This window comes from Zingiber officinale, chromosome 6A (genome assembly GCF_018446385.1).
Source record: "Zingiber officinale cultivar Zhangliang chromosome 6A, Zo_v1.1, whole genome shotgun sequence".
Taxonomy (NCBI): Eukaryota; Viridiplantae; Streptophyta; class Magnoliopsida; order Zingiberales; family Zingiberaceae; genus Zingiber; species Zingiber officinale.
Window position 1 is genome coordinate 113,727,458 of NC_055997.1, and position 144,179 is coordinate 113,871,636.

The window sequence follows — 144,179 nt, forward strand, 5'->3', positions numbered from 1 at the left end:
ATCATGAAGTATAAACATGGATACATAACAAGCGACCAAACGGATCATGCTATGGATATCAAACCGTGACATACCAAAGACAAACATGATCATTGCTTGTAGCTATAAAATACTATGCATATCCAATTGACAATATCATAAAAGATAAGTCAAGAGGTACCCGCCTTTAACTGTAGTCTGTGATAAACAATCCTCACATCAGAACAACCGTCCCGTAATCAGGGTCCTGCATACAAATATTCAATTTAGCTACTCTAACAAGTATCATTTAACTAACTGAAGATCAGGACCAAATAAATAAACTTATTTCCTTTCCGATTAAGGAAACCCAAATTGAATCAATCCCAAGTGATCCCAATTGTTATAACTCAAGAACAATCTCAACTAATACAATTCATTTTATCACTCAATTCAACCATCATCCATCTGAACCAACCAACCACCAAATAACCATCATGAATCAAACTAAACTTACCCAATAGTGAGTATCCTTTTATTACCTCGCAGTCAGAGGAGTGGTTGTCAGAAAATCCTAGTCGGAGCAACCATGAAGCTACTGTCCTCAATGTAAATCATCCAAAATCTGCACCTCAATCATCTGAAATTCCAACCTAAGATAACTAATTACTCATTAGTCATGTTATCACATATTAACATCTCAAATAAAATCTGTTACCAATCTATATCAACCTAATATGAACCAGAGATCAACCAAAATACTATACATAGCTTACCTTGAATCAAAGTCTCCAATTCAAATCTAAAACCTCAGCTGAAGCAAAAATCACCAAACATAAATGCCCAATCTGTTGAGTCACTGTCGGATGTGGCTGCAGTCGGATAACGTCGGAAACCAGTGGCTGGAACAAAACTCCAAGTCTAGTGGTCGTCACAGAGGAGAGCAACAACCCTCAACAATCACAGATCAAAAACTAGGGCACGCGGCTAGAGGCTAGGGCAGAAGGTACCGGAGGAGAATCGGCAGTTAGGGATTGGCGTCGCTGGCGGCAGTGGGAACTAGGCACCGGCAGAGGGAAAGAGAGGAAACGCGGCACCATTAGAAGCTAGGGCACGGCTGTTGTGCTCCCAAATCGCAGCAGAGGAGGGAGATTAGTGTCAGTGCTAGAGCACAAGGGAGGCCGACGGTAGACGACGAGGCAACGACAGAGGAAAAGGTGATCGGGCTCGGCCGGATGTGGCTCTCGTCACCGGCAGCAGAGGGGGATTGTGGAAAGGGTCGGCGACGAGTCCTGATCTCAGCGGCGGAGACAAATCTAGGGCACAAGCGGTGATGTCTGCGCCGATCGCGTGAGAAGGAGAGGAGAAGAACTTCCATGCATAGTTTGCAAAATCGCGATCCGGATCGTAGGATCGTACGATTCTACGATCCGGAAACCCAAAATCGATCCAGGATCGTGCAGAATCGAGTTTTGCAGTAGAATCGCAACAGGATTGGTAGGATCGGTAGGATCGGAACAGAATCGGTAGGATCGGAGCAGAATCGGAACAGGATCGGTAGAAGCTTTGAGAGGTCATAACTTTTGACTCGGATTGAACCATGGGGCCTATAATATATCAAATCAAAGCTCGTTCAGAGATCTTTAATAAATTTCAAAGTTTATCCTTAACCACCCTATTTCAAAGCCAAAAAATATCATTTAAATCATTTTCAGATGTCTAGGAGATTTTATCTTTTTTTTATTATCTTTTTTTTCATCTTATTAGGGGTTTAAATTATTTAAACATATGTTTAACTATTTTTGAGTTAGTTTTTTATCAATAATATTCTGTCATTTATTTTCCTCAAAATAATGAGTTTTTGGATGCCTATTATCTAGTATTGTGTGACATCAACCAGTCTTTAGAAGATTATTTCCGGCGTTCATATTTGAATCAAAGGATTCAATAGCTTCTATTACATACGTTAGGTGGCCTGTAAATTGAATTATCTTATAAACTAAGGAAATATTTATTACATTGAATATGTTATTATTATTGTATTAATAGAAATTTTATATTTTTATCATTTTATGATATGAAAATATAAATATTATTACTATAAGAGAATAATAGTTGAATTATAAATTAATTTAAATTTGTACATGTAGTAATATAATTTGAGGTGTTAGTGTAAATAATTGCATATATATACAAAATTAGTTATTTATTTATATGTAAATGATATTTTTAGGTATTTTTTCTAATTATTAATCATGTATAATAAGATTTTAAGGGTTTTTGGTAGGATCGTACGATTCTACGATCCGATCCTAACCGATCTGATCCTGACCCTAAATCGATCCTGTGTAGGATCGCGATTCTACAAACTATGCTTCCATGTGCGGTTAGGGCACGGCCACGCGAAGGATTCAGCGGGGAAAGGAAGGCTTGGGCGCGCAGGTTTCGGCGAGGAAGAGAAGAAAACGAAATAAAGAAAATAAAATAGAAAAGGAATCAAGAAATAAACATTTTCTCGTTTAAATGAGATAGTTTAAACAGGTTTTTCCGGACCCCATTTTTTTATCCTCGTAAACTCGTCCATACGAACTCCTAAAAATTCCCTAAAAATTTCCAAAAATTCCAAAAAATTCCCTTATCATTATTCGCCAATTTCCGGTATTTTACATGTGCATTGATTGGATTTCTTTATTAGCATCTTTCTTGATTTGGTTGCTTATCTTTTGTGTTTTCATGTTGGCTATTCTTGATTTGTTAATTTCTTTAATGTTCATATATTCCTGTGTTTGAAACTTTATACTCAGTGACACGACAGAGAAGAAAGGTTTAGTTCCGAATTTGGATGTGGAATGCTATCTGTTTTTATTTTTCTTTGATTTTTCTTACCTTTGTTGAGAACTGATGATCTGACAGTTAGGTTTGTAATTTCTTCTTGAATTGAATTCATAATTCCATTTCCTACAAGTTTATTTAGTTTCGATTGTTTAGTTAGCAAACCCTTGTTCTATTTAGTTTCGATACAAATGAAGGGTATGGGACCTTCATTTGGATTGTTGGATTGGTTATTGTTCAACGATAAGCATTAGATACGATGAAGGGTATAAGATCTTCATTGTGGTGTTGTGAACAATGACTGAAGTTGTGAACAATGTTGAGTAACTCTTCAGGGGGAGAGATTTTGATGTGTGCTAATAGAGGGAGAATGAGGGTTTAAATTAAGCCTATGCTTAGGGGGAGAATGCAAGGTTTATACTGTGCCTCCATTACCTTAAGAGGGAGTTTGCCTTTTAGGAAATGGGGAGAATGAAAGAAACCCTCATTCATGTTTTGGCATGAGAAGAAGTCGAGGCTATGGGATTATCCTAACTTAAAGATATTGTCAAACATCAAAAAGGAGGATGATCCGGCGGTTAGAACAGGGGACCCCCATTATGAGGGGTCAATGCCACGTGGGAGTCAAAGGCCCAGGTGGCCGATCGGAGATGGAGGGGCCGACCCCCCCGGCCGGCCGACCGGTGAATAGCCGATGGCAAAAGTCGCCCCGACAGAAGTCGGGGTTCTGACGCTCAATTAAACAGTAGCAAAGAGCCGAGCGGAAAGCCTAATAGAAGGTGACACTGCTATAGTCCCTACATGGCATCCTACCGAAAATATCCCCAGTATATCGATGCCAACGGCAGGCCGGACGGGATGTGAGCTCCGTCCGGCCAGCACTTAAGATAAGGGCCGTCCGGATGGACTTCCCGTCCAGCCGGCTGGCCAAACGCCCTGGCCTGTGATCAGTAGAGAGGGACAAGAACATCTTATGACAGTTGTCAAGCCCTATGGCTAGGCCATACTATAAGTCTGACAACGTGGGTGTTCTGTTGTCCCATCGACGACGTGCTGGGACTATAGCAGTATGGCGTCAGGTAAGCTTTCTGACAGACACATACCGAGGTATGGGCTACGGACACGTAGACCTGACCACGGTTCGAAACCGACGGTTCGACGGTTCGGAACCGCCGGTTCGACGGTTCCAGGCAGGTCGACCCTTAACCTTAACCGCCCAAGACGGTTACGGTTCACGGTTCAGAACCGCCGGTTCACGGTTCAGTTCACGGTTCGTCACGGTTCAAGATTAATATGTTCAAAAAATTAAAAATTAAAAATTAAACATTAAACATTAAACATTAAAAATTAGAAATTAAAATTTATTAAACAAAGGGCTTGCACTTATTTAAGTTGCCTACGTATCTCTTTAGGGGAATCAAAGCCCACGTAGTTCTTTTACATTTTTTATCCTTTTACATTTTCATTCACTTCCATTTCCTGTTCCTGTCGTATTTGTTCCTTCAGTATCAAAATCTTCAACTTCGTCATCTGAAAGTTGCATTCCTTGGATTCTTTTCTCCGCTCTGGTCTAATCGTCCAGTAATGCTTGGGCTTCCAAGGAGTCGGGAGACAAAGTTGATTGTCGTTCATCTAATATGTTGCCGCCGGCACTGAACGTCTACTCCACAGCAACAGTTGACACTGGACAAGCTAAAATTTCTTTTGCGATCACGGAGAGAACGGGAAAGCTTTGAGCCTTCTGTGACCACCACTTTAAGATATCGAAGTTTTCGCTATCTGCTTCATTAAAATCAAAAGAAGTCGTAAAATAATTCTCAAGTTCCTGTGTGGAACTTGAGGATCCCCGTGGACGTTTTGTCCGTTCTTTTAATAAGAGTTGTGCTTTTGTAAGTTTTAAATTACTACTAGTAGTTTGTTGAATTTCAGAAATATTAATTTGTGTTCCATATTTTGCATAATATTGATTATAAATATCATATAAATAAATTCTAACATTATATATAATATTAGCTGGATCAGGGGAAGAAGAATCTTTAATTGGAATTAAAGCATCATAATATAAAGTTAACATTTCTTGTCAAACTTCTAATTTAAATCTAGGATCTAAAGCAAATGCAATTAAATAAATTTCAGGAATTAAATAAAAATATTTTTCCCATTTAGTTTTCATAGCTAAGATGCAAGGAGATAAAGATTCATTATTAATATGTTCATTTAAAACTAATACTATATTAGAAAAATTTTCTAAAACTAATTGAGCAGTGGGACAATAAACACCGGAAAGTTGTTCGGTTGCATCATTAAATACTTTTAAAATTTCACAAATACTACTACAAATATTCCATTGTTGTGAAAATAAATATATATTAGCATTAGTGTTTTGTGCAAAAAATGAACATAATAATTCTTTATATTGAAATGAATCTTGTAATAATTGGTATGTTGAATTCCAACGTGTTGGTACATCACGTGGAAATTTTTAGGTCTCATTCCATTAATTTTACAAAACCTACCCCATTGTTTCATTATAGATGGATGAGACCATAAATAAGAAATTGCAATTTAATTGGTTTAATATAACTTTCTAAAAATTTTAAACCATCTTGAACACATAAATTTAAAACATGGCATACACAACGAATATGAAAAATAAACCTCCAATAATAGGTTGACAAACAAATTTTAGATCATCTATACAAGCGGTATTAGAACTAGCATTATCTAATGATATTGAAAATATTTTATGAGTTAAACCATATTCTTCTAAAATTAAACATAATAATTGTGCGATATTATGAGCATTATGTGATTCATCAAAAACTCTATAAGCTAATAATCTTTTTTGAAGGTTCCAAGAGTTATCGATCCAATGGCAAGTCACACCCATATACGAATGTGTTTGCCAATGATCACTCCAAATATCGGAACATAAAGAAACTTTATTATCTAATTTACTAAATTCATCAATTAAATTCTTTTTTCCTTGTTTTACTAATTTTTTAATTGTACGAGTAAGTGTAGTCCTAGGAACACGTTTAGCACATGGATTAAGAGATTCTTTACAAAAATCTTCAAATGTGCATTTAGATCCAAAACTAAAAGAAAGATGTTCTACGGAAACAAATTTAGCTAATGATTCTCTTAATTTATTATCCGAATATAAAAATAAACCGGAATCGGTACTACCGCTAGTTGAAGAAAATCTTGATAATTGTGTTTGAGAACGGTCGAGTCCATATTCCGTCAGGTGCTTCGTTTCTACATGTCGTTTCAACGACCCATAGCCGCCGTCGGCTTGGAATTTGTAGGAAGCATTGCAGTGCATTTCTCCCGACGGAAGAGTGACCTTCTCAAAATGTTTAGTAAAATAGAAGACTTTAGAGGAGGAAGTTCCGAACCTTAGAAGTAATTGCATCGGTACTTCCTTATGTTTCGGTGTCGGATTCGGAAGATGCTCGATCTCATCATCGATGGATTGAATGTTGGGGTCCTCCTCCCGCGGATTCATTATTTGCTTTCCCTTCCGAGCTCGAGATGATGCACCTCCACGGCCTCCTTCTATTGTAATTGAAAATTGAAAACGAAAGCGCGTAGAGATTAGAGAATACGAACATGAGATTAAGAGTAGAGAAGATGTGTGTGAAAAATGATGAAATGAGCTCTCTATTTATAGAGTTTTGATGGTAACGAACACTAAATCATAGTCATTGATCAAAAAACGGTCAAATGATCCTAACCGTTGAAAAAAAATACCTAAAAAACCCTCCCAACGGCTACGAACCGCCGGTTAACCGGCGGTTCCAATGGCTATGAACCGCCGGTTAACCGGCGGTTCAAGCCGTTTAAAAAAAAAAAATTATTTTGCGGCTGAACCGCCGGTTCAACCCGCCGGTTAACCGGCGGTTCGCCGGTTTTTACATCTAATGAACCGGAACCGACCCGGCAACTTGCCGGGCCGGTTCCGGTTCGGCCCGGCGAACCGGGTCAACGGGCAACCGGCCCGTTGACCCGGTTACGGGCTCGGGCCGAGTCCGGGCCAGACCCGGCCCGGGGTCGGGTCTACGGACACGTATGCACCTCGGTGGACGTGCAGGAGCTCTTTCACCGCGCTATATAAAGAGCCTCATACTTCGCCGGAGGTACGCGTGAGACATCTTTGAAGCCACCTTTTTTCACTACTTGCTTGCCTGATTTGAGCGTCGGAGGGTCGCCGTCGGGAACCCCTTCCCGGCCCGACTTTTGTGCAGGTTCGCCGGAGCTTCGTACGACTAGCCAGAGATCTATATCAGCAAATCGGAGAGCACCACGTGCCCAGCGTCCGTTGAGTCAGCGTTCGGACAGGATCAATTTGGCGCCGTCTGTGGGAACGCTCCTGTATCCGAACAGAAACAATGGACGAGGTTGGACGACAACACACGGTGACGCTTTCCACGGAGGAACTCGACGCTCTGATCGAGTTGAGGGCCGCCAAGCTCGTGGAACAAAAACAGAAAGCTACAGCCGAGCGGCCAGAGCAGCAAGCAACATCAGCGTCTGGCGGTCGAGCGGAAGCACCACCTGCCATCGTTGCATTTCATCAGGCTCTATTCCGCACCCCCGAGGCCGCACCCACTCATAGAGATCGGGGATCTTCTTCCGATGAGATGCCGAGACGAGATAATAAAAAAGGGAAAGCCCCCCGAGCGGACTCATCTCCCGAGCGGATTAATCGTCAATTTTCAGAGGCTATCCTATGAGACCCTCTGCCCAAACACTACGTGCCTCCAACGATCGGCGAATACAATGGAACCACCGATCCGGATGATCATTTGGGCAAGTTTGATAACACGGCAACCCTGCATCAATACACAAATGGGGTGAAGTGTCGGGTTTTCCTCACCACCCTATCTGGATCGGCTCAACGTTGGTTTCGGAGGCTGCCGGACGGATCCATCTCAAGCTTCAAGGACTTCCGAACGGCCTTCCTCCATCATTTTGCAAGCAGCCGGCGCTATCAAAAAACCAGCGTTAGTCTGTTCGCCATCAAACAAGAAGCCCGTGAATCGCTCCGAGCTTACATCCAGCGGTTCAACAAATTGGCCATGGATATTCCAACGGCCACCTCGGAGACCATGATGAATGCCTTTACACAGGGCCTCGTGGATGGGGATTTCTTCCGATCGCTCATTCGGAAGCCACCCCGAGACTACGACCACATGCTACATCGGGCCAACGAATACATCAACGTGGAGGAAGCGCAAGCGGCCAGGAAGAAAGAAACTCCAACCGAGCGGGCTCCTCATGCTGAGCGGAAACAGCACGTCGCTCATTAGCCACCCAGAGGACCGAGGGCTGAAGCAATCCGCTCCCCCCATGCCAAGTCTCACGTGCAAGAGGTAGCGGCCGCCCGGCCCAAGCCAAAGAAGAAATGGACCCCGATGTTCTGCTCCTTCCACCGGACGGATACGCATAACACAAGGGATTGTCGAAGTCTTCCCTTCGTGGCTCACCCCGTGCCTCAGAATGGCGGCCGACGGTCTCCCTCAGTCGACAGGCGACAAAGAAATCATGAAGCCGATCGGACGCGAGCTGATAGGCGACAGCAACAGACTCCCGATCGGCATCGCTCCCCAAGGCAGGAGAATCGCCGAACATCCAGAGAACGGTCTCGACCATCCGTGCGGGAGGAAGAAAATAGAAGTAATACTTCCCGAGGCGAGATCAACATTATCGCTGGCGGGCCGACCGGAGGAGACTCCAACCGAGCAAGAAAGGCGAGCGTCCGGCAGCTCCAGATCCATGCAGTCGGCTGCAGCCGAGAGCGGGCGAGTAGACCCGAAATCAGTTTTGGGCCTGGGGACTTGGAAGGAATTGAAGTGCCCCACGACGACGCTCTGCTCATCAAAGCGGTAATAGCCAACTACACTATTCACCGCGTTTTCATTGACACAGGAAGCTCGGTCAATATCGTATTTAAGAAGGCGTTCGACCAACTACAAATTGACCGAGCCGAGCTGCTGCCCATGACAACCCCACTCTAAGGGTTTACGGGCAATGAAGTCCTGCCGGTCGGGCAAATCCGGCTAGCCATCTCACTGGGAGAAGAGCCGCTTAGGAGGACGCGGACAGCGAACTTCGTGGTGGTGGACTCTCCCTCATCCTACAACGTCATTTTGGAACGACCGGCGCTCAGCGAGTTCCGGGCGGCCGTCTCCACCTTCCACCAGAAGATCAAGTTCCCCGTCGACGACAAAGTAGGAGAAGTACGAGGAGACCAACTGGCAGCTTGGCGATGCTACATTGAAATGGTCCGAGCAGAAGCAAGTTCCACTCGAAAATCGCCACGGATCGAGGTGAATGCTATAACTGAAAAACCTCCCTCTTTAGTTTATGAAGAAAAAGAGGAAGTGCAGATACACCCAACCCGATCGGTGGCTACGACATTCATCGCGTCCGATCTGGAGGCCAACCAGAAGGAGGAGGTGATCCAATGCCTCAGAAGAAACCATGATGTCTTCATCTGGTCGACACATGAGCTGCCCGGAATTTCACCAAGTATTGTGCAGCATGAGCTCCACGTCCGACCGGACGCTCGGCCAGTCAAGCAGAGAAAAAGAGATTTCAGCGCCGAGCAGAACGCCATCATCCGGGCGGAGGTGGAGAAGCTTCTGGAAGCCAGCCATATACGCGAGGTGCAGTTCCCGAGCTGGCTGGCGAATGTAGTATTAGTCTCCAAGCCAGGCAACAAGTGGAGAGTATGCATAGATTTTCGGGATCTCAACAAAGCCTGCCCGAAAGACTTTTATCCTCTGCCCCGGATAGATCAGCTAGTGGACTCTACGGCCAGCTGCGAATTAATATGTATGCTCGACACTTACCAAGGCTATCATCAAGTGCCGCTCGCCCGTGAAGATCAAGAAAAAGTCAGCTTCGTGACGGCCGACGGCACCTATTGCTATAATGTGATGTCGTTCGGATTGAAGAATGCGGGAGCCACATATCAGCGCTTGATGAATAAAGTGTTCAAAGAGCAGATCGGGCGAAATCTGGAAGTGTATGTGGACGACATTCTCATCAAGTCCGTCCGAGCGGCGGATCTCTTCAAAGACATGGAGGAAACCTTCCGAACGCTACGCAAATATGGAGTCAAGCTAAATCCCCAGAAGTGCCTGTTCGGAGCAAAAGGAGGGCGTTTCTTGGGGTACATAGTGACCGAGCGGGGCATCGAAGCAAATCCCAGCAAGGTGAAAGCTCTACAAGACATGCTGCCGCCAAGAAATACAAGGGAAGTGCAGCGTTTGACCGGTCGGATAACTGCTCTGTCGAGATTCATCTCCAAAACTGTCGACCGGAGCCTTCCTTTTTTCAAAATCTTGCGCAAGGCCACTAAGTTTCACTGGGATGAAGAATGCGATCGGGCGTTCGAAGACTTGAAAGCATATCTGAACTCCCTCCCAGTATTAGTCAAGCCGGCTGCGGGTGAGCCATTATGTATTTACTTGTCTTCAACCGAGCAAGCAATCGGCTCGGCATTAGTGAGGGCGAGCGGAGAAGAGCCCGTGTATTTCCTTAGTCATATTTTAAAAGATGTTGAATCTCGCTACACTGGGCTCGAGAAGCTGGCTTTCGCTCTGGTCCTCGCCGCTCGACGTCTTCGTCCATACTTCCTGGCGCATACCATCATTGTCAAAACCAATAGCCCGCTCGGGCGTATATTATTGAATCCAGAAGCGTCCGAGCGGCTCATTAAATGGACGACGGAGTTAAGTGAATTTGACATCCAATACCAGCCCCACTCGGCAATCAAAGCGCAGTCCTTGGTTGATTTTGTGACTGAAGTGCAGAATTCAGAGCCGGAAGCCATGTGGAAATATTTGTGGACGGATCATCCACTCGACTCGGAAGCGGGATTGGAATACTGCTGCTCTCCCCTCAAGGAGAAAAGATGCATTTATCCGTCCGACTGGATTATAAAGCCACAAATAATGAGGCAGAGTATGAAGCCCTCATAGCTGGCTTATAGGCAGCTCGGTATGTGGGAGCCGGTCGGGTAACGCTTCATTCGGATTCACAGTTGGCCACGCAGCAGCTCTCTGGTTCCTTCGAAATCAACAGTGCTCGGCTCAAGCTCTACGCTGAAGCCTTTGAGAAACTTAAGGCCTATTTTAGAGAGGTCATTGTCCAGAAGATATCCAGAGCAAAAAATCAAGCGGCCGATGAGTTAGCCAAACTCGCTAGCTCAATAACGCTGATTGCCATACAGCAGCCGATTGAACAAGTATTATTGGTGGCGCATGTCGACCGTATGGAAGGTCTTACGTTTCCGAGCGACTGGAGGACACCCATCACGGAGTTTCTGCGCTCGGGTACCACACCGTCCGATCAGAATGAAGCTCAGCTGCTAAGAAGGAGAGCCGGTCGGTTCACACTCATTGGCGATCAGCTTTACAAGAAGACTTTCTCACGCCCGCTGTTGAAATGCGTGAGCTCGGAGGACTCGGCTTACATCCTCCAAGAAGTACATCAAGGATCATGCGGAGGACATCCGGGCGGACGATCGTTGGCTAAGAAGATCCTATTGGCCGGATACTTCTGGCCAACCTTACAAGCAGACGCCGCTCGGATCGTGTCGACGTGCCTTTCGTGCCAAAAGTACCATAACTCCTACCACCGACCGACAGAGGAAATGAAGGCATCGACGTTCTCATGTCCGTTCGATCAGTGGGGAATGGATATTGTTGGTCCATTTCCTATGGCGACCGGACAGCGGAAATTTCTGCTAGTGGCGGTCGATTATTTTTCCAAGTGGGTGGAGGCCGAGCCGCTGGCCAGGATCACCGAACAGATGGTTAAAAAGTTCATATGGCAGCATATCATTTGTCGGTTCGGCATCCCTCGCCGACTGATTTCCGACAACGGACGGCAGTTCACCGGAAAGTTGCTCGAAGATTGGTGCCAAAGCTATGGCATCGAGCAACACTTCACATCCGTAGCATACCCCCAAAGCAATGGTCAAGCCGAAGTAGCTAATCGGGAAATTCTTCGTATTCTGCGCACTCGGCTCGACCATATGGGAGGAAGCTGGGTGGATGAAGTGTCGGGCGTCCTGTGGGCCATCCGAACGACTCCGAAGGAAGGAACGGGCGTCACGCCTTTTCATCTGGTATACGGCGGCGAAGCGGTGATTCCCATCGAAGTTGACGTCGAGTCCGCTCGGATCCAGAATTATGACGACAACAACGCCGAGCGGAGGAACATGGAGCTGGATTTGGTTGACGAGGAACGAGCCAAGGCGTCCGTCCGGCTAACGGCGTACCGTCAACGGATGAAGCAAAACTACAACAGGCGCGTAATCCCCAGATCATTCCAAGTCGGCGACCTTGTCTGGAAGAAAGTCAGGCCGGCCGGCGACGTCGGCAAACTGGAAGCTCCCTGGGCCGGTCCCTTCAAAATCATCGAAAAGCTCCGCTCGGGCGCTTACTATTTAGAAGATGAAGACGGACGACAGCTGGACCGACCTTGGAGCGCAAATCATCTCCAGCCTTATCGAGCTGGGTGAAAGGTGCACTGATGTAATCCATTTTTATGTATATTCTAGTCGCCCATGTCCTTGTAATGCAGGAAGCAGAAATGAATTAAATGATGGCTAGTATACCCGCCGAGCGGCTGTGTTAAAGGTTAGCCGTGAAGATCGTCGAGCTCCGACGTTAAATATCGAGAGACGAGCCGGCGTCTATAAACGTCCGAGCGGAAGACCGTCGAGCTCCGACGTTAAATATCGAGAGACGTGCCGGCGTCTATAAACGTCCGAGCGGAAGACCGTCGAGCACCGACGTTAAATATCGAGAGACGAGCCGGCGTCTATAAACGTCCGAGCGAAAGACCGTCGAGCTCCGACGTTAAATATCGAGAGACGAGCCGACGTCTATAAACGTCCGAGCGGATAGCCATCCACGTGATGCATTTCGGCGATAAGAGTCGACCGACGCCAGAGCCTGTTCTTTAAGGCCAGCATACGGCCGAGCGGCTCGCTTAGCAAAAATATATGAAAAACTCTATGAGGTAAGGTGCAAAACAATAGATGGTTAATAGGAATTAAGGTGAACGACAATTATTTCGCGCGCCGAGCGGCTACGCAGTTGCATGGCGAAAGACATTTTTTGAAGACAATCGGATTGAGTCCGTCTTAGAGTATGAAGCCGAGCGGCTTGAATCCGTGTTAGAGTATGAAGCCGATCGGATGAGTTTAAAAGAACACTTTAAACATGACGAAAGAAAAATTTCTCGCCAAAACAAAAGTTGCAGGAACGGAAAGATGATCTATTTGCGTCAAACGCTGGGCAAACAAAAGGAATTACAACAAAAATAAGTTTGGCCGAACGACGATACAAAAAGGTTGATAAAAAACACGCCTCACGCGTCAAAATCAAAAAGAGCATCTGGAATGCGCCCATCACGGTAGCCAGATCCTCTGGGGGGATGGTCAGCTCGGCGGGAAGGTGGCCTTTGGTCTTCAAGTAATCCACCGCCGCCTTAATCGCCTCTTCGAAAGTGAGGGAAATCTTGTCGGTGAATTTCTCTCCGAAGTCGTCTGAGCGGACAAATGCCTTCCTCACTTCGTCATAGCGAGCCGACTCCCCCTCCTGATACTCTTTGAGCGCAGCTCGGGAAGCATCGTTGGCGGCACGGAGATCCTTCAAGTCTTCTTCAAATTTAAGAAGATCGGCTGAGCGGCCCTCCTTCTCGGTGGCCAAAAGGGCATCCAGATCCTTGATGCGTTGCTCTAGCCCTCTGATCTCCACCTTCATTAGGTCCATGTCATCGATGGCCTTGCGCTTCAGAGTGGTCGCCGTCTTAATCTCTTTATCCCGCTGTTTGACCACAGCTTCAAGCCGAGCGACCTCGCTCGACAGATCGGAAGTGCGTCTCCGTTCGGCTTCCAAAAGCTTTTTGCTCTTCTCCAAAGCAGCCGTGGATTGCCCTTGGTTTGCCTCCGAAAGTTTAAGTTTTTTCATTTCTTCCTCCAGCTCAGCCAGTCGATTGCTGACTGCGATCTGCTCTACCCAACTCTGCGAATGAAGGCAGTTAAGTTAAAAACGCAAATAAAAAATATCAGTAAAGCAGAAAGGCATACCCCGGTCGCCTGCTACAGGTTACTGTCCCCTAGCTGACTGGGGGACATAAGCGCGACGTGTACGCGCGCGTCCTCCCAAACTTTGGTGAGCGGACCAGTGAGGGTGATATGCTGTTCGGGAACAGTTGGCCGATCGGCGGCCAATAGGTATTCCTCCGAGGGAAATCTGAGGACAGTTTTTATCACCCTCGGGCCGCTCGAGTCATCTTGAGACGCAGCAGCATGGCCAGAGGACTCGCCGACCGGACGGTCGCCCAGTCGCCTAAGACGGCGTAGAGTCTGAGTGGTGGAAGGTTGAGCCTCAGCGATGGTCGGCGGCAAGTCAAGCTGAGTCGGAGTGTGCTCCGAGGAGACCGCCTCAAAAACCACAGGAGCTTCATCGCTCCGCTCGGCAAGCTGCTCCCCTGGAGAAGGCTGTGGAGCGGCTTGCTCTAGCCGACGGCGTTTACGAGTCACCAAGGGCGCCTCGTCAGTCGATCGGCCCTCCTCCTCAGCCTGGACAGATGTGATATGGGCCGCGGCCCCGTCAGTGGAAACGCGGGCGGCCGAAGCCTCGAGAGCAGCTTGAGTTCCCTCGCTCCCTTCAGTTGTTGAGCCGGCCAGAACCAAACCCCGTTCGGCTGCCTCCTTGTCCTTCACCGCCTCAATATTGGCGGCTTTCAGCTTGAGCTTTTCGGTTGCCTTTGCACGCCACATAACTTCAGCTGCAGAAACAAAGAATAAATCAGTTAGAACAAAAGAAAAAGGGGAGATAAGAATCGCTTACTCATGCTACAAGGCAGATCGGCTTGGATGGGGGACAAGCCGAATATATACATCACTCCAGGGAGGAGCAACTTGTCAATATCGTAGCGTTGGCCGACCAGCTGGTTGGCCGCATGAAGATACGCCGGATGGCTCTTGAATTTGCCAAGACCCGGTTGGTTCGGCACCGCCGTCTGCCACTTCGTTCGGAAGGCCGGCCGTTCGGGAAGACGCATAAAAAAGAAATGCTCCTTCCAATGCTTATTGGAGCTCGGCATATTGGTAAATAAGACGAAACCCGACCTAGATTGAAATATGAAGGTCCCCCACTCGGATTGTTTCGGGTAGAAGAAATAGTGGAAGATTTGGGGGTCCAGGGGGATATCATTCAACTTGAAAAGTACTATCACCCCGCTCAGCAACCTAATCGAGTTCGGGACTAATTGGCCGAGCGGGAGGCGAAAGTGGTTGCATATTTGGATGATGAACAGATGTGGAGGAAAGCGCAGCCCGGCCAAAAATTGATCACGGAAGAAGCAAATGGTGTCGGGCGGCGGGTCATTCGGCCGATCGGAAGGAGTGGCTACAACTATTTCGTGGTCGGCCGGAATTTCATACGTCCGAATAAGACGCAATACGTCTTCTTCATCGAATCGGCTCTCCATAGTCGTATACCAGAGACCAGGAGCGCCGACTGTAGGCGTAGAAGTACTCGCCATGGTCGAAACAGAAGCGATAATCGACAGAAAAACTAAAAGAAAATGCCGATAGAATGCAAAAGGAAGCAATACAGGAGGCGGGTAGCAGAAAAGGAAGGCTTACGGGTGCTAGAAAGATCGAGGAAAGGAAGAAGATGGCGAGCGCACCAAACAGCCAGGGAATGAGGATCGCCGGAGCAGAGAGAGCAGCGTGAGGACGAAGTCGATGAAACAAGAAGGTGGCGGAGAGAATTGGCCGCGAGATTTATAACGTTAGCGTCGAACGGTCGTGGCCGTCCGATTCAGGTCACAGAGAACGAGGTTATCATCTAGCCATTCATTTCAAACGGCTGCTGTCCCATCGGAGGTAACGCCACCGCCATACGCTGACAAGAGCAGGGTTACCACGTGTTAGCAGGACACTGGTCGCATTTAATGAATGCACCTTACCGTGCGTAGCGCACGTGATTGGCAGTGAGTGAAAGGATTTGATAGGAATTTCAAGGGAATACAAGGCATGAGCGAGACACCGCCGACCGGATGTGCAACTCTATGCCTAGCCGAGCGGACTAGTATAGCGACCATAGTCCAGTCAGATCGGCAGTCCAGTCAGTCGGACTTCGCCTCCTTCGACTAGACTTGAGGGGGAGGCAAGTGATCCGACGGTTAAAACAGGGGACCCCCATTCTGAGGGGTCAATGCCACGCGGGAGTCAAAGGCCCAGGTGGCCGATCGGAGATGGAGGGGCCGACCCCTCGGCCGACCGACCGGTGAATAGCCGATGGCAAAAGTCGCCCCGACAGAAGTCGGGGTTCCGACGCTCAATTAAACAGTAGCAAAGAGCCGAGCGGAAAGCCTAATAGAAGGTGACACTGCTATAGTCCCTACATGGCATCCTACCGAAAATATCCCCAGTATATCGATGCCAACGGCAGGCCGGACGGGATGTGAGCTCCGTCCGGCCAGCACTTAAGATAAGGGCCGTCCGGATGGACTTCCCGTCCAGCCGGCTGGCCAGACGCCCTGGCCTGTGATCAGTAGAGAGGGACAAGAACATCTTATGACAGTTGTCAAGCCCTATGGCTAAGCCGTACTATAAGTCTGACAACGGGGTGTTCTGTTGTCCCATCGACGACGTGCTGGGACTGTAGCAGTATGGCGTCAGGTAAGCTTTCTGACAGACACATACCGAGGTATGGGCTACGGACACGTATGCGCCTCGGTGGACGTGCAGGAGCTCTTTCACCGCGCTATATAAAGAGCCTCATACTTCGCCGGAGGTACGCGTGAGACATCTTTGAAGCCACCTTTTTTCACTACTTGCTTGCCTGATTTGAGCGTCGGAGGGTCGCCGCCGGGAACCCCTTCCCGGCCCGACTTTTGTGCAGGTTCGCCGGAGCTTCGTACGACTAGCCAAAGATCTATATCAGCAAATCGGAGAGCACCACGTGCCCAGCGTCCGTTGAGTCAGCGTTCGGACAGGATCAGGGGAGATTGTTGGTGTAATATTCTCTGGGTCACAGGTTGACCAGTCCAACTAAGTTTGAGTTGGCTTAAGCTTGAGTCGTGATGTTTGAGTTTCGATGTTTGACAATATATGGAGATCGCAGGTGCAATCATCCATTTGAGAGATTGGTCAGGGTTTTACCAGGTTGACAAGAAAAAGAGTCAAGTAGGTCAAGGTTGACTAGATACTTGACTGAGTCAAGTAGGACAAGGTTGACTAGATACTTGACTAGGAAAGTCCTAACTAGAGGTTAGGCAAAGATAAATCCAACAGGGAGGTTGGCAGAAGAGGAAAATCTAAGTGGGCCAGTGTTGACCGGACACTTGGTGGTGAAAGCCCTGATGAGTGAAGCCAGGTGTGGAAAAGACCTAGTGAGTAAAGCTAGACAGATGAAAATCTTGGTAAGTGAAGCCAGGTGAAATACTTAATGGGTGAAGCTAGGCAGATGGAAATCCTGGTGAGTGAAGCCAGGTGAAAGACCTAGTGAGTGAAGCTAAGCAGATGAAAAATCCTAGTAAGTGAAGCTAGGTGAAAGACCTGGTGAGTAAAACCAGGCATTAGGAAAATCTAAGTGGGTTAAGGAGGACCGCACTTGATGATCAGAAGTCCAACGAGAGGTTGGCAAAGAGAAAGTCTAGATGGGTCAAAAGTTGACCGAACACTAGGAAGTCTAGATGACCCAACGAGAGGTTCAAGTCCAATAGGGAGTTGGCAAGGAACTAGGAAGTTCGGACGTAGTAAACTTCTGAAGGTCATTACTTTTGACTTGGATATCAGAATGAGGTGATCTTGGATGTGAAATGAAGCTCATTTCAAGCTCTACACATTTGTCAATCGATCAGCCAATCAATTGGTTGACGTAATTTGGTTCAGAAACTGTCTTGATCAATTAGGTAATCGATCAAAACTTCCCCAATCGATTGGGAGAGTTTCTCAGCGAACAGTGAGCTTCTGAATCAATTAGTTGATTAATTGAAAGTTGTTAATCGGTTAGCCGATCGATTGAGCTCAATTTTTCTAGTGAGAACGCGAGGCAAACGGAATCGATTGGTCAATCGATTCTGGATTTTCTACAAAGAGCATAGAGACACTCTAAATCGATCAGTCAATCGATTCAAGCCTCCCCAATTGATTGAGATTCAACCATTACGCATGATACAGGTGGTGGATGGCTGTGGTGGCTGGGATGTGATGTGGTAATCGATTAGGTCGAAGCCCAATCATTAGGAGCATAGTAAATAGTCATTGCGAGCGATTCCTCAGTAGCTTTTCCCTGGTAGGAACGAGTGAGAAAAAAATGGAGGAACTTGGAGGTAGGAACGAGTGGATCACCAGCCCAAAGAGTTAGTTGCACCCTAACTTGTGGAAAAAGAAGTCAACGAGACAAATCTCCATCACTGAAGAAGAAGCCGTCGTAATGAAGCCGAATCCACAAATCCCTCAAACAAGTAGTCATATCCAAGAGGAAGGAAGGTTGCTAAGGAATTTGACCAATTTGGCGTCTCGATCCATTTTACATGCCCATTCTAATGGTTAGATCTCTTTGCTTTAATATTGGTTATTGGAAACTTAAGTAGGTGGCACATCACCACACCATAGCACCATCTACATCCAGTTCGATTGAGCTATGTGGATCCCAACAATTGAATAGATCATTTTTTATTACCCATAAACATTTGTCTAATTTTCTCACATGGGAAAAAGGGAATATCAATGTGTTTGGTTGGATTCTATTAAACAAAGATTTAAAAATTATATATATATATATATATATATATATATATATATATATATATATATATATATATTAGTGGTTTGCACACAATTATCTAGTGTTACACATGATTTTAATAGATTAACGACACATAAGTTGTGTTTCGAATTTACCTTGTAGGTGAACTAAAGGAAAAGACCATCTACTGATGTGATGTCAAATTCGTAAGTGCATGGAAGTGTCATCAAGTAATAATAAAATCGAATGCATAGGAACTGTTGATTAAGTACTAGTTAATTTCGCATGTTGAATTATCTAGATGATCGAAATTTGGTTCACAAGCGCTAGAGAAAGAGAGTTGTTGAGAAAGAGAAAGAGAGGGGGAAAGAGAGAGCAGAGAGCATGAGTAAATAGTAGAGAGAGAGAAAAGAGAGGAAAAGCGTGTGAACTCTAGTAAACAGTGGGAGAAGTTGAAGTTGGATTTGGAGAAGACCTAGGATTTTAGTTTCATTATGATACTAGTTAATGTTCCTGTACATTGCTCATCAACTTAACTCCATCCTTACATTCTTATAGGGCATCTAACTAAAGTCTAGCACAACCCCGCGAAGATCGCACCAGAGAGTTTACCCATGTTTTTGTTGGGGTTGCAAGGTTACAAACATGGTCCCACATTGAAAACATATGGGAAAGATCATGTGTTTATAAGAGAAAAGATATCTCCATTGGCATGAAGCCTTTTGGGTAGAGCCCAAGAGAAAAATCATGAGGGCTTAGGCCCAAAGTGGGCAATATCATACTATTGTGGAGATATCTAAATTCTTTTCCATCCTACAATTGGTATCAAAGCTCGGACTGTCAGAAAGTTTAACTGCTGACTGTGCACAAGAGCTATGGTCTGATTGAGCCATGCGAATACGATATTGACCTCCAACAAAGAAAGTAGGGGCTCCTCAGGCAGGAAGTCCTAATTGCTGCTAGGTAAGGAAGTTCTAGTAGGTCGGGTGGACCGAGGGGCAGGAAGATCTGGTGGGTCGAGGATTAGACGTGGGAAGCCTGTGGTCCTTTGTTTGAGGGGGGATTGTTGGGGTTGTAAAGTTGCAAACATAGTCCCACATTGAAAACACATGGGAAAGATCATGGGTTTATAAGAGAAAAGATATCTCCATTGGTATGAGGCCTTTTGGGTAGAGCCCAAGAGCAAAACCATGAGAGCTTAGGCCCAAAGTGGACAATATCATACCATTGTGAAGATATCTAAATTCTTTTCGATCCTACAATTCTAACGCTATGAAGTAAAGAAGTAACTCTAGAAAGTCCGATTAAAGGCTTACCCTAGGGTCCCCCGGTCATACAATCGCTAGAGTTATCTAATATACTTCATAACGGTAGATTAATGATATTAAGTAGAAGAGGTAACCTAGAAAGTCCAGTTAAATGATCACCCTTTGTCACTAATGCTCTATTTACTCTAAAGAACGGATAAGGAAAGGAAAGAAATTTATGATGGAAAATTATCCTCGGAGGAAGAGAAGAGAAAGGTTGAAGAAATCTCTTCATTTACATATTTGTTTATCTTGATAGAGGAAGGTGGATACATGCAATGTAATTTTGTAAATAAAAAAGGGTACATGCATCATTTTTTTAGGTATATCGTGTAATTTTGTGAGTTAAAAGGGTACATGTGTCTTTTTTTTTTTAATATATGGTGTAATTTTATAAATGAAAAGGGGTACATGTGTCATTTTTTCATCCACTGCTTTCCGTCCGATTTTGAGGTGATCGATTTTGGTTTCAAAGTCATCTGTTGATGGATTGCGTTTCTTTTCCATCTAAAAATTTTAATAAAGTAAACGATGGAATCTTTTCCACTACAAAAACTTCTCATTAGTTTTGATTTCCACTCTCCCAAGTAAAATGATCATAAGGGCTCTCGGTCAAACAATCGCTAGATTATGCAAATTACTTCCTAACATTAATATGGAAAAAACTCACAAACACATATTAACTTCCCTTTAGAGAATTGCCCTTCATTTCAAGGGGATACCTTAGAAAGTAAGGACACCCTCTGTCACAAGGTTCTCCGATCATACAATCCAAAGTACCTCCTCTATACGGTGAACCAACCTTTACATCTACATGAGTTGACATCACACACATTTCATCAAACACATACAAGGTACACCACACATAGAACATCTCAATAAACATATCATAACACAAGAAAATATCCAAATGCACAGTTTATACATCACATCACATCACAACTACTCCCTACTTCTAGATTTAGAGATTTACTCCATGGCGAAGGATTTACAAACCAAAGACAAAATATAAAGCATTCTTATAATCAAAACGTGAGAGAGAGAAGAAGAAATACTTATCGAGGAGATTATCGATGTCTTCGGAGTGTTTCCTTGCTCGGAAGGAGGACAGATCAGTTAAGACGAAACCTCTAGGGTTTCCCGAAAAACCCTCTCCCAAGGAGAAGGACCAGTTCTCTGGTCCAAATCCCCCCCCCCCCTCCCCCCCTCATCGAGTGAATCGGCTTTTATAAAAAAGATAGATCCGCTACCTTAGCGGCCCCCTAGTGCCGGCCCAAGTGAATCGGCTTTTATAAGTGCTGAGGATGGTCGCCTGACACGACTCATGCCGCTAGGCATGGGCAACCGTGTCGCGTAAGAGACTCGTGGCATGGCGGCTGAATCTGACACGACTCATGGCGCAGGGCACAGGCAAGCCGTGGCATGGCGGAAGAACCTGCCATGGGTCGTGGCGCGGGCCACGACCGCCCCCGTAAAGTGGCGACAGAGCCTGCCACGGCCCGTGGCATTGGCCGCCACCCGTGGTAGGGCAGAGCAGGGCACTTCGCCTTAGTCTTTTTTCTCCCTGTTTCACTCCAATCTTCGCTCCTGTCATCCAAAATAAACGAGAGTAGTATCCAGAAGTAATAAAATATGAAAAATGAAGTATATAATCAAGTTATCTCAAATCATACATGCAAATGTGGGTCAAATGTAGTGTGAAAATACGATGAAACCCCTATATACTTCACACCTATCATCTATTTATTATCAAAAATAAAAAATAGTGATACATAGATTAAACTAACTGTTGCACAATGAGATAAAAGAGTTGCATATGAACTTTGTCTTGAACTTGTGTAGCAATGAACAAAGTAGGTGTTCATAAAGGGAGCCAAACTGAAGTTTGTAACAAGTTCTTTAAAAAATTGGTGTAGAATAGCTAATGTAGTTAAAGAATGGTCCAAAAGGCTGACCTCGTCCGACTAGGTCTCGATAAAGAGTTGTCTAACATGAGTATTCAATGCTCTCGACCAACGCCAATAAACAGCATTATAACATTAAACAATGTATTCTCTGAAGGAAACAGATAGAGCCAAGTTACTTGATAGAAGTGTACAGAATCCGTTTAAACAACATAAGATTCAGGTAGGGTATAAAGCATAAGTGTTCACAAAGGGAGCCAAGCTAAAGTTTGTATCAAGTTCTTTAAAAGATTGGTCTAGAACAGCTAATGCATTTAGTTAAAGATTAGTCCAAAAAGCTGACCTCGTCGGAGGAAACAGATAGAGCCAAGTTGATTGATAGAAGTGTGCAGAATCAGTTCATACATCACAAGATTCAAGCGGGTATAGCATAAACTGCACGATTGATAACCTTCCGATAGAGCTAGGACACCAACCACATCAACTTGGAGGAAATCAATCTTGGCATATCAGATGGAGTCACACCAAAGATTTGCAAGTCACCCACAAGAATCTTTACTTGGGTGTTCTTTGTGTCCTTGATCATCAGGCTGTTTATGTTAACAATGCTCGAGTATTGGAACTTAGGCTTAGAAGCGGATAAATAAATTCCAACTTGACATCGTTTGAGTAAGGATGTCATCGACCACAGCATGATCAACTAAGAGGAGATCCATCTCGGCATACTAGACCCAGAAGAAGGTAAGCTTCCTTGTGCTCCTCTTCTTCATGGTCCTCTTCGTTTCTTCTTCTTCATCGGATGAGTCCGTGTAACAAAGGCATTGCTTCTGAATGCTAAGAAATAATCGTAAAGTTAATTTTATGTTGATTTTGTATGAAGCAACACCAATTTGTCATAATAATCACGGATAACATATATCTTAAAAAATACCTCTTGCTCTTTGACAAAGGAGGATTCAAGGGATCGCAATCAATAGGGTGCTTCTGTGATCGTAGCTACAATCCTGTTTTAACCAAAAAGGCAAGGAGAGTACACAATGACTTGTAATCATTGTTCTTAAGGAAGGCATTATACATCACATGGGACAGTTCCTGATCTGGAAATATGCCAACACCTAACATCTTATTAAAGAATATTTTTACCTCGTGTACAAATTACCGTTTGCATAGTCGGTTGATTACTGCACTAAGATCTTTGATTGTAATCTCATATCCAGATTTCAGCATTTCATCGAAGAGCACAAAGGCTTTATCCGGCATTGCCATCACACAATATGCTTGAACGACTGTCATATAGTAAAATTTTCTCAATCTGATACCCTGATGCAAAAGATAATACAAAACCTCCTCTGCTCTGTCAACTTGACCATTTAAACAAAGACAATCAATTAGATAGATAGGTATAAGTAACAGGAATAGGCACGAGACCACCATTTATTATTATATCATATATGTGGAAAACGATTTTTGAATTTCTCTGTTCACAAAAACCTTGCATAACTATAGTATAGGTCATCGAGTCAGCAACTATACCCAATGCAACCCGATTGTTCAGTTTATCAAAAGCCTCTTTTACTTGACCGCTTTTACAAAGCGGCTTAATAACTACACTATAAGTAATTATGTTGGGCATGATTGCTCTCCCATCCATTTCTTCAAGCATCATCCTCATGGAATTGATATCCCCGATTTCACAAAATCCATGTGTATTGTAGGTTGTGGTTGTAGAAGCCAATCCATGCATATCTATTTGCTTCAAAAATTCCTTTGCATCGGTTGGATTTCCAATCTTACAAAAGCCATAAATCAAGGAATTATAAGTCACAACTGTAGGAGTTACTGCCGACCTAATTAGTTGCTCATATAATCCAAGAGCTTCTTCGACATCACCAACTTTTGCAAAACCATCGATAACAATGTTATATAACGTAATGTTCAATGCCTGATCATTAGCAACTAGGAACTCCAAATAACACTTTGCTTCCGACATCAAACCTTTCTTGCACATACTGGAGAGAATTGTTCCGTGAAAAAATGAATTTGGCATCACGTTGAGCGCATAATCTGGCATAACTGAAGTGCAGGGGCGGTCCTGAGAAAAGTTAGGTCCGGGGCAAAATTATAGATTTGTCCATTTTGATCCTCCCTTTTGCATTAACTTAAAAAATCAAATATATTAAAATAATTAATTATACATCATAATCAAAGTAAATCAAAATATGTAATTAAAGAAATTATATATTAAAGAACATTTTACATGATTTCTCGAAATAATTTATTCAATAATTAATATTATTTAAAATGTACTCTTGTATTTTTTGAAACAAAATCATCAATTATATCGTCATATGAGATATCCTCCAATATGTCTTTTTCCATGTAAAGGATCGCTAAGTCATTCAATCTCTCTTGACTCATTGTAGTTTTCAAATAAGATTTCAATAATTTTAACTTTAAAATACTCCTTACAACTGATACTATAGTCACAGGAATAGTCAATAAAATTTGATAAAACTATATTTTTATTATAGTCACAGGAATTGTATTTGAAAAGCTCCAATATGTCTTCGGGTCTTCGGCGAGGAGGAAGAGGACTAGGGCGAGAGGCTTTCAATTCGACGAGGAGAATTCAACGAGGAACTAAAATTATATTTTTATCGTAATATATTAAATAAATTATGGGGCCCCTTCCAAAATGAGCCCTGGGCAGGTACCCTACCTGCCCCCCACAAGGGCCGCCTCTGATGAAGTGTCTTGTCTATTTCTCCTAATTTGTAATACCCACTTATGAGGATGGAATATGCTACCAGATCCATGTCGAGGTTATTATCTTTTATCTCATCGAGCAACTCTTCAACTTTCGCAATCCATCCTCTTTTGCAAAGGGCATTGAAGAGAACACTGTTAAGTCACAATATTCAGCTTGCACCCCCTAGCAAAGAGAGAGGAGAGACCATGCGATCATGAAAAAGCCAGAATTGCATGCTCTGGATATGAGAGAATTGAAGGTAATCAAACAAGGGTAAAATGATTTCCCTTGGCTTAACTCTTGGGAGAATGATATTGCATCTCGCACTCTTCTTTGTTTGCAGAGACCATGGATAAGGAGATCAATTGTGTGCTCTCCACAATAAATCCCACTAGCTTTGATTTCTCGATAAAGATCAAGAGCAATGTCTGCATACCTTGTAGTGTTTAACAAACTGTGATAAGTAGATACAGAAGCTTGCATGTCAATGGTAACCATCTCGCTTAATACAAAACGAGCATCGTCAATCATTTATGATCTAGCAAATACGTACATTTGCCAACATATCCCAAACAATGTTGCCAATGTCTGAAATGCGTCAACAAGAGTTTGCGGAATAATGGTGGCGATCCAGCTCCTTTTCACATTTTTTTTTAAAAAAAAGGAGGTAATTTGAAAAATAAGCTACAAAGAAGCCATGCTAATTCAAGCAAACGCATATAAACTATAGCAACCAGCAATTATGAGAGAGAATTCGTACAATTTATAGGTCCATATGTAGTGTAAGAGAGAAAATTATAAAAAATTAGAAGGTTCATCATATTTTTTTCATCTTATTGTAATCAGCTAGTTGCAAGGTTTCAAAGGGCTTATGCTGCAACTTGCCAACTTCTGCGCCACTATACCATTTCGTGTATGGTTCCACAGAGAAACACCAATCCGTGCGGCAGATTCAAAATTTGAATTCTTACCGCGACCGATCTTATTATAAACCTAAACTGTGCCTCTTCTTTTGCCCTATCGCGCCTCTTTCTTTCTTTTGTTTTTTTCGCTTCGATGTCTAGTCCGCCAGCAACTCCGTCGCCAGTTTCTCGCCCGCCTCCGCCTTCGCCGCCTCCATCATCTCCTTCGCCTTCTCCGCCTCCATCGTCTCCTCCGCCTCCACTTCCAACTCTGGGAACACCCCCGCCTCCTCCGCCTCAGCCATCTCCTCCATCAACTCCTCCGTCTTCCCGGATTCCTCCGGCATCTCCGACACCGTCTCCGCCTCGATCTCTGACGCCATCTCCAACATCTCCTCTGTCTCCATTTCCTTGCTTCCATCTCCGACGCCATCTCTGACGCCATCTCCAACTCCAGCATCTAGGGCATCTCCTCTGCCTCCATCTCCGACGCCATCTCTGGCGCCATCTCCGACGCCATCATCTAGGGCATCTCCTCTGCCTCCATCTCCGCCCGCCCGCTTCCCCAACTCGCGCCAGCTGAGGTGAGAAGTTCGATTTTGTTTTCAATTTTAGTTTTGGACTGAATTTGATTTCTTTCGATTTAGCAAGAAAAGTCTGTTTCGCGGGGAGTATTGATGATGATGATGCGTGAATCATGATCCGGGAGTAATTCATAGTATAATACAGCACTACTTCATAGTATAATATACATATACATAGTATAATGTTGGATTTGTACTGTACTACTATTTCCCTTGTTTGTTTGTATTTTATATTACAATACAGTGCATAAAATAGACATACTTTGTACAGATACATAGTATAATGTTGGATTTCAACTGTAATACTGTTTACCTTGTTTGGTTGTATTTCATAGGATAATACAGTGCGCATAATAGAATACACATGCATAGTATAATGTTGGATTTGTACTTGTACTGTACTATTGTTTCTCTTGTTTGTTTGTTTGTACTTCATAGTATAATAATAGACATACTTCGTACATATACATAGTTGGATTTGTATTGAACTGTTGTTTACCTTTTTTGTTAGTATTTCATATTATAATGTTGGATTAGAACTTTTAGCAATACCAATCAACATGTGACTAAGAAAGGTTTTACTATTTTTACTACTTTCCTGTCTCTTCCTGAGTAACCGAACTTTCACTTCATCAATGTCACCTTACCTTGTCTTTGTCAGGAGTTTTAGTTGTGAATCTTATTAGAGATTTATCTAAAACCAACTTTGACCCTTGCACTGTTGGGATTGGTACGCATGATAACTTCAACAGAAGAATAAAATTGCAGCCTCTCCTGGATTACTTTGCTTAATTTCGCAGCAAGTTTACTTGTAGTGTACCTTAGTCTAGAAAAAAAAATCACCATATATCTTTGTGTACCGGGATAATGTCGCTTTATTGAGCTCTAATTTATCAGCAACTTTATTTTATAATAGCCATTACTTGTCAAAATATTATGTTAATAATGACAAGAGAATCACTACAATGGAAGATTCAAGTGTTAGGTGTGAGGATCTTGAAATTAATACTCTGTTATAGGTAAAAAATGCCCATGTGTAAATATGTAAGAGTAAAGGATCCACTGTAATTGTTCATATTAGTCTTAATACATATATAAGGTAGACGGGGCTACCAAGGGTCAGAGTGAAGTTATTCTCTCCAATTCTATCATGGTGTTAAGAGTCATTTCTTCATCATGTCCCTTCGTAACTGGCTGAGCATCCTCTCTCTGGCATCTATCTTCACTCGATGTGCATCTTCTTTGTGTCCATTCACCCACAAATGAACCTGATTGAGCACCTCCTTCTTCTGTTGTCCTCTATGCACTTCAATATATTGTCTCATATGGGTTTAGCTAGGAATACATTTCACAACATTAAGTCTCAAATTTAGCTTCCTTATCTTCAACCTGACTTGATGGTTGTCTAAAAGATCAACTTGTTCATTTGTCTCTCTAATAATTCATCTAATATTAAGTCTCCCCAATTGTTTGGATTTATACAAGTTGAGCGACTTGTCCACAACTCAAACTTTTATCAATGTCTTAAATTCTTTTGACTTTTTAGATTTTCCAATCTAGTTTTTATTGTTCTAAGCCATCTTCATCTGGGATTTTTAGTTCTAGGATTCTACCACCTAGCATCTCCATCTCTTATATCTATTACAATAGTGATGATAATGATGTTTATAATGTAGCACAATAAACTATTACACAATAGAAATATTTTCCTTGGAGTAAGATATGATAAAATTTTGTGGACTAAGGACTATGCTTTATGTATACAGTCTTTAGCGCGAATGTGGTAATAGGATGGAGTTTATGGTGCATTTTTTTTGGTGCAAAAAAATAATTAAATATTGAAAATTCAAACTAGTAAATAGATTTAAAAAGCTATATTAGCAATTAAAATGGATTTAGGTGGCCTAGTCTTCTGTTAAAGCGGCGTTCACGTCTCCATTCAATTGGCAAAAGCTTGCACAGGGTAGGCAGCTTTCTCTCTTGCTAATTTAAGAAAAATGATATACTCAAGGAAAGAATCTATGAAATGTTTAAGGATAGACACATAAAATGATGAGCCTACAAAAAGTGAAATGACGGATCATAAATTTATGTGTCTATCCTTAACATTTCATTGAGATTTTTCCTTGAGCGTATCATAACTCCTAATTTAAACACTCAAAATTGTAAGGACAAGATACCACATGTCGGCCACGAAATAATCCCCTCGCCGGCAGCAGTTCCACGTCAACAAGCATGATGTGGTATCTTGTCCTTCCAATTTTGAGTGTTTAAATTTTTATAGCAAAATCGGTGGATAAAAACAATATATTGTAGTGAACTTTGTTATAAATTGAATTTTGAATTAATAGTAAATTAGCAATAAAATTTAACAATAAATTTTGAATTCATTTTAAAAATAAAGTTCAGCCCGAATTTAAACTTCATCACTATATTAATTTGTGATGGATCCAAATTTTTAAATTTAGCTATGAATCTTAAATTTGTAGTTGATTCAACGACGAATTCTAAATTATCCTAGGTTCTTTTGCTCCTATCAGTTAAATACTTAAGCTCAAAAGGTACGAGTGTTTGCAGGTTTATATGTGTTTGTGAAAAAAATTAAATGAGAAAAATATGATGATCGCACAAATTTGGACAACCACATTGTTGATACGTAATGGAGGTGTATCAACTAACTTGATGAAGGATTCAGGAGCAAGAGATGCTAGGTGGTACATTATAAGCATCATTATCATCACTATTGTAATAGATATAAGAGATGGAGATGCTAGGTGGTAGGTGGTAGAATCTTAGAACCAAAAATACTAGATGAAGATGGCTTAGAATAGATTGGAAAATCTAAAAAGTCAAAAGAACTTATTGATAAGACATTGATAAAAGTTTGAGTTGTGGACAAATCGCTCAACTTGTACAAATCCAAACAATTGGGGAGACTTAATATTAGATGAATTATTGGAGAGACAAATGAACAAGTTGTTCCTTTAGACAGCCATCAAGTCAGGTTGAAGATAAAGAAGCTAAATTTGAGATTTAATGTTGTGAAATGTATTCCTAGCTAAACCCATATGAGACAATATATTGAAGTGCATAGAGGACAACAAAGGAAGGAGGTGCTCAATCAGGTTCATTTGTGGATGAATGGACACAGAGAAGATGCACATTGAGTGAAGATAGATACCAGAGAGGATGCTCAGCCGATTACGAAGGGACATGATGAAGAAATGACTCTTAACACCATGATATAATTGGAGAGAATAACTTCACTCTAACCTTTGGTAGCCCCGTCTACCTTATATATGTATTAAGACTAATATAAACAATTACAGGTGGATCATTTACTCTTACATATTTACACATGGACATTTTTTACTTATAACAGAGTATTAATTTCAAGATCCTCACACCTAACACTTGAATTTTCCATGGTAGTGATTCTCTTGTCATTATTAACATAATATTTTGACAAGTAATGGCTATTATAAAATAAAGTTATTGATAAATTAGAGCTCAATAAAGCGACATTATCCCGGTACACAAAGACATATGGTGATTTTTTTTTTCTAGATTAAGGCACACTACAAGTAAACTTGCTGCAAAATTAAGCAAAGTAATCCCGGAGAGGCTGCAATTTTATTCTCTTGTTGAAGTTGTCATGCGTACCAGTCCCAACAGTGCAAGGGTCAAAGTTGGTTTTAGAGAAATCTCTAATAAGATTCATAACTAAAACTCCTGACAGAGACAAGGTAAGGTGACATTGATGAAGTGAAGGTGGGGTGACTCAGGAAGAGACAGAAAAGTAGTAGAAATAGTAAAACCTGTCTTAAACCTGTCTTAGTCGTATGTTGATTGGTATTGCTAAAAGTTCTAATCCAACATTATAATATGAAATACTAACAAAAAAAGGTAAACAACAGTACAATACGAATCCAACTATGTATATGTATGAAGTATGTTTATTAGTATACTATGAAGTACAAACAAACAAGAGAAATAGTAGTACAGTACAAATCCAACATTATACTATGCATGTGTATTCTATTATGCGCACTGTATTATCCTATGAAATACAACCAAACAAGGTAAACAGTACTACAGTTGAAATCCAACATTATGCTATTATGCCCATTTTGTGCACTGTATTGTAATATAAAATACAAACAAACAAGGGAAATAGTAGTACAGTACAAATCCAACATTATACTATATATCTGTATATCATACTATGAAGTAGTGTTGTGTTATACTATGAATTACTCTCGGATCATGATTCACGCATCATCATTGATACGGTGCATGATCGTGGGGTTAGGGAGATGACGTGGTGGGAAGTCAAGCTCATGGAAGAGTCAAGCTCACGTGACGATCAGAGGTCAGGCTTACGGGGTGGTCAAGAGTTTGGCATACATGGAGGTTAAGACTCCGGCCTACGTGGAGTTCAAAGAGCCGAGCACAGGATAGCCTGAGTCGGGCACAGGGGGCGTTCCGAGGTTAGACCTCCGTGTCGAGTAGAAACTCGGAGCCAAGGATATAGGATATGACTTACAGCCTTGCGGCACAGAATACAGGGACTAAAGCGTGCAAGTCGAGATGTGCCAACCAAGGATACAGGTCAGGACTTATAGCCTTGCGACACAGAACACAAGGACTAAAGCGTGTAGGTCGGGATGTGCCAATCAAGAATACAGGTCAGGACTTATAGCCTTGCGGCACAGAACACAGGGACTAAAGCGTGCAGATCGGGATGTGTCAACCAAGGATACAGGTCAGGACTTATAGCCTTGCAGCACAGAACACAGGGATTAAAGCGTGGAGGTCGGGATGTGTCGACCAAGGATACAAGTCAGGACTTATAGCCTTGTTGCATAGAACACAGGAGCCGAAGCGTACAGGTCGGGATGTGCCAACCAAAGATACAGGTTAGGACTTATAGCCTTGCGACACAGAATATAGGGATTAAAGTGTGCAGGTCAGGATGTGCCAATCAAGGATACAGGTCAGGACTTACAGCCTTGCGGCACAAAACACAGGGACTAAAGCGTGTAGGTCGGGATGTGTCGACCAAAAATACAGGTCAGGACTTATAGCCTTGCGGCACAGAACACAGGGACTAAAGCATGCAGATCGGGATGTGCCGACCAAGGATACAGGTCAGGACTTATAGCCTTGCTATATAGAACACAGGAGCCGAAGCGTACAGGTCGGGATGTGTCAACCAAGGATACAGATCAGGACTTATAGCCTTGTGGCACAGGACACAGGGACTAAGGTGTACAGGTCAGGATAGACGGAATCAGACTAAGGCGTATAGGTCAGGATAGACGGAATTAGACTAAGGCGTACAAGTCGAGATAGACGGGATCAGATCAAGGCGGACAAATCGAGGCATATGGAATCGGACTAAGGTGGACATATTGAGTCATACGGAATTAGACTAAGGCATACAGGTCGGGACCTACGGAATCAAACTAAGGTGTACAAGTCAAGACAGCCTAAATTAGACCGAGAAATATAGGTCGGGACTTAGGATAAGCGGAACCAGACGAAGGCTTACAGGTCATGACTTACGAGGTAAGAAGGTCAGGAATTCAGAGAACACGACAAATGCAGGCCAGGAAAGATCGGGTTGGGCATGCACTATAGACAAGCAAGCCAAGGAATCGTAACAATCTGTCAGGGAATAATCACTGCCTATCAGAGAATATGCTAACGGTCTAGTGCCCACTACTCGTTGATTCCTCCTAGATCTATAGGAGGACGTCGCGTGTCATTCACCGCTAGACAAAACCTGACATTTGGCATTCCCTGATACCCGTCAGACTTCAGAAGCATCCATTGCGGTATTAAAAGGAGTGTTTTGTCCCTTACGGAGGTACGCTCACTCATCTTTTCACACTTATCTTTCACTTTTCATCCTTTCTCTGTGTTTTTTGGGGAAAAAATACCTGACTTGAGTGTTGGAGGGTTTGACCCGAGGACTTTTTCCCTGGTTTCTGGTCTCTAACGACTCATGGGCTCGTTCGAGTGTGCGCAGGACCCTTGTTTCGTCATCACCCCTCGTCATCCGCTCGTGTAAGCTTTTCCGGCGGGTACCAGATCGACCAGGCATCGCAGCGACTTTCCGTCAACCTCGGCGACAATACGACCTACCTCTATTCGACTCAACTTTCGGACGGAATCAAATTTGGCGTCGTCTGTGGGAACACAACTATCTGTTCCGGAACGTGACGATGGAGGACTCGGGTAGGATCAACGTAACCATGACTGTTGGAGAATATGAGTTCTTCAAAGAGGCTAAGAAGCGGGCGACCTCTAAAAAACAACAAACTACCGCCTCCCGACTAAAAAAGTTACCTTAGATTTCTAAGGAACCAGCTCACGCCTCGGATCAAGGCTCGAAGAGAAAGCAGCCCCTAGAGTTTCCCCCTGCCTTTTATAGAGAGTCGGGCCAGGGGTATTATCAACCAGACCCCGGATGCTACAGTCACAAAGAGCAACCACAAGTTTCTATGGCTGAAAGCACTTTGCCAAAAGATTCCAAGAAAGGGAAGTCTATTATCCCGTGCGAAGAACGTCGGCCATAACTGGAGGAGAAAGTACTCTTCTCTTCCAAAATCCTGGAGGAGAGGTTACCCAAAGGGTACCGACCCCCTGCTATAGGGGAATACAATGGTAGTAAAGATCCTGAGGACTATCTCTGCAAGTTCCGAAACGCGGCTCTACTGCATCAATATAGCGACGCCGTTAAATGCCGAGTGTTCCTAAATACTCTATCGGACTCTGCCCAAAAGTGGTTTGATGGACTGTCGCATGGATCCATCACCTGTTTCTTGGACTTCAAGACTGCATTCCTGCGTCATTTCGCTAGCAGCAGGAAGTATCAGAAGACGAACCACTGCTTGTTCGCTCTCAAGCAAGAGTTCGCTGAGCCATTGAGAAGCTACATCAATCGTTTTAATCAAGTGGCCCAGGACATTCCCTCGACCACATCTGAAATACTTATGAGCGCCTTCTCCGATGGGCTGACCGAAGGAGAGTTCTTTAGAGATCTTATTAGAAATCCTATAAAGAATTTCGATGAGATGTTGAAGAAGGCGGCCAGCTACATTAACATGGAGGAAATGTAGGCGGCGTGAAGGAAGGTAGACAAACCGCCCCCCACCACTAACAGACCGGAAAGAAGAGCACCTCAACCGCCTGCTCAGCCTCTCTCTCCACGTGCTCGGGAAGTTAGACCTACCTTCCACCACGGGCAGGACGTTCAGTCGGGCCCACGTGTAGCAACAGTCCAGGTTCCCCGACTTGGCCCTTGGGGAGCACGTTATTGTACTTATCATCGGTCGCACATGCATGCCACCAGCGATTGTATGTAATTCGCTCGAGACTCCCGTCGTGCGGTTGAGTTGGCCTGCCACCTCCAGAGTTGGCTCCTCAAGTTCAGAGAATGATGGAGGAAAGACGCAACGTTGTGGGGCAAGTTGGCAGACCCCGAGCAGAGCAGGGAGGTCCTAGCATGCCGCAGCAAGGGCACACTGGAGCCAGGAGAAGCTCGCGAGGTGGAGAATCGGGGTAACGCGGTCATCCGAGACATCGGTATGATCTCTGGAGGATCCACTGATGGAGACCAGGCCGGGCGCGCAAGTCCCATGAGTGCCGGTTGGAGATCCATGTTGTCGGATGCAGCCCTGAGCAAGCTACCGGCCCGGTCATCAGCTTCGGACCACAAGACCTGGAAGGGCTAGAGCTACCCCATGATGATGCCCTCATCATCAAGGCTGTTATTGCCAATAGCCGTGTGGCTAGAGTTTTCGTTGACACAGGCAGTTCTGTCAACGTATTATTCTGGTCTGCTTTTGAAGAGATGCAGATCGACGTTAGCGAGCTCTAGTTGGTAACCACTTCTTTATATGGTTTTATCGGTAATGAGGTAAGACCTATGGGCCAAATCAAGTTGCCCATATCCTTGGGAAGCGAGCCATTAGTGAGGACCAGGAGGAGCACCTTCATCGTGGTGGACTCGCCCTCCTCTTATAATGTCATATTAGGCCGACCAGCCTTGCATGAGCGGCCGTCTCCACTTTCCACCAAAAGATCAAGTTTCTAGTGGGAGAGCAGGTCGGCGAAGTTCGAGAGGAGCAGAGGGTTTCTCGACAATGTTACATCGACATGGGGAAGGTGGAAGCTCGCAAGGCTCAAAGGGGACGGGGTTGTTCATGCCATTCAGGAGGAACCCATTCCGATAACTGAGGAACCTATACCCTGTGAAGAGGTCAAGTTATATTCTGAGTGCCCGAAGACTCTTACTCGCATAGCTGGGACCTGTCACCCGAGATGAAAGAAGGGTTGATTCAGTGCTTGATCCACAATAGGAATGTTTTTGCCTGGTCAACTGAAGAACTACCAGGGGTTAAACCTGAAGTGGCAAAACACAAGTTACATCTTTTGCTTGACGCCTGGCCCGTCAAGCAGAAGAAGAGAAACTTCTCGGCAGATCAAAATAAAATCATTCGAGCTGAAGTGGACCAACTCAGAAAAGCAGGTCACGTTAGGGAGGTACAATTCCCGTCCTGGCTTTCCAACATAGTTCTTGTGGCGAAGCCCAACAATAAGTGGAGAGTCTGCATAGACTTCCAGGATCTCAATAAAGCCAACCTTAAAGATTGTTATCCTCTGCCAAGAATCGATCAACTGGTGGACTCAACTGCCGGCTGCGAAAGGATTTGCATGCTGGACGCTTATTAGGGATACCATTAAATCCCCTTGACTGTGGAAGATCAAGAGAATGTTAGTTTTATCACGGCGGATGATACTTTCTGCTACATAGTCATGCCTTTTGGGCTCATGAATGCCGAGGCCACCTATCAGAGGATGATGGACAAAATCTTTCGGGAGCAGGCCGGGTGAAATGTGGAAGTCTATGTGGATGACATACTCATCAAATCTCCCCTGGCCACGAATCTGATAGATGATGTGGAGGAGACCTGTGGCACCCTGCGACAGTATGGATTAAAATTAAATCCCCTGAAGTGTTTGTTCGGGGCCAAAGGAGGAAAATTCTTGGGATACCTGGTGACGGAGCAAGGAATCGAGGCCAACCCTAAGAAGGTCCGAGTAGGGGTGTCAAAAATGAACCCGACCCGACGACCCAACCCGAGTCGACCCAAAAAAAATCAGGTTCGGGTTCGGGTTGGAGGGTTGGAGAGTAAAAAAGTTTCGGGTTGTGTCGGGTTCGGGTTGACCCGGTTTGACTTAAATATAGGGTTTTGTGGGTTTTTTTAGGGTTAAATCAAATTTTATTTTAAAAATTTAGATGTTTTTATGTACGTTAATATCATGTTTGTATGATAATGATGGAGTATTGAGATAAAAGTGAAGAATTATAGGGAAAATAGCCCATAAAAGTCGTTTTGAATAGGATTTTCGGGTTATATCGGTCGGGTTTGGGTTTATCGGGTTCGGGTTCGGGTTGAGGTGTTTTGGGTTGAACTCCGATTCGGGTCGGGTTCGGGTTGGGTTAAAAAAAAAAACTCAACCCGACCAAACCCGACCCGATCCACCCGAATTGACACCCCTAGGTTCGAGCACTCCAAGATATGAAAGCTCCCCAGAACTTGAAGGAGGCTCAGAAGTTGGTCGGCAGGATAGTAATCCTGTCCCGATTTATCTCCTGATTGGCAGACAAAGCGGCAGCCTTCTTCAAAGTTCTTCGGAAATCTTCCAGGTTCCAGTGGGACGAGGAGTGCACGCGGGCTTTCGAAGAGTTAAAGAAATATTTAGAGACCCTACCCTCTTTGTTCAAGCCTGTCACTGGAGAATCGCTCTGGGTTTACCTATCTGCTACCCCGAGGCCGTGGGGGCGGTATTAGTGAAAGAGCAAGACAGTGTACAGTGACCAGTGTATTTTTTCAGTCATCTATTAAAGGGAGTTGAGTCTCGATACACAGCTTTGGAAAAGTTGGTCTATGGATTGGTGCTTATGGCTCGGTGTTTAAGGCTCTATTTCCTGGCTCATCAGACCATAGTTCTTGATGAATCGCTGGTAATAACCTGTGAGACCAAGAAAGCTGCGTTGCTCCTTCACAGAATTTGGTAGAGGCCAATGATGGATAACCTGCAGTTTATTTGAATCCATTTCTACACCCTTGCATGAGATAGTATGACCTAAGAAGGATAGTTGGGGTTGATGAAATAGGCATTTGGACATTTTAACATACAAGGAATTGTCCTGCAAGAGCTGGAAAGCGATGGACATATGTTGCTGGTGTTGTTCAGAATCAACACTATACACTAAGATGTCGTAAAAAAAAACCAAGATAAACTTACGTAAATAAGGCCTAAATAGCTCATTCGTTGTTACTTGAAATGTAGACGGAGCATTCGTAAGACCAAAGGGCATGACAATAAACTCATAGTGCCCCGAATAAGTCTGGAATGCAGTTTTGAATATATAGTGCATTCAGATCTGATGACAGCGAGAGCGCAAGTTTAAAAATGGTAGCACCATGTAATTCATCCAATAATTCATCTATGTTGGGGATTGGATATTTATTAGGGATAGTAATTTGATTAAGACGCCTATAATCCATACACATGCGCCAAGAATGATCTTTCTTCTACACTAAAAGTACGGGACATGCAAACGGACTAGTACTTGGCCGTATAAATCTTAATTTCAATAATTTGGCCACTGGTGATTCAATTTCCGTTTTTTTGAGAATGAGGATAGCGGTATGAGGTTTGGTGGTGTAGCCAATGGTATTAATGGGATAGAATGTGAGTGGTGTTTAAAGGGCGAAAGCGCCTTAGGTTCATGAAACACAGCCTCAAATCGGTCTAATAAGTAGTCGACTGGACATGCGGTAACCCGTGGTTTGGCAGGAGTGTTGGCAGGTTGTGCTTTAGTTGTTGTAATCAACGGCTTGACAGATTTTGTAGGTTGCTTCTTAGTTAAATATTGGAATATAGCCTCTGAATAAGATGGTGTTGTTACCCCCTGAAGTTTGTACTATTTGTCATCTACATAGAAAATCAAAAACATCTCATTCCAATTTGCTTGTACAGTATTTAAAGATGCTAACCATTTTATTCCCAATACGAGATCTGCACCTCCAACTGAGAAAGGATAGTAATCCTGGAGAATACTCAAGCCCGGTAATTGCACTTCAACTGTCTTACGATTTTTGTTGCAACGCATGATTTCGCCATTACCAATCTGCACACCAAATGTAGGCATTGATTGTACCGTCAATCGAAGGTCGTCGACTAACTTGTCAAATATGAAATTATGCGTGGAACCATTGTCAATGAGGATCAGCATTGGACAACCATATAGAGTTCCTTGTACTTTCATTATAGTGCCGAAAGAACTACCTAGAATAGCATGAAAAGATATTTCTACCATGTCGTCCTCTCTTCCCTTTATTTTTGTTTCATCTGGTTCCTCTAACCAGATAACCCCATCTTCATTATTAGCAATTTCTAATAATGAAAATGAAGTTGGTTTGTAGCGATGTCCGGATTGAATTTTTCATTACAACGAAATCAAAGGCCCTTGTCTCTTCGTGCTTGTTTTTCTACATCCCAGAATTTTGTTGGTGTAGTGGTGTTGGAAAGATGAGTTGATGGGGAAGATCGATTAATGTTGAAGTTGGTATTCTGGCGGGGAATGCAATTGATGTTGTTTCGACCATGCACAGCCATTGTAACACCCTTAAAATTTTTATTCATCTTTGACTTTGTTTCATATTCCAAGGCTAGACTCATTGCTTTATAAACACTCTGAGGTTTGTGGATTCGAACATCAGTTTTTATTTCCTCCTCTAATCCATTCAAGAAAACGCATATAAGGCAATGTTCTGGCCAATGTTGTACACGCGCAACCCTTTTAACAAATGCCTAGCGATATTCTTGAACACTGTGAGTTTGTAAAATACTACAAATATGTTCATCAGGATTCTGAAATTCGGCTGGACCATAATTCTCTTGTATGGCTTGAACTTTCCAGTATACCAACGACTGCTCAATATTGATCTAGGCGAATAGATCTAATGCATCACTCTCTAAGTACATGACAACCACATCTACTTTCAAGTTCTTAGGTGTTTGTATTATAATTTGTCCCCTCGGGATGGTCTAGTGGTTAGCGCATGAGGTGTTGCCACCATGAGGTCTGGGGTTCGAATCTCGGTAAGGCCGAGGTAAATGCCTCCCTTATGTGCTAGTCACTATTCCAAAGGCTAGTAGTCGCTTGTGATTTATCTCTTCCGTGTTGGCCCTATGACGGTTGGCAGGGGCGCTGGGGGCCAGCGTATTCGCCTTTTACCACCAAGTTCTTAGGTATTTGGTAATAATGAAAATATTTTTCTACTTTGAGAATCTAACCTCTAGGATCACCTCCCTTAAACTTTGGGAAATCCATTCTGGTGTGATATTTACATGAAAAATTACACTCCCAGTAATTGCCATTTGGATTGAATGTTGTTGATCATCATTCTTGCGGCTTGTATCACCCATCGTAGGAATGTGGGCTTGTGATTTGAGAACAACCACATCAGTAGCTAACGCATCCAAACTATCCAAACTATTAAGTTTATAATTGATAGCTGAAAGTTGTTGTATGATGGCCTCCGGTATTGGCGAAGGAGAGGAATGTACAGGATCGTCAGTTGTATGGCTTGAACTTCCCAGTATACCAATGACTGCTCAATATTGATCCAGGCGAATAGATCTAATGCATCACCTTCTAAGTACATGATGACCGCATCTACTGTCAACTTCTCAGGTGTTTGGTAATAATAAAAATATTTTTTTGCTTTGAGAATCCAACCTCTAGGATCACCTCCCTTAAACTTTGGGAAATCCATTCTAGTGTGATATTTACATGAAAAATTACGCTCCCAGTAATTGTCATATGGATTGAATGTTGTTGATCATCATTCTTGCGGCTCGTACCACCCATCGTAGGAATGTGGGTTTGTGATTTGAGAACAACCACATCAGTAGCTAACGCATCCAAACTATTAAGTTTAGAATTAATAGCCGAAAGTTGTTGTATGATGGCCTCCGGTATTGGTGGAGGAGAAGAATGTACAGGATCGTCGGGAATCGGAGTTGATCGAGTATTCACCATTTTGGCAGCGGATGTGGGTAAGGATTTTGATGGCTCTGATACCAAAATATTAGATACAATTTATTTTAAGGAAAATAAATATGTATCTCACTTATATCACGTAGAATTCATACATTTGTCCTTATGGAGTGGACAATCCTCCTAATATGGAAACAAATAACAATTTCTTAGAGATAACCTCCTTATTAGTCCTAAGTACCATATATAGATATAAATAGGTGGTAGTTATCGGTGGAAGTTACAACCAACTTCCTTATTTTATGCATTGCAATACAAGTGTTATGCTTTCTTGGTTCTTCTAGAATATGTATAAATGATATTCTTCTTATGTGGCACCATGGGCTGATGATGTGGCATGGAGATCGTATCATATTACTTATCAGAGCGAAAATTTTATTCGTATTTTATATGTGTCTGTATGTGTGTGATAGCTAACTGATCCGTCTACATGTTTAAAATGGATACCAATCTATTCAAGGTGTTCTCAATTTATGCTGAACTCTGATTATGAGTTGCAGTTTGCATGTTGCATGACTTGGTCAATGTGTATTCAGTATGTAATTGGGTTTTCATAATCTGTGGTACTCGCACCTGCCCTTTTACCCCATTGTTAAACTTGTGTTGCCACAACACAACATGGGTGCAAATATGAAATTTTAGTTAAAGCAGATGAACACACTTGTGAGAGTAAGAGGAAAAAAAGATGGAAGAAAACCTATGTGCAACTTGTGCTATGCTCGGAGGAAATGAAGTTTGGAAATGTCGTGTGTGAGAAGTGAAGATAATACCACTGTAATTCGTGTTGGAGGAAATGGAGCAGTTATTAAATGCCTCCATCAAATGAAAGGGAGTGTTGGGTGAAAGGGAGACTGCAGATGACATTTAAGCATAGCTGGTACCTTTCAAGGTGGGAGCAGCTTGTATAGAGGAAAGGGAATTGCTCGCATTGGGAGTGTAGGGAGAACTTGCGCGTGAAGTCTTCTATAGACATGAGCTAGGGTTATGTTGGTTGGGGTATTTGGGGTAAAGTTAAAACGGCATTTAATTATATCACTTATTTGTAATAATTTATATTTGGCCATATAACTTGTATTAGTTACATAAGAACTTATATTTATTTAGCTTTTTTTTTTGGTTAAATGGGAAGCGTGTTATATAACATATAAATACTGTTGTTCAAATTGTTAAGTTATAATATAAGTTACATGTTATATAACATATAAATACTGTTGTTCAAATTGTTAAGTTATAATATAAGTTACAACTTATCAACTATGACTATTTATTTTGTTACAAAAGTTGTGTTAGGTTATATAGTTTATAATATAAGTAAATTAATTAGATAAAATATTAGTATTTTTTAAGATTAATTGTGTCCCTGTATCCGTATTCTATAATTGAATCCCTTTTCAACCTGTCTTTGTGTCATCATTTTGAGAATATCATGTGTATGAGATTTGTATTCAACATTCATACGATATATATATATATATATATATATAGGGAGCTAAAGAACTATGTTTAGAGGCTATGTTATAGATTTCTATCCATTTGCTGGGATGCAATGTGTTGCTTCCGAATTAATGAAAATCTGCATAATCCCTCAACACTGTAAGTTAAGGTAATGTAAGTATTACTTTGTTGAGGATCTTTATAATTTTCAATTTTACATAAGAGCAGCATTTTGAGAATTAGCATAAAGGGAAATGTGATGTTTTATGCAAGCACAATGCTAGAAGCATCAGCATGATATCTTTGCCCTGTAAAAGTATTGTAAGCAAATCAGAGAAGTTCTTGGCAATTTTTTTCTTAAAAAAAACTTAATGGGAGCTCAATCCAACCACAAATGACAAGCTACTTAATTGGATGGATTGTTGATAGTTAAGGTAGAAGTTCTTTTTTTATTCTCAATTCCTACTGATGCTATAATTTGCATTGTTATTATCACACGTGTAAAGGCTTTCTAACAAGAAATATGTGATCTTATGCAATGTGGGATTGTTGTTGTATGTGGTAGAGGTTTTTTCTATTTTTATTTTATTATTATCACATATTTTCCGTAAACATACACAATAAGTTGAAGGCACGCACACACACCACCATCACCACCACCTCTTTTTTTGCTCACCTGACCAGTCGTATTTGTGATATTTAGGTAGGTGTTATTGCTAATCTTGTTCATTCATCCCCTAATATAAAGAAGGAAGTTCTCCTTGCAGGAGCATTGCAACCTGTGATTGGCTTATTAAGGTATTATCAGTATTAGTTTTAACATATACCAATGTTTTATCCAAATCTCAATTTCTCATCCAAGTTTGCGAGACTTCACATTTTTTATTTTTGCCTCTTGCCTCTATTGTGTTTCTTTGATTGGTTTTTAATTTGATGAACAGGATACAAGCTACATTATAATATTTTCAGGCTGGCTATTTGACATGCAGTGCAGTTTTTTTTGGTAGCAGATTTCTAGATCTGCACTTTCATGTCTGATTTAAGGCTCACTTTTTTGAATTACTTTTGTAGAAAAAGTAGTACACTTATTTTTTTTGGACGTCTATAGTAAGCGAGAAAGAGTCTAAACAATATCATGTCATTTGGTCATTTTGAACCTAAGCAATCAAACATGACTTAGCATGATCTGTCATTTGAGACTCAGGTTCATTCTATTTGGCATATTAAATACTTAATATACATGTCTATTGGTGATAAAAATAGTATAGTTATGTTAAGTAGTGTTTTTTGGTCTCCTCTAGGCTCACACTTTCAAGTTTAATCTATACAGCTTGTCTAACTATATAATTAATTGACCATCTTTGATTATGCTGTTACATTCTTAATCTATTTCAACTATTTACCATTTATCAAGGTATACTTAAATTGCTCCTTGGCAGTATTATTCTTAGCTTTATGGTTTCTACTACCAAAACATCTGTCTTGCCATTTTATTTCTGCTATGTTAAATTTTTATGGGCCTTTTCCTAAGTGCTTAATATTAAAATTCATGAGGTACGGCTTATCACAATTTTATAAACTTCCTATTCGCCATTGAAGCTCATGACATACACACTATTTTCTAACTGTTGCTATAGAACTCCACCTTTGAAGTTGTTGGTTGCGGAGTAGATAAGTAAATCCATCATTATATGTTTGGTTTAATATATTTCATGCTATAGTTTAAATAAGGATTCTAAATCATCATAGCCAATTGTAGTTCATGCTGCACCAAGAGCCAAAGGGAAGTAGCATTACTATTGGGACAATTTGCTTCAACTGATTCTGAATGCAAGGTACCTTCTTGCTTGCAATCTTTTCTCTTTGCTTGTCTATGCCTGAGGATACTTTTGTGATAAATTCGATCATAATTTTGTTCCATATGAATGTTCTGCAACCTTGACTTTCTTGCAGGTGCAAATTGTGCAGAGGGGTGCATTGCGACCTCTAATTGAGATGCTTCAGTCATCAGATGTTCAACTAAAGGAGATGTCTGCATTTGCTCTTGGAAGATTAGCACAGGTTTTTGAGATACTTCACCCTTTAACATCTTAACTTTTATATGCTAAACATGTTATCTCTTACATTTGTATATTTTTGGTATTCTTTGCTTTAATATCTTACTTTGACTATCATTAATTTCTCATGAACTTGTTTGTCTTTATGCATAACAGTCTAAAATGCATTTAACAATGGTCTTGATTCACTTTTTTGTGATACTGTGGTATAGATTTTCATTTTGTATCATCGATGCCCTGTGTGTACCAAACAGAGTATATTGGAACTGGTATTAAGTTGTAATGCTAATTATCTTAAGATGCTTTCAAATAATGCATCCTCTTACAGATGCATGAAGTTTGTCATCCTCTTACAGAGTTGCGCTCACTTAGCTATCAGGATTCATAAACTCTAGTACTTATCTTGGAGGTCTAGAGTTCGAATCCTGGGGAAGGTAAAAATCCACTGGTCAGGGGTGGGAGAACTTGTGAGTAACGGCACAGGCCCGAGAGTCGTTGGTCGACGACATAAGGGGTCGCCAGTTGGGTTGCCATTGTGGCCACCCAAGGGGCCGCCAAATGGGCCGCCCAAGGGGTCGCGTCGTTACAGAGTTCAAATGGACAAAAGCATTCACTTTCCAAGTAGTACATTTTGTCTATATTCATTATGGACATGGTTGCTTTGCACTTTTTCTCTTGCAGGTATTGATGCATTTACTATATTTGATGCGAGTTGGAGAGAAGGCTGTCCAAAGATGTGTAGCTTTGGCTTTTGCCCACCTGATGAACAAAGAAGAATTTTCATTGATAACAATGGTACTGGTTTTGTTCAAATATAAGTATATTTAGTTGCTCCACACTACTATTTTATTCTTTTTATTTCACCCTTTTGGGAATATGTGCATGGATTAAATTGTATTTGCTCTCCAGGGATCGATATTCTTCTTGAGCTATTGAGTTATGCTAATTTAAAACAGCAGCGGGATGGTTCGCTTGCTCTTTACAAAATGGCCAGCAAAGCTGTGATGCTTTCTTCTGTGGATGCTGCTCCTTCATCCCCTACCCCACAGGTTTTCTCGAATGGCCTGTGTTTAATTTCTAACAGCTGTAGTGTAAAATATTTTCTTTAATAGAGTAAAAAACAAACATTAGGGAGCTTTACATTGTTTAACTCCTCTAAAGTTTGTGTGATTATATACATATTTTTTGTTTGAGCCTCTTGAATACTATTGTTTTAGGCTTTTCCTGTAACATCATTTGGTCATTGTCTTTTTTTTTTTTTCTTTTCACTTTGCTATAAAACTGTCGAAAGAGATGCAAAGATTTTGATATTTAAAAGATGGAGGCATGATAAGGGTAGATGTAAGCAAATAGATGTTTCTTCAAGGAATTGATTAAGTGTTGATCCATGTCTCATAAATGATCTCCACAATTTTTTATCATTAGTTATTCTGGGTGTTTGAAGAATCACCGAGTCTAGTTTCATAGGTCCAAATCTTGTTCAATACATATGAGATTTGTTCTGACACTATGTTCAGACAAGCATAAAATTAGAATGGGCTAGTTATATCAGTGGCATCGATGTGGGATTAGGTGATAGGAAGCTCAATATTAGTTTTAGAAGCTTGACATGGCGGCTCAAAGTGTCAATATCTAATTATCATTGTAACATTAGTAATTGCTAAATGATACGGTTAGTAATGGAGGGGCCCATGAGGAAAGGGTTGGGAAGAGTCAAGGCTACGTGGCGGTCAAAAGTCAAGGGGACGTGGTGGTCAATAGTCAAGGTGATGGGGCAGTCAATGGTTAGGCTGACGGGGCGGTTAGAGACAAGCAGGCGTGATACTCAGATATTAGGCAGACTGGTCGCTCAAGGGGGCAAAGCAGTCGGAAGACGAGGAAAGACGTCAAGCGGAACACAAGTCACGGGTCGGCATCGGCAGGGCTGTCCAGAGGAAGTCCGAGCTACAGGCCTGTGAGTCAAAGGACTGAGAGTATAGGCCAGTAGGTCGGAAGCGGCAGAGCTGATCAGAAACAGTCCGGGCTACAGACCTGCGGTTGAGGGTCAGGAAGTACAAAGCGCAGAATGCAAGCCGGGATCGGTAGAGCTAAGCAGAGGCCAAGAACTGGAAGTATAGGCCAGTGGGTCGAAATCGGCAGAGCTGATCAAAAGCAGCCCGGGTTACAGACCTGCGGTTGAAGGCCAGAAAGTACAGGGTGCAAGTTGAAGATCAGCATAGCTGTGTCTAAATAGCTACGGGTCTGCGAGACGGAGGCCTGGAAATACAAACCACAGGTGCAGGCTGGGGCGGGGACACAATGGATCGGAGGAGCTGAGTAATACGGGTGCGGAGAACCTCAACGGTCCGTCGAGGAGAAGCGTTACATATCAGCAATACGGGTGAAGGCGGAGGTTCCTAAAACGAAAAGATGCCCTCATAACCAGTAGTAGCCTGCCAGCTGTCCCCCACTACAAGACAAGATCCATGTACGAAGGCGGAGGTTCCTAAACGGAAAGATGCTTGCATGACAAATAGCAGCATGACAGGTGTCCGGAACTAGGCGACAAAGCTCAGCGTCTAATGTTTTTCTGACAGGATGGCAGGCTCCAAAAGGAGGAGGCATAAAAGGCGAAAAATCTCTCGTATGCAGGTACGCGCACACACTCTCCCGTCACTTTTTCCAGAACTGTTTTTCTTTCTGCTTCTCTCTGTTCTTTCTGGGGAAAAAGGACCTGACTTGAGCGTCGGAGGGCCTGATCCGGGGACTTTTTCCCTGGGTTTCGGTCTCTAACGTGGAAGGGGGAGATCGTCTGAGTGTGCGCAGGGTCCTGTAGCATCGTCAGCCACCCGCGGGAGCCGAATCACCTGCGATCTTCCGTCAACGATCGGGACACCTCGACCGGCCTCCGTCCGACTCAGCCATCGGGGAAGCGGGGTAGGCGTGCTTCTGGTATCTCCGCAGGGAGATATTATGCAGCTGGCTATACGGCTAAATTTTAGAGTTACTAACAATGAGGCAGAGTATGAAGTCCTATTGGCAGGTCTGCAAGTAGCTCGGCATGTGGGGGCAAGCAAAGTAGTGATATACTCAGATTCACAGCTAGTAACGCAGCAAGTGGTCGGGCATTTCGAGGCAAACAATGAAAAGATGCAAGTTTACAAGGAAGCCTATGAGAAGATGAGAAAAGATTTTAAGGAGGTCACAGTCACCAAGATTCCCAGGGCCAAAAATGAAAGAGCAGATGAACTGGCTAAAATGGCTAGTTCCCTGACTACTTGGGTGCTGAATAGATCTACAGCGCAGACCTTCCTTATAGCTCAGATAGACCTGCAAAATAATTTAGGAGAAGTGATTGATTGGAGGACGCCTATAATGAGTTTCCTCCAGCAAGGAATTGTACCCACCAACCTAGAAGAGGCACGTATGCTCAGGAGACAGGCCCATTCTTATATCATGATCGGAGAGCAACTCTACAAAAGGTCCTTCTCTAGACCTCTGCTCAAGTGCTTGAATATGGAAGAAGCGGATCAGGCCTTACGGGAGATACACTTGGGGTGCTGCGGTAATCACGCGGGTGGAAGAACGCCGGCTCGGAAGGTACTATTGGCTGGATATTTCTGGCCTACCTTGCAGAAGGACGCACAGAAGTTGGTGAACACTTGTCTGTCATGCCAAAGGTACCAGAATCTGACGCACCGACCTACAGAGCTGCTGAGAACTTCTATAGTGTCTTGCCCGTTTGACCAGTGGGGTATGGATATCATGGGTCCTTTCCCGATGGCTACGGGGCAAAGGCGTTTCTTACTGGTGGCAGTGGATTACTTCTCTAAGTGGGTGGAAGCGGAGGCTCTGGCTAAAATCACTGAAGATGCGGTGATTCAGTTCTTATGGAAGAATATCTTTTGCCTATTCGGCTTGCCTCACAAACTGGTGTCAGACAATGGTAGGCAATTTCAAGGGCGCAAGATACAAAATTGGTGCAAGGGGTTCGGCATAACTCAAGCCTTCACTTCAGTGGCGCATCCGCAAAGCAATGGGCAAACAGAGGTGATCAACCGAGAAATAGTGCGGGGGCTCAAAGTCAAGCTGGATCATACGGGAGGCAGTTGGGTGGACGAGCTACCGAGCATCTTATGGGCCTATCGTACAACACCCCGGGAAAGTACAGGTCTGACACCTTTCCATCTAGTATACAGTAATGAAGCGGTAGTTCCTCTGGAGGTCAGGATACCGTCCGTGAGAAGAACGATGTATGATGAAGGGAACGCAGAGCGACGGCTGGCCGAGCTAGATTTCATCAGTGAAATTCGTGAACAAACAGCAGCCAGGTTGGAGGCCTACAGACAGAGAATGAGGCAAAACTATAACAGAAGGGTGAGCCCTTGTTTCTTCGGAGAAGGAGACCTAGTCTGGAAGCAGGTGAAGCCCTTGGGGGAAGTGACGAAGCTAGCACCACAATGGGACGGACCATACAAAGTTATCAAGAAATTGGCGTCAGGAGCCTATTATTTGCAGGACGCTCAAGGAAGGAAGCTGGATCGACCTTGGAGTGCTAACTACCTACAACCCTATCGAGTTTGAGGAGGCTGGCCTTGTGGACGTAGGTCGGATCAGACGAAGGACGGGGTGACTGTAGGACGGTCAAGTGAAAATTCGAAGAGGCATGTATACATGTAAAAATTTCCCAACTTAAGTGGCTAATACAGTTCATTTGAAAGGAGCAAAAAGCTCGTCCGGAAAACCCTGAATGATCTGGTCGTGGTCCAAAAAGTCTGCTGTGGGGATGGAGCTCAAGAAGCCCTGTGCGTGCAGTTGCCTGATAACTCCAACTGCCGTATACGGCACGGTCGTAGCAAAGCGCGCCCCAGCCTGGGATAAAAATTCGGGAGAAGTCAGATACGACATTCGGCTTTGCAGGCAACGAGCCTCCTCTCGTTCTTGATAGACGGTTAAGGCGGTGGATACCCCAGTTAATGCTGCCCGGGACAGTGACAGTTCTGCTTTCAGAGCCCTCAGTTCAGCTGCCTGAGTCTCCAGCTGAGCTGCCTGCACTGCCAATTTCTCGCTCCTCTCCTGCAGAAAAGTATCCTTGGACTGTATTTCCTGAGCCTGATGGGTTAATTGTTGCCGGTACCCCGTCTCAGAGGCAGCCCTCTCATCTCTCACAGCTCGGAGCTCATTTTTGACCTGCGCCAGGGATCGCCTCTGCCGGTCGGTCTGATTGGTCAAGGCTTGGATTTCTGCTCGTAAAGCATGGCTGGCTTGGGCGGGGTTGTTCAGCTGCAGCTCTAATTCGGAGACTTTCTCCCGAAGTTCTTTGCTTTCATGATGGAGGGTGTGGAAGGATTGGTTCAACACCAAAGATTTCGTATGAGTCTGGATAGAAGACATAACCCTCAGTTAAGACAAGCCGATACTCAGTATGAGGTGAAGAGTGCTTACTTTGGCCCAGGACTTCGAAAACCTGTCCATCTGGGCTAAGGGAGACGCGTCACGCATTTGATCCATACTCTCTGTCCACACACTGCCGAGGCAGCCTTTCATCATCAAAAGGCTTGTGGGGGCGTCAGACCGCCGAGCTAAAGCAGCTTCAGAAGGGATGGTGGTCCTGTAACGATGGCGGGCGGAAAAGGGAGGTTGCGAAGGGCCGGCTTCAGCATCAGGAGGGGCCAGAGGTGGCTCAGGAACGGGCTCAGTGGACACCGGGTTTTGATGATCGCCGGGGCTGTCTCCCTCTGCAGCAGTAGGAGCAGAGCGGAACGCAGCTGGTCGCCCCCTGTAGGGGTTAGGAGAAGCTGCCGGATAAGGGAAATAGAAGAGGGAAGTGATGTCAGAGTCACTCACGACAGTAGCAAGGAGCAGCATGATCATAGGAAAAAACAGAACCAAACGTTAATGAAGTCAGACCTGGTCTTCGGCGCCGCCTGCGGAGCAGGGGCTGGTTATCAGAGTCAGAAGCATCAGAGCGAGGCTGACCCTGTGGAGAGGCCGCCGCACCCCTGTCTGGGGCGCCCCGGCCGGATGAGCTCGGACCTGCGCAGTGAAGAGCTGCGCGACCGCGTCTGGATGATCGCGAGGCTCCTCGGAAGGCGTTTCTGGCCGGGCGAGTTGCTTGGCCCCGACCCCGACCTCGGCTCAAGGCGGTAGAGGAAGGAGAAGTGGCGTGTAAGGCAGGGCTGGGAGCAGGCTGAGTCGCTGCCCCGACTGCGGCAAACCCAAGGTGAGGGAGTAGCCTCTTGTCCAAGATTGCCCGACTGCGCCGCATTATCTCCAGGTCATCGAGTGGCAAAGGCAGAACCTCTGACGCACGGTATAAAACCTCAGCTGAAGGCACTGACACGAGAAGTCACTCTCACAGAGAAAGTGATCAAAAAAGAGACATTCAACACGAGCTTACCTAAGGAGCGCGGTGTGTCAGAGGTACAGCGGCTTAACCTGAAGAAAGAAAGCAGATCTTCAGATAGTAATCTCGTCAGATTCAAGCGCCAATCCCCCAGTCGATCAGCAGCCGTGGCATAAGAGAGGTCCATGTGGAATTCGTCCAGCGCTGGAGTCGTAGGCAGTTCAGGTTGTCAGTGCATGGGCCAGTCTGTTTCCTCCGGAAACCGGAGAAAAAAGAACTTTTTCTTCCAGTTCGCAATGGGAGGAGGAAGAGGAGAAAAGAAAGTAGTTTGGCTACGAGCTTGGAAATTAAAAAGACCATTGGCGCGCCGAACGGGAGCGAAGAAGCAATGAAAAAGGGGAGCTGACCAGGAAACCTCACAAACTTCGCAGAGTATTACAAAGCCACACAAAATCTTTATGGAGTTGGGGGTTAGCTGACCTAAGGGAATTTTAAAGTAGCAACACACTCCAGACAGAAAAGGGTGCGGGGGTAGACGAAGGCCAGATACGAATTGCTCAGTAAAGAAAGTACAAGAGCCCGGCGGGGGATCGAAGTACAAGTTCACACCAGTAGGAATGATGGGGCGAAAGCTAGTAGGGATCGCGTAAGTGTACCGTAGGTCATCCCAATCTAATTCAGCAAAAGTTGAAGCGTCTGGGAAATGCTCCGCCAGCAAGGAAGCCCACGAAGGAGAAGCCATTACACAGAAAATTATCTCGGGCGTCAGAAGGAACAGACGAAAAGGGGAAGCTTGGAGAAAAAAGAAGAAGAGCGAGGCAGTCCCAGAAACGATCAGTCGGCGGCGGCGACGTTTGAGTACTTCGTGGCGATGGCGAATCATAACAAAAGGGAAAGAGGAAGAAGATACTTATAGGTATGGTGGAGGAAGGGTATTTTCGTAAGTCCACAACGGACGGTGGATGTAGGGGCGAGGGCAGACAGGGAGCGCTCTGTGATGAGCCCCGGAAATATAACCAGAGGGCATTATGGGGAAGGCGCGGGCTCGAAATACGAAGCATCTCCTAAAGGAGTCGCTCAACCAAGACAAGAGTGTACGGAAGAGCCAGTATAGAGGGACAGACAGTGTAGGTCAGCAGGCTTCAGGGACATGCGAGGCAATAGTTGGCTCGGGCCGGACTAGGTATGAAGATAGCTATCGGAGGAAGAGCTACATGGCCGAACAAAGCAAGCAAAATGAGAAAGGGCCCACGAATTAGCGGAGATCAAATAAGACCAAGTGCGACCTACTAAAGAAAGAAACAATCTAAGGATGTATAAAGGGGAAGCAGGATAATTTTCCGGAGTTCAGAAAGACCATAGCCATAATTACAATTACAGAAGGTTCGGCGTCAACACATAGAAGAAGAATATAGCAGTACATCACTCCTCACACTACATTCGGAAGAGAAGGCATGGAGTCAACGGAAGCCGAAGGAAGGAGCCCGGGGTCGGCTGGTAAGACGTCGGGAGGTGCAGGATCAGCAGACGTGTCAGAGGCAGCAACAGAAGGGGCCTGGGTGGAGATATCCCCGAGAGCTGGATCGGCCGCAGGGGGAGGAGCCTCCAAGAGGAAAAGTCCTTCATAAGCTTCAAAGGAAGGGAAGGTGTCCTGCGGCAATTCCCTAGTCAGGCGAGCTGTGTCCAAGAACGTGGCGGGAGGTGCCAAGCGAAGGAAGCCCTGCTCAAAGGCTTGTCTAACCCCACCAGCGGCCCCGTGACAAAGCAACAAGACCATCCAGCGCCCCAGCTTGTGGAGAAAGAAGGAAGAGCGAACGTAGGCCAGTCTGTACGCCTTCAGCCGCTCTGACTCGCCAGCCCGGTACACCTCCAAACTGTTCCGATTCTCCTCAGCTTCGACGCGGGCCAAGGATAAATCGCTCTGGCCCTGAGACACTGCTTCCTGAGCCTTCAAGAGATTCGCTCGCAAGGATTGGAACGTGGCTTGGCACGCTTCCCACTGAGTCTGCATGGTCGTTTCTCAGGCAGCGGCCGCACTAGCCAGAGCCTGGGCGTCGGCCAGCCTCATCTGCAAGAGTTCTTGACCTTGCCGAAGCAGCGTCAACTCCTCTGATTGGGAGAGCAGCTCGACCTCTTTGCCTTTCAGCTCAGAGACTGTCGCTTGACGACGATCCACCTCAGAAGCCAAGGAAGACTCACTCGCCTTCAGAGCCGCCTCCAATTGTTGAATTTTATCGAAGGCAGCATGAGAAATGGTCCGAGCAGAGGCCGCCGACTCCCCAATGGCACGCAAATAGGCATCCAAGCTTCCCAGAGAAGGCTCGGGAGGAGCGGAGGAAGCCCAGGGTGCTCCAGTTCCTGAAGACGAGCCTTGAGCACCACGTTCTCTCGCTGAAGCTCGGTCGCACGTTGCACGACGCACAAATTCGCGGAGCAGGTCTGAAAATAGCTAGAAGAAGAGAAAAGGAGTTACGAAGACACATGGACACCAGGAAGAATAAGAGGAAAAGCTTACCGCCACCAGAGAACGAGCAATTTGATCAAACTCCCCCATAGGGGAATGGCTCTCCCAGAACTGGTCACTAGCTGAGTGCCATGAGATGGCCAGGTCCCCAAAGAAGTTGACCCTACCAAAAATAGGCGACGAATCAGCAGCGGGCGTGTAGGCCGGATCAGTCTCCGAAGGGAGCCGCCAGGACGCTACAAAGGCGGGGTCTGTAGAGGGCAGGTTCGGAAGCGGCATGGCTGGGCTCGGAGGCGCTATGAGAGGAGATGCGGAGGGCATTGGTAGGCGCAGGGGTTGGTCGCCAGAGGACGAAGGCGGGGCAGGGAACATACTCTGGATCGGCGCAGAAGCAGTTAGGTCCAACGGTGAGTTGGCCACCTCCAGGTCAGAGGCCTTCTCCTGGACCAAGCTTGCCTCTGGGACCGAGCTTGTATCTGAGGACCTGATGGGGGAGGAGATACTCACTACGCGTTGACGACGAGGAGGCGGAGAAGAAGTTGCGGTGGCTGGGGCTGTTCTCTTGCCCTTGCGTGTCAAGCGCAGCTTCATAGTTGGAGGGAAAGAAGACACCGGTCCTGCGGGCAAGGGCTCAGCCGCAGGTTGATCAGAGAGGTGGGGTGGAGCGGAGTCTGCAGGGCCGAGAACAGAGGGCTCAGTCAGCATTAGGGCCTCCTCCGCATCAGAAGCCCGGGATTCCGAAAGCGGCGAACCGGAGGCGACGGCAGGAGCAGAGGGTAGACCCTGTGTTAGCTCTTCGTTCAGAGCTTGCAGAACGGCCACCGCAGACGTCTCTTTGCTAGCAAAGGAACGGAGTATTGCGGGCACTGCAAAAATAAGAAGGAAAAGCACTTCAGTTAGCGAAAAGCGGTATACGAGAAGATAATGACTTACCGAAAGGAGCTCCAATTTCGGTAGGGATGGGACTAAGGCCAAAAACATGCAGAATGCCTTCTAGCATCAGCACGGACAGGCGAACAACAACACCTCTTAGCTTGTCCGCAGCTACGGAGCAGGCAGGTTCGTGGATATGCGAAGGGAAGTCCGAAGCGAGGAAAGAATGCCATTGAGAAGGCCCCGTTAAGGGGGCAGGGGGCTTGAGGAAGAAAAAACGTGACCTCCAGCCTTTATTGGAAGAGGGTAGGTCGTCAAAAAACTTAAGGCCCGGCTTGGCCTGAACATTGAATACCCCCGCCTCGGCTCGCCGGAAGGAATAAAAGTGATGGAATAGTCTGGCGGTCAAAGGGGATTTGGTAGATGCGGCACAAGATGATGGTTCCGCAGACCACTCGGAACACATTGGGGGCAAACTGAGAGATACCAATCTCACAATACTGACTCAACTCAGAAAGAAAAGGATGTAGCGGGAAGCGAAGACCGCCTAAGACCTGATCCTTAAAAACTGTGATAAACCCTTCGGGGGGAGAAGAAGGATGTTCGTCTGTCGAAGGAAGGCGAAACTCATAGGCCGGGCCTACCCCCAGGTTGGATTGCAGTGCAAACAGGTCGTGGTGGTCTAAATCAGAAATGTAATGCGAATACCAGAGGGGGTCCTTACCGTCCATGACTGTGAGGAGCAAGCAGGCAAGGGGGATGAAGACAAGAAGGGTCACAGGTCAGTCGTAAGCGGGAAGACGAGGAGCTGCACTGCTAGAAACGGCCACGAATGAAGGGAGAAGGAGGATGGCGAAGCGTCGGGGTAAGGAAAGCGGACTGCTTTTAGGGTTTATAAAGCCCATTCATTCCTAGGAAACATCGAGAGTTAAGCCGCATATCTTTTTGGGGCAACGTGCCTCAACGCCGTCGGATGGGAAATAAGCGCCGAAGGGTGCAAAAGGGGTCAGATGCTGGCGTCAGGAGGCGTGCGCAGTAAAGGCGCCAGACAGGTGTCATCGCGAGCGGGAACGCATTAAATGTCGACAAGGCAAGGTAATCATGATGGGGCGTGGCCTCAAAGAAAGAAGCATTCTTCGTGAAAGCCTCGAGGCTAGGCGGGAAGTTTCATAAAGCTGCAGAAGCTAAGCAATTTAAAAGGGCCGTAGGTAAGACGGGGCAGCGGAAGCGATTGTTAGACCAGAAAAGTAGCAAGCAGGTCTGCGGAGATATTCATCGACCGAGCAAGTAGCTCCACATAGGTAACCCTGAGCCAAGCAGCTGACCAGGTGTGTCGCGAAAACTGCGAGGTCATCACAAGATGCAAGGGCATTGCGGCCCAGGGATTGAGAAGAAACACGATGCATGTGAATAAGCCCGAAGCTAGCAACAGCAATCCGAATAACTAAAGCAAGAGGAGCGGCGCAGGCGGGACTTATGGAGGCGAAGAAGAGCGACGCATTTATGCCTTTGTCGATTGGGAGTATGATTACTGGTCTCGGATCAGCACCATCGCCACCGATCTCGGACCGGAGTATACTTACTGGTCTCGGACCAGCGCCATCGCCACCGGTCTCGGACCGGAGTATACTTACTGGTCTCGGACCAGCGCCATCGCCACCGGTCTTCGACCGGAGTATACTTACTGGTCTCGGACCAGCGTCATCGCCACCGGTCTCGGACCGGAGTATCCCAGACTCTCGCCCCAGTGCGAGTTATAAGTGAGCTCTGCTCTCACGCCCAACGACCTTTCAGGTCGGCTCCCAAGCGAGAATTAAAAGTGAGCCTTGTGCTCACGCCCAACGACCTTTTAGGTCGGTAGTCCCAGACTCTCGCCCCAGTGCGAGTTATAAGTGAGCTCTGCTCTCACGCCCAACGACCTTTCAGGTCGGCTCCCAAGCGAGAATTAAAAGTGAGCCTTGTGCTCACGCCCAACGACCTTTTAGGTCGGTAGTCCTGCCTCCCGACAGAGTTATAAGTGAGCTCTGCCTCACGCCCAACGACCTTCGTGGTCGGCTCCAACGCAGAATTAAAAGTGAGTCTTGGCTCACGCCCAACGACCTTTAGGTCGGTAGTCCCAGACTCGCCCCAGGTGAAGTTATAAGTGAGCTCGCTCACGCCCAACGACCTTCTGTGTCGGCTCCCAAGCGAGAATTAAAGTGAGCCTTGTGCTCACGCCCAACCCACCTTTAGGTCGGTAGTCCTGCACTCGCCCGGTCACGAGTTATAAGTGAGCCTTGTGCTCACGCCCAACGATCTTTTAGGTCGGTAGTCCCACGCGAGAGTTATAAGTGAGCCTGCTCACGCCCAACGACCTTCGTGTCGGCTCTGCGAGAATTAAAAGTGAGCCTTGTGCTCACGCCCAACGACCTTTTAGTAGACTCTCGCCCCGGCACGAGTTATAAGTGAGCCTCATGCTCACGCCCAACGATCTTTAGGTCGGTAGTCCTGCACTCGCCCGCATGAAGTTATAAGTGAGCTCGCTCACGCCCAACGACCTTCGTGCTCCCAGCGAGAATTAGTGAGCCTTGGCTCACGCCCAACGATCTTTAGGTCGGTAGTCCCACACTCTCCCGGCGAGTTATAAGTGAGCCTGCTCACGCCTTAAGTCGGCTCCCAAGCGAGAATTAAGTGAGCCTTGTGCTCACGCCCAACGACCTTTAAGTCGGTAGTCCTTGCCTCAGTCCAAGTTATAAGTGAGCTCTGCTCACGCCCAACGACCTTCGTGCGGCTCCCAGCGAGAATTAAAGTGAGCCTTCAGGCTCACGCCCAACCACCTTTAGGTCGGTAGTCCCAGACTCTCGCCCCAGTGCGCGAGTTATAAGTGAGCTCGCTCTCACGCCCAACGACCTTCGTGGTCGGCTCCATACGAGAATTAAAGTGAGCCTCGTGCTCACGCCCAACCACCTTTAGGTCGGTAGTCCCTGACTCTCGCCCCAGTCGTGAGTTATAAGTGAGCCTGCTCACGCGTTACGTTCCTGTCGGCTCCCAAGCGAGAATTTAAAGTGAGCCTTGTGCTCACGCCCAACGACACCTTTAGGTCGGTAGTCCCAGACTCGCCCGACCAAGTTATAAGTGAGCTCGCTCTCACGCCCAACCTTTCGTGTCGGCTCCCAAGCGAGAATTAAAAATGAGCCTTGTGCTCACGCCTAACGACCTTTTAGGTCGGTAGTCCCAGATTCTCGCCCCAGTGCGAGTTATAAGTGAGCTCTGCTCTCACGCCCAACGACCTTTCAGGTCGGCTCCCATGCGAGATACAAAAGTCGGCTTCCATGCGAGATACAAAAGTGAGCTTTGTCCTCACGCCCAGCAACCTTTCAGGTCGGCCCCTCACGTGGGGATCGAAAAGCAACTCCTTTGCGAAAATTATAAGCGAGCTCGGCGCCTATACCTGACTACTTTTCTGAGGGATATACCTCACGTTGAGCAGAACATTTTCTACAGTCAGGTCAGTTACATCTGGCTTTATTTTACGCAAATTACAAATATACAGCAAATGAGCAGGGCAAAGGATGCGAGAGGTCATCGGCCCTACTCCTACAGCGTCGATATTAACTACGAAATCAGGTTTTCCACGTCTACTACATTTTTTTTTATATCAGCTTTACTATCCAAAATTCATACACGAAAAGGAATCATGAAGCAATTCCTGACTCTTACATACGGATTAGTTTCTAAGGAAATTCTTGCTAGATGAAAATCAAGCAGGAGAAACTTGGCCAAAAGGGACGGATGTACAAGCATTGCAGCACAATCCAATAAGAAGGCGATACAGCCAAGGCCACAAGCAGAAGCGCCGTTTGGCAAAGGAGCCACTGAGACAACTATTCCCCAGGCCAGCTTTTACCCGTCCGGAGGCTAAGTCGGACGGAGGCCGGTCGAGGTGTCCCGATCGTTGACGGAAGATCGCAGGTGATTCGGCTCCCGCGGGTGGCTGACGATGCTACAGGACCCTGCGCACACTCAGACGATCTCCCCCTTCCACGTTAGAGACCGAAACCCAGGGAAAAAGTCCCCGGATCAGGCCCTCCGACGCTCAAGTCAGGTCCTTTTTCCCCAGAAAGAACAGAGAGAAGCAGAAAGAAAAACAGTTGTGGAAAAAGTGACGGGAGAGTGTGTGCGCGTCCCTGCATACGAGAGGTTTTTCGCCTTTTATGCCTCCTCCTTTTGGAGCCTGCCATCCTGTCAGAAAAACGTTAGACGCTGAGCTTTGTCGTCTAGTTCCGGACACCTGTCATGCTGCTATTTGTCATGCAAGCATCTTTCCGTTTAGGAACCTCCGCCTTCGTACATGGATCTTGTCTTGTAGTGGGGGACAGCTGGCAGGCTACTACTGGTTATGAGGGCATCTTTTCGTTTTAGGAACCTCCGCCTTCACCCATATTGCTGATATGTAACGCTTCTCCTCGACGGACCGTTGAGGTTCTCCGCACCCGTATTACTCAGCTCCTCCGATCCATTGTGTCCCCGCCCCAGCCTGCACCTGTGGTTTGTATTTCCAGGCCTCCGTCTCGCAGACCCGTAGCTATTTAGACACAGCTATGCTGATCTTCAACTTGCACCCTGCACTTTCTGGCCTTCAACCGCAGGTCTGTAACCCGGGCTGCTTTTGATCAGTTCTGCGCTTTGTACTTCCTGGCCCTCAACCGCAGGTCTGTAGCCCGGACTGTTTCTGATCAGCTCTGCTGCTTCCGACCTACTGGCCTATACTCTCAGTCCTTTGACTCACAGGCCTGTAGCTCGGACTTCCTCTAGACAGCCCTGCTGATGCCGACCCGTGACTTGTGTTCCGCTTGACGTCTTTCCTCGTCTTCCGACTACTTTGCCCCCTTGAGCGACCAGTCTGCCTAATATCTGAGTATCACGCCTGCTTGCCTCTAACCACCCCGTCAGCCTAACCATTGACTGCCCCATCACCTTGACTATTGACCACCACGTCCCCTTGACTTTTGACCGCCACATAGCCTTGACTTTTCCCAACCCTTTCCTCATGGGCCCCTCCATTACTAACCGTATCACAAGCCTCCCTCACAAGTCTAGTCGAAGGAGGGCGACAGTCCGACTGACTAGACCTTTGCACCTCCTTACGACGTCAGCATATCTCTAAGACCTCAGCATATCTCCGTGCTCCTGCCTTAGCACATCTTTGTGACCTCAGCATATCTCTGTGCTCCTGCCTCAGCACATCTCTGTGACCCCAGCATATCTCTGCGCTCTTCTGCTTCCTGCGCCACGCACCCACTTTTGTGCCGCGTCGCCTGGGATATCATGCCTCCTTTACTGTGTCGCCAGCCGCTTGGGGCGCCGCGCCCACTTAGTTGCTTTGACTCAGCTGTCATTCCTCTTTATAAGGAGCCTCAAGGTTGCTTCTCCGTGCTATCGCTTCTTTTTTACGCTGTCTTTCCTGCGTTCCGCCAACCGCTTCTCCACACGATGCATTCTCCTCCCTCTTCTCAGGAAGTTGACCAACCACCCTCCCGAGTGATGGTAAACGAACTCACCACGCTACTTGTCTCAAAAGAGCGTGAGCTGAATCGCGTGTCTCAGGATCGATATCGCCAGGTAGCTGCTCTGCGTTCCATGGAAGACCAGTACCGCCTTGCGAAGTACTGCGTGGATGTGGAGAGGACGAGGAAGGAGCAGTGCCAGGCTAGCCTGCAGCGTCAACTCGGTATCCAGGAACAGTTGCGTCAAGAGCATGAACAAGCGCTCTCCCTCCTCCGCGCGGGCCTTGAGGATAAGCAACGTACTATCACTCAGCAGCAAGCGGTCATCAGATCTTTGCGCACAGAGCTGGCTCAAGCTGTGAACGCCCCCGAATCTCCCGACAGGTCTTCACGCGGAAGTGTTCATTCCCCCGGGCCAGTTCTTTCCGCGTGAAGACCTGTCGGGAGATTCGGGGGCGTTCACAGCTTGAGCCAGCTCTGTGCGCAAAGATCTGATGACCGCTTGCTGCTGAGTGATAGTACGTTGCTTATCCTCAAGGCCCGCGCGGAGGAGGGAGAGCGCTTGTTCATGCTCTTGACGCAACTGTTCCTGGATACCGAGTTGACGCTGCAGGCTAGCCTGGCACTGCTCCTTCCTCGTCCTCTCCACATCCACGCAGTACTTCGCAAGGCGGTACTGGTCTTCCATGGAACGCAGAGCAGCTACCTGGCGATCTCGATCCTGAGACACGCGATTCAGCTCACGCTCTTTTGAGACAATTAGCGTGGTGAGTTCGTTTACCATCACTTGGGAGGGTGGTTGGTCAACTTCCTGAGAAGAGGGAGGAGAATGCATCGTGTGGAGAAGCGGAATGCAGGAAAGACAGCGTAAAAAAGAAGCGATAGCACGGAGAAGCAACCTTGAGGCTCCTTATAAAGAGGAATGGCAGCTGAGTCAAAGCAACTAAGTGGGCGCGGCGCCCCAAGCGGCTGGCGACACAGTAAAGGAGGCATGATATCCCAGGCGACGCGGCACAAAAGTGGGTGCGTGGCGCAGGAAGCAGAAGAGCGCAGAGATATGCTGGGGTCACAGAGATGTGCTGAGGCAGGAGCACGGAGATATGCTGACGTCGTAGGGAGGTGCAAAGGTCTAGTCAGTCGGACTGTCGCCCTCCTTCGACTAGACTTGTGATACGGTTAGTAATGGAGGGGCCCATGAGGAAAGGGTTGGGAAGAGTCAAGGCTACGTGGCGGTCAAAAGTCAAGGGGACGTGGTGGTCAATAGTCAAGGTGATGGGGCAGTCAATGGTTAAGCTGACGGGGCGGTTAGAGGCAAGCAGGCGTGATACTCAGATATTAGGCAGACTGGTCGCTCAAGGGGGCAAAGTAGTCGGAAGACGAGGAAAGACGTCAAGCGGAACACAAGTCACGGGTCGACATCAGCAGGGCTGTCTAGAGGAAGTCCGAGCTACAGGCCTGTGAGTCAAAGGATTGAGAGTATAGGCCAGTAGGTCGGAAGCGGCAGAGCTGATCAGAAACAGTCCGGGCTACAGACCTGCGGTTGAGGGCCAGGAAGTACAAAGCGCAGAATGCAAGCCGGGATCGGTAGAGCTAAGCAGAGGCCAAGAACTGGAAGTATAGGCCAGTGGGTCGGAATCGGCAGAGCTGATCAAAAGCAGCCCGGGTTACAGACCTGCGGTTGAAGGCCAGAAAGTGCAGGGTGCAAGTTGAAGATCAGCATAGCTGTGTCTAAATAGCTACGGGTCTGCGAGACGGAGGCCTGGAAATACAAACCACAGGTGCGGGCGGGGACACAATGGATCGGAGGAGCTGAGTAATACGGGTGCGGAGAACCTCAACGGTCCGTCGAGGAGAAGCGTTACATATCAGCAATACGGGTGAAGGCGGAGGTTCCTAAAACGAAAAGATGCCTTCATAACCAATAGTAGCCTGCCAGCTGTCCTCCACTACAAGACAAGATCCATGTACGAAGGCGGAGGTTCCTAAACGGAAAGATGCTTCCATGACAAATAGCAGCATGACAGGTGTCCGGAACTAGGCGACAAAGCTCAGCGTCTAACGTTTTTCTGACAGGATGGCAGGCTCCAAAAGGAGGAGGCGAAAAACCTCTCGTATGCAGGTACGCGCACACACCCGTCACTTTTTCCAGAACTGTTTTTCTTTCTGCTTCTCTTTGTTCTTTCTGGGGAAAAAGGACCTGACTTGAGCGTCGGAGGGCCTGATCCGGGGACTTTTCCCTGGGTTTCGGTCTCTAACGTGGAAGGGGGAGATCGTCTGAGTGTGCGCAGGGTCCTGTAGCATCGTCAGCCACCCGCGGGAGCCGAATCACCTGCGATCTTCCGTCAACGATCGGGACACCTCGACCGACGATCGGGACACCTCGACCGGCCTCCGTCCGACTCAGCCTCCGGATGGGATCACTAAAGATTATGTTAATTTTTTAAGGTAAAGAAGAATATGTGAACAATTTTATAACCTTATTGATGCAAATCAAAGAAGGTCAAATACATTCAAACAATTGTGAAGAGTGTCATTTGAAATTCATACATCTTAAATTCATTCAGAAACCTAGCTTGCACAATTAAGGTGGTGTCAATCAATCCATATCGTGTCTTTAGCAGTTAGCACTAATACGACATCTTTCTCATCTTGGATTAGTTCATATTAAAATTTAGATTTAAAATTTGCTTAGTTTCCAAATGAGGCCCTTTACAAACATCATGATGGACTAGGACATTGCAGAATATATGGGAACAAATACATCTCTCTCTATATACATATAACTTATTAGTGCGAATCAGATAACAAACTTTTGTCTACATGTACATGTAGCCTATTTTTAAATTTGTCATTTATGGTGCCGTTTATATTCTTGTGACTTCTTGATATTCTATTTTATTTTTTCCATTATTTTTGTTCCTATTATGCTTGTTTTACTTATTAACCATTCATGTAGGTATATCTGAGCGAGCAATATGTAAACAATTCCACCTTGTCAGATGTTACTTTTCTTGTTGAAGGTTGTGACTTGTACTGATTTCTTTTACATGAAAATGTACATACAATAATTAATAATATCAAAACTAATATGAGGAAGCTATTAATTATTTACTGAATTCCTAAATGTCCAATCTGTTCTAGGCAAATGCTTCTATGCACACGGGATAACTTTGCTTGCTTCATCAGATGCATTTCGGGCAATGTTTGATGGCGGATATAGGGTAATGATTAAGGAAACCAGTGTAGTAATGCTCATTTTTCTTTGCAATTAAGAACTAATCAAATGATTATGAATGTGTTATTCAGAAAACAAGGAATTAATTTCCATCAGTGGCTGGGTGCTAATTTACTAAGCATTATTTCATTTATGTGCAGATATTATACTATTAAACATGACATGAATACATTCAGAAACCTTCTGAACATTAAACAAGCAAAGTCTTTCTCTATTTCTTAGAACCTATCCACTCGACCACTTTCTCATATAAATTGTTCATAGGAGAAGGATGCAAGAGACATCGAGATTCCCAACATAAGATGGGATATTTTTGAATTAATGATGAGGTGGTTGTTGTTCTTCTTGCTGGTTATTTTTGAAGTCCAGAGTTTTCTAATATTTTGCTCCTTGCCTGCAGATACATTTACTCAGGATCAGTTGAAATTAATAACCTTGTTGCACAAGACCTCCTAAGAGTTGCAGATCAGTATCTTCTGAAGGGCCTTAAGCGTTTGTGCGAATATAGCATTAAACAGGTGAATAGAACAAATTTTCCTTTGAAACTGGCTGACAATCTTATTCATGTTTTGAATCTGTTGTGTAGGATGTTAACATTGATAACGTCTCCAGCATGTATGAATTATCGGAGGCATTCGATGTTATATCCCTGAGGCAAACTTGTATCTTGCTTATTTTGGAGCAATTTGATAAATTAAGCATTCTACCTTGGTGCGCTCCATTAAGCTGTCCCATTGTCTCTATTCATGCAGAGATGTTGCATTTGTTGTTTGTTTTTTCACCTTCAATTTTTACTTAAACCTTTATCAAGTTCTGATGGAATTCTGCAGGTATTGCCATCTCATCCAGCGAATTGTCCCAGACATCCGCAGCTACTTTGATAGAGCTTTGAAGCCTAATTCAAAGAACTCCGAATTGTAGCCATTCTTTTTCTACAGTTTGAGCTTATTGTGTGCCATGCGTTTTCTTGTTCTCTTAGGGTACGTTTGACAGAAGAAGATGTTCTGCAATGCCTACTTTCTTTTTGTCTGGTAGATGATTAGGATTGGAATCCCGACTTATTACACTATCTAAACTAAAAAAATATATAATCTAATGCAGTAGTTTGTTATCTTTAAGCTCCTATCTGCAATAAAGATCAAATAATAAAACAATTAAATAAAATTAGGAAAAAATTCAGAATGGCACATGACCTGAAGTTTTTATAATTGAATGAAGAATAGCTAAGGCCTTGCAAATCTAGGTTCACATGTTTCGACTAACTTAGTTCAGGGATGATTAAAAGTATCTTGTTGTCCAGAACTACACCGTCCAGAAAGAGTAAATTCTCAGAAATTGAAAGTTAGATGAAATAATGTTCATGGGACAATGACTTACTCTTCATATTTCTTGTTTAATTGGAAAATGGACATAGCCTCCAAGTGTGTATCTGCAACCAAACCTACGGCTCTAAAACCCGTGCCAGGAATTGGAAAGGAGATTCCTGACAACCCAACCACATCACTAGGGGAAATCTCTCATGGAAAATTGAGGTACCAAAAAGATGTGAGAAGAGATAACATTGATTTGACAAATTTCAAAACCTTTCAATGAAAAAAATAAAAAGTATGATATAAAAATCTTAGTTGTCGCATGGTATTAAAAGACAAAATATGCTAACCTTTCTGGTGTGTTCACCTCTGAGATGAACAGTAGAAGAACGCGGAATATGGCCTTTTGGAATATGTTGTAATAACTGATTCTTGCCTACATGTAAAACACAATAATTAGTTCATATCAATGAAGAGCATGCAACAAAAATGAAAATGAACTCAGAATATAAATTCGTAAGAAAAAGGCATTAAGACTAAACAATACGCGACCATACCATTAATGTTAAGTATGGATTTTTTTTTAAAATAAATATAATAATAAATGGACACATTAAGATTGGGTTTGAATTAGATATAACGGATAAACATGAAGATAAAAATTGTATTAGTAAAATTGATTTCATCATGTAATCCAATTAAATTTAAAATTTAAACAGATCCGGTTTAAAACTACTTAAGATATTTTAAGTAAATTTTCTTTTTTCCTCTCTTTTCGTCCCGACGCCACGTACACAGCAGCCATGCCGTCATCGTGCGTCCCATCCTTTCTTTTTTCCTTCTACTCCTCCTTTTCTTTTTTTTCTTTTCTGAGACCGGTCACGTCCTATTCCGTCCCGTCCCGTTTGACACACACCGCCCCCTCTATCTCCTCTCTCCCTAGTCTAATATAGTTACCTAATTATCTTTGATATTTTAAGTATAAAAAATCTAAAAAAGAATATAAATTCTCTTAAATTCAGTACATTAAATTAGAATCTAGTATATTTTTTATCAAATTGAGTATGATTCTTTTTCCACCTCAATTGGATGAAAAATATACTAGATTTTCTTTAAATGGTACTTAATTGGATAGAAAATATACTACATTTTCTTTAAATGATACTCAATTGGATAAAAAATATATTATATTTTTTTCAAATAGTACTGAATTTAGGAGGAATTATATTAAATAGGAAAAAAGTCCTACTTAATTAAATAGAAAATATATTCAATTTAGTTTAAAATGCTGAATTTAATAGGAATTATACTTATTTTTAGACTATTTATACCTAAAAAAATATGAAGGGAAATTTTAATAGAAAATATACTCAAATATACTAGATTTTTTTTTAAATGATACTTAATTGGATAGAAAATATACTAAATTTTCTTTTTACATGGTGCTGAATTTAAGAGAAATTATATTAAAACAGGAAAAAAATATACTCAATTTAATAGAAAATATACTCGATTCTAATGTAAAGTGCTGAATTTAAGAGGAATTATACTCATTTTTGGACCTTTTGTACCTAAAAATCTGAGGGGCAATTAGGTCACAATATTTGCATGAAGGAGTTGAAGCAAATAAAACTTTGCATGCAGGAGGTGGAAACAAAGTTTTTATGAATGGGGATTACATGCAAAATTCAAGTTGTCATTGGGGATTTTTCTCTACTTTACCGTTTTTTTAATTTCATTTAATTTTTATTTAGTTTTAATTTTTTAATTAATTTTGTTTAAAAATAGCTCTTATATTTTTAATTTTATTTAGTTTTATTTTTTAATTAATTATTTTTTATCAATACTTTATTTTTTCAATTTTATATAAATTTTATTTAATTTTTATTTTTAATTAATTTAATTTATTATTTTTTTCATAATACTGGTATTTTTTTTCAATTTATTTTTGTCTTCTCCTTCTTTTCTTCTCCCAGGCAGCAAACAACATCGCCTTTCTTCTTTTCAAGCACAAAAGCCCTTCTTCTTCTTCTTCTTCTCCTTTCTCTTCACCAGCAATCAAGCGAAACACAACAGCTGTTGTTGTTGCTGCCGCCCTCTTCCAGCAACAAGGGCAGTAACCCTTATTCCCCTTCTTTTGTGTGTTTTCCAACCAACCAAAGCCAGCAGAGCTAGCTGACGCCACCAGCAAAGAGGAAAAAGTTCTCATTCCTTTTATTTCATTGTTTCGGCAGTTTTCTTAGCATTCCTTTCATTTGCTCTGGGATCCAGCAATAACATCAACAATAATTTCTTTTCCCTATTTACAGCACAAGATTGAGCCAACATCAACCCTTTTTCTTGCTTTGTCCCTTTTTTCCAGCAACAAGGTAGCTTCAAAGGAAATTGTAAGGTATATTTGATTTTAATCAATTTAGGAATGGAGAATATTACGAGGAAGAGATCAAAAATGATCCGTCCACTTCGAAAGTGGAAGTAGATTTTGGTGTATATAAAAGTAGGTAACTTCGATCCTACTCTTTATACATTCTCATATGCACGAATAAATAAATAAAAGGGATATTTTTATGATATTTAAAATTATGAAATGGATTTAAAATAATTAAATCATTGAAGGGTAAACAATTTATGCTACTTTCTATTCATATGTGGCTTCATATGGCAATTAAGCCAGGAAGGATTGTTTTAAAAATTAAATAGACATTCTGGATTATTTTTCCGTTAATACATGTCTTTATATTGCTTGATCTTTTATGCTAGTTGCTATTCTTAATGTTGATACTTGTAACTTTTTAATTTATAACTTGTACCTGTGAATCCTATAATGATATTTAAATTAATGAAACTACTTCATACGAGGTTAACTTGGGTTGGTCGTACTTCAGACTAACAAATAAGATTTAAAAATTGAATAATTTGTTGCGACACTTCGGATCTAGAGGGGGGTGAATAGCTTCTCTCGCTTCGTCGATGATGATGTTGCAGCGGATAAACTTAACGCAAAGCTCCTCAATGCTAACAAAATGATTTACTTGGTATCCACCTCAAATGAGGTGACTAATCCAAGGATCCGGTCCTCTCTCACACATCCACTATCAAATACACTCCTTCTCGGAAACAATCCGGTGGCGGAGAAGTCTCGTACAAGCTCTCAATACAAAAATATTAGAAGAACAAAAGAAGCTAATACAATAATAAATCTTAAAAGATGAAAAGTAGGACAAAGGTCGAAACACTATATCAAAGATAAGTGTTTAAATTCCCGCTAGTAAAGCGAGGATGAACTTAATGATTCTTAACAAGTCTCAGAAAATGCCACAAATGGCGGGGGCATTTGAGAACTTGCCTATATGAATGTAAGATTTAATTATCCATAAAAGTTTTGGACTTAAATTTTGACACATTCATGAAAGGATTGTAGCATTACAAAGTGTATGTTGTTTATAACAATTAAAAAGAAGTGAATCTGTGTGTGATGGTTCATGTGGTTTGTTACATAAACCTTTGGTTCAAAGCTTTGCTACCAAAATGGTTTACAAACTTCTAAGAAACTATCACTAGGAGAGTGGTTCAATTGAAAGATACTACTATTGATGCATAAATTATCAAGATGTGTTTTGTAATCCATGAATAAAATATTTTTCAATTATTGAAAATGGCGGAGGATTGTTGGATATTTTAAATAAATGAAAAAAGACTTGAAAGATAAGTCACAACTTTTGGAAAAAGTCGCAACTTTTGGGCATTTTCAATGTGCTTGGTTGTCTATAAAAGAAGCTAAGTTGGATGGAAAATAAACACACATTCTTGCTCTCCTTTCCCTTGTTTTCTGAATTGGCTTACTCAGTACAAAGTTTAGGCAATTAGCTTCATCTAATCCTAAAGGATATTGGGTCTTTGTGTTGCATAATTTATAGACCAAATGAAACCTTAAGGACAGTGTTTGAAATACGATTTGGAGTTCATTACATTTGCTCTTTCCTTTGGAAAGTTTTCAAGATTGGTCTTGTTCTTGAGCACTAGCCTTGTACTACACCAACATGGAGACCCCCTTTTATAATGTTATTATTTGTTTATACATGAATCTCAAAGTGTTTTCAAAAAAGATAGACCATAAAGATACTCCAACACCTTTCCCAAAATCGACCCACAATCTCTGCGTTTGGCAGACTGGAAGCTTCTAGTGTACAGTTTGCATATAGAATATTCTTTATCATACATGGCACAAAATACCAAAAAGGAAAATGAGGTTGTTGGGTTGAGGGGCCCATAATATGCTTACCTGGCAAGCCGACCAAATCCCTCCTGTAACTCGATCGACAATTGCTTGCAAGGGCAACCCGATCGGATTTACGGAGTATTGCCAAGGACTCGTCCCTCACTCGGTCTATCTGTTTAGCCAAAGAGTTCGATTGGACCGGGTGTCCAGTCCATCTGATCGAACCATAGTTCCAATTGGCTGGATTACTCGGTCGAACTAGTTAATCGTGCTATCTTCGAGTGGCGAAGAAGACTTGGCTCTAGAGGGTGCTGACTCGTCTTTAGTTACTGAGGGACTCGGCGTCCGACTGGCCCAATGGTCTTGTCGGAAAATCTCTCGGCCGCGACAATCGATTGCGCTAGCTTCTAGGATTGATCTCTCCTTGACTTTGACCGTCATGTCAGCCGGCCTCCTTAACTTTGATCCGACTCAGGGGTCCCACCTTATTCGCCGTATCGACATATATATATAGAAGTAATGTTGTGAACTAATCAAACTGATTAGTTTGGCTTCACCCAAAGCTAGCAAAAATAATTGAGCATTTTTATTAGTTTCTGAATTTCATATTTGTTTCTAATATATTTCTGCAAAAGGTGCCTCACAGTTATATGTATTTGTTTCTTATATAAAAAAATATTAAACAGTCTTTTGATTTCAATTATGAAACACCCACTCGTATAACTTGTCTGTTCAGCTTGCTTCTTTCGGCTTGGTTACACAATAGCTTTATCCTATGTCATGGGAATATAATATTAAACTTGTCTTTCCGATTTTTTTCTTTGTTATTTATTTTAGTGCTTCACCAGAACTAGCATATGTTTCTATTTTAGAACTCAAGAAGTCCTTGTGCGCAGTTTTTCTCAATTTGGCAAGATATTAAAGGTCCTTGCTTTTAAGACATTGAAACACAAGGGACGGGCCTGGGTAATCTTTGAGGATGTATCATCAGCGACTGAGGCACTTAAAAGGATGCAAGGATTTCCATTCTACGCCAAGCCCATGGTAAGACAGTTTAATGGTTACTATCCACACATGGAAACTATTTTAAGTCTTGAGTGCTCATTTGGAATTTCTTATTACTCATGCCTTTGACAGCTTTATATGATTTCCTGAATCTTTGACAAATGGTTAGATATAATTCTTCAACATCTACAATTTCTATCACAAGTTTTGGAAACATCATATTATTAATGTTGTGAAATTATGATGCAGGCACAGTGACACTCTTTTTGTGGTGGATATCATGTTTGTATTATAGACATTCAATGCTATTTCTGCAATATATTAACCATTGCTGAAAAGAGAATGATAGGCTATTGATGTTCTAGATTAAAAACAAGTGTTTCTTCATGACTGCAATTGTACATGTGTTGGTGGCATTGGAAGTCTACAACTTGTTATAATAATCAGATACACCAGTTTGAATTTTCTTCGCAACTATAGTAGTATTGGAGGTAGCTATTTCTTGAATTTGCTGCATTTTTTAGCCATCATGCATTCTCAAAGGGTTGCATAAGTTCTTTCGAGGTCATGACTGACAATTTGTTAGAATTTTCATGTTGTAATGGATAAATTGATAGAACACAACTATATATATATATATATATATATACATACACATCAGTTGTACATTTTGGTAACGCATTTTATATACCAGGCATTAGTATTGGAGGTAGCTATTTCTTGAATTTGCTGTTTTTTTCAGCCGGGCCGGCCCTGACTTTTGGAGGCCCTTGGGCAAAAAGAGAAAAATGACCTCCTAGGAAAAAAATTTACTAACGTACAATTTGAATATAGTTTAATAGAAAATTTTAAAAATTAATATATTTCATTTAAAATATGGTAAACTTCATACAAATTTATTTCTCAAGATTCTTACACCATACAAAATATGTTTCCTAAGTTTCTCCAAAAAAGTGTAATACCTACAAATAAAAAAAATATGAAATAATTGTTGAAAAAAATCTATATCTTCTAGCATTTTGAGAAGCAAAATGATCAATAAGGTTTTCAAAATCAAATTTTTCTGACATCTCATTTTCAATACATAAACTTGTCAAGTCATTTACATTCAAATCATTGTCATCATTTTCTCTCAATTCTTCCTGCTCATTCGTTACATGATTATGATCATCATTTTCTCTTAATTCTTCCCCCTCATTGATTACATGATTATTTAATTATTCTTGATTACTCGATTGCTACTTATTTGTTACATGATCATTTAGTTCTTCTTGACTTTTTTCTTGCAATTTATCAACTAAATTTTCATTAAAGAGCTAGCTTTAAAAAACTTACGAAGAACACCTTTGTGAGTTTTAATAATCTGTTCCATTCTTTTTCTTTTGTTTCTTTTCTAACTCCAAGATTGATATTTTTTTAGAAACACAAATTTCAAATGTAAAAATAAAACACACAAAACCAGCAACAAAGACAACAATGAAACAAATACAAACAATGAAAATAATAGTAAAAGAATAATAAAGACTGGTTTGTGCTTGAAGTAATCGATATAACTTATTCTATGATGATTAAAATTGGGATGATTTATTTAAACTCTTTCAAATCTGTAAGAAAAATCATAAAATATTGACTTCAATACAATATTAAAAATCAATATTGAATATTGACAATAAGAAAAAATATAGATAAGTAGGTAACTTATGTTGTAAGTTTATATATTGATGAATGATGATGTTGATAAAATTAAAATTAATAAACTTTTCTAATTTAATTAGAAGAGATTTAAAGGAGAAGAATGGAGGAAATTAACATTCAAGATTCATTTTTTACTCTTTAGAGTCTTATGACTTCTGTAAATAAATTAATGAAGAAAGAATGGTACAAGAAATAAAATCTTGGAAAGAGAAAAAAAAGATCGTTTACCTTCTTTTTTTTTCTTTCTTTTCTTTTTTAGATTTTTTCTTAAATTTTAATAGAAAATATATTTTTTTTGGACCTTTATTAAAACAATTCAATAATATATATTTTTTTGGACTTTTATTAAAATAATCCAATCAAATATATTTTTTAGGTTTTTATTAAAACAATCTAAGTATATATAATATATATTATATATGCATGTCAAATTTTGGGGTCCCTAACAAATCGGGGACCCTTAGCCATTGCCTTCGGTGGCATGCCTCAGGGTCGGCCCTGTGTTTCAGCCATCATTATGTATTCTCAGTGGCATGAGTTCTTTCAAGGCCATGACCAACCATTTGTTAGGATTTTCTTGTTTGTAATGGATAAATTAATAGAACATGACTAGATTTACACAGTCTAATTGTGTGTACTTCATTAGTTTGGCATGAATTAGCTTATTAATGTCAAAGGTATGGCTTTCTCATTAATTACAAAATAGTCCCTCATTAATGACAACATTTTCGGTTATCCAGAGAATTCAGTATGCAAAGACCAAGTCCGACATAATCGCAAAGGCTGATGGAACATTTGTCCCTCGTGAAAGAAGGAAGAGACACGATGACAGAGGTAGGATAGGTCTTATATTCTATTTTCACTTAGCATGAGTTTAAACATAGATGATTAAAAAAGTGTCATTCCCACTGAGTTAAAAATGGTTCTATAGAGGTGGACACCTTAAATTCACAAACAATGGTATGCACACATCTGCATTTTGTTGCATGTACATACATTTATACATGCTTATGTGATCATATGTGCATGCATGAGTGAATCAGTTAAACCACTATGGGTTAGCACACTACTTGAATGGGTGGTTGCTGGCACAGATCTTGGGGTCAATTCCCAATGGATGCAAAATGTCATACAAAGGGTTGCTGTGTTAGGATAAAAATGTCCTCCGTGATTTACCTGCCTATATCTAGAGTGGTGGGGGCGGCGATATTGGGTGAGCGTTATTACTTTTTCTCCAATCAGTAAATGAGTTAACCTGTAGATATAGATTTGTCAAGGATCATACATGCAATTTGTTCCTAAATTAATAAATAATGTGAAACATGGTGTTATTTATGTAATTATTCATGATTTCTAATGGTTTTTTATGTTGAGGCTTGAGGTTGAGATTCGATCTATCTTGGTATTTGGTGATGCAGCTGAAAGAAAGAAGCGTGACCCGCACCATGATTCTAAGCAAGCTGGGGCAGGATTGAATTCTGCTTATTCTGGTGCCTATGGAGCTGTACCACCTGTAAGCTTATTCAACTTTCTATTTTTATTGGTTATTATTTTTTCGCCAGACATAAAATATGTTCTCTAGATCTGACTTGACTCGTCAATCTTCATCATCGCAAATCAAGTTGCATTTATGAATTATGATGATAGGCATAGGTGTTATGCTAATTGTGCACGATTTTTTCTCTTACCAAGTGATGGGATGGGTGTCGAACCTAGGATGACCGATTCAATTTTATAAAAATTTTTTTATTGATCATTAAAATAAATCAGGAAATACTTGGGACAAATGACTTAAAAATTCAGTATCTTTTAATTGCATTTGGAAATTGAATTATGAATGTTGGGAGACATCTGAGCACTTTTACTATTGCATTATAATCCCGACGGCCTCTTTACTTTCCCATAAAGCTACACTAGATGTTATATGTACCAAATGAGCTAGTACATGAATCAAATAATGAATAAAACTAATTTCAATTTCCAAGGAAAAAAACAAAAGAAATATTGGTGTCACAACGATTCAATACATATGAATGAGTAATGCATTGTACTTGTTACACATTTGGGGTCAACGTTCGAGAAACTTTGAGAACGCTAATCCCATTCATGCTTCGCGATAGAATGCTAGGTATGTATCCACACGAAGTACATAAATCACCCCAGAAACTTGAAGGCTTCACCATAATACCTTTCAGCTCCTGGTAAAGTTTCTTGGGTTCCCAAGCAGAGAATTGATACATCAACCTAAGGCGGCAATAAGTTCCTCATCATTTGTATCGGACATGATTAGCTCTTCAGATACTTCCTCATTGGCGGCAATAAGTTCCTCATCAGTTGTATCGGACATGATTAGCTCTTCAGATACTTCCTCATTTGTGTCGTCGTCGTTCTGTGAGTCCATTTTATTGTCATCGTCATTGTTGTATAATATCTTCTGCCTCAGTTTTGTTGCTAACTCTTCTTTTGCCCAGTCATTCTTAATAAGATAGTGCTTGATAGCATCTTTCCCTCTGAAGCTTTGCTCATTGAAACTATACATAGCACCACCACCTTTAGTAATGAGCTTGTGTTTCAAGCCAAGATCTATTAGCTCAAATTCCCGGGAGATCCCCTTGCCGTGCTCAAGCCCCAAACGCACTGTCCTAAACGCAGGAGCATGCTTATTCTTTACAATTTTCACCGACACTTGATTCCCTAAAGTCTGCAAGATCTCAATGATATTAAGATTGTTGTCCAGATTAGGCACGTTTGGATTTTCATTAGTTAAGAAGATCAAATATGCTTCAGAAAGCGAAAAAGAACAAAATAAATTCATCATGAATCTCTCCTCATTTCGAACCATCCCTCTGAAAAGGAGATCATGTAGTAACTCAATTGCATGGAAGCAAGTGATAAATCAGTCAGTCCTATCGTGGAGTCAATTGTTTCCATCAACTTTTTAATATAGTTATGATGAATTGTAGATCAACTGAGACATCAACCCAGACAAGCTATTTTGAGAGACTTGCCCAAATTAATCTTATAGTTGCATATTAATCTCATCTATTTAAGATTAATTTTGCTGAAATCATACTTGGCCAGTTTTGTGGAAAACGAGCAGGGCCTTTTGTGTGTGTGCGCGCACGCGCGAGAAAATCAGTCAGTTTTGCATATCCAATTCGTGAACTATCAGAAACCTCAGAAGTATCCACTTTTTATTTTCTAATCGAAGTGGCAGTTCAATCATATTTTAGTACTAAGTTTGTCATATCTAATTTTAGAAACGTGAATAGCAAATATGTGATAATACTCTACTCAAACTTCAGAGCTAATTTTATGTAAATTGTTCGTAGAAATACTTAACAGTAACGTAACAAAGAAAATTAACTACAACTAAATATTGTATAATTTATTTACCTCTTGACCCATTTTAATGAAGCCAATTCGTCTGATGTTCAAGCGAACGGATGCATAAAACTTCAAGGCATTGCCGCCTGAGGCCACTTGCTTTGCTCTAACCTGCATAAGCAGCTGGATGAGTAGAGAGCAAATAGTGGAAATGTATGACAATTACTTTTTGGAATAAAAGAAAACTGGAGTGACTTAACAATGAAATCACATTTGATCTTCCATGGATGGAAACCTAATTCATTATTTTGTGAATCAAGTAGAACTTTCAATATGTTACTTTGCAAAACGGTACCTGATTAATAAACAGCAAAATTGTCTGTGACATTGATAATGAATGAGTCAACTTGTGCAAAGCTTGGCTCATCAACCTTGCTCGAAGAGCCATATGGGCATCTCCGATCTCACCATCAGGTTCACTTTTAGGCACAAGGGCAGAAACCTAGAGTAAAAAGAAAATTAGTTGGGTAATTGTCCAATTTTAATGCTAATGCAGTATCTGACATTAATTTTTAGAAAAGATTAAATATTAAGCATAGTTGAGAACAGTTTAGTGGATAATTAATTAAAGATATTACCTACAACTGCAAGATTGTTCCCAAAACAATAATGATCATAGGTATAGTACAAGAACAGGACTAGACCTGAAACGGCCTCCACCAAAATTTCACAAAGCTTTCAGAATCATCCTCCAAACCATTAGTTGGCTATGAATGGATGTGTTGCCAGTTACTGGTTTTGAATACCCTCAAAAGTTAAATCTGTCAAGTCTCAACATTAAGTTTTCATCCAATTTGATCTAGAAATGAAAACCGTGTTCAAAAGATAAGGATATTATCAGCACATATGAACCATGGAAAGGTAATCTTAGGAAGTTAATCCAGGAAGTTCATATTTGAGAAACATTAAGTGTCCTAAATTCTCTTTAATAACACTGATTCAATTTCAATACAGTGAACCTAACTGGACAGGAAATTAAGTTTAAATCAAGTGGCAAGACTGCAACCTAGAAAGAACATTATGAACTAAGTTTTTGGCTTCTTCTAGAGTTTTGTACTGTGTAGAAAAAAAAACGTAGGATCCAATCACATACACTGCATTATGCCCACAAATCTTACATATTTCCATTTTGTCCATAGAGGTATAGTCCCAAATAGGAATGCTTGCCATCAAAATTTCTCAAATGTTGCATTGGTGTGTAACCTTCCTGATCTTTGTACCTTTGCGATTTCATTCTCTTTGTAGAATTCTTTTTTGCTTTCTGTAAGACTAACAAGTTAGACATTGATCAACATCTATGCTTCAGTTTAACGAGTGCTAGAATATATAGATTTAGTCCCGCATGGCATATAATTTCATTAGGCATTGAGTTGGGATAAGAAAATCTAAAACATATTTGCAAATGAACACTTTTTTAGTTGGATACTATTTCTCTATTACAACTTAATTGTATCAAAAGTATGTCACAATCACTTTTTTGAATAAATCAGACACATACTCGCTACCTGTGATTTATTTGTCTGAGATCCTATCATAGTGAGCATATAAGTCATATAGGCTATTGAAAATTTGTACAAGGTTGATGAAAGTGTCAACAAATAAAGATCAAGCATGTGAAGCAGTGAATCACATAAGTAGGGAAAAAAATATAATTTAACACAAGAATGAAACAGATGAAATATACAAAGAATTTCACATATCATGAAAGCTCTTCTCAACTTACACTGTCGACAACCACAACATCAACTGAACCACTCCTAATTAGATTGTCAATGAGACTAAGTGCCTGCTCCCCACTATCTGGCTGTGACAAGAATAAATTATCCATTTTGACACCAATAGACTTAACCAATGCTGAATCCAGAGCATGTTCACCATCTATGAAAGCACAAGAACCTGTAACAACCAAATAATAAGTGAAAATGATAGAGAAAATCACAATTTTTTTACAAGAATAATAGAGTTCATTATCTATGCTATTTTAATTGTAAACAAATTACAAAGACATGCAGACAACCAAAATATGAATTACAAGCCATGAGATATCATTCTTCTAAATGCTAATGAACGATATAATAATTAGCCAAATTAAACATTACCCTTATTCTTTTGAGATTCTGCAATAACATGAAGAGCAAGTGCAGTTTTTCCTGAAGCCTCTGGACCGTATATCTCCACAACACACCCCTGTCAGAGACAGAAGTTAAGTATATTGATTAGTCCGGCTGAAAACTAAATTAGAATAATACAGGTCTACTTGAATATAACTGTTTTTGCATGCTACATCATTTCTTATATGCATTTCTTGTAATTGCATTTAAAAAAAAAACTGTAAAACAAAGATAACTAATAAGTTAATGTTGACAACAGAATAATTATTAAAGCCCCTTCCCTAATATGTTCAAGACTTCCTTTCAGTTTTTCATCAGTGACCATTAAAGAAGCTTAAATGCTATCCAATTACACTTGTGAAGATACCTTTGGAAGGCCACCAATTCCCAATGCCATATCCAATGCAATAGATCCTGTAGATACAACAGGGACTTCCCTAGGAGCATGAGCACGACCAAGCCACATGATTGAGCCCTTCCCAAATGAATCAGTAATCTTGTCCAAGGCCTGCTGTAAAGCAATATCTTTCTTAGATAGATTTTCCTTACCAGATTCCGATCCATCTGACTTGGACATTCTTTTAGCTACAATGGCAACATTGAAAATAAGATACAATCCGTAAGCATTAGCAAACTTTCAGGCAATCAAAGAGCACATGATTATGCAAGAGTACTGTTTGCAGTAAAAGAAGATAATAAAATGCATGTTTAACAAATAATGAAGTCCAAGAGATTGATTCGAATGATTATTATTCACGCACTAATCCTCGATCAGTAGGATGGACGGCATATTAGATATTGCATGAAGAGCAATAGCTTATACAGGAACACATTTGAAATATACATAAAACCTGGAAGGAAAGCGTGTATTACTTTTGGAAGAAAAGTTATCCGATCCAGATCCATCTGACTTGGACTTTCTTTTAGCTACAGAAGCATTCATTAAAATTAAGATTCAATCCATAAGCCATCAGCAAACTGTCAGGCAATTAAAGAGCACATGCTTATACAAGAGTAATACTTGCATAAATGAAGATGAAATGTGTGTTTTGTTGGGATCGATGGTCCTCGGCTAGAGAGGGGGGTGTGAATAACCGCCCCAAATCGTTCGCGTTTCTTTCTACAAACTAGGGTTAGCGCAGCGGAAATAAGAACAAGAAACGAAAACAAGAAGATCAAACCTTAACACAGCGATGTACGAGGTTCGGAGATGATACTCCTACTCCTCGGCGTGTCCGTAAGATGGACGAGCCCTATCAATCCGTCGGTGGATGAGTCCCCGGAGAACCGGCTAATATCAACTCCTTGTGGGTGGAGAAACCTCGCCACAATATTCTTGCAACAGCAAGAAAGGAATACAACAAGAAATACAAGAAGACAAGAACAATGAATGTAAAAACACAGGTTTTCTTGCCTCCTCGCCGACTGGATTTCGTTGAAGCAGCAGCTCCTCAGAACACCTACAACAGCAGATATGAGAAGCTCACGCGAAGCTTGCGAAGAAGAGCTCAACAAAGCTCAAGCACCAGCAGCACTTAGCAGAAGAGAAGAGGAAGAAGTTATCGCGCAGCAGCCCCGACCCTTTATACCGCGAAGAAGACAAGAAACTAGCCGCTTGCGCGCAGCTAGAACCTCGATCGGCTACGGACCGATCAGGGCCGATCGGTCCCGCATCGACGCTAGTGCACGTAACCTTCAGGCACTCGATCGGTCCGCGGACCGATCGACACCGATCGGTCCACGCACCGATCCCAACTCCGCCGTGCTTCCGCGACATCGCTCTCGATCGGTCCCCGCATCGATCAGATATCCGATCGGCCCGTGGACCGATCACCGCTTTTTCGCCTCATTGCGATCGGTCACCGTGACGCCATCTCCTTTCCTCCTTCGCGTCGTCTCCTCCCTTTTCCAAATCGCTCCGCGACGGTTTCTTCCCCCGGTACAAAAGCAATGGCCAAGGGAAGCCAAAAGCCTCTCTTCTCCTTCCCTCCCGAGACACACACCCGACGCACGTAGATACCTCGCGCCACCCTTGCTTCGCCACTTCGCCGAGCGACGGTGCCGATCGCCACCACAGCTGACGCCGACCCCCGATCCATCCGATTTTCCCTCCTCTGTTGTTGCCACTCACCGTGGATTTCCCAATCGCCAATGCCACTGATCTTCAGGTGCCGCTCCTCCTCAGCCCAAGCGCCGACCAATTTCTCTTCTGCCCTAGCATCAGCGACCGAGCCTTATTCCTCGATTCTTCTTGCTGTCGACTTCGTTGGAGCCCAAGTCTTCCGATTTCTCTCTCTGGCACGAAGTCATTTCCCTTCTCCTCTTGCTTCGACGTGAGGACTCCCGGCCAGCCAAGCTCCCCTACTTTTCTTCCAAGTCTCCATACTTGACTTTTCCCGAATCAGTCAACCAGTCAACCCGACCTACGGTTGCACCAATAATCTCCCAAACATCTATTCTCGTCCCACATCAAGAATAGAACTCTCTCACGAGTGTCAAACATCAACATGCAACACAACTAGGTCAACCTTGACCTAAGGTTGCACCGACAATCTCCCCAAGTCAAACATCAAAATACAACTCGAGTCACGTCAACTCGAGTCGGGTCAACCAGGTCAACCTTGACCTAAGGTTGCACCAACAATCTCCCCCTTTTTGATGTTTGACAAAACCATAATCAAGTTAGGTTAACCCGATAACCTAACTTAGGTTTTCAATCATCTTCCAATGTCCAATGTTCTTTCCTTGAACATTCTCTGGACATTCTCCCCTTAGGTTAACCCAATAACCTAACTTGGGCTCTCCAATAATTCTCTCCCTTTTTGACACACATCAAGAAGAATTCCAATGTTCTTCCTTGAACATTCCTTGACATTCTTTCCCTAGCTTAGGTTAACCCAATAACCTAACTTGGGTTTTCCAATAATTCTCCAATGAATACTCTCCCCTTTTTGACACACATCAAAAAGACAAAGGAGAGTATCAAGGTCAAGAGTTTCTTCCTAATGAAAGTCCCATACCTTTCATTGAAACTCTTAATTTCCCCCCTTGATACTAAACTCAACAATCAACTTAGTGATAATCCCATATCACTAATCCTCAAGAGTCTTAAGGAGTACAAACTCCCCCTAAAAGTCAACTCCTCTTGACAATTAGGTAAGACTCCCCCTAGAGGTCAACTCCCCCTTGACCATTGCACCAACAATGTCTTTGAGAGTTCCAAACCTTAGAAATCCACAAAACCCAACTTCCAGCTGAAATTTCAGACCAACAGCTGAAAAATGATCAGCAGCGGGCTCTGCGTGCCAGACTTACCTGATCGGTCCCCGCACCGATCACGCTTCACCGACGGGTGGAGCGATCGGTCCGTGACCGATCCGGTCTGATACTTGACGATCCAGTAACTGAATTGAGATTTCCTTCCCGAAATTCAGAAACTCCTAAAAATTCCAGAAAATTCGAAAAAATGTGAAATTTTGAGGATACATTCCTCATAACATATACTATCATGGAAAAATAGTTTTCTATGAGAATAACTTCCATTTTCAAATCTTGATACAAAATTCAAAAACTCTGAAATAATTCAAAGTTAAGTCAACTTTGTATCACAATGTTCAATGATGAATGCTATCACTAGGAAAGCTTCATCAAGGTTTTTCAAAACAATTTTGAAATGATTTCAAACCCTTTAATTTGGGACCACAATCTTAGGGCTATATGTACATGACTTGTACACAAGCTTTCCCTATGATCCTCCTATTTCTTGAATTAGGCTCATCTAGGTACAAGAACTATGCACCTTGATCCTAACTCATGATCCTAATATCTCACACACATCTAAGGTGTATCAAACCACATTCAAGTCAATTTGATGTGAGATATGGGTTAAGGTCAACTTAGGCTAAGTTCTCATGCATTTTCTAAACATCAATTTGATCTCAGTATCAAATTATATGTTTGTCCTTAAATCAATTTTATTGATTATAATGCAAGAGATGATGACATGGCATATAATGATATCATAAGTGAAAGCATGTGCCAATGTCATGATGTCATGGCATAAAGTTTGAAACGAAACTAACACATGACATATAGATAACCTAAGCATTATCATGACATTTCAAATGATAATAAAATAAGTATAATGTCATGGCATGGCATATAGCAACCAATCATGGGAAGTTAGCACAAATAAAATACCTAAATTCCCTATCTAAGTATCCTTAGCCTTAGCTAACTTAGAATCTAACCCTAGATTGCCCATATATCCCTTAGAGAAAACCAAAATCCCAATTATGGTATTTCTCTAGGTTTTCTTAAATTGTGCCAAATAAGATTGAAATCGATATTTTTCAAATATGGCACAATTTACTCTTTAAGGAGTAAATAATAATTCTTTTTCATTTTCAAAGGTTATCAAAACCTTGAAAATGCTCCTTGAGTGTCAATTTCCTCAAAGTTGGGTTAACTACCCTTCTTATTGGAGTTGACACTCTCTAACCCATCTATGGGGTAGAGAAAATGCTCCTAGGAACCCAATACCTACTTGAGCTCATTGGGTTCACTAAATATTCACTAGGGATAACTTCCCTAGCAACCTTCCTAATGACCCTCTTAGGCTTTAAAGCCTTGGCCATTTGGGACTCATCAAGATCAACTCTAGGGGTGACTCCCCTTGTGACCTTGGTGTTGGTCTTCCTAGCCCTAGGTTTTGTTCCATAATCGAATGGAACACTATGATAAGTGGGCTTGACCACTTGGGACTTAGGTTTGTGACCCAAACCTTTCTTGTCCTGGACATTGGTTTTGACCCTAGACTCTAGAGTCAAATCCTCAAGAGCCTTTTCCTAAGAGTCAAGTCTTGACCTCAAGACTTGATTCTCCTTCTCTAATACCTCAATTTTTGATTTATCACTCTTCCTTGAGGTATTCCTAGGCATATGTCTAGTTGATTTAGGGTTTCTACCTAGGTTTTTCTTAACCTTAGAAGTGTTAATCCTAGGGTTAGCATTCCTAGTAGTATCCCTATCTAGGCTAACATGTTTAGCTCCTAAGCACATGTATTGGTTCCTAAAGTTAACATGCTTATCATTATTAACAATTGCAACAAAACTACTAGCATGAGTTTTATTAGAATTGCAATAATGAACCTTAGAGGTTACCTTAGGGTTTGCCTTAGCTCCCCCTATCGATGTGCATCCCTTGTCCTTGTGAGGTTTCCTCCTCTTCGGACATTGGCTCCTATAGTGTCCCCGTTGCTTGCATTGAAAGCACACCATGTGCTTCTTGCCTTTGCGTGTTGGGACTCTGGCTTCCTTGACCTTTGGTGCCGGTGGAGTCTTCCTAACTCTCTTTGGACATTTGCTCTTGTAATGTCCACACTCCCTACACTCAAAGCATATTATATGTAACTTATTTGAAATTGAGATGCTTGAGTTACCTAGGTTTGGGGATGGGTGTGAGCTTTCTTCTTCAACCCTTCCGGAGGTGGAAACTTCTTCTTCTTGCTCCGAACTTGAACAAGAGGAACTCTCCTCCTCTTCTTCCTTGGATATTGAGTAGCCCTCAACTTCCAATTCGCTCCCTCCATGATGTGAGCTACTTGGCTCACTAGGCTCCTCTTCATGGCTTGAGGTGGAGCTCTCCTCATGGTACTTGGCCAAGTTGTTCCACAACTCCTTGGCATTGTTGTATCCTATCTTACACAAAATGTTAGTAGGCAATGAAAGTTCAATTATTCTCGTTACCTCTTCGTTGATTTCGGATTTGTGAATTTGTTCTCTTGTCCACTCCTTCTTCTCAAGTGGTTTTCCTTCTTCATCCACCGGAGGAGTAAAACCTTCTTGTACACAAAACCAATTCATTATGTTAGTCATAAGAAAATACTTCATCCTTACCTTCCAATACGCGAAGTCGCCGCATTCGTAGAAAGGTGGAATGGTGACATCTTCTCCATAGAGATCCATTCTCTAGCTTTGCTCCCACGGGTGTTGATCCGTCGAAGAGCGGCCTCGCTCTGATACCACTTGTTGGGATCGATGGTCCTCGGCTAGAGAGGGGGGTGTGAATAACCGCCCCAAATCGTTCGCGTTTCTTTCTACAAACTAGGGTTAGCGCAGCGGAAATAAGAACAAGAAACGAAAACAAGAAGATCAAACCTTAACACAGCGATGTACGAGGTTCGGAGATGATACTCCTACTCCTCGGCGTGTCCGTAAGGTGGACGAGCCCTATCAATCCGTCGGTGGATGAGTCCCCGGAGAACCGGCTAATATCAACTTCTTGTGGGTGGAGAAACCTCGCCACAATATTCTTGCAACAGCAAGAAAGGAATACAACAAGAAATACAAGAAGACAAGAACAATGAATGTAAAAACACAGGTTTTCTTGCCTCCTCGCCGACTGGATTTCGTTGAAGCAGCAGCTCCTCAGAACACCTACAACAGCAGGATATCCCAGTCGAGAAGCTCACGCGAAGCTTGCGAAGAAGAGCTCAACAAAGCTCAAGCACCAGAACAGCAGCTCTAGAAGAGAAGAGGAAGAAGTTATCGCGCAGCGGCAGCCCTCGACCCCTTTATACCTGCGAAGAAAGGCGCAAAGAAGTTCGGCAGCAGAGAAACCTGATCGGTCTACGGACCGATCAGGGCCGATCGGTCCCGGACCGATCGGTTAGTCACGTAACCTTCATGCGTACTCGATGCGTGGACCGATCGAACTGGATCGGTCCACGACCGATCCCTACCTGCTGTGCTTCCGCGACATCGTCTCCCGATCGGTCCCGCCGATCGATCTGATCGGTCGTGGACCGATCACCGCTGCCTTCGCCTCGTCGATCGGTCACTGCATCGATCAAGAATCGAACAGAGTTTCGTCGATCGATCGATCACCAATCGAGCAAACAGGTATCACTGGATCGGTCGGTGACCGATCCGAGCTTGGTTTTGCCCAAACCAAGTCCCAAGACTTCAAACCAATATCCGGTCAACCTCGACCTATTGGTACTTCATCCCTAGCATCCGGTCACTCCCGACTGCTAGAACTCCTCGCCAAGTGTCCGGTCAATCCTTTGACCTACTTGGACTTTCCAACACCAAGTCCGATCATCCCGATCCATCCGGATTTTCCTTGCGGCTTTTACTCACGGGACTTTCCACGGCTTCACTCACCGTGATTTCCACCGCCTAACATCCTTAGGACTTTCCCACTACCGCTTCACTCACGGGACTTTCCAACCCTAACATCCAGTTAGGACTTTCCCACCGCCTGTCATCAGGACTTTCCCCGTGCCAAGTGTCCATACTTGAACTTTTCCGGTGCCAAGTCTCCATACTTGGACTTTTCCAAGTCTCCATACTTGGACTTTTCGCGTGCCAAGCTCCCTGCTTGGACTTTTCCGTGCCAAGTCTCCATACTTGGACTTTTCCAGTGCCAAGCTCCCTACTTGGACTTTTCCGTGCCAAGTCTCCATACTTGGACTTTTCCCGAATCAGGTCAACCAGGTCAACCCTGACCTACGGTTGCACCAATAATCTCCCAAACATCTATTCTTGTCCCACATCAAGAATAGAACTCTCTCACGAGTGTCAAACATCAACATGCAACACAACTAGGTCAACCTTGACCTAAGGTTGCACCGACAATCTCCCCAAGTCAAACATCAAAATACAACTCGAGTCACGTCAACTCGAGTCGGGTCAACCAGGTCAACCTTGACCTAAGGTTGCACCAACATGTTTCACAAATAATGAAATCTAAGAGATTGACTCAAATGGATTATTCTCCATGCATTAATCCCTAGTGGGTAACATGGATGACATATTAAATATCATGTGAAAAGAGCAATAGTTTATACAGGAACACATTTGAAGTACACATAAAACATGGATTGAAAGCTTATAATACCTTTGGAAGAAAAGTTACCAGATTCAGATCCATCTGACTTGGACTTTGTTTTAGCTACAATGGCAAGCATTGAAAATAAGATTCAATCAGAAAAACCAACAATAAACATTCATGCAATCAAAGAGTGCATAATTATACAAGAGAAATACTTGCAGTAAATGAAGATGATGAAATGAATGTTTAACAAATAATGAAGTCAAAGAGATTGATCCTAATGATTATTCTTCATGCATTAATGCTCTGTAGGTAAGATGGATGGCATATTAAATATCTCATGAAAATAGCAACAGCTTATACAGGAACAAATTTGAGGTATACATAAAACATGGAATGAAAGTTTATATAACCTTTGGAAGAAAAGTTACAATATTGAAATGCAGGTGCTGGGATTCCTTCTCCATATTTCTGAAACTAGAAACAAGCTAAAGATATCAGTTAGGATACAAGAATGAGAGAAGTGACATTATAGACTAGCCAGTGTTGTTTAATCTAGATGAATAATCCTTCTCCGTATTTCTGAAACTATTTCTGATTGGTATATTACTCAGAAATAGACAGCTAAGCTCTGAAACCTCAGCTTCTTGATCAGGAACTAATTTTCTTCTAGAATCAACAATGAAAATTTGTCAATTATGTTTCCTATTATGAGTAGCATTCCTCCAAATAAATTTTCTTAAAAACAAAACTAAAACCTTGCAAAGGAGAGAGAGAGAGAGAAATCTAATATGTTTTTTAATTTCATACGCTATCTATACCAACTTCTGTTTCTACAAAATTTTATGCGCATTTCCAGAAAGCAAAAGCAAACTCCCAACTCTATTCAATTTGAAAATGTAGCACATTCCGATATGTTACAAATAAGCCGCACGTGCTTTGGATCTATAAGCCCCATAATCATTTCTTTAGTACAGATTACCGTTGCCAAAGACGGTCAAGCAAAGTCGTCAACCAAACAACATGAAAAAGGATTCTCATCCCCTCCTTCCATTACATGTAGGGCTTATATCTACATCGTCGTCGCTAGTAACGACTGCTTCAAGGCTACCGTAGCATCAGGGCAGAATAACAAGAAGCAATTTCAACACACACACACTTCCGAATGCAAAAAAAATTCAACCTTTGGAGTGAAACGAACTAGGAAAACGAAGAATCCAAATCAGGAATAGAACCTGTGAAGCATAAAGTGCTGCTCTTAAAGAAGCCCGCAGAAGAAGCCTCGCCATGTCCGTCGGCCGCTGAGAGACCGAGCTCCGCGATTGACAAAAGAGACGCAAGCAACCGATGGAGATGCTCACAAGTTCGTCGCCATCGATGGGCTGTGAAGGGAAGGGTTTAGGGTTTTAAGAGGTGTCATCAGACGGCGGGAGGGGGGCGGCTTGACATGGGGCGAACCCAAGCGACCGCTACAACCGAAACGACATACGCAAGACCGTTACGGGCTGAAGAAAAAAAAATTGAAAAACAAAAAAAAAATCGTCCACTTTCTTTTTGAAAAAAACTATCAAAATCATAAAAACATTTTTTAATTTTTAAATTTATTTGTTAATTATTTTTTATGATAAGATGGCACCTAAGAAGTTAAAAAAAGTACAGATAAAGATTTATTTTAAAAAAAATCTATTTAAGCCCGCAAATATTTTTTATTTTATTTAATTGGCATCGTACATCCATTTTAACTAATATTTGACCCATATAAAATTTTTTTCACTATCAGAATAAATTAAAAAGTTCGCACAATAAATAACTCATCAATTATTCTCAGATAATCATTCATTAAAAAAAATCATTAATTAATTCACTAAAACTAAGACTAAGCAAACATTTAAACTTATAGCAAAAAAAACACACACACAAGTACTATAGTAGAACATTTTAGCTAATTGAAGTATTGTCGGGCTAAAAAGCACAAGTTCTTCCATACTCTCAATTTCCAAGAACAAAACAAATATCGGTGTCACTGAAATTCAATACATATTAATGAGTAGTTGATTGCATAAGCTCACAGGAACTTTGGCAGCCTTAATCCAATCCCATTGATCGATCACGATAGGTATACATACGACGTACATTAAATGACCCACAAAACTTGAAGGCTTCACCAAAATAGTACTTCTCAGCTTATGGTAAAAGTTTTTTGGGGGTTATCAAGCAGACAAGTGATGCATCAAGCTGAGGCAGTAAGTTCCTCATCGGTTGTATCAGATGTAATTGAATCTTCAGATACTTCGTCATTTGGGTCATCACTTTCGGAGTTAGCTTTATTGTCCTTGTCATTGATTGATAATATCATCTGCCTCAGCTTTGTTGCTAGCTCTTCTCGTACCAACTCATTATCAATGAGAAATCGCTTGATTGCATCTTTCCCTCTAAAGTTTTGTCCATTGAAACTATACATAGCACCGCCGCCTTTTATAACGAGCTTGTGTTTCAATCCAAGATTTATTAGCTCAGATTCCCGGCAGATCCCCTTCCCAAACTCGAGCTCAAATTGCGCTGTCCTAAATGGAGGAGCATGCTTATTCTTCACAATTTTCACCGACACTTCGTTCCCTATAATCTGCAAGATGTCAATGATGTTAAGATTGTTATCCAGATTTGGAGGATTTGAGTTTTTCATTAGTTAAGAAGATCAAATATGCTTCAGAAAGAGCAAAGAACAAAGTAATCCATCATGAAACTCTTGCTTCTCATTTCTAACAATTCCCTCAAAAAAGGAGATCGTGTAGTAACTCGATTACACGAACGCAAGTAGCATACATGATGTCCTATCCTAGAGTTAGTGTCCATCAACTTCTTGATATAGTTGTAAAACATTGTAGATCAACTAAGACATCAACCCACACAATTATTTTGTCAGATTTCTCCAAATTAACATTATAGCAGTATATTAATCAAACCCATTTAAGATATAATCTACTAAAATTCTACTTACGAAAAATAACAATTATACATAAACTAACCTACGACAATTGATTTACTAGCAAACAAAAAATAAGAAGTGATATAGGAAGGGAATGATAATAACCAACTTGAAGTTAGTTTTAAAATGGAAGATTCAACAGTTTTATGAATGTAATTATCATTAGAGTAGGTTAAAAATATGAAAAAGAAACATTTTCCTGCCCAAATTTAATTATGTCAAATTTTGAGTTAGCATTTTTTACATGTCAAGAGGGAAAAAAGAACAGTATCAAATAATTGTTTTTCTGATCTAACAGTCAGTTCAATCCAGGTTTTAAAACTATGCTTGTTGGACCCAAATTGACATGCCACAATTCAAAACTTTGAATAGCAAATATGCAATAAAACTCTACTCAAACTTCAGAGCCGCTTTTATGTAAAATGTTCATAGAAAAACTACAGCAATGTAATGAACTATTAATTAAACTAAATATTGCATGATTTATTTACCTCTTCACCCTTTTTAACGAAGGCTATACGTCTGATGTTCAAGCGAACAGATGCATAGAACTTCAAAGCATTGCCGCCTGAGGTCACTTCTGTAGGTCCACCAAACCCACCAAATGTGGTCAGCTTTGCTCTAACCTGCACAAGTAGAAAGATAGTCGTGATTAATTGCTTATCTGAATAAAAGAAATCTGGAGTGACTTGAACAATGAAATCACATTTGATCTTCAATGGGATGGAGATCCAAGTCCTATTTTGTAAAGATGCTGATTTCATTTTGATTCATGATGTTATGAATCAAGTAGAGCTTAAACCTGTTACTTTGCAAAACGTACCTGATTAATAAACAGCAAAATTGTCTGTGACATTGCCAATGAATGAGTCAACTTGCGCAATGCTTGGCTCATCAACCTTGCTTGAAGAGCCACATGGGCATCACCCATCTCGCCGTGAAGTTCACTTTTAGGTACAAGGGCAGCAACCTAGAGTGTAGAAAGAAAATTAGTAGGGTAATTATCCAATTTTAATGCAGTATCTGACACATTAATTTTGAGAAATATTTAATATTACTTGTAGTTGAGAACACTTTAGTGGATAATTCAACAAAGATAATACTTCAACTGCAAGATTGTTTCCAAAACAATAATGATCATAGGTATAGTACATGAACAAGACCGGATCTGAAATTCGTGTGTCAGAAGTTCACAAAAGATAGGTTCATAGTCATCATATGAACCATTATTGTCAGTGGATGGATGTGCTACCGGATACTGGTTTCTAATACCCTCAAAAGTTAACTTCTCAAGTTTCATTACCAAGTATTCTTCCAATATGATTAGTGAATTTAGAAATGAAAACTGTGCTCAAAAGATAATCAAATTATCAACACGTGAACCCTGAAAACACAATCTTAGGAAGTTAATACAGAATTTGAAGTTCATACTTCATGTCCTAAGTTCTCTTCAACACTGATTCAATTTCAATACAGTTAAACTTGTTTAAATCAGGTGGCAAGACTGCAACCTAGAAAGAACATTATGAACTAAGTTTCAGGCTTCTTCCCGTGTTTTGAACTGTGCAGAAATCAACTTAGGATCCAATCTACTATCCCACATCATGCCCACACACCTTACATGTCACCACATTAAAAACATAGGTACAACATAATCTAAAACATAGGTACAAATGCTCACTTTTGTTTATTGGATAGTATTTCTCCACACATTCTGTACCTCAGATTCATTTGTCTGAGATCCTATGATCGTGTATAATTTAGGAGATTATACATCTTTTGATGGTATAAACTTATCATACAGACGATTGAAAATCTGAACAAGGTTCAGAAAAGCATCATCACATAGTGATCAAGTGCGTGAAGTAGAGAATCATATAGGTAAGAAGAATTATAATTTCACACAAAAATGGAACAAATGAAATATATAAAGAATTTCACATATGATGAAATCACTGAATTGAAGGTCCTAAAGTTCATAGGGTAAAGAATAGTGTCAGAAATTCTTGCAGCATAATAAAAAACTTATCAACTTACACTGTCGACAACCACAACATCTACTGAACCACTCCTAATTAGAGTGTCAATGAGACTAAGTGCCTGCTCACCACAATCTGGCTGTGAAAAGAGTAAATTATCAGTTTTTACACCAATAGACTGAGCCAATGCTGGATCCAGAGCATGTTCTGCATCTACAAAAGCACAATACCCTGTAACAACCAAATAATTAGTGAAAATGATGGAGAAAATTACAAAATTACAAGAATAATATAATTCATTATCTAAGTTATTTTAATAGTAAACAAACTATAAAGACATGAAAACAACCAAAATATGAATTGTAATCCATGAGATATCATTCTTATAGATGTTAATGCATAATAGGATAATTAGCCTTAAACATTACCTCCATTCTTTTGAGATTCTGCAATCACATGAAGAGCAAGTGTAGTTTTTCCTGATGCCTCTGGACCATATATCTCCACGATGCGCCCCTGCCAGAGACAAAAAAAAAGTTTTACAATTAATCCGGCTGAAAAATAAAGATGAATAATAGAGGTTTATTTGAATATAACTATTTTTGCATGCTACATCATTATCTTATATGTACTTCTTGTAAAATTTATAAAAACTAACTGTAAAAACAAAGATAACTAATAAGTTAATACTTCAAGTAATATGTCCAAGACTTCCTTTCTTGTTTCCATCAAGTATCATTGAAGAAGCTTAACAGTTATCCAATTACACTTCTGAAAATACCTTTGGAATACCACCAATTCCCAATGCCATATCCAATGCAAAAGATCCTGTAGATACAACAGGGACATCCCTAGGAGCCTGAGCACGACCAAGCCACATGATTGATCCTTTCCCAAATGCATCAGTAATCTGGTCCATGGCTTGTTGTAAAGCAAGATCCCTCTTTGATAGATTTTCTTCACTAGATTCAGATCCATCTGACTTGGACTTTTTTTTAGCTACAATAGCAACATTGAAAATAAGATACAATCCATAACCATCAGCAAACTTTCAGGCAATCAAAGCGCACATGATTATGAAAGAGTAATATTTGCAGTAAAAGAAGATGATGAAATGCATGTTTACCAAATAATGAAGTCTAAGAGATCAATTCTAATGAAAAGAGCAGGTGCCATGCATGTTTAGCAAACAATGCTTTGTGCGTAAGATGCTTGGCATGTTAAATATCGCATGAAAAGAGCAATAACTTATACATAAAACATGGAACAAAAGTTTTGTATTACCTTTGGAAGAAAAGTTACAAACTTGAACTGCAGGTGCCATGATTCCTTCTCCATACTTCTGAAGGAAGAAACACGCTAAAGATATGAGTTAGGATACAAAAATGAGAAAAGTAACATGACAGACTAGCCAGTCCTTATTTAATCTAGATGAATAATCTTTTTGATTGGTATATTACTCAGAAAAAGACATCTAAAATTCTGAAACTTCAGCTTCCTGACCAGGAACTAATTTTAGTCTAGAAAAAATAAAGAAAAATTTGTCAAATATGTTCCCTATTATGTGTAAAATTCTCCCAAATAAACTTTCTTCAAAATAAAACAAAAAACTTGTGAACCAACAAAAAAAAAAAGAGATGAATCTTATATACCAACTTCTGGTTCTAAAAAATTTTATGCACATTTCCAGAAAACAAAGTGAAAACTCCCACCTAAATACTACATCTTTCGGACATGCTTTTGACATGACATGAAAAACGTAGCACATTTTGGTAGGTTATAAATAAGCTGCACGTGCTTTGGATCTGGAAACCCCAAATAAACATTCCTTTAGAGCAGATTAGCGTTGTCAAAGACCGTCAACCAAAGAAAATAAACAAAAATAAAATAAAACTGTTCCCTTCCTCCATTACATGTAGGGCTTATATCATAACGTCGTCGCTAGTACTGACTGTTTTAAGGTACTGTAATATCAGGGTAGAAAAAAAAAATCCATTTCAGCACTCACACTCACACACACAAAACTTTAAAGTGTAAAAATCCAACCTTGGCTGTGAAAAGAAGTAAGAAAACGAAAAATCTAAATCAGGAGCAGGACCTGCGAAGCATAAAGTGCTGGCCTTAAAGAAGCCAAACGGAGAAGCCTCGCCATGTCCGTCGACTACTGAGAGGGCGCAACTCGCAATAGACAAAAGTGGCGCGAGAAAGAGACGAAGATGCTCACAAGTTTGCTGCCGTCGATGAGCTAGGAATCAAAGGGTTTAGGGTTTTAACTTTTTAAGAGGTGCCATTGGAAAGCGGGACCGGAAGATTTAACATAGGGTGCGCCGCACGAAAGCGACCGCTACAGCCGAAATGATAAATGCTACAACGGAAACGATATATGCAAGAACGTTATATGCCACAAATGTAGGGAGAAAATTAAACCTCAAAAAAATGTTTTTTTAAATAAATGAACTCATTGTTAAAAATTAATTAATTCAGATTAATTTTTAAAAAATTATACATATAATATTTTTTATATTAAAAATTATAAAATTATTGAAAATATTTAAATTTATTAAAATTATTTTAGTATAGTCAAATTTATATTAAAATAATAATAATAATCATTAATACTATACGCTCATTAACAGCTGTTGTATATTTTATAATATATATATATTAATCCGTGGGAGCAAAAGAAAGTAAAAATTTATAAATGGTAATATTATTATTCAATGAAATGATATTAAAATAAAAAATATATAGAATGAAACATGTAGAATTAGGAATGATAATGAGTAAGATTCAGATTAGATTTTATATCTTTCGTCCTTACATCTATCGAGTTAGAATATTCATCCTTATATATATACATATTAGAGGATCGAATATCTTCTATACTAATAATTTTTAAAAATGTCAACCTATATATAATTGGTTAAAATTAAGAAGGTAATATATGTCTTTAATTTTGAAACAATTATCATTTGTCGGGTCTTTATTTAAATAATATAGGTAAAAAAAATTATATACAACTTTATTTAAATGTGAATATTTTAATTGTTTAAAAAATTGTATATTAAATAAATGATTTGTCGAAAATAATTTCTTCAAAATTAATTATACTAAAATATCCACTACACCACGTTGCAAAAAAAAAAATTTAGGTCTCTCGAGACACAGTGCATCAATAAGATACTTAGTAGATAGTCAAGAGCATCACATTTCGATTCTTAGTTAAAGTATAAGTTCAGATATGTTGTCCTGAACTCACATGTCCCCTCGTCAATCAGACAATTATGGTATCCTTGAGATATGTGCAATATTCTTGTGATGTACACGACATTCTTGAGATGTGATATGGTCCATGTAGCAAGCGATACAAAGTACAATTGCTCAAGTGGCCTCGGACAGCCCCCACTTGATCGAACGATCGTGTTTACAATTATAGCCACAATTCTAATATATAAGTGGAGCATGGCAGCCTACAACGATGGGTCAATTGTGGAGGTAAGCTGTCAGTTATCTTCAATGTAAGCACTTTATGAATTTATACTAGTAGTCGATGGAAAATTTCTATGGAACCGAATCGATCACTTTCAAAATTAGTAGGTTTGAAACATTAAAATCTTTGATTTTTTTTTTAAAAAACTAGCAACAAAAGCATTATGGAGATAAATTGAGGAATATGCGTCGGCATTAAATTTGGTGGAAAACCCACGCTCGGCGGCTGTGGATAATACTCATGGGCGAAAAAAAATTCACAAGTTTACCTTCACGAGCAAAGTATTATTGTGTTCGAATGGTCTTGTCAGGATGGTGAAAGCTACGAAAGTGGACAGAAAAAGTCTACGCATTTATCTTCATGAGTAAAGTATTGTGTTCGAATGATCTTATAGGGATGGTGAAGATTGCGAAGGTTGATTGCTAGCGCATTTGCTGATGTTGACTATGTTGGTACGGTCTTACCAGGACCAGTTGTTGAGGCATATTTCCTAAATCAATCATTTCGCTTCAATACAACAATAATAATAATAACCGAGTCTTATCCCACTAGATGAGATCAGCAATATAGATTTTTTTTACGCCTTTGGATTCTATCTCTTAGTATTTCATCATCTATATTTAAATAAATTTTATCTTATTTTTTTTATTGCTAACTAAATATTTTTTAGTGTTCATCTGCCTCGTTTGATGCGCGTGGTTATCATATTTCACACGCCTAACTGAGGTATTTGTTGGTCTTCTAAGTATATGCTCATATCATCTTAAACATGCATCTTAGAATTTTTTCTCAATAAATACAATTTCGTTTGACTTTTTCTAATGTTCTAATTTTTTATTTCATTTATCATCATATATCCATACATCCACTTTAATATCCTCATTTCCGCAACTCTCATCTTCTACTTATGTGCTCGAGTCATAGTCCAACATTCAACTCCATATAATATAGTAGGTCTAACTGTGATTTTGTAGAATTTCTTTTAAGTTTTAGATGTATTTTACGATCACATAAAACACTCAACGCTCTCATCTATTTCAACCATCATGTATATATTTTATATAAGGCATTTCTCTTAATCCCTTTATCATTTTACAAATTTGATCCTAAATATTTGAAACTTTCAATTTCAGTTAACTCATCATCTCATATCTTAATAATTTCTCATTACATTTAATATTGTTAAACTTAAATTTAAAGTGGTGAATAATGTTAGGGATCGTTCGTACTCGGCTAGAGAGGGGGGTGTGAATAGCCGCCCCAAATCGCTCGTTTCTTCCTACAATTCGTTAGCGCAGCGGAAAAATAAACTAGAAACAAAAGGAAGAATATCAAACCTTAACACAGCTATGTACGAGGTTCGGAGATGATGCTCCTACTCCTCGGCGTGTCCGTAAGGTGGACGAACCCAATCAATCCGTCGGTGGATGAGTCCCCGGAAAACCGGCTAATAAAAACTCCTTCTGGGTGGAGAAACCTCGCCACACTTATTTGCAACAGCAAACAGGAGTACAAGTACAAAGAATAAGCAAGAAATACAATAAGAATACACAAGCACTCTACCAATCTTGCTTTCTCGTCGACTGGAGTCCAGATGAAGCAGCAGCTTCAGGAAACCCTAACAGCAGCAGCTGTTCCAGTCGGGGAAGCTCACGCGAAGCTTTCGGAAGAACTCAACAGAGCTCTTATCGCAGCCCACAAATCTTCAGCAGAAGGGAGGAAAGAAGGAAGAAGAAACAAATAGCAGCCCTCGACCCCTTTATACTGCGAAGAAGAAACAATGAAGAAACTGGCGGTTGCGTCGCAGCTAGAACCTGATCGGTGCGTGGACCGATCAGAACATCTGATTGATGCGACCGATCGGAAAAGAAGCTCGCTTACCGATCCTGATCGGTCCATGGACCGATCAGAACCTCTGATCGGTCCGGGGACCGATCGAGGTTCCTGATCGGTCGACCGATCAGCCCCTCTTGCGCCTCGATCCTGTTCGGCCCGATCGACTCGATCGGTTACCGGACCGATCGGTTAACACCTGATATGCTCGATGTGTTCTGATCGGTCACCGACCGATCGAATATTCTCGGTATCACGGATCGATCACGGATCGATCCGACTCATGGTTTTCGCCCAAACCAAGTCCAAACCAACATCCGGTCAATCTTGACTGTTGGTACATTGCGCCTAGCATCCGGGTCCTCCCTTGACCTGCTAGGACTCCCCGCTAAGTGTCCGGTCAATCCCTTTGACCCACTTAGACTTTTCTCTCCGTACCAAGTATCGGGTTACTCCTATGACCTACTTGGACTTCCCATCACCGGATGTCCGATCACCCTCGATCCATCTGGATTTTCCCTTGCCCGGCTTCACTTACCAGGACTTTCACCAGCTCTCCAGGATTTCCACACCGCCTAACATCCCAGTTAGGACTTTCTCCTTGCTTCACTCACAGGACTTTCCAAGTGCCTAACATCCCGTTAGGACTTTCCCCGGCTTCACTCACGGGACTTTCCAACCGCCTAACCTCCATTAGGACTTTCCCAGCTCACGATCACTCACGGACTTCTCGTGCCAAGTCTCCATACTTGGACTTTTTCCGTGCCAAGTCTCCATACTTGGACTTTTCGCGTGCCAAGCTCCCTGCTTGGACTTTTCCAGTGCCAAGTCTCCATACTTGGACTTTTCCAGTGCCAAGCTCCCTGCTTGGACTTTTCCCGAATCAGATCAACCAGGTCAACCTTGACCTACGGTTGCACCAACAACCTCCCAAACATCTATTCTTGTCTCATATCAAGAATAGAACTCTCTCACGAGTGTCAAACATCAACATGCAACTCAACTAGGTCAACCTTGACCTAAGGTTGCACCGACAATCTTCCCAAGTCAAACATCAAAATACAACTCGAGTCAAGTCACCTCGAGTCGGGTCAACCAGGTCAACCTTGACCTAAGGTTGCACCAACAATCTCCCCCTTTTTGATGTTTGACAAAACCCATAATCAAGTTAGGTTAACCCAATAACCTAACTTAAGTTTCCCAACCATCTTCCAATGTCCAATGTTCTTTCCTTGAACATTATCTGGATATTCTCCCCTTAGGTTAACCCGATAACCTAACTTGGGTTCTCCAATAATTCTCCCCCTTTTTGACACACATCAAAAAGAATTCCAATGTTATTCCTCGAACATTCCTTGACATTCTTCCCCTAGCTTAGGTTAATCCGATAACCTAACTTGAGTTCTCCAATAATTCTCCAATGAACACTCTCCCCTTTTTGACACACATCAAAAAGAAAAAGGAGAGTATCAAGGTCAAGAGTTTCTTCCTAATGAAAGTCTTATACCTTTCATTGAAACTCTTAATTTCCCCCTTGATACTAAACTTAACAATCAACTTAGTGATAATCCCATATCACTAGTCCTCAAAAGTCTTAAGGAGTAAAAACTCCCCCCAACAGTCAACTCCCCCTTGACAATTAGGTAAAACTCCCCCTAAAGGTTAACTCCCCCTTGACCATTGCACCAACAATGTCTTTATGAGTTCCAAACCTTTAGAAATCCATAAAACCCAACTTCCAGCTGAAATTTCAGACCAACAGCTGAAAATCAGAAACTGGCACGCTCTGATCGGTCCCCAGACCGATCAGGCCTTCACCAGATCGCACCAAGCTCTCTGGTTCTTACTGGATCAGTCTGCAGACCGATCCATGCTTCACTAGATGGGTCCACAGACCGATCAGGACTTACCTGGATCGGTCCCCAGACCGATCCAGACTCTGATAGGCAGATTTCTGAAATTTCCTCCCCAAAATTCAGAAACTCCTAGAAAATTCCAGAAAATTCGAAAAATTGGGTTCGTCCACCTTACGGACACGCCGAGGAGTAGGAGCATCATCTCCGAACCTCGTACATAGCTGTGTTAAGGTTTGATATTCTTCCTTTTGTTTCTAGTTTATTTTTCCGCTGCGCTAACGAATTGTAGGAAGAAACGAGCGATTTGGGGCGGCTATTCACACCCCCCTCTCTAGCCGAGTACGAACGATCCCTAACAAGTGGTATCAGAGCGAGGTCGCTCTTCGTTGGATCAACACCCGGGGGAGCACGAGCTAACTCCTAGAAAACTGGAATTAAATAAGACCGAAAGCTTATATCTTGACCTAGAGACATCGAAATTTGATGAAACAAGTTTCTATGCGTTCGTATCGTTCCCCTGATCGTAAATATGTCACCAAACATATTTTTTAAATAATATTTTAAGTGATTCAAATTTTTAATACCAAATTAGGTCAAATTGGAATTAAAAAATTCCAAAAATAAAAATATTTGGTAAAAATTATATTTATGGATATATTTTCGATCAGGACAATGATACGAATGCATAGAAATTTATTTCATCAAATTCCAATGTCTCTAGGTCCGTATATAAGGCGTCCCATTTGGTTTTTTTTTTTAAAGATATTTAAATTTTTGGGACGAATCTCTGGATTCGTCCCAAACTTTGGGACGAATCCAGAGATTCGTCCCAAACTTTGGGACGAATTCCTGGATTCGTCCCAAATTTTGGGACGAATCCAGGATTCGTCCCAAAACTTAAAATAATTAAAAAAAAATTAAATCAAAGACCGAAAGCTTATATCTTGACCTAGAGACATCGGAATTTGATGAAACAAGTTTCTATGCATTCGTATCGTTGCCCTGATCGTAAATATATCACAAAACATATTTTTTAAATAATATTTTAAGTGATTCAAATTTTTAATACCAAATTAGGTCAAATTGGAATTAAAAAATTCCAAAAATAAAAATATTTGGTAAAAAATATTTTTATGGATATATTTACGATTAGGACAATGATACGAAGGCATAGAAATTTGTTTCATCAAATTCTGATGTCTCTAGGTATATATTTTTTAATACATATATAGGTTGCTATTAGCTAAAAAGGTGTTGTGTAGTGAACGGTTGTCAATTAGTGTCTGAAAGCTTATATCTTGACCTATAGACATCGGAATTTGATGAAACAAGTTTTTATGCGTTCGTATCGTTGCCCTAATCGTAAATATGTCACCAAACATATTTTTTAAAAAATAATTTAAATGATTCAAATTTTTAATACCAAATTAGGTCAAATTGGAATTAAAAAATTCAAAAAATAAAATTATTTGGTAAAAAATATTTTTATGGATATATTTACGATCAGGACAATGATACGAAGGCATAAAAATTTGTTTCATCAAATTCTGATGTCTCTAGGTATATATTTTTTAATACATATATAGGTTGCTATTAGCTAAAAAGGTGTTGTGTAATGAACGGTTGTAAATTAGTGTCTGAAAGCTTATATCTTGACCTATAGACATCGGAATTTGATGAAACAAGTTTCTATGCATTCGTTTCATTGCCGTGATTGTAAATATGTCACCAAACATATTTTTTAAATAATATTTTAAGTGATTCAAATTTTTAATACCTAATTAGGTCAAATTGGAATTAAAAAATTCAAAAAATAAAAATATTTGGTAAAAAATATTTTTATGGATATATTTACGATCAGGACAATGATATGAATGCATAGAAATTTATTTATCAAATTCCGATGTCTCTAGGTCCGTATATAAGGCGTCCCATTTTTTTTTTTTTTAAAGATATTTAAATTTTTGGGACGAATCTCTGGATTCGTCCCAAAATTTAAAATAATTTAAATAAATTAAATCAAAGACCGAAAGCTTATATCTTGACCTAGAGACATCGGAATTTGATGAAACAAGTTTCTATGCGTTCGTATCATTGCCCTGATTGTAAATATGTCACAAAACATATTTTTTAAATAATATTTTAAGTGATTCAAATTTTTAATACCAAATTAGGTCAAATTGGAATTAAAAAATTCCAAAAATAAAAATATTTGGTAAAAAATATTTTTATGGATATATTTACGATAAAGACAATGATACGAACGCATAGAAATTTATTTCATCAAATTCTGATGTCTCTAGGTAGATATTTTTTAATACATATATAGGTTGCTATTAGCTAAAAAGGTGTTGTGTAGTGAACGGTTGTAAATTAGTGTTTGGAAGCTTATATCTTGACCTATAGACATCGGAATTTGATGAAACAAGTTTCTATGCGTTCGTATCGTTGCCATGATCGTAAATATGTCACCAAACATATTTTTTAAATAATATTTTAAGTGATTCAAATTTTTAATACCAAATTAGTTCAAATTGGAATTAAAAAATTCCAAAAATAAAAATATTTGGTAAAAAATATTTTTATGGATATATTTACGATCAGGACAATGATACGAATGCATAGAAATTTATTTCATCAAATTCCGATGTCTCTAGGTCCGTATATAAGGCGTCCCATTTTGTTTTTTTTTAAAGATATTTAAATTTTTGGGACGAATCTCTGGATTCATCCCAAAATTTGGGACGAATCCAGAGATTCGTCCCAAACTTTGGGATGAATTCCTGGATTCGTCCCAAAACTTAAAATAATTTAAAAAAATTAAATCAAAGACCGAAAGCTTATATCTTGACCTAGAGCCATCGGAATTTGATGAAACAAGTTTCTATGCGTTCGTATCATTGCCCTGATTGTAAATATATCACAAAACATATTTTTTAAATAATATTTTAAGTGATTCAAATTTTTAATACCAAATTAGGTCAAATTGGAATTAAAAAATTCCAAAAATAAAAATATTTGGTAAAAAATAATTTTATGGATATATTTATGATCAAGACAATGATACGAACGCATAGAAATTTATTTCATCAAATTATGATGTCTCTAGGTAGATATTTTTTAATACATATATAGGTTGCTATTAGCTAAAAAGGTGTTGTGTAGTGAACGGTTGTAAATTAGTGTCTGAAAGCTTATATCTTGACCTATAGACATCGGAATTTGATGAAATAAGTTTCTATGCGTTCGTATCGTTGCCCTGATCGTAAATATGTCACCAAACATATTTTTTAAATAATATTTTAAGTGATTCAAATTTTTAATACCAAATTAGTTCAAATTGGAATTAAAAAATTCCAAAAATAAAAAAATTTGGTAAAAAATATTTTTATGGATATATTTACGATCAGGACAATGATACGAATGCATAGAAATTTATTTCATCAAATTCCGATCTCTCTAGGTGTGAGATCTCGGAAAATTTAAATAAATAGGGTTATTTCAGAAATAGCCTTATAATATTTTTCCGGAATTTTTAGAAATTTTTTGGGAATTTTTCGGAGCTCGTACGACGAGTTTTGAGGGGATTAATTTCGGGTTTAGATAAAGCCTATTTGGGATACCCATTTAAGAGAGGAAATGCTTTTATTATATAATCCCTTTTCTTATTTCCTTCTTCCCCCAAAAGCGCCGACCCGACCCTCTCGATCTCCCCGATTTCCTTCTCCCCTCTCTTCTTCTCGATCGCTCTCTGTTCCTCGCAAACAACTCGACGCCGACGGGCTTGCAATCGTCTTCACCGCCTGAGGAGGAGGTCAGCGGAACCTTGCTAGAGGTCGAACAAGGAGGCGGGTCCTCCTGATCTCCTGTTCTCAGGTCTTCCCCGAGCCTTTCCTTTCCCGATCTTTCCTCTCGGTTTTGCCGATCCTTTCTTCCCTGATTCGATCGCCGGCTTGAAGATGCCCTAGGGTTTCGAAGGTAAGCTATTAAACCTAGTTGTGGATTTTAGAGCTTCGGTTTTCTTCTCTGTTTACCGATCCTCATCTTCTTGGCGGTGGAATTAGGTCACGGATTTGGAGAGGTTGGAACCAAGGAGGTGTTGTTGGATTAGGGGAAGGAATCGGATCAGACTCGTGCTAGGTTTTCCCTTGATCGGATCAGTGGACCTCCACCTCCTTGCTGTTGACTGAGGTCCCGGTTTGAGGTGAGTTTTTGTTGGAATTTGGGTATTGCTTGGTTAGAGATCTCCATTTCTTGTTGATATGTGATCTCCTTGATTGATTCCTTCTTGATCCGATTGATTTCCAGTGAGGATTTGTGAAGGCGATCTTGGCTTCCAGCAACTTCATTGGTTTCGGCAGAACCTACAAACCAGCAACCTCTCCTTCCGGCAGCAACACCTTTGATTGCGATCTATTGGTGATCACCTTGGATTTGAGGTAAGGAATAGGATAATTGATCTTGTTGTAGATCATGTTTCGAATTTGAATATTAGTTTGATGATCTTGTTCTAAATGGATTAGGTTAAGTGTGATTGATTAGTTATTTATGTGGTTTGATTGGAGGTTATAATTGGTTAGTTGATGGTGATTAGATATAATTGTTTGAATTAATCTAATGGGGTAATTAGGGTTAGGGTAATTAGCCCTAATTGACCGTTAGATTTAATTAGGTAGGTTGAGATTGTATGAATTAGGGTTTCGCCCTAATTTAGTTTAGGGATTTTATTTAGCTATTCATTTGGATTTAGCTAAATAAAATATATATATTGTTTGACGCAGGATTCTGATTCGAGACGGGCGTCTCGGCTTCGGATTTGGACTGACTATACCGTCTATTGGAGGCGGGTACCCTCTGACTTATCTTTTGATAATGTCTTATGATATGTGTAGCTTATATATATTTACTAGTGGTAGATAGTAGATTATTCTCCCCCTTGGTCTTAGCTAGTTGATACCTATCACATGCTTCATCTGCTAGTTGCTTTACTTTAGGATTGGATACTGTTACCGCTTGCCATGTGTATATGTTCATAGAGATGTATATCTATAGTGCTCTACTCTACTGATTAGTTGCTGTACATGTGTGATACATGCTCTTGGATTCATGATACTTATATCCTTGTTATATGTGAGGTCTTTGGATTTATGCTGTTTTATATCATGGTTATATATATGCGTTTACCTTTTGGGCACACACATATATGGAGGAGGCTATGTTCAGGTATGACATACTGTAGCCGCATGCACCATATTGCATGATTGCATGCTGGGCGATTGACGACTCCATTATTGTTGAGCTCGTCGGCCAGCTACATGGACCCGCACACAACGTGTTCACTGCATGGGTAGTGGCACAGCACTCAGGGTGTGTAGGGAAGGAGTGTCGATCGCGCTGGTTCCGCTAGGACGCTCATGGGTAGCGTGACAGGAGCGTGGTAGCACACCGGGGTCCCTCCCCGTCATTGCGTACCGGGAGATGAGAGCGTTACGCTCCCTCACTATGTTTGAGGCAGGAGGATAGGTGTACTCCGACAGCATCCCGTCCACTCGGTCACTCATCAGGGGTAGTGACGGCAGAGTGCACGGTTGTCACAGCCCTACCCACTCGGTCTCACCATTGTGTGTGAGACGGCTGAGCATGGCAGTAGGGGTGACCAGGACATGTCATTTGCATCATATGCACAGATTGCATTATTTATGATTGATGCATTTTGGTGATTGCATATGATTGACATACATACAGGTTATATGATTTTGCTCTGACTATTTTTATCTGTGTATGCTCACAGTCATTCGCCCGAGCCTCGCAGGTGAGTATAGTTTATTTCAGTTATGCACTTCTTATATTCTTGCAGTAGATTGTATTTCATGCTTATTGTTGGTTACTGCAGTTTATTTAGTCTTGCATACCTGTTATACTTAGGAGACTATACTATATAGATTGTACTGTCAGGAAACTGTACTATAGATCCTATGGTTTAGGAGACTGTACCTTAGGACATTACTGGTAGTTATATATTGCTGTACATGTCTATTGGATTACCTGCTGAGTTCGTTGAACTCATCCCGTTGTTACTACTTTTCAGGTTGAGACCGTCAGGAGATATTTCAGTCGCTAGCCCCATTATCGCGAGGATTTTCTTTGTCGGATTATATTTTGCTTTTGCATCTTATATACTTGTATTGTGGGTTTGTATTGTGTACATTGAACATTCAGGTTTACTACTATTGTTTTTCGCTGCAGATATTTTCATTACTTCGTGGATTTGGTTTTTCTTCGATGTAGTGGAGTAGGATGTGTACATATATTTTCGAGATTTTATATCGTCTTTCCTTATTAAACTGCGTGGATTGATTATATGTTGAATTATATGGAATGTTGATATAAACTGCGTGACTTGTTTTTTTGTATTGTATTATTCCGGCCGTGTGTGGCCGAGGTATGGAGATATATGTATACTGAGCTTCATATTGTCCGCCGTACAGGGGAGATGTTGCCGAAATTTCTTCGGACAGGGACTACCTGGGGCGTGACACTAGGTCCGTATATAAGGCGTCCCATTTTGTTTTTTTTTTTAAAGATATTTAAATTTTTGGGACGAATTGGGACGAATCCAGAGATTCGTCCCAAACTTTGGGACGAATTCCTGGATTCGTCCCAAAACTTAAAATAATTTAAAAAAATTAAATCAAAGACCGAAAGCTTATATCTTGACCTAGAGACATCGGAATTTGATGAAACAAGTTTCTATGCGTTCGTATCGTTGCCCTGATTGTAAATATGTCACAAAACATGTTTTTTAAATAATATTTTAAGTGATTCAAATTTTTAATACCAAATTAGGTCAAATTGGAATTAAAAAATTCCAAAAATAAAAATATTTGGTAAAAAATATTTTTATGGATATATTTACGATCATGACAATGATACGAACGCATAGAAATTTGTTTCATCAAATTCTGATGTGTCTAGGTATATATTTTTTAATACATATATAGGTTACTATTAGCTAAAAAGGTGTTGTGTAGTGAACGGTTGTAAATTAGTGTCTGAAAGCTTATATCTTGACCTATAGACATTGGAATTTGATGAAACAAGTTTCTATACGTTCGTATCATTGCCCTGATCGTAAATATGTCACCAAACATATTTTTTAAATAATATTTTAAGTGATTCAAATTTTTAATACCAAATTAGGTCAAATTGGAATTAAAAAATTCCAAAAATAAAAATATTTGGTAAAAATTATTTTTATGGATATATTTACGATTAGGACAATGATACGAATGCATATAAATTTATTTCATCAAATTCCGATGTCTCTAGGTCCGTATATAAGGCGTCCCATTTGGTTTTTTTTTTAAAAGATATTTAAATTTTTGGGACGAATCTCTAGATTCGTCCCAAAACTTAAAATAATTTTAAAAAAATTAAATCAAAGACCGAAAGCTTATATCTTGACCTAGAGACATCGGAATTCGATGAAACAAGTTTCTATGCGTTCGTATCATTGCCCTTATCGTAAATATGTCACAAAACATATTTTTTAAATAATATTTTAAGTGATTCAAATTTTTAATACCAAATTAGGTCAAATTGGAATTAAAAAATTCCAAAAATAAAAATATTTGGTAAAAAATATTTTTATGGATATATTTATGATCAAGACAATGATACGAACGCATAGAAATTTATTTCTTCAAATTCTGATGTCTCTAGGTAGATATTTTTTAATACATATATAGGTTGCTATTAGCTAAAAAGGTGTTGTGTAGTGAACGGTTGTAAATTAGTGTCTGAAAGCTTATATCTTGACCTATAGACATCGGAATTTGATGAAACAAGTTTCTATGCGTTCGTATCATTGCCCTGATCATAAATATGTCACCAAACATATTTTTTAAATAATATTTTAAGTGATTCAAATTTTTAATACCAAATTAGTTCAAATTGGAATTAAAAAATTCCAAAAAAAAAAAATTTGGTAAAAAATATTTTTATGGATATATTTACGATCAGAACAATGATACGAATGCATAGAAATTTATTTATCAAATTCCGATGTCTCTAGGTCCGTATATAAGGCGTCCCATTTTGTTTTTTTTTAAAGATATTTAAATTTTTGGGACAAATCTCTGGATTCGTCCCAAACTTTGGGACAAATTCCTGGATTCGTCCCAAATTTTGGGACGAATCCAGGATTCGTCCCAAAACTTAAAATAATTTTAAAAAATAAAATTAAAGACCGAAAGCTTATATCTTGAGCTTGAGACATCGGAATTTGATGAAACAAATTTCTATGCATTCGTATCATTATCCTGATCGTAAATATATCTATAAAAATATTTTTTACCAAATATATTTATTTTTGGAATTTTTTAATTCCAATTTGACCTAATTTGGTATTAAAAATTTGAATCACTTAAAATATTATTTAAAAAAATATGTTTTGTGACATATTTACGATCAAGTTAATGATATGAATGCATAGAAACTTGTTTCATCAAATTTTGATGTCTCTAGGTCAAGATATAAGCCTTCGATATTTGATTGTCTTTTTTTAAAAATAATACCATTTTTGGAACAAATCCTGGATTCGTCCCAGATTTTGGGACAAATTCTGAATTCGTTCCAGATTTGGCGACGAATTTAGCAACGAAATTGTTTCTTATTGCAAATTTGAAACAAATTTTTTTTGTTGCAATTTTCGTTGGTTATTTGGGTCGAAATTTGTTTTCGACCCTAAATTTGTCGCAATTTTGGGACCAATAATTTTCGTTCCAAATATTTGTCCCCAAATTTATGTTTTTTTGTAGTGAGGGCACGGGTCAGAAAAGAAATAAAAGGTTATAAACGCAGGTATTTTTAATTAAACCTAAGGTTAGTTTCTGAATCAACTTCCTCTTTATTGGTATTCCAAACAGGTTTTTCCCAAACCCATTAATGCATCCCCTCCAAATATGTTATACGAGATCCGATTAAATTCCAAAAAATTCCTAAATTTTTTAAAAATTCCAATAAAATTATTTCTTCAAATAACCTTGTTATTTAATTCGAATTTTTCGAAAAATGAAATAACAAGGTGTAGAATTTAGGTTAATACTTAACTCTTAGAAAACTCCTAGAAAATTCGAAAAATTTTACAAATTTGATCCTAAATATTTGAAACTTTCAATTTCAGACACTAATTTACAACCGTTCATTACACAACACCTTTTTAGCTAATAGCAACCTATATATGTATTAAAAAATATATACCTAGAGACATCAGAATTTGATGAAACAAATTTTTATGCCTTCGTATCATTGTCCTGATCGTAAATATATCCATAAAAATATTTTTTACCAAATAATTTTATTTTTTGAATTTTTTAATTCCAATTTGACCTAATTTGGTATTAAAAATTTGAATCATTTAAATTATTTTTTAAAAAATATGTTTGGTGACATATTTACGATTAGGACAACGATACGAACGCATAGAAACTTGTTTCATCAAATTCCGATGTCTATAGGTCAAGATATAAGCTTTCAGACACTAATTTACAACCGTTCACTACACAACACCTTTTTAGCTAATAGCAACCTATATATGTATTAAAAAATAAATACCTAGAGACATCAGAATTTGATGAAACAAATTTTTATGCCTTCGTATCATTGTCCTGATCGTAAATATATCCATAAAAATATTTTTTACCAAATATTTTTATTTTTGGAATTTTTTAATTCCAATTTGACCTAATTTGGTATTAAAAATTTGAATCACTTAAAATATTATTTAAAAAATATGTTTTGTGATATATTTACGATCAGGGCAACGATACGAACGCATAGAAACTTGTTTCATCAAATTTCGATGTCTCTAGGTCAAGATATAAGCTTTCGGTCTTTGATTTAATTTTTTTTTAATTATTTTAAGTTTTGGGACGAATCCTGGATTCGTCCCAAAATTTGGGACGAATCCAGGAATTCGTCCCAAAGTTTGGGACGAATCCAGAGATTCGTCCCAAAAATTTAAATATCTTTTAAAAAAAAAACCAAATGGGACGCCTTATATACGGACCTAGAGACATCGGAATTTGATGAAATAAATTTCTATGCATTCGTATCATTGTCCTGATCGAAAATATATCCATAAATATAATTTTTACCAAATATTTTTATTTTTGGAATTTTTTAATTCCAATTTGACCTAATTTGGTATTAAAAATTTGAATCACTTAAAATATTATTTAAAAAATATGTTTGGTGACATATTTACGATCAGGGCAACGATACGAACGCATAGAAACTTGTTTCATCAAATTTCGATGTCTCTAGGTCAAGATATAAGCTTTCGGTCTTTGATTTAATTTTTTTTAAATTATTTTAAGTTTTGGGACGAATCCAGGAATTCGTCCCAAAGTTTGGGACGAATCTCTGGATTCGTCCCAAAATTTGGGACGAATCCAGAGATTCGTCCCAAAAATTTAAATATCTTTTAAAAAAAAAAACAAATGGGACGCCTTATATACGGACCTAGAGACATCGGAATTTGATGAAATAAATTTCTATGCATTCATATCATTGTCTTGATCGTAAATATATCCATAAAAATAATTTTTACCAAATATTTTTATTTTTGGAATTTTTTAATTCCAATTTGAACTAATTTGGTATTAAAAATTTGAATCACTTAAAATATTATTTAAAAAATATGTTTGGTGACATATTTACGATCAGGGCAACGATACGAACGCATAGAAACTTGTTTCATCAAATTCCGATGTCTATAGGTCAAGATATAAATTTTCAGACACTAATTTACAACCGTTCACTACACAACACCTTTTTAGCTAATAGCAACCTATATATGTATTAAAAAATATATACCTAGAGACATCAGAATTTGATGAAACAAATTTCTATGCGTTCGTATCATTGTCATGATCGTAAATATATCCATAAAAATATTTTTTACCAAATATTTTTATTTTTGGAATTTTTTAATTCCAATTTGACCTAATTTGGTATTAAAAATTTGAATCACTTAAAATATTATTTAAAAAATATGTTTTGTGACATATTTACAATCAGGGCAACGATACGAACGCATAGAAACTTGTTTCACCAAATTATGATGTCTCTAGGTCAAGATATAAGCTTTCGGTCTTTGATTTAATTTTTTTAAATTATTTTAAGTTTTGGGACGAATCTAGAGATTCGTCCCAAATTTTAAATATCTTTAAAAAAAAAACAAAATGGGACACCTTATATACGGACCTAGAGACATCAGAATTTGATGAAATAAATTTCTATGCATTCGTATCATTGTCCTGATCGTAAATATATCCATAAAAATATTTTTTACCAAATATTTTTATTTTTGGAATTTTTTTATTCCAATTTGAACTAATTTGGTATTAAAAATTTGAATCACTTAAAATATTATTTAAAAAATATGTTTGGTGATATATTTACGATCAGGGCAACGATACGAACGCATAGAAACTTGTTTCATCAAATTCCGATGTCTATAGGTCAAGATATAAGTTTTCAGACGCTAATTTACAACCGTTCACTACACAACACCTTTTTAGCTAATAGCAACCTATATATGTATTAAAAAATATCTACCTAGAGACATCAGAATTTGATGAAATAAATTTCTATGCGTTCGTATCATTGTCTTGATCGTAAATATATCCATAAAATTATTTTTTACCAAATATTTTTATTTTTGGAATTTTTTAATTCTAATTTGACCTAATTTGGTATTAAAAATTTGAATCACTTAAAATATTATTTAAAAAATATGTTTTGTGACATATTTACAATCAGGGCAATGATACGAACGCATAGAAACTTGTTTCATCAAATTCCGAAGTCTCTAGGTCAAGATATAAGCTTTCGGTCTTTGATTTAATTTTTTTAAATTATTTTAAGTTTTGGGACGAATCTCTGGATTCGTACCAAATTTTGGAACGAATCCAGAGATTCGTCCCAAAAATTTAAATATCTTTAAAAAAAAAAACAAAATGGGACGCCTTATATACGGACCTAGAGACATCGGAATTTGATGAAATAAATTTCTATGCATTCGTATCATTGTCCTGATCGTAAATATATCCATAAAAATATTTTTTACCAAATATTTTTATTTTTTGAATTTTTTAATTCCAATTTGACCTAATTTGGTATTAAAAATTTGAATCACTTAAAATATTATTTAAAAAATATGTTTGGTGATATATTTACGATCACGGCAATGATACGAACGCATAGAAACTTGTTTCATCAAATTCCGATGTCTATAGGTCAAGATATAAGCTTTCAGACACTAATTTACAACCGTTCACTACACAACACCTTTTTAGCTAATAGCAACCTATATATGTATTAGAAAATATATACCTAGAGACATCAGAATTTGATGAAACAAATTTCTATGCCTTCGTATCATTGTCCTGATCGTAAATATATCCATAAAAATATTTTTTACCAAATAATTTTATTTTTTGAATTTTTTAATTCCAATTTGACCTAATTTGGAATTAAAAATTTGAATCACTTAAAATATTTTTTAAAAAATATGTTTGGTGACATATTTATGATCAAGGCAACGATACGAACGCATAGAAACTTGTTTCATCAAATTCCGATGTCTATAGGTCAAGATATAAGCTTTCAGACACTAATTTACAACCGTTCACTACACAACACCTTTTTAGCTAATAGCAACCTATATATGTATTAAAAAATATATACCTAGAGACATCAAAATTTGATGAAACAAATTTCTATGCCTTCGTATCATTATCCTGATCGTAAATATATCCATAAAAATATTTTTTACCAAATATTTTTATTTTTGGAATTTTTTAATTCCAATTTGACCTAATTTGGTATTAAAAATTTGAATCACTTAAAATATTATTTAAAAAAATATGTTTTGTGACATATTTATGATCAGGGCAACGATACGAACGCATAGAAACTTATTTCATCAAATTCCGATGTCTCTAGGTCAAGATATAAGCTTTCGGTCTTTGATTTAATTTATTTTAAATTAATTTAAGTTTTGGGACGAATCCCTAAATTTGTCCCAAAATTTGGGACAAGTCCAGAAATTCATCCCAATTTTAGGGACGAAATTGGGAACAAAAAATATTTGTTCCTAAAAACCCTAATTCTAATTCCCAACCCGATTCTTTTTCCCTTCTCTCTTTTCTTTCCTCTCTCTCCCCCGTTCCCCCTTCTTCCCATCTGCGATTTCCAGGTTTCGGCCACATCTCCGACCGATGACGGCGTGATCTACGACGATCGGCGGTGGAAGGTTTTCGTTTGGTAAGCAAAACGCTCTCAGATCTCTCTCTCTCGGCGTCGCTGGACTCCCTGCCGGCGCGGGCTGGCCGCGTCCAGGCGCTGCCTGGCCGGCGCTGCATGGCCGGCGGCGGCAGCCGCTGCCTGGCCGGCGGCGGCAGCCGCTGCCTGGCCGGCGGCGGCAGCCGCTGCCTGGCCGGCGGCGGCAGCCGCTGCTGGGCGTATGGCTACCGCTGTGCACCATTTTGGCAGTTGGTTGGACTGTTTATGGCTACCGGAATTTGACCATTTTATCAGTTGTTTAAGTTAATATTCAAATATTACTGTCTGAATTGATAATGTTCTTTTGTGCAGGTCTCATTTTGGCGTGATCTCAGTGTAGTTGAAGACATATTTGTTGACTTCTTTTCGGTATTCTTAAGTTCTTTATTATGCATTTACTTTATATATAAAGTTAGCTTTAAATAATTTTATTATAGTTGATTAATTGCGTTCCGTCTTTTTGATTAGCTGTTGTTTTTTGTTTTGTCCTCAATGATAAGATTTATCTATAGTAACTTTTAATAATGTTTAACTAAACAGTTGAATTCAGGTAAAATGCAGAATGAGCGAAGTTGGATGTATAACAAAAATTTGCCTAATCGTCAGGGGTTAACTCTTGAGTTTATCACTGGACTGAGGCAATTTTTAAATTTTACATCTACTCAAGTTATGTATATGGATGGCAAGAAGATAAGGTGCGCGTGTAGAAAATGTCACAATGGGAAATTTTTACCCACCGATAAAGTTGAAGAACATCTTTGTAGATTTGGTTTTACTCCGAATTATTATAATTGGACAAGTCATGGCGAACCGTTCATATCTGATGAGGATTATGGACGGAATTTTCAAGCCTCTGCTAGTGGGGATCAGAGTTATTATGAACAATTCAATCCATATCAGAGGATGGTAATTGATGCAAGTTGTCAGAATTATATTCCCGAGACGCTTGGTGCAAGTTCTATTTTCCTCCAACAAGTGAACAAATGTTTGCCACTAATACATTGCCGTTGGAGGAGTCTGATGTACCAGGTCTGGATGAAATATATTACAAATTTCAAGAAGTATTGAGTGATGCAAATGAACCATTATATTCCGGTTGTGACAGTCAGACTAAATTATCTCTCACATCCAGATTATTAAATATAAAGGCAGATCATAATATGTCGCAAGATTGTTTTAATGATGTTGTTCAAGCGTTTAACGATACTTTGCCACGTGATCACAGTTTGCCTCTTGATTTTTACAGTATGAAAAAACTGGTGAAAGATTTAGGTCTTCCAGTTGAAAGAATTGATGTTTGCAGAGATGGTTGTATGTTATATTGGGGAGATGATGCAGAAGTAGAGGTTTGTAAATTCTGTAATCAAGATAGGTATAAGACAACCAGGAGTCAACAACGACGTAAAGCACACAACCAGTTGTTTTATTTACCTTTAACTCCTAGATTACAAAGATTGTATGCATCAAAGGCAACTGCGGAACACATGACTTGGCATGCAACTCATCAAACAGAAGAGGGTTTAATGTGTCATCCATCAGATGCAGATGCTTGGAAAAATTTTGATAGAACATATCCAGATTTTGCAAAGGAGACTAGAAATATTAGATTATGTCTTTGTGCTGATGGATTTGCTCCGTTTGGTAAATCAGGAAGAAATTATTCTTGTTGGCCAGTTATTTTAACGCCGTATAATCTTCCACCTGGGATGTGCATGAAAACACCTTATATGTTTTAACATTGGTTGTACCAGTCCGCAAAATCCAAAAAGTTAATAGATATTTATATGCAACCTCTGATAGCAGAACTTAAACAACTATGGGATGAAGGTGTTCCTATATACGATGTTCATTCTAACCAGATGTTTATACTGAAGGCTGCTCTTCTTTGGACCATAAATGACTTTCCAGCTTATGGTATGCTATCAGGTTGGAGTACTGTTGGGATCTTGGGATGCCCAATATGTATGGAGAGATCAAAGTCATTCAGATTGAAACACGGAAAGAAACCAAGTTATTTTGATTGTCATAGGCAATTCTTACCAACAAATCATAAGTTCAGAAAGAATAAAGATGAATTCACTAAAAATAGGATCGAAAGAACACTTCCGCCATTGAGATTGACTGGTCAAGATATTTGGTACAGAGTGCATCACTTTCCCTCTGTTATTGAACAACCATATGGTACAAATTATGAATATGGGAGTACACATAAATGGACTAAACGAAGTATATTTTGGGATTTACCGTATTGGTTTAGTCATTTGATACATCATAATCTCGATGTAATGCATATTGAGAAGATGTTTTTGATAATCTGATAAATACTGTGATGGATATCACCGGAAAAACAAAAGACAATCTCAATGCAAGAAAAGATATGCGACTCATATGTAAAAGACCCACTCTTGATGTCGATGAAAATAGTAGAGGACCAAAGCCAAAGGCAATTTATACATTAAATAAGGATCAAAGACGTGTCCTATGTGAATGGTTGAAATCTTTGAAATTTCCAGATGGGTATGTCTCTAATCTTGGAAGATGTGTTGATATGAAAGAATGGAAGTTAATTGGTATGAAAAGTCATGATTGTCATATCATAATGCAAAGACTGATTCCTATTGCTTTTAAGGAACTCTTACCACAATTTGTATGTGGAGCGATTACGGAGTTAAGTATTTTCCTACATGATATTTGCTCAACAGTTTTGAAACGTTCACACATGGAGAAGTTAGAGAGAGATATTCCAATCATTTTGTGCAATTTGGAAAGAATATTTCCACCCTCTTTTTTTGACTCCATGGAGCAACTTTTGGTTCACTTGCCATATGAGGCCAAAGTTGGAGGACCCGTTCATTTTCGGTGGATGTATCCATTTGAAAGGTAGAGTGTCTTATTTGTATAATTCGAATGTCTGAATGAAAAAAAAATATTTCTACTCCTGGATTATTTATATATATATATATATTTATTTAATATAATTTTATATATCTTCAACAGATTCTTATATCATTTGAAGAAAAAGGTGAAAAATAAAGCACGAGTTGAAGCCTCTATTGTTAATGCATACATTGTGGAGGAAGTCACCACTTTTGCATCATATTATTTTGAACCTCATGTTCAATGCAAAAGGCGAAGAGCGGGCAGAAATGATGAGGGTCCTATTGATCCAAATGTTACCTCATTTTCAATTTTTAACTACCTTGGTCGACCAAGTGGACCATGTAAACAAAGATACTTAACTGGTAAAGAATGGCGAGCAACCCAAACATATATTTTACTAAATTGTCCAGAAGTATCATCATATTACGAGTAAGTATATATTTTTATTTTTATTTCTTTTTTTTTTTCAATTATTTGTGTAACAATATGTTTTTTTGAGTAGGATATTTACCAACTTATATTCTGAATTATCGGCACAAGAGTTCGATCGATTTTGTGAAGAAGAATTTGCTGCATGGTTCAAATCATATGTAAGTAAAAAATCTATATTTGTGTGATACATATGCATACTTTTAACAATTTGTGTTTTGACCTTAGGTTCAAGCTAATCAATCTCACCTTGAACAAGAATGGCTAATCCATTTGTCATGGGGTCCAAATTCATGCGTACGCACTTGGCCAGCATATTTCATAAATGGATATAATTTTCATACTCAAGACTATGGAATGGGCAAGAATACCATGAATAGTGGGGTGTGCGTATCGTCATCCAATGAAGGAGGTCCAAGTAATGATTTTTATGGTTTGTTGGATGAAATTATAGAAGTAGAATACCCAGGACCACAAATGCAAGTTATATTATTTATGTGTCGCTGGTTTGGCCCTGTTAGAGGGATGAAAGTGCATCCACATTATAATTTAGTTGAAATAAATCATAAGAGATTTTATAAGAGATATGAACCATTTGTGTTGGCACAACAAGCAATTCAAGTATTCTATTCTTCATATCCGAGTTTGAAACGCGATAAGATTGATTGGTGGGTTGTTTGTAAAACTAAAGCACGGAAAAAATTGAGGCACGTTGGGAAAACATTGCATATCAACAAGAGGAAGTTTCAAACACCTTTCAGACTGAGGAATATATTATTCCAACTTTACGAGATCCCAACGGTGTAGTAATCAACGTAGATAGAAGTGAAATTGATGATGATGATGATGATGAGGAGGAGGAGGAGGAGGAGGAGGAAGAGGAAGAGGAAGAGGAAGAGGAAGAGGAGGAGGAAGAGGAGGATGAGGATGATAATGACAATGATGACTTTGATTTTTGATGATGGGTAAGTTTTGTTAGCTTATTTAAAGAAATTTCCCATATTTTATTGTATATACTGTCTCTTTTATAATTTGATTTACTTTATCTGTTAACACATTGTATTTATTCCTACAGGTCATCAGAGGTCACATTTCATAAATTTCCCCTCCATCCTTTTCCATAATCTTTACATAAAAATGGTAAGTTTTTAATTATCCTTTGTTATGTATTAGATTTGTAATTAACTTTATTAAATTGTTGAAATTTCCAGCATATATTTCGACGTGGTGGACGTAGACGGCGATCACAGGACCAGACACATCCATCACCTGCCAGTGAACCTAATCCACCCCCTACTCAAGCAGGCCCATCCCATGTGTCTTCTCCACCGGCATCATATTCTCCTGCCAGTGTACCTATGCCACCCCTTCATCAGCCGGGCCCTTCTCATGTACCTTCTGCACCGGTTTCATATTCGCCGCCACAAGTACCTTACCCAGAACAGTTACCTGTCCACTCAGATCCTCCTAACTCAGCAAGAAATTCATTTGCTGAGTTTAGGAATGATAGAGCCCCTTTAGTCCCCATCGGTGATTCGTAAGTACTATAAAATATTTTATTTGTTAGATCTATCTTAATTATATAATATCATTATTTTGTAATTTAATGCAGCTTTGAAAATCTGGTACAAGTTGTTCGAGAAATAAATAGGATCGTGAACAACCATTGAGGAGGGGATTCTTTGACATATTCAAGCACTCCACCAGCCACAAAACAACTTTGGTGGAGCGAGTTCAAAGTAAATTTTCTTAACTTTACTTCAATTTTACAGTGATTATATAATAAAATAAATTTCTATTTCAGCGCTTAAATAATTGGGACCGAATGACGAAATGGAGATACGAAGAATATTTAAAAGAAATGTGGCGATCACATTAGACATGTATTAAGTCACGCAAAGAGTCGGCGGAAAAAACCAAACTTCATCACTGAAGAAAATTGGGAGAGGATCACTCTATTTTGGGCAACGGAGGAAAGTAAACAAAGGAGTGACCTGAATAGAATGAATCAATCTCACAATTCTGGTGACTCAAGTGCTATATATGCGGGAGGCTCCATTAACATAGATGAGCATAGACGGAGAATGGTAATAGTTTCACTCTTTCACAAATTTTTAATATATATCAAATTATTTCGTTATTTGAAATAATGTTTTTTTAGACCAAGGAGACAGGGAAGGAGCCTTCTTTCATTGATGCTTTCACTCGCACTTTTAAAAAAAAAGATAACACATGGAGTGGGGCGAGAGCAAAAGCAGTCAAGGTTGGAATTAATTTTTATTTTACCTTAATATATGGTTTAAATTTAATTATTTACCTACCATTATTGTCTTAATATTATATGTGTTTCTATTATATCTAATCAATATCGTATGTGTTTTACAAAACAGGAAAAATATGATCAACTCGAGCTAGCTCAAACATGCTCACAAGCTGGCATCGATAGTCAGGGGTCTGAGGAGTCTGTTGGCAATAATTTGAGTTTATGGTTAGAGGCCAGTGGAGGACCAAAAGGGGGAAGGATATTAGGGATGGGTTCCTTGAGTAGAACCCAAAGATTAGTTAGAACTTCTTCCTCCACATCAGCACTTACGACCCAAGTAAATACCTTGACTGATGAGGTTAGCCATCTGAAGGAAATAATTTCGCAAAGAGACCAAGAAAGGGTGCAAAGAGACCTAGAACGGGCTAATTTGGAGAAAGATATTAGAGAAATGCGCCGACAACAAGAATTTATCATGCAACACCTTCAGTTGAGCTCCGCTCAATGTCAGAATCCTCCCAATGATGACGATGATGATGCCTACGATGATAACGATGATGGCGGTGATGATTTTTGATAATTTTAATAATGTATGATGATTTTTTTCTTATGTTTACTGCTTTACACATTAATCAATGGTTTTTTAACTTTTCAACTCTGCCATTTGTAGGTTAAGTCTGTTGTCTTCTTGCACTGTTCCACTGTCAATGTATGAGATGACTTATCTTTGACGTAGACTAATCTATATGATTCTTAGTTGTGTACCAGTAACAAAATTAAAGCATAATTAGGCAATATGAATGAAGTCTCTAATACTCGACTTTATTTTTTCCTGATTTGATAATGTTGTTTGTGCAGGTCTCAAGTTGGTGCGATCTCGGTGTAGTTGAAGACAAATGTATTTGTTCACCTCTTTTCGGTATTCCTAAGTTCTTTAATATGCATTGACTGATCTATATATAAAGTTAGCTTTAAATAATTATGTTATAGTTGTTTAATTATATAAAGTTAACTTTAAATAATTATGTTAAAATTAGCTTTAAATAGTTGTTTAATTGTGTTCATTCTTTTTGATAAGTTGCTCTTTCTTGTTTTGTCTTCAATGATAATGATGCATAAAAGTTCTGAATTTGATCTATGTATAGTTCAAAACTATATAGATACATAAAAGTTTTATATTTCATCTAGAATTACATTACACTATTCTAAAATTCTTTACTAGATAACGATGCATCCTCCTACCTTAATATTTTGTAAAGAGTTGTTAAAAATGTGCTAAAGTTATTCATATGAAATTGTCAACTAGTTAACACAATGAAATGAACAATTATTTTAAACATCCTTTAGTTTACATTAAATATCAACCAAAGACAAAACTATAAATTCAGCAAATTAAAATGAAAAATAAAGTTAACTAAGTGAGAAAATTTAAACCCTAATATCATACTTCACAATATCTCTCTCTCTTTTTCTCTATATGATGTGTCAATTATATTAGGTTGTATCGTAATTACGATACATGTACTTAGCTTCAAAATAATTCTTATAATTTTATTTATCGTTATTATGACATGGATGATTCATATCGTTGGTAAATATGACTTTTATTATAATTAGGGCTTTTATTAGAATGTTTAAGGAATTTCATATTTATGTTTTGTTTCCAATTATTCTTTTTACATGGCCATATCGTATAATATTTACAATCTTTCTTGTTAGACATGATCTAGTTTATTTGTTTGTTGTTATGTAGGCAAAAGAGATTTGATGGGGATCAAAGATTTTGTGGCACATGAAGATGACTATATGTATTCTTAGTGTTGTTGGTTGGATGATGGATTTATAAAACATTGGGTTGTTGAACTTTGTATCATATTTTCTAGTAGCTTGAACAAAATGGATATTGTAAACTTTGTTGCGAACTTTATACTTCTTGAATTATGAGTTGATCGATATGTTGAATGTTAAATTTGTATGTGTTGAATGTTAAATTAGGATGTGTTGAATGCATATTATTTGTTATTTGAATTTGGTTTGTATGTATTTGGATTGTATTGTAGAAAGAGATTGAAGCTGGAAAAAATTATTTGAAATAGGGACGAATTTGGCAACGAAAATTATTTGTCCCAATTCTATCGTAATTTGGGACAAAATTATTTTCGTCCCAGAATTCGTTCCAGATTTTGGGACGAATTTTGGGACGAATCCACAAAATTCGTCCCAAATTTCGTCCCAGAATCTGGGACGAATCCACAAATTTCGTCCCAAATTTCGTCCCAGAATTTGGGACGAATTCTGGGACGAAAATTTATCTGGTGTGCTTGGCAAGTTTTTGTTGTGAAATTCGTTGCCAGTTTTGCAACAAATTTATTATTCGTTGCAAAATTAGGAACAAAGATGGCAACAAAAATAATTTTGTCACCGAATTTGTCCCCAAATTCGTTGCAATATTAGGGACAAACTTGGCAACAAAATATAATTTGTCACCGAATTTGTCCCCAAATTTGTTGCAAAAATCAAGACAATTTTGGCTGAAAATTTATGTAAATTCGTCCCTAAATTTGTTCCTAGGTTTGCAACAAAAACAGTTTTCGTTGCAAATTTCTATACTTTTTTGCAACGAATTTGGGGACGAAAATTTTTTTCGTCGCCAAATTCGTCCCCAAATTTGCAACAATCCATAATTCGTTCCAAAAGTTGGCATCAACCATTTTGGGACGAAAAAATTTTCGTCCCAAATTTTGTCGCAAAAATTTTTGCAACGAATTTTTTTTCAAAATTCGTCCCCAATTTTGTCCCGAAATCCTTTATTTTTTGTAGTGCCTAGTCATTCTCACCGTCGAACCCATCTCCCTTCTCCCCTCTCGCACGACGTCGAGCCACAGCCGCCCCAACCCGACGCTAACGAACTCTTCATCTTCCCCAACCGGCGCCACCCTCCCGACGTCTCACTTCCTCTCCCGACTCTTCTTCCTCCCTTCCTCTCATCCACCCCGATCTGTGTCGACTCCCCCTACACATCGCTCAACATCGATGCCACTGCCGCCACCCTCTCTGACCACCGTCTTCCTCCTTTAAGTGGACACTAAAGGCTTACAAGAGCCCTAGATCTGACCACTGTGTGTCGCTGTCCTTGTCGCCAGCTCGTGCCCTAGATTGGGTCTCTCACCACCGCACCTTTGCACGAGTTGATCTTCGGTCGAGAGCAAGGTTCCAAGCCCTACCTCTTTTTGGTAGGCGTTGGTGCCGTCGAGCCTTACCCTCGTAATTCTTTTGATCTCGTCTTCTCCTCACCACTGCTGCCAGCAGCTAGCCGTCGACAGCCGATCCCGATCAATGTCACAGTAAACCACCGGAAAGGAAAGAGGTCAGCGACTGATTTGGAGTAAGTTATGGTTGATATCAGATTAATAGGAATTGGAGTTGCATTTTCTGTATAGGGTGTAGAGATTTGGGTTTGATTTCAGTTGTGCTAACTAGGAGTGATCGTTCCGACAGTAGGATTGTGGTAGCTCAAGCCACAGAGCTCCGGCGACAGGTGTTGGGGTTGCAAGGTTGCAAACATAGTCCCACATTGAAAACACATGGGAAAGATCGTGAGTTTATAAGAGAAAGATATCTCCATTGGTATAAGGCCTTTTGGGGAGAGCTCAAGAGCAAAATCATGAGGGTTTAGGTCCAAAGTGGGCAATATCATGCAATTGTGGAGATATTCAAATTCTTTTCGATCCAACAATTGGTATCAGAGCCCGGACTGCCAAAAGGTTTAACCGCCGACTGTGCACAAGAGCTATGGTCTAATTGAGTCATGTGGGTACAATATTGACCTCGAACAAAAGAAGTGGGGGCTCCTATGTTCGGATCAAGAGGACCAGACACCATGCAGGAAGTCCTAGTTGCGACTAGGCAAGGAAGTCCTAGTAGGTCGGGTGGACCGAGGGGCAGGAAGACCTGGTGGGTCTATGATCGAACATGAGAAGTCTGTGGTCTTTTGTTTGAGGGGGGGATTGTTGGGGTTGCAAGGTTGCAAACATAGTCCCACATTGAAAACACGAGAAAGATCATGGGTTTATAAGAGAAAGATACCTCCATTAGTATAAGGCCTTTTGGGGAGAGCCCAAGAGCAAAACCATGAAGGTTTAGGCCCAAAGTAGACAATATCATGCAATTGTGGAGATATTTAAATTCTTTTCAATCCAACAACAGGCACCTTCAGTTAACATTTTCTGGTAGCCGCTCTCTAGCCGTGGTCAACAGGGAAGTCTCCGACTTGGGTGAGTTTAGGATTAATTGTGCTTAGTAAATCCTATTAGAAGAAGAAATGATTAGGGTTGCATAATCTGAATTTATTAGTTGGTTTCTCTAGTTGGATTAACTATGAAAGAAGGATAAGGTTATTAAATGGGGTTGGGCCATAGTGTCCTAATCGGATTATGATTAGTATTTGATTTATAATAAAACTTAGCTATATTGTGCATACTATGTGCAGGACTGTGATTGAGATAGTTGTCGTGACAGGGCGTCATTTGGTTCAGACTACACATTAAAGGCGGGTTTCTCTGATTTATCTCCTTGATATAGTCATTTTTTATATGTATAGTAGTTTATAGCTAGTAGTAATGATTGTGTTTACTTCTACCTGTTGGGATCCTTCGTACTCGGCTAGAGAGGGGGGGGTGAATAGCCGCCCCAAATTCTCGCGTTCTTCCTTCTTGTCGACTGTTGAAGAAGCAACAGCTTCTCAGACGCCAACCACAGCAGCAGCTCAGTCGGAGTCCCAGCCGAAGGAAGAAGCTCACGCGAAGCTTGCGAAGAAGAGCTCAACAAAGCTCAAGCACCAGAACAGCAGCTCTGTAGCAGAAGAGAAGAGAAAGAAGCAATAGCACAGAAGATGCCCTCGTCTCCTTTATACCTGCGAAGAAGAAACAGCGAAGAAACTAGCCGTTGCGTTGCAACGGCTAGAACCCTGATCGGTCTGCGGACCGATCAGGGAAGAACATTCGCGTACTCTGATCGATCCGTGGACCGATCAGGCCACAGCTGGATCGGTCCACGGACCGATCCCAACTCTTAACTTTGAAGCTCTTCCTTCCGCGACATCATCTCCTGATCGGTGCGTCGCGATCGAAGCTCTGATCGGTCCACGCACCGATCAGCGTTTTCTCGTGGCTATCGATCACCTTCCGATCGGTCCGCATCGATCGATATCGATCGAGCACATCGATCGGTTATTGATCGGTCACCGGACCGATCGGATAACTAGTGACTTGGTTTTGCCCAAACTAAGTCCCAAGCCTTCCTAACCAACATTCGGTCAACCTCGACTGTTGGTACTTCATTCCTAGCATCGGTCACCCTCGACCTACTAGAATTCCCCAAGTGTCCGGTCAATCCTTTGACCTACTTGGACTTTCTCGACACCGGATGTCCGATCATCCCGATCCATCTGGATTTTCCTGCCAGCTTAACTCACCGGACTTTCACCGCTTCACTCACCAGATTTCCACACCGCCTAACATCCCAGTTAGGACTTTCACTGCCCGGCTTCACTCACGGGACTTTCCAACCGCCTAACATCCCAGTTAGGACTTTCCCCGGCTTCACTCACGGGACTTTCCACACCGCCTAACATCCCAGTTAGGACTTTCCCATTCAAGCTTCACTCACTGGGACTTTCCACCGCCTAACATCCAGCTAGGACTTTCCTCGTGTCAAGCTCCCTGCTTGGACTTCTCCATGCCAAGTCTCCATACTTGGACTTTTCCAGTGCCAAGTCTCCATACTTGGACTTTTCCCGTGCCAAGTCTCCACACTTGGACTTTTCGCGTGCCAAGCTCCCTGCTTGGACTTTTCCAGTGCCAAGTTCCCTGCTTGGACTTTTTCCGTTGCCAAGTCTCCATACTTGGACTCTTTCCCGAATCAGGTCAACCAGGTCAACCTAGACCTACGGTTGCACCAATAATCTCCCAAACATCTATTCTTGTCCCATATCAAGAATACAACTCTTCCACGAGTGTCAAACATCAAAATACAACTCAACTAGGTCAACCTTGACCTAAGGTTGCACCAACAATCTTCCTAAGTCAAACATCAAAATACAACTTGAGTCAGGTCAACTCGAGTCAGGTCAACCAAGTCAACCTTGACCTAAGGTTGCACCAACACTACCTTGGTATGTCACTTCTTGGTTCTTGTAGTCTGCCTATATTCCTATCAACTATGCATTCATACTTATATTATCTTGTTTGTTGTCATGTTTATTCCTGTTCATAGAAATAGTGACATACATTGTCCTACTGTATAGTAGTCTAGTTATTTGACATGTCTGACTTGTGTACCTAGTTTATTGTTACCTAGATCATTGTATGAATTTATTTCCTTTTTGGTACATATTATATGAAGGTGTATACTGTCAGGATCTACATGCTTAGTGTCATGCATCATCTTGCATGATTGCATGCTGAGTGATTGTCGACTCCATTATTGTTGAGCACATCGCAGTTACATGATCTGTACACACAATCACTCATGGGTTAGTGGTATATCAGCCAGGGTATGTACAGTTTGCTCTGTCAAGGCTCCACTGGTCCGCTCATGGGTAACGATGACTGCAGCATGTAGCGGACGGGAATCCCTCCCCTTGACTATGATACAGGGAGATGAGAGCTTAGGCTCCCCCACTATGTTTGGGGTATGAGGATACGTGTACTCTGACAGCATTCTGTTCACTTGTTCACTCAAGAGCAGTGATGGCAGAGTGCACAGTCGTCATAGCCCTACCCACTCGATCTCACTATCGTGTGGAGATGGCTGACTAGCGTCAGGGGTGACCATGTCATTTTTGCATCATATGCATGAATTGCATTTATTGTTTATGCTTACTGCATTATGTATGTTGTATTTTGGTGGTTGCATATGATTGACATACATACAGGTGACATTTTGTATCTGGTATGACGACCCTTATTTCCAGATAAGAGGTTCTGGTGAATACAGTTTCTTCAGCCTTTTCAATCTGTATTTCCCACTTTTGTTTAGGAAACTGTACTGCATGATTATTACTGTTAGTTATATCTTATTATGCATGTCTATCCGGTATCCACTGAGTTGTTGAACTCGCATCATTGATTTATTCCTATTTCAGGTTGAATCTGTCAGGAGATTCCAGTTGCTAGTCCCCTTGTCACAAGAGTTTACGTATTGGTCTTTTGGTATTCGGTTTATTTGCTTAGAGCTGTGTTTCGGACTTGTATTGGTTTTGCACCCTGAATTTTATATGGTTTTTCTTAAGACATTGTAACGATTGGTCTTTTGCTTGCTTGGTGAGTTTCTATTTGGTATGTTTTGTTGGTGCAGTGAGCACCAGATGATCGAACCTGAGTTTTGATTATGGCAAAGAGTTCAAAGTTAAGCTGTGGTGTTATCTAACAAGGTTCATAGAATTTGCAGGAAAGTCCTAAGTGATACTTAGGCAAAAGTCCTAGCTGCGGTTAGGCAAGGTGAAAATCCTAGGGGGTGGTAACCCTAGGTGAAGGAAAATCCTAAGGGACGACAATCTTAGGTCCTAGGGGGTGGTAACCCTAGGTGAAAGAAAAAGCCTAGGGGGTAACCTTAGATCCTAGGGGGTGGTAACCCTAGGTGGAGAAAAATCCTAAGGGGTGGCAACCTTACGTCCTAGGGGGCGGTAACCCTAGGTGGAGGAAAAATCTTAAGGGGGGGTAACCTTAGGTCCTAGGGGGTGGTAACCCTAGATGGAGAAAAACCCTAGGGGGTGGTAACCCTAGGCGAAAAGTCCAGTCGGTCTGGAGGACCGGACTAGCATCAGGTAATCTCTCCTGAGGGGAGTAGGTGAGGACGCGTTCCCCGAAAGAGGGAACAGTAGGCGTCGGTTCGACCTAGGGTTTCCGGTAGGAAATCCGATGTCAGAACCGGACAGTCCGGAGACTGTCAAAATATTCTATTCATATTATTGTTTTGTGCTAACTTTGTTTTGCAGGGTATTTTTGGGACTACCATACTTTGCAGGTACAAAAGAGCACCTTAAGCCTCGGATGAACAGTGTCCGAGGCGCCTCCATGGAGCTTGGAGGCACCTCAGGTGCAGAATGTGAGCTGGCCGCGAAGCAGTGCTAGAGGTGCCTTGGACCAAGGCTTGGAGGCGCCTTGGAGTGGCTTGAAGGCACCTTCAAGCTGATAAGGTGCGACGAGTTCAGCAGTGATCCACACGGGTGACTCGGAGGCCTGGAGGCGCCTTGGATGGTCTTGGAGGCGCCTCCAACGAGCTTTAAAAGGAGGCTTCGAGCAGCAGGTTGAATCATCAATTAAAAAAGCTATCCTTTGACTGTTGGCTGCTCAAGAGACGACCCTGGAGTGCTGTAGCTACGTCCCGACAACCAGGAGCTGCGATTCTACTATTCTTTGTTGTCGGTATCATTATTTCTAAGTACTCTTAGTTGTAATCTCAAATTGTACTGAATTTACGATACTATAGTTGTTGCCCACCGAAAGCGATCAACGATCACGGGCCTTGGAGTAGGAGTCGCCACAGGCTCCGAACCAAGTAACTCATTGTGTCTCTCTGTGTGATTATTTTATTTCTGCTGCGTCATTACTCGAGTTTTACGAATCCGAAACGACTGAAAGTCACGAGCGCTATTCACCCCCCCTCTAGCGCTTCTCGATCCAACATGTTTTGCTACGCGACTATTGGACGACAGAAGAGGTAAGTTTGGATGTTGTTTTCGATTTCTTTTCGTATTGTGATGACAGCCGAAGACTGATATATTATAACTACGTAGATTATTTCATTTTTGTATGATATATATTTCAGCCGTGTTGGTTGATGATTGTGAGCCATGAGGGCTATGTAGATAAGTTTCAGATTGTCACCCGTAAAAGGGAGATGCTGTCGAAATTTCTTCTGACAGGGACTTCCCCGGGGCGTGACAACTTCTATAGTATTTTAGGTCAACTGATTTTCCATTTGAGTCATTATCTAAGGTTATGTTAGTTGTTATTGGAGTTTTTATTTCTTTGGTGTTTTTCATTATAAATTTTTTAAGTAATTCCTTAATATATTTTTGTTGGTAGACATAATTTTCTTCATTAGTTTGTTTAATTTGTAGACCTAAAAAGTAAGACTATTTTCGATGGTTTTAGAGGTTATTTTTAAGGTTGTTTTGGATTGTTTCTAAGCAATTTACAGTCCTGATTGTTAGGTTTCTTACTTTATTTTGATTCTCTGTTAATAAATTTTATTGTGTACAAGTAGCTGAATTATTAAAGCTGACATTATGCTTAAAACCATAATGATTCTATTGCTGAATTTCCAGTTTGCTTATCTATACTAAGCTAGCTTATCAATTCGTTAGTATGATAGTTGTAAGGAATTAATTTCAAAATAATTTTTTTAAGCACTGTTTTTATTTTTCCAATGGCTTGTGTTGGAAATTAGGATACTATTTGTAACCATTATGCATGTCAAGTTTGCCAGACAATGCGTATGCATCGTGTCATAATCCGGATGTAGTTCACTTGCATACACTCTTTAAAACCTTGCAACTAGCATGTTTCGTTTACTTCATGTTGATTATCTTCTTGTAATTTAAGCGAGCCAACTTTCTTTAAAGTTATAACAAGGACATTGGTTTACCTAGAGAAACTATTTGTCTATCCTTTCATCTACAAGTATTGGAGCTATATTGGTGAATTTGTTCTCGCTTCCTTGTTTCACCGTGATGGTTTTGCTGAAATAGGAGCTAGAGGTAGAAGTCAGAATATGTGATCCTAGATAGTGTTATTGTACAAATTTCTATCCAACTTAGTTTGTTGAAAGGTTAGCTTCTCCTGATTAGAAATGTATCGTCTGCTAATTGCAAGTTATGCATTTGACCCCTCAGAAGAAATGTGCAAGCACATAAGAGGAGAATAAAAATGTAAGGTGAAAGATAATTTCTTTTTCAAATCCCGGTTTTGCAATTAAACCACCTATCGTATGAATAAGTATTTGCTATAATAGTCATTTAACTTGCTCCAAGTGAAGGTGAAAGGGTTTTTTTCACAACCCCACAGAGTAGCTTGATAGACAAAATGATTTCACTCATATCTTCTAGAAGGTTCTTATCAATTGTTTGCTGATTTAATTTTCTTTTAAAAAAAAAAAGAAAAAAGACAGCCTTGGCTTCTTATTTGTTGCTTGGATGCAACTAATACTTGATTTTTCTTTGCTACATGAATCCAATTGGTAGTATATGCATTAAAGCCTATTTCTACTTGGTGCACTTCCTTGCATTTGAATTTTAATAGATGTGCTTGTTTATTCCTTTTTTTTTTATGCTATTATTGTTGTTGAATTGGATTAAAATCATTTGATTTTTGTTTTTACTGGCAGTAAATGATATCTTATAAGATGCACAAGTAAACAAATTTGATTCAACAATATAAGATATTTTGAAATTCATATGTATGATTCTCTATCTATCGTGGGTACTATTTAATTTTTTAAACTTGACTCAGAAGTTTGTGAAATGTATCTACATATTTTTTTTATTTAATTGTTGGTAGATTATGAATCTATTTCTATTGTTACTTATGCATATATCTTCTTAATCAATGATATTTTGATGATGTTCGAATTGATTTTATATAAGATTTTGATTGATATATAGTTCAAAATGTGTTAGTCCAAAATTTTATAATTACTTAAATCATTTAACTTGTAAATGTAAGACAACGATTTTGTAAATGTATTATTTAAATAAAACAACGATTTTAAAATGATACAAAACACCATCAAAGATAATAATTTTTAATTATTATCAAACTATTATTTTTAATTAAAAAATTAATGATTTAAAATCATTGTTAAATTATTATTGATCGTGCTAAAAGATAACGGTCAAATCGTTGTTGTTGACTAAAAGACAACATAAAACATTTCTTTTAACAATAGTTTTTTTAAACATATAAAGATAGGAAATTAGAATTTAAATTAGTTATCAAACAGGCATAAATTAAGAAATATTCGTGTAAAAAGGTAATATTATTATTGTATTTCTGTAACTCAACTTTTAAAAAGTCATTAAATACTCTTTGCATCTAGATTTTTAAAATACTGAAATTACTCGTTACATTTTAAATTATTAAATCACGTACGTGCTTATTTTCTAAAATACTTGTTTTTTCTTCCCTTGTTATCCTCTATTCAACGAGGCTAATAGGCAATCGATAAGTTCCCACGGCCCATGGTATAAGCGAGTTGGAACAATCAATTCAGTCACAAAAATATGATTAAACCAATGAAGTGATCACTTGATCATAATTTCATGGGACTAAGTTATGATTATTGATTAGTCTTGATCATTTGCATTAGCTCGACAGTGAATTTTCACAACCACTTGGCCGTAAAAATCTCAATTGCATGGTCGAGTGATTGCCTTCGTGCCAACTCGGCCGCCTATCTACAAGTTTGAAAGTTGCGGAGGAAGATAAATAGCATAGGGTTAAACCATATTATTGAGGGGTATTTTAGAAAATTAATTTATAATTTGATAATTTAAAAAGTCAAATATACAATTTAGACATTTGAAAACACATGGTGGTAAATTGTCAAATTTATTTTCACGACTAATGCTTTATTCGGACATTAAATTGGTAATAGGTAGGACGAGAATGAGGTTCGAAATACACGTAAGTACTTTATATATTTGAATCACTCATAATTTAAGGTATTCCATCATGACACTTATATGAAATTTTTTTATAGAACTGAATGCATGGCTTTAATCAGTCATTGAAAAAGTATTTAAAAAAAATACCAACTGCATGTGCATATAAAAATATAAGACATTTTGAATCTATCATCTCTTAGTTTTTTAGTGGGCACAAACTCCAGAATTAGCGGCCAATTTAAATTATTTATTATTAATATTATTATTCTGTAAATGTCCTATTATTTATTCCTTTATACAGAGTTTGAGATTGCCTTGAAACTAAGATGAGAATTTCACTTCTTACTCCAATTATATTTATTTATTTATTTATTTATTATTATTATTATATTATATTATATTATATTATATTTATTTATTTATTTATTTATTTATTTATTTTTTACAAACTCAGTACTCTCGGTGGATCCGATTTAAAGATAATATTTTACTTTAGAATAAATCGAAAGGTGCTCATAATAATCTATTAGGATTATTAATTCGGATGAATAGGGTGAGTTTAGGTTGGATCAAAATAAGGATATTATAAAAAAATCTTAATTCGAACATAACACAATTCAAAAATCTTAAATCTAAATTCGGATAACACAACTAGCTCGACTAATCCGATAATTTTTTTTTTACTATTTTTTTATAATTTTTTATTTTTATTTTAATAATTCATCATCTTAAAACATTTTAATTTTCAAAAATAAAATTTAAAATAACCCTACAAAAATCTTAAATCATAAATTCAAATCAACTCAGGTGAACCGAATCCAACCCGATACTAACATAGCTCAAAAAATTTCAATCCTAATTCGTTATTTTTTAGATCGGTTCATTTTTTTTATACTCCCATGATTTATCTATATGACCCACTTTCTCATGTCCCTTAGCTATCAAAAGTGATGGAATTTTATTCGGTTGTTAATTTGTGATTGAAAACTTTATTGGTTGTTAATTTAGCGACCAAAAATTTATTCTGTCATTAATTAATAATCAAAGTTTTTCAATCATTAATTAGTAATCAAAATTTTATTCTGACGCTAATTTATGATCAAAAATTTTATTCGATCCATAAATAATGAGTGAATAAAATTTTGATCACTAGTGGATAGTTTTATTAGTGAGAATTGAATATAAAACAAATATGATATCTAAACCAGGTCTTTGACTATCCTCTGAGAACTTTAACATTCGCATCAAGCGTAATAATTCATCCACATCGCTGTGAGCTACCCAAAATCGAATCCTAACTAAAGTTTGTAAAAACTTGGTCTATAACCCAGTTATTTTAGGAAAATTTCAGAATGTTAGAAGAAAATAAAAGTGCAAACAAGAGAAAAAGTTGGAGATTTGAGAACTTTTATTATGTTATCTTAAAATGGATATTCAGATGATACTGATTAATGTCTCATGGTTGTGTAAGAACGTGGAGAATTTGATATGGTTTTTTCTTGGCGGATGTTGGAATATGCAGTGGTGATGTAACACAATCCAACCATTTCCTAACATAATCCAATAGCCAAACCCAATTTCAAGCTGAAAATTTTCAATTTTAACTCAATATTTTTGGAGTACTTAAGTCAGATTGACGACCAAATTTTATTCAGTTATTAAATAACAGTTAAATTTTGAGTTTAATTCGAAATCAAAAATTATATTTGGTCTTTAATTTAGTTATAAAAATTTATTCTGTTGTTAATTAGCTATCAAAATTTTATTTAGTCGTTAATTAATAACTGAATTTTTATTAGATTGCTAATTTACCATAGAAAATTGTATTTGATCGTTAAATAGTCAACCAATAAAATTTCAATTACTAATTTAAATGACATATAAACTAGATCTATGATGATTCTCCTAATACAATAATAATTTTAACATTTTCATCTGCTTCATCCACATTGTGTCTCTTTAAAAACCAAAGTCTAGTTAAAGCATGTCGAGTTCGAACAAGGATTCAACTATTATGGAAAAAATTTTAGGGGGCGTTTGGTTGTTTTCTAGGAATAAGAATCGGAATGGGAATCATTGTATTATGGAATGAGAATGGGTATAAGTATGGATATTACTCTTAAAAGTAATGTTTGGTTAGTTATATATTTTCTATCGGAATAAATCAAAATTTTCTTTTTTACCCTTAAAGGAAAATAAGAAAAAATTAGATATGAGAGAAAGATGAATGTGAAAGAAAAATATGATGAAAGAAAATGATGAGAGAGAAAGTATGATGAGAAAGAATGAAGAGAGAGAAAGTGTGATGAGAGAAAATGAGAAAAGTGAGTGTGATAGGAGAGATCATGATGAGAGAAGATGAGAGAGAAAATATGATGCGAGAGAAAGTATGATTGGAGAGGATGAAGAGAGAGAAAATGTAATGAGGAAAATGAGAAGAGAGTGTGATGAGAGAGATTGAGGAGAGAGAAAGTATGATGAGAAAAAAAACGGTGAGTGTGATGGGAGATATTGAGGAGAGAGAAAGTGTGTTGAGGAAAAAAAGGAGAAAGTGTGACAAGGGAGATTGATGAGAGTGAAAGTGTGATGAGAAAAAAAGAGAAGAGAATGTGATGGGAGAGATTGAGGAGAGAGAAAATATGTTGAGAGAGAAAGTATGATAGAAAAAAAGAAGGAAGAGAGTGTGATGGAAGAGATTGTGGAGAGAGAAAGTATGATAAAAGAGAAAGTATGATGAGAAAAAAAGAGGAAAGAGAGTGTGATAGGAGAGATTAAGGAGAGAGAAAGTGTGTGATAAAATGATGAGAGAGAAGTGATATGAAAGAAAAATAAATAAATATATTTTGATATTTGATATTAAGGGAGAAAATTTTAGTTTTAGGTCAAGGGTATTTTTGGAATAAGGGAATATTTTGATTGATGAAAATAGGGTAATGACTCATTGAAGGGGAGGTACATGAGAATGAGTTATTACCCAATTTCAAAGATTCATTCCCTTATTTGTATTTCTATTCCTATACACCAAATATTAACAATGGCAATCAATGATTCTCATTTCCATTCATCACTCCTATTCCCCTAAACCAAATGCCCCTTAGAATGTTATATAAATATATATTAAAATGGATATTTGGTCCATAAAATTTTAGAATGTTATATAGATATATTAAAATGGATATTTGGATGATGTTGATTAGTAGTGTAATAATGTGGAACATTTTATCCGGCTCCTTATCTTATAAATGACAGCTATTTACATGGAAATAATAATATCAAGGAAAAAATGGATATTGTAATTAAATAAAACTAAGTAAAAATAGAATTCAAATTTTAACATGATTTATTTATTTATTTATTTTTTGTTAACCGATTAATCTTAGAGATGAATGGTTCAATTCTATAGAAATTTCTCATCGGTCATTAGGATAAATCAAAAGGTATTCACGATGATCTATTAGAAATGTCAATTTGGATAGGTTGGATAACTTCTAGTTGGAGCAAAGCAAGGATATTACAAACAAATTTTAATCAGAATTTGATCCGAATTCAAACATAAACATAATAAAAAAACCTTAAATCTAAACTCCAACCTGGATAACCTGAATAATTGATCTGACTAATTTTTTTATTATTTTCTCTATAAATTTTTAATTTTATCTCAATATTTAAACATTATTATACTAATATTTTACTATTATGTATATAAAATATCTTTTTTTTTAAAAAACAAATTGATTTAACTCCTAAAAATCTTAAATTCACATCAATTTCAATCCAATCTAATCTTAAAAATCTCTAATACAAGTACAAAAATTTCCAATCCTAATCCGAAATTTTTTATGTCAACTCAGGACGTATTAATTTTTAAACCCTATGGTCTATCTAGACAGTTCACTTTCGTAAACTTGCTACCTACAAGAAGCGACAGAATTTTATTCGGTCGTTAAATAACGATCAAAATTTTATTCGATGGTTAAATAATGATCAAAATTTTATTCGGTCGGTAATTTACAATCGGAGATTTTATTTAGTTGCTAATTTAACGACCAAAAGATTATTATAATTAATAATAGAAATTTTATTTAGTCGTTAATTAACAACTCGATTTTTATTAGATTGCTAAATTGTGATCAAAAAATTAATTCGGTTGTTAAATAGTTACCAAATAAAATTTTAATCATTAATTTGATAGTTTTCTTAGAATAAGAATTGAATATATAAAAATCATAGATGACATATCTATGAAGAATACAAGAATTTTGACATTTGCATCAAGCATAGTGCTTCATCCACATTGCGCCTCTAACTATACAGCATCCGAAAACCGAAGCATACCTAAAGCCCGCGGAGCTCGAACAAGGACTCAGCTATTATAAAAAAAAATCCCAAAATGTTAGGTAGAAGAAAACATAATAGGTGTAAAAAACAGAAAAAAAATTAGGGGTTGTAAGATTGTGGAGCATTTGATCTGGTTTTCTTTTTTGATAGATGCTGCAATATGTAATGGTGATGTAATATATATAAATGAGAGACACTTATATGAAAATAATAATATTATGGAAAGAAAATTGATTGAAATTAAATGAAAATAGAATTCAAATTTTCACATGATTTTTTTTTAAAAAGTACAAATACCAATCATAATATTATGGGATGAAAATTAAAATTTACTAATGTTAACATAAGTAAACATGGTGAAATAATTATTTTGTCGCTATATTTACTAAAAAAATTAAGTATGTTTGTATCATCGAGATGATATTGTTGTTTTTTGAAATTTTATTCTCAGAAGTTGAAATATAACTTTATTTAAATATGAATATTTGGACTATTTTTAAAAATAAAATGTACAGTAGATAAATGGTTGGTGTAAAATGATTTCCTTAAATTTATTATGCCAAAATATCCCCTACGCCAGATGAAAAATATAGAAAAACATTGATAGCTAGCATATACAAATATAATCCCGTATGGAGATTTATGCTGGGTCTCTAATTTTATAGGGGCCCCTAATTTATAATTTTTTAATATTAATTATATTATTTTTAAAAAGTTTATTTTTAATTTTTAATTATCTTTAACTATGTTCATTTTTAATTATTTTAATTTTATTCATTGTTTTTTTAATTCACATATGTTGTGATTTCTGTCCAAAAATAATTACAAATGAAAGGTAAAATCAAAATTTTAGAAAAAAAAATAATTAAAAGAAACAAACAATTCCATGAGAATAAACTAATGAGATAAAATTTTCATTTAAGAATCCTTTAAAATTAATTATTTCAATTATATGATTATTATTTCTTCACTTCGTTTAAATAATTTAAAATATAGAAGATAATTTTGTTTTTTTCATGACATATAAAAAGTTGAAATTATTTTCTGTTTTTTCAAAAAGAATAATGTTTGAATTTTATTTTATTTTTAAATATGAAGTGTTATATGTTATTGATGATTTAGATTTATTTTTATAATTAAAAATTTTAAAATAAATTATAAACTCAAATTACAAAATATCTAAATTTTATAAAAAAAAATCCCAATACATATATAATTTATAAAGATTTTTATTTTAAAATAAAGTAAGATTAAATAATTTAAATTTTTTATCAATTAAAAACGATTTATTATGTGAATTCAAATATAAAATTTTAATTAGTAATTTTGCATGCTAAAAAAGTAAATATTGTATAAAAACTTATTTTATAAAATTATTTTGTTTTTTCATAAAAAAATATTAATAATTTTAGCTAAGGTCTGGTCCGTCTTGAATATAACTCTCATGTCTCTATAAAATTATGTTGACCTTGGGACAGATTGACGGGGGCACTGAGACGAGTGTATTTATCTTTTGCCATCATGTCTCCATAAAATTAGGAGATCTTGAAGTTGAGACGTCCCTTGGACGATTTAATAGCTAGATTTGGGGTTCGAATCTCAGTATAGCCAATATAAATAACTCTCTCATGTGTTAGTCACTATTTTAAAGGTTAGTAGTCACCCGTGATTTACCTACTCCGTGTTAACCCTGGAACAGATTAGCGGGGCCTCTAAGGGCGAGCATAATTACCTTTTGTCACTATGTCTCCATAAAATTATAATGTCTTGAGGTTGAAATTTGACATGTCTGAGCATATATTCCCTTATCTCTTAACCACCTATACTAATGACATGTATAATTTATTTCCTCCGTGTTACATAGATAAATTGACGAGTACTAACTTATACTAAGGATTGGCACTGTCCTAAAGACGACATATTCCTTAAGTTTCATACAATATTAAATCATGAAGTGTGTCAACCATTTTTGAAATTCTTTAATTTGGACCATTCAGATAACCATAATTTCATCTATGGTGAACCTGAAGTTTGCCTACCTCATCAAAGGTGTGAAACACCATCCTCTTTGTTAGCAATAATTTCATCCATTTGTGCTCCATCAATTCGTGGTTGGCTTAGTTGGAGGAGAATGCACATATATGCTTTGTTGGTGGCACTAAAACTGAAGCCTCTATTGATGTCATCCCCTTCTCTTGTTTCATAAACCTAACAATTGAAGGAATCATCATTGTGCAAAGTTTGTAAATACAGTGTGCAAACGCACACAAGTAAAATAGAATCAGATGGGTCACCTTCATGTGTACTTCCACATTCTCAGTGAATCAAGTTTAGTTTCTTGTATAGTTCCATATTTTCTTGACAAATCAGCTGTCAAGAAAAATTTATCTTACCAAAAGAATTATTTTGTAAACAGTGAAATGAAGGTGATTTCAAGTAAAATGCTTCATGAGATATAATTTTAGTTATTGATAAATGGGAAAATAAACCTTCTTGATCCTCTATGGGCTGATTAGTTCAATTCAATCAGTCTTTTTTTTATAATAATTTTTCTAAGAGTTTAGTGCAGGTACTAAAATTACCACCACTTCTAACTTTTTCAAAGATCATTCTTTAATATTTAAAATGATACATTGTGATGTTACATTATTGTCACGTGAGAATACTATTTTATGTCTATTTGATTTAGTATGTTTTTGTAGCTATATGGTTATATGCAGAGCTTCACTTCATTTGACATTACCAACAATGGAAGAAAATGATAGTGAGACTTATATATATATTCTTCAAGGTATAGATGATCGAAAGTCAAAAATTAGAATGAAATTTTCATCATTAAAGGAGACATTTTCGTTCTATAATCAATATACACGATAAGCCGAATTTAGTGCTAGGTTAAACAATAGCAAGAAAAATAAGATGACAAATGAAATTGCCTGGAAACAATTTATATGTTTTAAAGAAGGGCATACAGATCAAATGTGGTGAAATAATCTTACAAAATGTGATCAACAGACAAGAAAAAGAGCATGTGGTGAAGTTAGAACTAGTTGTCAGTCAAAGATTTCACTTGTCAAGGAACAAACTGAACCTAATTGGGTTGTCAAAAACATCATGGAAAGTCATAATCATTCATTCTCGTCTCCTTCAAAGGTACATTTGCTATGTTCACATCGTAATATTTCGGTAGCAAAGAAAGCATTGACTCAATAATTTTCAGAGGTCAATGTGTCAACTTGTCAACAAATGTGATTATTAGAGATAAAGTATAGAAGTCCTAAGGGGGTGGGTTACAGAAAGAGATATTATAAACTTTGAAAAAAAAACTAAGGGGTGAATAAAAGAATATTGATGCTGAAACACTAATCGAATTATTTGCATATGAGAAAGAGAAGAATCAACTTTTTTCTTTGAACATGAGATTGATTCAGATAATAGATTTAATAGGTATTTTTGAATGGATCATGTATCAAGGACGACATCAATGTATTTGGTGATGTAGTTGTATTTGATATGACAGATAACACCAACAAATATGAGTTGATTTTTGCACCATTGGTAGGAGTTAACTATCATCATTAGACAATTAATTTTTGTTACGATTTTATAAGTGATGAGAAAACTGAATCTTTTGTTTGACTACTTAACAAGTTCATAGAAGCAATGTCTAAAGGTGCACTAAACATGATCATCACTAATCATGATGGCAAAAGGCGAATACGCTCGCCCTCAGTGCCCCCACCAACCCGTCCCAGGGCCAACACGGAGGAGGTAAATCACGGGCGGCTACTAGCCTTTGGAATACTAACTAGCACATAAAGGAGGGTGATCACCACTAATCATGATCATACTATGATGAAAGTCATTGTCTAAGTTTTCCCTCAAATAATACATCAATCTTGTTTATGGCATATACTGAACAAATTTCTAAATAAATTATATCCTTTGACTTTTCGTGACTACTATTAAAGTATAAAGAATATCATTTGGAAACTCTACAACACCTAATGAATTAATTTGAGAATTCATGGAAAGAGATTATCAAATGTGCTAACTAAAAAAAAAAATAATTGATTGTCATTCATGTATGAATAACGCCACAAAGTGGATGCCAGCATATTTTAGTCATGTATTTTATGCTGGAATGTCAAGTAGTCAGAGATATGAAGGCTCACATGTATTTTTCAAGATATATGTCTCAAATAAGAATTTATTGATGAATTTTATCGCTCGTTTAAATAGGGCATTGAAACACCAAAGACACAATGAGTTAATTGCTGATCGTATTGATATGAATGAGCATCTTAGAATTAAGTCAAACTGACCAATACAAATTTAAATGGTTAAGCAGTACATGAAAAAGAAATGGATAGAGTTTCAAAATAAAATAACTAAGAGTCATGATTATTATGTATAACAAAAATCTATAGAAATTGAGTTAGTGGTTTACCATGCACACATAACACACATTGTGGGCATAAACAGCAGCATTCATAACATCCAAGTGAACCACCACATAATAAAGCTTGTACCCCCAAAGATTTCTCTGTTGTTCCGCAAGGAGCTAAATCCAGGTATTCAGGAAAACGAACAGCTTTATTGAGCTTACCAAATTTATCAGATTGTAACAAGATAGATAGATACAAGTAGACAAACCAATTGCATTACTATATTCAAGAAAAAACAAATTATACACCATCATTGTTTCTCGCAAGAATTACCTGAAACTGTTTCAAGACAACCCTAAAGATATCAGGGGCATCAATTATTCCCAATTTCTTGTTTGCTTGCTCATACGATTTGCAACTGAGGGGGTAAACAAGTTTACAATCACAGGATCAACTCATGACTCAATAATCAGTAAAAAGTTCATTCTTAGGATGGTAAAAACCACGTACCTCAGATGAATACAACAGTGTTTTACCGGAAGACGTGTCGATAACGGTAATATATTATTAGTATTTCCATTTCCCTGAACTCAACATTTTAAAATCCATTAAATGCCTATATAATTTTTATAATTTACTAAATCCTAAACTTTTTTTTAATTACTCAGATTACTCACTTTAATTTTTAAATTATTTTGTTGGTCTTCGTTCACCCTCTTATATAATCCAATCATGTTCTCCAATCACGCTGGAACATGAGACCAGATCCTCTTGTCATAATCTCTGATTACTTCTAAATCCCTTTTACAATTTATATACATCAGATCACAATTAAAATTTAGTTGTAATTTTTTTCTGAATTCATCTATCCATTTAGATTATAATTTTAGTCTTTTAGGTTAAGTCAAGTGACCGCCGACGATAGATGGACTGTATGATACTGAGCAGGGGCAATCCTCTCACCACTAATAATCTCCGACCGACAACTGCCTGACTCAATTCAAAACTTTAACCTATATGAGAAGATGATTTTAGGAAAAATCATAATTAATTTTGATCAGATTTTGACTACGATCCAACATGCAAATCACAGAAGGAATCGGGATTACAGACTAGAAGATTTGGTCTCATTCTGGATCTCTTCTCAGTTCCTTCCTTAATTTACACGTCGAATCATAGTCAGAATTGGATCAAAATTGACTATGATATGTTCTAAATTTATTTTTTCATTTAAATTATAATTTTAGATTCAACCACGTGAATTTTATAAGTAAAATATATAATTTAGATATTTGAAAAAAATAAGTTAAAAATACAATTTATGTATATTTAAAAGTGGACGTGCAGAATATTTACGAGGATTCGAACTTAGTCTTTTTTTATTTGATAGTCTTTTATCATTGTATTGCAGCCTCTATATATATATATATATATATAGAGAGAAATGATATTTATCTAGAATTTTCATCTAGAAAATTCATCTAGATAGACACATAAATGATGGGCCCACAAAAAGTGAAATGGTGGGTCCCATCATTTATGTGTCTATCTAGATGAATTTTCTAGATGAGTATCACAGCTCATATATATATATATATATATTATTTTTTAAATTTATTTAAAGAATATTTTATCCAATTATTTATTCTAAAAATACTATTATTTTAGAACTATTTTAGTATCTTTATTTTTAAATATTTATAGTAATATCGGTCAAAATTATTATAAATGTAGCATAGCAGTGTCGATTAAAATTATTCTAATAATATTAAAATTGATTTTGAATAAATTGAAATAATTTTGACTATTTATAAAATATTTTGATATAGCAAATGATAATTTTAATTAAACTAAAGTATTTTTATTTTAGTTATAATAATTTTAATTATTAGAATAAAAGTATTTTTAAATTTAAAACACTATTTTAATATCTTTTTAAACATAAAACACACCCGTATCCGAATGTTATTGTTTTTTTTTTTTTGTTTTTTGGGATAATTAAGGTATATAAACTTTTACAAACTCAATTAATCACGGAGGATGATGTATTATTTTATGTTTTGTCTATCAGGTAAATTCGAAAATACTTTTAGTAATTTATCCAGCAGCCTAACCTTGCCCTAATTGGGTTTTGAACTATACTACTTTATGAATTTATCAAAACTTTATCGTTGCACCGTGCTTAAGGATATATTGTTATAGTTTCATGGAATAAGTGCTACTTTAGTTTTCATACCCCGCGCCAATCTTATGTGAGTGACCATGGACAACATTTGATGATATGGCTAAAATTTATTTTTTGTAATATCTCTTTTATCAATATGTAATAATTTTTTTCTCTTATCTGCATATAATTTTTCTCACATTGCTTTAAAATTCTCACTTCTCTCTCTTGTGATGACATACAACAATAGTTGTGGTGCTAATTTTTAAAAACTAACATCAAAATAGTGTAGTTATTATATGTTGTAACAACTACTATGTAGTAACTGCTGCACGTTGTAATATCTACTACATAGTAATTACTATATGTTGTAACAACTATTACATTACTATACAGTAACTGCTACATGTTGTAGTAATTATTACACAATAACTACTATACATAATAGTTATTACTACATAGTAACTTCTACACGTTATAGTAGTTATTGTGTAGTAATTGTTACAATATAATAGTTAATAATTGTTATATGTTTGTAGCAGTTATACCACCTTAATACTGGTTTTAAAAAAATAATACAAAAATGATTATTATATGTAATCAAAGGAGAGAGAAGAGAAAATTTTAAAGAAAAAGAGAAAAGTTGTTAGAGAAAATAAGAAAAAAAGTTTTGGTCATATTAAATCCTCTGGGTTTAGGTAAGGGCGGATCCAGTGGGGGGCGGCATCGGCGGTCGCCTCCTCTTGTTGGCGATGAAACCCTTAGTATTATGGGATTTTATCGGTGGAGATGGAGGATACTATCCTTTGTTTATCATGACCACTCCTCTATATTTGAATTTTTGAATCCGCCGCTAGTTCAGGTTGAATGTCACCACAATTACTCGTATAAGATGACACATGCTATCATTCTTATTTAAGATGAGAGCATAATTTTGACACTAAATTATGGAAGCCTTTGGGAGATTGTTTATTATGGTCTCATAGATAAACAATTGCTATTTCATTTATCTATTTCAGTTGCTTTTATTGTTTTTGTTTGGCGTGAAAAAAAAAAAAACACACGCTCATAATTAGAGACGAGACTTTCTTTAGATCTTCGAATTGGTTTATTTTTAAAACTGCGAGAAGTATTTTGAAAAATGGAAGTCAGCTTAGAGGGGCAAACTGAAAAAAAAACATTTATTATTTTTTTTCTTTTCCAACTTCTTTCCAAGTAAACGCAGCACGAGTCATTTCTTCTCTCCTTCGAAACCAACCACCAATAGCATAGCTATGGAGTCCATCGTCGTCGCGGTCGAGCAAACCGACCGAACTCCTCTCCTCCAATGTCCCGCCACCACCAACTCCTCCTCCGCTCCCCTCGCTGCCGGTGGCGATGAGATCAGCCCATCGCCTTCGCCTCCCCCCAACTGCGCCGCCGACCTTTCCGCCAATTCCAGTCAGCGGAGGCTCGCCTCTCTGGACGTATTCCGCGGATTCACCGTCGCGGTGTGATAAACTTACACTATCTTGGGTTTTCATCATCTTCCCGAAGTCCAATTTTTTTTTATTCGTCTCTGTCGTTGTTTGACGATGATGATGTGCGGTGTCTGTGCTTCTGTTCCCCAGCTGATGATTCTCGTGGACGATGCCGGTGGGGCGTTTCCTTCGATCAATCATGCGCCATGGTTCGGTGTCACTCTGGCAGATTTTGTCATGCCCTTCTTTCTCTTCGGCGTTGGCATTTCGGTCGCTTTGGTTTTTAAGGTGCGCAAGGGGGAATTCCCATTTTTTTTCTGCCCTAAATCATCCTAAATTTTACTTCTTTAGAAGTCCTTGCCGTTCCTACCTACACAGTCGGGTGTTTAACCCTCGATTTCAACTCTTAGTTTTACTTGTTTGATTGCCCCGTTCATATTTTTTCGGTGTCAATTCTAGCTTCATGCATTTGTTGGACTATTATAATTATTTTGGTTCTCTCCAAAGAGTTATTTTTGCTGCAACGTCTAACCAGTTCTAAGGATTTATGCAGAGAACTCCAAGCAAGGTGGTTGCCACGAAGAAGGTTCTGTTGAGGACGACAAATCTATTCCTCTTGGGTTTACTGCTGCAGGGTGCATCTAACTTCCTAATCTGACTATCAGTTTTCCATGCACATTCTTCATCCTATATTGCATCTGAACGTTACTGCACACGCAGTTACATTTCTGTAGCAGTCCTTTTAGTTTTGCCCAAGTTGTAGCATCTCTGTTTCCTCCTTCCTATTGATGTAGCTGTCGGACAATCTAGCCAGAGATAGAGGAGTAGTAGTCCAAATTGAAATTACAAATCAAATCACACTTATACGTTGAGTTAACCTGAGCAGAGAGGAAGAGCTGCTCGGGATGACTGAGTTTGCTGAAAAATCGGGCTGTCTTGTATGCTAGAGTGCAAACTCCCGAGTGGATAGTCCGAGTGTAGACTCCCGAGTCAAAGTCCAAGTGCAGACTCCCGAGTCAAAGTCCAAGTGCAGACTCTCGAGTACAGACTCCTGACCTGAAACTCCCGAGTACAAAGTCCCGACTGGAGGCTCCTGACTAGAGGATCCCGACTGGAGGCTCCCGACTAGAGGATCCCGACTGGAGGATCCTGACTAGAGAATCCGAGAATCTCGATTGGAGAGTCCCGACTGGCGGGATGGCTGAGTTTGCTGGAAAATTGGGCTATCTTGTATGCTAGAGTGCAAACTCCCGAGTGCATAGTTCAAGTGTAAACTCTGGAGTACAAAGTCCAAGTGCAGACTCCCTGTTAGAGTGTATATTAAAAGCCTAGCCTTTTATAAACATTTTATTTTGAAATAAAGAATCACATTGGTCAAATGTCTACATTTATATGCTAAGTGTAGTTGTTCAATTAATTTATATTGTAGATAACATGGTGTATGGTGTCATACACAGAAGATTGTGTTATCAATTCCTTATAAATTATAAACAGTAGCTCACGACTAAGATGGAAAGGAACAAACCATTGGAATAGTCGTAGTGTAATTTGGTATTAGTTTATCTTAACTATAAAATTACACTAGTACGCTCTAAGTATATTGAGCAGGACCAATTAAGGTAAGTTCTTTTTATACTGACTGAATAAAAGAACAAGACCTTTGTTATTATGGAAGTGTGTGCTCTTAATCTTGATATAATAACAAACACATATATCTAGTATTTATTTCTTTGACTTATCAATGGATGAGTTTTAGTTCGATAAATCAAGAGGCCCGATAAGTTGGGAAATGATATTATTTATAGTGTGTGCTATTGATTATAGAAGGAAACTGTGTCCTAGTAATCTAGGTTGATAATGTCCCCAAGAGGAGCTCATAAGGATTGTCATGTAAACCCTGCAGGTGGATTTAGTCCGACATGACAATAAGGTTGAGTGGTACTACTCTTGGAGCTAGATATTGTCAGTAACTTATTTAATTAGTGGACATTCGATATCTTAAACACAGGGAGATTAACACACTCATGATAAGGAGCCCAAAATGTAATTTGGGATTGGTGCGGTAGTTCAATAATAACTCTTTAGTGGTATAAGTTATTATTGATGAACTCGAGTTGTGTTCGGGGCGAACACGGGAAGCTCAAATTCATCGGGAGACCAAAACTAATTCCTCCTCTCGGTCCCTATCGTAGTCTCTTATTTATAAAGTTTTATATCCACCAAATACCTGCTTTCTACCCACCTTAAGGTGGCCGTCCAAGCTAGCTTGGAGCCTAAGCTAGGGTCGGCCAAAACAAGGCTAATGGGTGCAAGTTAGTGGCCGACCCTTGCTTGGAGCTCAAGCTAGGTGGGCCGGCCAAAATAACATAAAAGGATTTTTTTTAAAAAAATCTTTTCTTATGTGGAAACCATGATTTTAAAAGAGAGTTTAAAATTTAAATCTTTCCTTTTATAGCTTTCTACAAAAGATTAAGTGAAAGGTTTGATATATTTCCTTAATTGTAGTTAAAAGAAAGATTTTAATTTTTGATAAAACTTTTCTTTTTTATAACCATCCTCATGATTTAAAAGAGAGTTTTAAAATTAAATGTTTCCTTTTATAGTTTCTACAAAAGATTAAGAAAAGATTTGATATCTTTCCTTATTTGTAGATTGAAAGGAAGAATTTAATTTTAGAGAAAACTTTCCTTTTTGTAAATCATCCTCATGTTTTAATAGAGAGATTTTAATTTATAAAAGTTTCCTTTTATGACCAACCATGAAGGGAATTTTTAATAGAGAAATTTTTATTTTAAATTTCCGGAAACAAATTAGGAAGTTTTAATTTTGTGATTTAAACATTCCTTGTTTGGAGGGATTAAGGTGGCCGACCATTAGAGGTTTGATAATGAAATTTTAATTAAATTTTCCTTCTTAAACATTGGCAAGGAATATAAGGAAATTTTATTTATTAAACTTTCCTTATTTGTCAAGACCAAGGAATATAAAAGAGAGGGTAGAGATGCCTCACCTCACAACACATATTCTAGTATTCCTCTCTTCTATTCCTTGGTGGTGTGGTTGACCCTCTCATCCTTCATCTTCTCCTATTCTTCTTCCTTGGTGGCCGGCAGCATCTCATCTCAAGGAGCTTGGTGGTGGCCGAATCTTGTTAGAGGAAGAAGGAGAGATAGAAGGCTTTGTTTCTAGCATCCCTTGGAGCTTGAAGGTTGGTGGCCGAAACTTGCAAGGAGGAAGGTGGTGGTGGTTCTCGTCTCGGTAGATCGTTGCCCACACAACGTCTGAGATAAGAAGAGGAATACGATAGAAGATCAAGAGGTTGTTGCTTACAAAGAAAGGTATAACTAGTAATTTTATTCAGCATCATACTAGTTTTCTTTGTATAGATTTTGAAATACGAAACACAAGAGGCATATGATTCTAGGTTGTGATTCGAGTTTGTGTTTCTTTTGTTTTTTTTTCGAACTTGTGATTCGATTGTTCTTTTTGGTTAAATCTAGGGTTACTATAAGGAAATTAAATATTGAATTTCGTTGAAAGGCTTTGTCTAGGAAGTGGTGGATGCTCCCATACCCAAGAAGGCCTAGTGCCTCGCCATGTTTAACCTGGAAGTCAATCTCTGAAATTAATATTTAATTGAATTTGTAACATGGGTGAATTTGGATCAATAATGTTAAGCATCGTTTGCGTTCCAAGTCCAAACCACTAAGAATAAATAAGTTGAATTTGGAATCAATAATGTTAAGTTCCGTTTGCGATTCCAAATTTAATTTCTAAAGAACACAATAGGTTGTTAGGAATGGTTCAGGATTTGTACAAAATTTTTGTACAGGGAACCGGTACGATATTCCCAGTAGCAACTAACAGTCCCAAGTACAGACTCCCGACTTGAGACTCCCAAGTACTTAACCCCTACTAGAGAAAAGAAGATTTGGGGGCACCGGTTGTTCGTAGGGAACTGAGAAAGTACCCGATTACTATCACGGGCAAATCACTGTGCAGAAATGCTCGACGAAGAGAGGATTTGGGGGAACGAAGGTGGAGAAAAATCTTTGCTATTAGCTCTGTTTCTCTTGCTCTTGGTCACAACCTCCTTATATATGAGCTTAGACCCTTGCAGTATTCAATGGCCGAATTAAATATTTGCACCCCGTGCGCATCCACGCGTGAGAGAGAGAGAGCTTCTCCCCATGCTTTTGCTCACATTATCAATGCATGTGCAACAATATAAACCAAGCATAATGCCCTGAAACTTCCAATGTGAGACTAAACCCATATACAAAGGAGTCTCCTTTCTCCTTTTCCATTCACATATATCCAACAGTAGCAACTAGTCATATATTCTTCTTTGTAATTTTTTGTTCTTATTCATATGCTTTTGATTTAAGGTGGATACTTCCATGGCCGTAATAATTTGACATATGGAGTCGATTTAGATCGAATACGCTGGTTTGGCATATTGCAGGTAAATACAGAGAAAGGCATTGTGGTTACCTTAAGTTTCAATTGTTTATGCTTGTGTCTAATAGTTTTTTTTTTCAAACATTTTTTTGTTATTTGAGTTACATAAGTTGTATGATTTAGTTAGATATTATTGGAATAGTATAAATGTTTAAGATATTTTGTTTTATCTAGTTTTTTAACCTTTCTTTTTCAAACATATGTATATGTTGCTAACATGTGAAATTTTCTATCAAAAGTGATTATGCTAGTTTTTCCAATACAGTTACTCCCTTAAAAATTCAATTACCACAATTAAAAAATATCCACAAAGGTATTGTTCATTGCAGTTTTTTTTTTCTGGAAATAATACAGTTCCCGCCTTCATCCTGTAATCATTCTAGATTCTAGAGGTTAAAATTGGTTAAGTTGAATTGTTAAGTTTGTTAGCATTTTTTTTCTTCTCAAGTTTATTGTTATATTTATCTGTGTGCTTTAACCTTGTTGAGAATATGCTGGGCCAATATATTTGATTAAAGGAAATTGTTCTAAATGCTTTCCTTTGCACAAACTGGAAGTGAAATTTACATTTGTGAACACCCTTTTATGTTCTTATAGTAGGCATTTGAGATGATATGTTACTTCCTAAATTAGTTGTTAATTATTAGCATTTCGTGTCAAATTTTACATTTTTGTTGCAAGCAAACTTTCTGATTATGATTTTTTTTTTTTTAATTTCCTAGAGGATATCTATTGCATATCTCTTAGCAGCATTATGTGAGGTCTGGCTTGTTAGCAACGTTTGTGTGGATTCCACAGTGTCATATGTGAAGAAATATTACATAGAATGGTCAGTTATTTGTAGTCCTTTTATAGTACTTAACATTTGTATTGCGAGACATTTTGGATGCTTAGTAACATAGTTGATGCCATCTGCTTCTTTTCTTCAAACACTTACCTATGCATTCTTAAGCTTCATCAACTAATCTAATTAAACCAGAAATATCTATAATATGAAACTCCTGGCTTGGCATGACAGACAAAGGCCTTTCTTCCCTTTGTCCTGAAGTATCAAGAGCCTAACAAGGTTACAGGGGCAATGAGTTTATTGAAAACACTAGTTGTGCTTACTAGATTCTCCAGCTTAACTTCAGGTTAAAGCAGATACCTAAAGGTGTGGCAGCTGTCCTAATTCCTACTAGTGTTCACCAATCACAATCAACTATAATACTATTTATTAGCTGACTTTCATAAACTGCAGCATAACATTAATATGTGCTTTTGTGAATGGCACTTGCAGATTCCAACTTTTAGGGGTAAACTACATGTATCGTATGGTACCATTTAGTTTCCCTGAATTCAACTTAGTTTTGGGAAAAAAATTTAATTGTGTAAATATCAAAATTTAAATTCATGCTCAACTTTTCTCTTTTATGAAGCATGCCTACAGGAATATGGGCTCATTATGATGAATAATGTCGTGTCGAAGAGCCTCTTAATTTAAGCCTGCTCTCCTAGTATTCTAAAAGTGGAAACTATTCATTCGTTAAACAAAAACAAAAACAAATTGTGATATCCTTACTATATTTTCGTTCATAGCTACTTGTTGCTAACTATGAGTTATAATTTAGAGGAAATTATTCTACCAATTATTTTAAGGGTGCACTATACAGATGCTGATGTATTCATTTCTTTCTTTGTTTACAGGATCGTTGCGATACTACTGTCTGCCACTTATGTTAGTTTGCTTTTGGGTCTTTATGTCCCAAGCTGGGAGTTTGAAGCTCCAGGAAACAATTCCACTCTACCAATTCCCTTTTATGTAACCACAACAAAAACTGTTAATTTAGAATTTGCAGTTTGACTTCCTGATTACTAGAAAGTTTAAGCATCTATCATCTTGATATAAATTTTATGATTAATATAGCGGTTTTCTTGGACTAGCCTATTCTTGTTGTCTGGTAGTCACATGCAGTGGCATGTGTTTCCATACTCTCTGATCAACACTCTATTGAATAGATAATCTAATAACAGATGA

General features: G+C 39.3%; 5 protein-coding genes, 1 long non-coding RNA gene and 1 pseudogene across 16 annotated transcripts in view; 4 read left to right on the forward strand and 3 right to left on the reverse strand.

Annotated features, from left to right (window-relative positions):
- Positions 1-22,953: 22,953 nt before the first annotated feature.
- On the reverse strand, positions 22,954-25,045 carry LOC121995173 (putative pentatricopeptide repeat-containing protein At1g13630). Its single transcript, XM_042548985.1, has 4 exons — positions 24,753-25,045; positions 24,606-24,699; positions 23,290-23,890; positions 22,954-23,159 (listed from the first exon to the last, which is right to left on the reverse strand). The coding sequence occupies exons 1-4, from the start codon at positions 25,043-25,045 to the stop codon at positions 22,954-22,956; spliced, it is 1,194 nt and encodes a 397-aa protein (XP_042404919.1).
- A 373-nt stretch (positions 25,046-25,418) lies between these two features.
- On the forward strand, positions 25,419-62,147 carry LOC121995175 (annotated as a pseudogene).
- A 2,352-nt stretch (positions 62,148-64,499) lies between these two features.
- LOC121997532 (U1 small nuclear ribonucleoprotein A-like) lies at positions 64,500-70,921 on the forward strand. Its single transcript, XM_042552002.1, has 5 exons — positions 64,500-64,559; positions 64,674-64,756; positions 67,480-67,627; positions 70,024-70,117; positions 70,702-70,921. The coding sequence occupies exons 3-5, from the start codon at positions 67,595-67,597 to the stop codon at positions 70,863-70,865; spliced, it is 291 nt and encodes a 96-aa protein (XP_042407936.1). The 5' UTR covers positions 64,500-64,559; positions 64,674-64,756; positions 67,480-67,594; the 3' UTR covers positions 70,866-70,921.
- A 317-nt stretch (positions 70,922-71,238) lies between these two features.
- Positions 71,239-84,040, reverse strand: LOC121997530 (DNA repair protein recA homolog 3, mitochondrial-like). 10 transcript variants are annotated; one of them, XM_042551997.1, is made up of 11 exons: positions 83,853-84,018; positions 83,031-83,094; positions 82,684-82,737; positions 75,655-75,708; positions 75,331-75,366; positions 75,149-75,256; positions 74,770-74,857; positions 74,394-74,566; positions 72,966-73,112; positions 72,680-72,781; positions 71,239-71,984 (listed from the first exon to the last, which is right to left on the reverse strand). In XM_042551997.1, the coding sequence occupies exons 1-11, from the start codon at positions 83,861-83,863 to the stop codon at positions 71,523-71,525; spliced, it is 1,299 nt and encodes a 432-aa protein (XP_042407931.1). In that variant the 5' UTR covers positions 83,864-84,018; the 3' UTR covers positions 71,239-71,522. The 10 variants fall into 10 exon arrangements, with proteins under 10 accessions (XP_042407931.1, XP_042407926.1, XP_042407925.1 ...); XM_042551992.1 differs by having other exon boundaries at positions 75,149-75,366; positions 83,031-83,088; positions 83,853-84,040; XM_042551991.1 differs by having other exon boundaries at positions 75,149-75,366; positions 83,853-84,040.
- A 531-nt stretch (positions 84,041-84,571) lies between these two features.
- On the reverse strand, positions 84,572-89,856 carry LOC121997533 (DNA repair protein recA homolog 3, mitochondrial-like). Its single transcript, XM_042552003.1, has 8 exons — positions 89,681-89,856; positions 88,867-88,924; positions 88,364-88,581; positions 88,011-88,098; positions 87,641-87,813; positions 86,427-86,573; positions 86,095-86,229; positions 84,572-85,240 (listed from the first exon to the last, which is right to left on the reverse strand). The coding sequence occupies exons 1-8, from the start codon at positions 89,732-89,734 to the stop codon at positions 84,848-84,850; spliced, it is 1,266 nt and encodes a 421-aa protein (XP_042407937.1). The 5' UTR covers positions 89,735-89,856; the 3' UTR covers positions 84,572-84,847.
- An 8,923-nt stretch (positions 89,857-98,779) lies between these two features.
- Positions 98,780-115,760, forward strand: LOC121994319. Its single transcript, XR_006115681.1, has 3 exons — positions 98,780-98,952; positions 114,542-114,548; positions 115,750-115,760. It is a non-coding gene; the product is annotated as an uncharacterized LOC121994319 (long non-coding RNA).
- A 21,708-nt stretch (positions 115,761-137,468) lies between these two features.
- Positions 137,469-144,179, forward strand: part of LOC121997534 (heparan-alpha-glucosaminide N-acetyltransferase-like) — a 9,176-nt gene continuing 2,465 nt past the window's right edge. For both annotated transcript variants that reach the window (XM_042552004.1, XM_042552005.1), the window contains exons 1-6: positions 137,469-137,731; positions 137,852-137,989; positions 138,255-138,336; positions 142,090-142,166; positions 142,885-142,991; positions 143,849-143,963. In XM_042552004.1, coding sequence (XP_042407938.1) covers positions 137,516-137,731; positions 137,852-137,989; positions 138,255-138,336; positions 142,090-142,166; positions 142,885-142,991; positions 143,849-143,963 — 735 coding nt within the window. In that variant the 5' untranslated portion in view covers positions 137,469-137,515. The remainder of the gene's footprint in view (positions 137,732-137,851; positions 137,990-138,254; positions 138,337-142,089; positions 142,167-142,884; positions 142,992-143,848; positions 143,964-144,179) is intronic.

Excerpts from the sequence above, each read along its gene's own strand:
- LOC121995173 (XM_042548985.1), bottom strand. The coding sequence starts at position 25,045 with ATGGTTACCATTGACATGCAAGCTTCTGTATCTACTTATCACAGTTTG. Across the intron at positions 24,700-24,752 it reads GGCTTTTTCATGATCGCATG|TGTTCTCTTCAATGCCCTTT; the intron begins GTCTCTCCTCTC and ends GTGACTTAACAG. Across the intron at positions 23,891-24,605 it reads ATAACCTCGACATGGATCTG|GACCGCCCCTGCACTTCAGT; the intron begins GTAGCATATTCC and ends AACTTTTCTCAG.
- LOC121997532 (XM_042552002.1), top strand. The coding sequence starts at position 67,595 with ATGCAAGGATTTCCATTCTACGCCAAGCCCATG. Across the intron at positions 67,628-70,023 it reads CATTCTACGCCAAGCCCATG|AGAATTCAGTATGCAAAGAC; the intron begins GTAAGACAGTTT and ends TCGGTTATCCAG. Across the intron at positions 70,118-70,701 it reads GAAGAGACACGATGACAGAG|CTGAAAGAAAGAAGCGTGAC; the intron begins GTAGGATAGGTC and ends TTGGTGATGCAG.
- LOC121997530 (XM_042551991.1), bottom strand. The coding sequence starts at position 83,906 with ATGGCGAGGCTTCTTCTGCGGGCTTCTTTAAGAGCAGCACTTTATGCT. Across the intron at positions 82,738-83,030 it reads TTGTAACTTTTCTTCCAAAG|CTAAAACAAAGTCCAAGTCA; the intron begins GTTATATAAACT and ends TTGCCATTGTAG. Across the intron at positions 74,567-74,769 it reads AGAATCTCAAAAGAATAAGG|GTTCTTGTGCTTTCATAGAT; the intron begins GTAATGTTTAAT and ends TGGTTGTTACAG.
- LOC121997533 (XM_042552003.1), bottom strand. The coding sequence starts at position 89,734 with ATGGCGAGGCTTCTCCGTTTGGCTTCTTTAAGGCCAGCACTTTATGCT. Across the intron at positions 88,582-88,866 it reads TTGTAACTTTTCTTCCAAAG|CTAAAAAAAAGTCCAAGTCA; the intron begins GTAATACAAAAC and ends TTGCTATTGTAG. Across the intron at positions 87,814-88,010 it reads AGAATCTCAAAAGAATGGAG|GGTATTGTGCTTTTGTAGAT; the intron begins GTAATGTTTAAG and ends TGGTTGTTACAG.